This window comes from Haliotis rubra, unplaced genomic scaffold (assembly GCF_003918875.1).
Source record: "Haliotis rubra isolate DU_JTF1 unplaced genomic scaffold, ASM391887v1 Scf682, whole genome shotgun sequence".
Lineage (NCBI taxonomy): Eukaryota > Metazoa > Mollusca > Gastropoda > Lepetellida > Haliotidae > Haliotis > Haliotis rubra.
The window spans coordinates 468,846-591,063 of record NW_025767393.1 but is presented as its reverse complement, the minus strand read 5'-3'; the positions used below and the strand labels follow the sequence as shown (position 1 = coordinate 591,063).

General features: G+C 42.4%; 6 protein-coding genes and 1 long non-coding RNA gene across 8 annotated transcripts; 6 read left to right on the top strand and 1 right to left on the bottom strand.

The window, feature by feature from the left end:
• Positions 1-920: 920 nt before the first annotated feature.
• LOC124258094 (E3 ubiquitin-protein ligase TRIM56-like) lies at positions 921-22,318 on the top strand. Of its 2 annotated transcripts, XM_046692163.1 has the most exons (3): positions 921-1,505; positions 19,089-20,255; positions 21,231-22,318. In XM_046692163.1, exons 1-2 carry the CDS (start codon positions 1,470-1,472, stop codon positions 19,635-19,637), a joined length of 585 nt encoding a protein of 194 aa, XP_046548119.1. In that variant the 5' UTR covers positions 921-1,469; the 3' UTR covers positions 19,638-20,255; positions 21,231-22,318. The 2 variants fall into 2 exon arrangements, with proteins under 2 accessions (XP_046548119.1, XP_046548118.1); XM_046692162.1 differs by lacking the exons at positions 19,089-20,255; positions 21,231-22,318 and adding an exon at positions 3,903-6,933 and having other exon boundaries at positions 931-1,505.
• A 1,767-nt stretch (positions 22,319-24,085) lies between these two features.
• On the top strand, positions 24,086-35,195 carry LOC124258104 (E3 ubiquitin-protein ligase TRIM33-like). The gene is made up of 2 exons (XM_046692171.1): positions 24,086-24,253; positions 34,548-35,195. Exons 1-2 carry the CDS (start codon positions 24,086-24,088, stop codon positions 35,193-35,195), a joined length of 816 nt encoding a protein of 271 aa, XP_046548127.1.
• A 206-nt stretch (positions 35,196-35,401) lies between these two features.
• On the bottom strand, positions 35,402-57,501 carry LOC124258096. The gene is made up of 3 exons (XR_006893496.1): positions 57,436-57,501; positions 42,321-42,326; positions 35,402-35,430 (listed from the first exon to the last, which is right to left on the bottom strand). It is a non-coding gene; the product is annotated as an uncharacterized LOC124258096 (long non-coding RNA).
• On the top strand, positions 52,800-61,591 carry LOC124258093 (E3 ubiquitin-protein ligase TRIM33-like). The gene is made up of 3 exons (XM_046692160.1): positions 52,800-52,975; positions 56,443-57,618; positions 61,514-61,591. Exons 2-3 carry the CDS (start codon positions 56,449-56,451, stop codon positions 61,574-61,576), a joined length of 1,233 nt encoding a protein of 410 aa, XP_046548116.1. The 5' UTR covers positions 52,800-52,975; positions 56,443-56,448; the 3' UTR covers positions 61,577-61,591.
• Positions 61,592-67,875: 6,284 nt separating this feature from the next.
• Positions 67,876-69,629, top strand: LOC124258106 (chitin deacetylase 7-like). Its single transcript, XM_046692172.1, has one exon. It carries the CDS (start codon positions 68,141-68,143, stop codon positions 69,272-69,274), a length of 1,134 nt encoding a protein of 377 aa, XP_046548128.1. The 5' UTR covers positions 67,876-68,140; the 3' UTR covers positions 69,275-69,629.
• An 11,097-nt stretch (positions 69,630-80,726) lies between these two features.
• Positions 80,727-88,016, top strand: LOC124258102 (neutral cholesterol ester hydrolase 1-like). Its single transcript, XM_046692170.1, is given in 7 exon segments — positions 80,727-80,833; positions 83,896-84,063; positions 84,391-84,519; positions 85,274-85,394; positions 86,813-86,876; positions 87,394-87,766; positions 87,768-88,016. Coding segments are annotated over 6 exon segments (1,089 nt in total). The 5' UTR covers positions 80,727-80,833; positions 83,896-83,910.
• Positions 88,017-101,808: 13,792 nt separating this feature from the next.
• Positions 101,809-103,497, top strand: LOC124258101. Its single transcript, XM_046692169.1, has 2 exons — positions 101,809-101,913; positions 102,451-103,497. Exon 2 carries the CDS (start codon positions 102,460-102,462, stop codon positions 103,495-103,497), a length of 1,038 nt encoding a protein of 345 aa, XP_046548125.1. The 5' UTR covers positions 101,809-101,913; positions 102,451-102,459.
• The last annotated feature ends 18,721 nt before the right edge of the window (positions 103,498-122,218 follow it).

Here is a 122,218-nt window from a genome sequence, read left to right as displayed (position 1 = left end):
ATTCACCTCACTGCATCAATGGCCCAGTATCTAATGAGGCTGAATATCCAGGTTAAGATATGATCTTCTCACAATATCTTGCAACTTTGAGATGTTATGTGAGATGCAAGGCATCACCTTATATACCTATAAAAATTATACCAGATCTTTCTCTTATGTTCTCTGCACCAGAGGAGGGTTGTAGTACATTCCAGAACTCTGTCTAAATTTAGCACAAGTCTAAATATAGAGCACACCAAAGCCCCTTACCACATGTCAACAAGTACAATGTATATGACAGGGAACAGCAATGCCTCATAATAATGATCATTATGTCCTTTGCCAGACAAACATGTCGGATCTTGTCTCAGTGGCTGCAATCAAGGATCTTCTGACAGAGTGTCCAATATGCACAGAACACTTTGATGACTCAATGCGAATTCCTCGTCGTATGCCATGCTGTGTCCAGTCCATATGTCAGCCCTGTCTGAAACCTGCAGTGGAGGCAAGACAACCATATCCCGCCCCATGTGTCGACACAAACATAACCCGCCCGGTGGAGTGAAATCCCTGCCCAAAGAGACGGTCATCCTGAAGACTCTGGACTACCTCAAGATCCAGAAAGGTCTTCATCTTCCATGTACAGACTGTCCTGACAAGGAAACAGCTCAAGCCCAGTGTGACAACTGTGGGGTATTTCTCTGTTCACTCTGTCTGAACGCCCACAGGAGGAATGTAGCAACAAAGACACACACAATAGTTACCTTTGATGAGATGAAGGGGCAACCTGTGCAGAGTTTCCGTCGTCGACATCAGTGTAGTCAACACCAGCAGCCTCTACAGTTTTACTGCCACACTTGTGCCAAGGCCGTCTGTGTGTCATGCACTGTAGTAGATCACGATAAAGGAAGGGACATAATGTTGTGTCTGTGGATGAGGCACACCAAGAACTGTCGCAAATCCATAGAAGACGTTTTCGCAAAGATGTATGTGAAGTCAGAGACACTGGACAAAAACAGAAGCAGAACTAATGAAGAAGCTGAAGAACATTGAAATGTCCAAGAGGGTTGCCATAGATGATATCAATAAAACTTTTGACGATCTGACCAATGAGCTGAAGCAACGGAGGGCAGTCCTCTTGTCAGATGTTGAACATAAATCTGCTCAGAATCTTCAGCTGACAAAGGATGCACTGGAATCAACAAGAGTTTTGCAGACTAGAGTAAAATCTTCTTCTGAATACACAAAACTAATGAGAAGTAAAGCTGACACGGTAGAGGAGCTTCATGTGATGGGTTCTTCACTTACCTCTTTGAGCACCATGTTGGAGGAGACGCCACAAGAGGTATCATTTGTCAGGACTGGTGTGAACTTTGTGGAGGCAAACATACATCATCTTCGTGATAGTATCAAAGCAGCTGGAATGGTCAGGTCAGTCACGTTCTCCCCAACAGACAGGCCGACAAAAGTGCCAGATTCTATAGCATACAATGCCATCGTACTGGATCCAGCAGAGTTACCTACAGGTAAGGAGTAAAAAAATAGTCCATAACTTGCTCATGTGATTCACTGAGTCACAGCATACTGTCGACCTGTCTTTCTTTTAGTTTTGAGTCCTTGAGTAAGTGAGTGTGTTGGTTTTGTGTGGTTGGTTGGGTGCGTGAGTGTGTGAGTGGTTAGGGTTGGTCGTCAGACTGGGTGGGTCCAAAGACCTACATCGAACCAATGTCGGCATACGTTATCGGCCCTGTACATTGGCCGAACCTGACCATACTTTATCGGCCCTACATCGGACCAACGTCGGCATACGTTATCGGCCCTACTACATCAGACCAAGGTCGGCATACTTTATTGGCCCTGCATCGGCCCAACGTCGGCATACTTTATCGGCCCTGTATCGGCCCAACGTCGGCATACTTTATCGGCCCTGCATCGGCCCAACGTCCGCATACTTTATCGGCCCTGCATCGGCCCAACGCCGGCATACGTTATCGGCCCTGTATCGGACCAAGGTCGGCATACTTCATTGGCCCCTACATCGGACCAACGTCGCCATACTTTATCGGACTTGCATCGGCCTAACGTCGGCATACGTTATTGGCCCCGCATCGGACCAAGGTCGGCATACTTTATAGGCCCTGCGTCTGCCTAACGTCAGCATACGTTATTGGCCCCGCATTGGACCAACGTCGCCATACTTTATCGGACTTGCAGCCGCCCAGCGTTGTAATACTTTATCGGCCCTGCATTGGGGAACTGATTTCTTAAAAGCTACTGTAATGAGATTCCCGTCTTACTCGCGGAACAGAGTTACGGCTGCAATAACATTGTAACCAGATTCGTTCAGTTTCCGATCACCATTTAATTTTTCTCATTTGCGGAAGAAATTTTGTTTGTAGTCCTACATTTCCTGAACAGAGACTAAGTCAATTTCAATATAGATAGTGTGTCATGGTGATCGAAATCTGAATCAACAGTGCCGACCAGCAGTCATCGTGCCGTTGTAGCGCGAGCAACACGTATATTTCTGCCTCTCGTTTAGAAGGGAAATACATATATCCGAAAATGATAAATTGATTCGATTGGGAAAATTTGACGAATACACAATGTAAACACCTTACTGTAATATAGCCTTTGAAAATAACGTGGGAATGTTAGACAAACAAAACTCCAGCATCCATGCAGATGATCACCATTTAGTTTAGTCAGTGTATGCGTCGGTCATTTCTTACTGAAAATTCATCTGTAATAACATACTTAAACTGTGACAGTAACTAATATCCCACAGTCAGGTTCACCAGAAAGTATGTGAATAACTTTGATTTCCCATTTTCGTGGTATAAAGTTCATTCACCCATTCCCACCGACTCAAGAGAGTGAAAGTTTCATAGGTTGAAAGAAATCGAAAATTGAAAGTTATTTGTTGTGTTAAAAAAATATATATATACCGATCAGAAATAACAGGGAACAAACTCATTACAATAAGTGTCATTGGTTTGTGGTCTGTAGACACGTTTACTAGATGGAAAACCGAACGTAGCAATGGCAAACAACACTGGTTGAATAGATACTGATTGCCATTGATAGCCGAAATATCTTTTGTATCCAACATAAACTTGATGTTGTGAAAACTCCCTTAGGCCTCCTTCCAACAATATACATGATGTTCTCTGTTGTAGTAACACCGAATCTAAGAGATCGTGTCCGACTGCAACGTTTCTCACACCCTCGCGACGTCTGAGTAGCGCGATGCATAAATCAAGTGAATATCAAACACTTCAACTAAGATGGCGTGTGTAAAAGTGAGTGAGTGAGTGAGTGAGTGAGTGACGGACGTACGGACTGACTGACTGACTGACTGACTGACTGACTGACTGACTGACGGACTGACGGACGTACGGACGGATGGACTGACTGACGGACGGACGTACGCACTGACGGAGCGGACTGACGGATGGATTGACTGACTGACGGACGGACGGACTGACTGACTGACTGACTGACGGACGTACGCACTGACTGACTGACTGACTGACTGACGGACGGACGGACGGACGGACGGACGTGGGTGGGTGGGTGAGTGGTTGAGCGGGTGAGTGGGTGAGTGGGTGAGTGGGTGGGTGAGTGGGTGAGTGGAAGAGTGACTGAATGACTGACTGACCAAGTTGACGACAAGTACAATGTTTTAACGTGCTTGTTGTATTACATGACCAGGGTCCAAACCGCTAATCTTCCGCTCTCAGATCGCTCTCAAAGGTACAGTTCGCTGTTTGGATCCTGTACCGGGGTTTATTTAAAGGTTATTGTACAGCTACATACATTTGTTTTATCTCCATATCTTTTTGTTTCTATGATGTCAATAAATTCTCTTTCACTGCAATGGAAATGGTTTGTATCAATTATGAATGTTATTCTTCACACAGACCCTATGCTGGAATGGGACCCAGGAACAGCTCGGCGTGGTATAAGCGTATCTAGGCGGGTAGTCACCAACACTCCACCAACCACCCCTTCTCCTGATACAGGATGTCGGATACAACAAATCAGATCAGTTCTGGCGTCCAGACCTCTGGTGGTTCGAAACAGCCCCGGTCAACAGTGCATCTATCAAGTAAACCTTGGGTTCTCTGTGAAAAAACTATACCAGACAAGTGTATGATACTAGAGACTGCTCTGACCCCACCCCTGTAGATGCTTACAACAGTCAATACACTGGACTGAGTGTAGGTGTTGTTATGTGCCTCAACCACAAGCAGCAGCTGTGTCTCTGGGTTGCCTATAATGGCACCTACCTCAGGGACACCCCACTCACCCAGATCAGAGTTGGCCAGTCTTATGACCTACGACTGTGTTTTTTGTACTGAATGGAGCTAACAACAAACTGTCAGTTATCAATGCTGCTGATAACACAGTGTACACCACTGTCACTGATGTAGATTTTGACAGACCCATGTGGGTCATGATGTGTGTTTGTAATCCCGACTATATGCAGATATGACAGGAGAACTGATATCAGGCCACAACGTTACAGGATCCTTCAACGACTACAATCGGTAGAAAAGTCTTCATCATCAGCATGACACTCTGCATGTACAACACAGACGCTAATGAACCCAGGCAGTACGTTGATTGTCTGAAGGTCTCGGGGATATTGCACAAGAATGTAATATGCAACAGATGCTAGTATTGCAGTAATGATGAATGTTTAACTCTTAGTGGTAATTACAAAGGTTATAGCAAAAGAATAAAGAGAAATATGAACTGCAACACATGTCACGAGTGTTTAACTATGATACTGTATATGTTAAAATAGAGGGTGTGTGTTATTTGGATCAGAATTAATCTGAGTTACTGATAAATTTATTTTAAATGGAATATCACTTTTGCAATTCATTATAGATTTGCGTTTGTAAATAGCGGACCCATTCGCAGTGAATTATTACCTATTTATGAATGGTTAATGTGTTTTGAAGTTTGAAATATTCTTATGGTTACCAGATTTCTATTTCTAAGGAATGTGATATTTTAACTTATCATAAGCAATAGTGTGATGTTTATGATGTATATAAGACCGAAGTAATGTGTGATGTATTTTCGCTTGGTATCGCAGCACTGAACGCTTCCCTAATTATAAGTGTGTTGATGCTTTAACAACACAGTGTTAGTAGTCACAGCCCCTTACATATTTAATATATATATTGTGACAGTGCACAATTTATCATTATATTCTTCATATTTGTATATTTTTCTGAATGTATGTATTTTATATATATTTGCCACAAATTTCACTTTCATTTTGAAGAGTTGTAATATTGAAACGTCACTTCATGTCATGGCTCCTGCTGATGTAACGCACTTCGCAAAGATAATTAACATAAGCCATATACCATTGAAAGTGTCAACTTAAAACTCAATCCATTGTTTATTGCACCAGTAAATGTCTTAATGACCACCGTGCAGATGTCCAGGCCACAACTGTAGAAACAAACTGCAATAAATCTGACCTAATTGACGCCAATTATCCTGTCACGGTCACGTGACTACCCTTCCAAAACTCGTTTCGGCTTGTCCAATCAGTAACTGTTTGATCTATGTCAACCAACCAAAATCGTAATTACCGTATTATATGTTTTGGCCAATCGCAAAGAATTCCAACATTGATCAGTGATGTTTTCGGCTATAAAAAGAGGTCAGTGATTTCCGATCGGCACACTTGACCTCACAATAAATGATGAAACATCTCCTTGACTGATCATTGACTTAAGGAATTCTACATTCTATTTTAAGGATTTAAACTTGTTATCCCATAACGAGCCGGGTAACAATATTTTATAAAGAATTAATTTGAAAATCCAAAGAATGTATTTCACAAAGAGAAACCTTATTTTGTCCCTGTCGTGATTTCTAAAAATGTTGGGGCGGTGGGGTAGTCTGGTGGTTAAGCCTCCGATTCCCCACATGGGTACAAATGTGTGAAGCCATTTCTAGTGTCGCCTGCCGTGATACTGCTGGAATATTGCTAAATGCGGCATAAAACTAAACCCACTCACTCTAGAAATGTTAAATTCTATCCACGCCAGTATGTTACCTGTCTAATTAGACATCAATTACCCGTTGTTGTTATTGTTGTTGTTGTTGTTGTTGTTGTTGTTAACCTCTGCGACTATGTATATATATTTCTCATCACCTGGTCACTTTTAGCTTTACAGCGGTGTAAGAAATTTGCTTTGGTATGAACAATCGTTCACAACCACTATGTCACCGGCTACAGAGATTTCATAACGCTATAACTCTGTACTACTATGGGCTGGAATGCAGTTTACCGGGGAGTTATAGCACGATCGATGTCTCCATGTATCGCAGCATGCCTCCCGTTCCAGTGCTCCAATGTAACACAGGTTATGAAGAGGAACGTCGCATCTATTGCAACACAGAGTGAGTGAGTTTAGTTTTACGCCGCACTCATTGCACCAAAGAAGTCTATACATAAAAGCGTTCCTCGTCATACCAGCTTCTTAATGTCACTTACAGAAGTAACACATGTCATATTTGGGTCTACACGTTCTCAGTAAAGTACAGATTCTAGTCCCATCCGGAGCTCGAACCACACCCTCAGAGTCAGGCACCTACTCGCCAGCACACAATGTCACCCGCCTAACCCGCACAGCCACAGCGGCTTCCACAGAAATGGAAGTCGGACAACTGGTAGTCTAGACTACACGACTCTCACCGCCGAAAACTATGAATACACAATACCATTTAGAAAGTGGTCAAAAGTAACACGTTATATTTAGGATTTGTGTTACTGACTCTGAGAGAGTGTAGGTTATAAATAACTCCCAAACTCCCAAACTGTACTCAACTCCCAAACGTACTAGAATCTGAACTTTACTGAGAAAGTGTAAACCCAAATGTAACACGTTACTCTTTGTAACAATGAAGTATTTAAACATATTTAAAGCGTCTCTGGATATTATATAACTCGAGTTTGTCTCTCACCTGATGGTTTGAGCACGTCTCACTGGTCAGGTTAGATAGCATATGTGCTATTTATGTTAATTTTTCCAAGGTTCATTAAAACATCAGTTGAGTTAGATATCAATAAATCATCACTCAACACACTATCGGCTAATTATTTGAACAAAGTATTTTGCTTTTACACAGGCGCCGAGATGTGGGTGTATTCACGTCTGTTTTAGTAAAACTGCATATATGAAACTGTTTTACACATCTACAGTGTAGGATGACAGGGATTAATCAATCAACGTATTATCCGTTTGACCAACTCACCTGGCCATTTCTCTTTGTTACACTTCCATTGCTACATGTACATATTACATAACAGTTAATACATTCACCACATCAAACCATATTAGAGCCCATCCTTAGATTAAACATTTACGCCAGACGTGAGAAACAAAGTGAATGACGACGGGGACTTATACCATAGGACGTGGCTGACAAGAATGGAGTAGTGCAATTGGCCTGCAATAGTGAGAGTCGTCGCTGTTTTGAGTACATTGAGTGAACTTCATTGTTACACAAGTTCTATGTACACGTATGATAAGCACGCCAAGCAGAGCATCCAGTGCAGCAATATGCAGGAACGTGGATGTCACTTTTATGCCCAGGGTGATATCGTATGGATGCACAAATCATAAATATTAGCAATGTAGTTCACAGTATATGCAGTGTCAGGTTATTGTGACACAAAGGTGATGTCTGTGGGTGTTTACCTCTGTGGTGAAAGTCATAAATGGAAGTCGCAGCTCTAGGTTGAAGGGAGGCAACTCTACTCTGCTAATTCCCAACATGATGGAACTATGTGAAGCCAACTCTCAGCAAACATAGATCAGATATTGAGTGCACATTCTTCATGGCGTATTTACTGTATGACGTCCATTCATTCTTACCACGTAATTTCACGAAAGACTCCTCTCCCTCCCAACCCTCTAATTTCACCCCTTCCCCACCACAGACACACACACCCAGCTTGTCACCCATTCCCACAATATCACGGCGCGGTACACAAGAAATGGGCTTCACACAATGTAACCATGTGGGGAATCAGAACCTGGGTCTTTGGGGCGTCGTGGTAAAACCGTTCGCTCGTCACGTGGAACACCCGGGTTCGATTCCGCACATGGGTACATTGTGTGAAGCCAATTCCGGTATTCCCCCGTGATATTGCTGGAATATTGCTAACAGCGGTTTAAAACCATAATAACTCACTTTCTCACCCGAAAATGTCGGTTTAAGTTTATCATTGATGCTACCCGCTTTCCCCACAGATGTGGAACTTTCGAGAAGGAATGATAGATTAGGCTTTCGCAACGAAATTCAACAAAAGAACCCGATTGTAACAACTAGCATGTAAATATACTATCCCCAAAAAGAAACGCATAGGCGTTTTGTATTTTTAAAATCGATTAATTACCAATCGTGTTCAAACAATCGTCAAAACATGTAACAAAATGTTGATAGCATGATTTTACACTATTGCACAAGTGAAAAATCGACTTTACCTGAAAATGTTGATTTTGATGAGATTTCTTACAAGAATCAAAAGGAATCGCCACAACGCAACAGAAATCACCTTCCAGTTGAAATTGTGCAGCAAAGAGCATGCATGCACTGTCTGGCTATAAAAATCCAGATTACTTTCGGAAATCGGCATTCGTTTTGAAGGAGTTTCAAGGTCAAATCACTACGTCACGTCTAGACGCTGCGACACGGAACATCACCATTGAAAGAATGCACGCTGGAGATTACCAATTTTCTGTTGCCAGGCGTCCGAATGTTAGTCTGAACAAGATATCACTGCTTGCCGCTCGTTACAACCAAACAAGTACATCAAATGAGCGTCCCCGTACAGGCAGACCTCGAGTCACCACTGCAGCCCAAGATCGGTACATCCGGGTACTACATTTGCGTGATCGTACTGCCACGGGTGAGAGCACAGCAGCCAGGGTGCCTGGACTTGGGAGGATATCCGGTCAAACTGAGAGAGAGACAGCCAGGAGACCCGACGTCGGGACCGTGTTACGCAGTCACCATCGCGCTCAACATCTCCGTTATCTAAAATCATTCTCTTGGTTGTACAGACATTACCTTCTTCTAAACTGATGCAAAAAGCATGTCTTAAAGTCTATTTGTGGACGAGTTATACATGTTTGAATATACTACATTCTCACAACAGATTTCTGGGTTATACATTTTGGGGGAATAGTATATATATATCATCATAAAGTGTCAATGTATTGTTAGTTTAATGGGGAATAGTGGTATTCTATGCACCAGTTTAATCTTTGAGGATATCTTAGTACACCACGTGTTTTGTCGGCTGAGGCAGCTGGCATCCACAAACACATCGCCACCGGTGTTGGTGCTGGGTCTGTCGCTGTTGTTGCCCCTGGGTCACAAGAGAGTCCACATCTATGTCAGCCCAAAGGGATCAGACGGCGCCAGTGACACCTACGAACACATCACTGTCGGCGATGACGTAGATACTGGTGCTGAGTCTGGGTCTGTTGTTGCCTCCAGGTCACTCCAAGACAGTCCACATCTATGTCAGCCACCAGGGATCAGACTGACGCCAGCGACACCTACGACTACATTGCTATTGATATTGACGAAGGTGATGGTGCTGTATCTGGGGCTGTCCTTGCCCCTGGCTCACCCAAGGAAGTCAACTGCTGCTATGTCACCCCACACGGGCTCAGACGGGAACTGAGGGTCAGGGCCAGTTCAGTGGCTGGCAAACCTACAACTTTGAGGTGTACGTCAGAGGTACTTTGTCAGATGTCGTTATTCTTGTCACTGCAGTGCTTTATTTCATACAGCAGAATATTAATCTAAAGTTTATGTTCTTCGTGAGCAGGAAGATCTTTTGAGACAGGAGGACTCTCCATGAAACAGCACAGGTATGTTTATATATACATGTACATGGAAGATAACGGGTCACCGAATTATTTATTGTTTTCACTTTGGGTTTTATGCATAGCTCTAGTGGTCTGTATGTACATCTCTCATGGTATACGATAAACAACAAACAACAAGTAAAACACCTCTTGTTTTCGTTTATTGCTGACACAGGTTTTGTTTGTTGTTTAATGCCGCAATCAGCAATATTCCTTCTATATGGCATCGATCTACGTAATTGGGATACGATGGTATGTGTCAACCAAGTCGGCGAACCTGACCACCCGACCCGACCTCCTACGACAAGCATGGGATGCATGGAATTCTAACCCGGATACTGACGGGTGACACAGGGAGGCCATGCACAGTGATAGTTTATACGACGACTCCATATTCCAGTGTTTTTGGACCGCCTCCATGGTGTAATGGTTAGAGCGTCCGCCCGGAGAGCGCAAGGTCGCGGGTTCCATCCCGGGCCGTGTCATGCCAAAAGAAGTTAAAATATGGTACTTGTTGGTCCCTGTCTGGCGCTCGGCATTAATGGGTACAACAAGGACTGGTCGGCTCGGAGTCAGTATAATGTGTCTGAGTGCGGTATTCATGCTTCACTGCGGCATGGTATCTCAGTGGGCTAGCACTAAAAAACCCAGCTAGTACATGCTTGTCGTCATATGAGCGAAACATTATTAAGAGCGACGTTAAACCCCATTTCACCTCACCTCACCTCACCTCCAGTGTTTTGGGAAGTGGTTAATCAATAAGATATTTTGTCACGCGACATTTGTATGACAATTGTATCAAGCGATTATTTCCATGACAACGGTTTATCACGATATTGGTATGTGGACTGCATAGAGCGATATATCGTGACGATTTGATACTGCAATATGCAACGATGATTATCTCGATGTTTTGTATTTCATTCAGGTGAACAAATGATCAATGTGTTGTTTTCTTGGTACATGTATACTGGAGTTGTCGTTGGCGTTAGTATCCTATTCTGAGCCCTAACTACAAAACCCTTCAGTGTTTGTGAACGGAACTTGACATACGAACTGGTCATCAGCTCAACTTGTGCCTTTTATTATTTTAAAAGATTTCTAAGTGGTATTTTCTAACGTTTTCATGGAAACAATGTTGGTTTTATTCTCAAAGAAAAGTGGTCTTCGTTTTCAAGCCATTGTGTTACGTTCATCCAAAAAGTCAATCTCTTATTTGTTTTGTAAAAGATTCATTTTAAATTCATTCAGACATAGTCATCTATATCCGGTTTAACTGGTGTATGTTTTAAGTCATCATGGAGATTCATATGTTCCATGACTTCCGGAATTCCGTCATAAACCCGGGATCAACCAAGAACATGTGCCCTGCAGAGTATGGACTGTTTTCTCACAGCCAAACAACCCAAAGTCAACTACATATCTAATACTAGGTCAGCTAATGCAGTGTCCCGTCAGTCTAACATTACCAAGGTGTCGTTGCCTGTGAATGTGACGTGGTAGTTTTGACCATTGGTTATCTGACATTGTGTGTGACTAACTATGTTAACCTCAAGACTAAAACGTATAATACAAGTTAGCGACACCAAATATCGTCAGCCCTATCAAGTTAGGTAAAATAGATTACAGCGTACTGGCTTCAGAAAGGAAAGACCGTTTACATATTTCCACCACTATTGTAAAGCCAATTACACGGGTAGGGTGCAGACAGAACTAGTCCATACAGACCTCCTGGTTATGTGTAAAATGTTTAAAGTGCATGCCGTGATATCAGCATCTATTCTCTAAACCGATCATATCCTGGGCCCGTATCAGGAACCGCTAGCACTATAGAATATCAGATTCCACCTCAACAGCTGTTGTGCTCATATTACTTTGTGAAACAACCCCTTGTGTTATGTTCACCTAAAAGGACAATCTGTATTTGTTTTGTTAAAGATTTATCTAAACATTAAACAGACACAACGTTTTATCTACAGTCCCAACACGTGCAACAGGATATGTTTTTGTCGAATTACAATACTTTTGAACTGAATGTGGGCCACATTTTTCGTTTCAATTTACACAATAGAGTCCACACAAAAACTTTTTGCATACAGTATGTGGTTTGTGATTAACGCAACGTTCAGCTAATCCAGTTATGCCACGAGTATGTTACTGAACACACAAGGAGTGACATTGTATAACAGACTGATCATATCTTGTGCTGACGTATCCGTTATGTATTGAGTTTGATAAAGAACACACAAAGAGTGACATTGTATAACAGACTGATCATATCTTGTGCTGACGTATCCGTTATTCAATATAGACTGATCATATCTTGTGCTGACGTATCCGTAGAGTATGATCATTTTGATGTGACATTGTATAACAGGCTGATTTGATTGTATCAGACTGATCTTGTGCTGATGACGTATCCGTTATGTATTGAGTTTGATAAAGAACACACAAAGAGTGACATTGTATAACAGACTGATCATATCTTGTGCTGACGTATCCGTTATGTATTGAGCTTGATAAAGAACAGACGGATCATGTTTTCTATTTACAGTTTCAATATAATTGTGTTAGAGTTGGATGTTTTTAGCGTTTGATTCGACGAGACATTGTTCCAGATGAAAATGGCCTTCTACCTTAGACAGTATAATTACTCACAGGCTTTGGGCTATCACATCCATGGTGCATTAGGGTAAAGCGAAGATCCCTCATAAGGAGAATAATGTTATGGAGCTGCTATAATCTCAGGAATTCTATAAAAGCCTTACCACATCGTCAGCCCCCAGTATCAGATAGGCTCTCATCACAATTTCACTACTCGCTGGGGTCTGCTTTAAAGTCACTTGTTGTGTGAGCAAATTCACTTCTAATGGTCAAACCAATACCTAACAACCTACCGACATGTAAAGACATTGTCCTCTATCTCCACATGTTGGTAACTCAGTTTATAAGGGGTAACTCTGCATAGTTAAAGGCAGACACTTTTAGCCTCCAGCAAGACGTGGAGGACGTCAATGTAGACAGACAGCAACAGGGATCAACACACACAAAAAGATTAATCTCTGTCTACCCCTTATCTGTTTGTACATGTGCAGAAAGATTCCAAAGAACGAAAATCATAAACTATTCTCGCTTTACAATACTGAGGCATGGTGGTTTAAGACGATGTAATTTGCTGTGCAGAATGTCTTCCTTAGAGCCTGACAGAAACATTGTATTGTGGGCTCGATTCCCAGATTCGCTTAGATTATGTTGCAGTAGCCTTCAGGACAATTGTTTAGTAATAAATATATGTGAGAACGTTATTGTAAAATTACCAAAGTATCAATCTCCCTGTGATGATTGTTTGTAATAACAGAACTACAGACAAGCCCTTTTTGAACAATGTTCCCTCTCTTGAGTAATATTATTGTTTTTCACTCTTTATGGTATTTGTAATGATGCTATTTTGCAACCTCCTCCAAGTTACATATGGACTAATCAGGCCAGAATGGTGTTCCACAATATTACCCCAGACACGTGGTAGTGTCAACTATTTTCCCTTCTTGCCCCTTCTACCAATATGAATTCCTATTCATTGTGTTCCCAATGCTGAACGCCTATTCGGGTGTAAGAGGCGTTACATACTAGCCACATAAAAAAAACTGTGCATTGTCAACATATTATCCCAGTTCATAAGTACGATAACAATGTCAAAGGTACATAGAAACTTTAATGGAGGGATCATGAGACCATAACAAGTCGGGAGAATTTCACTTGAAAAGTCAATCACAATGACGTCACGAGTCCACAAGCGGGACAGGGGTCAAACGACCATGTCACAAGCTAAATAACGGGTATGTCCACCATCGGCATTGAGAACAGCAGTGCATCGACGACGCATAGAGCCTTTCAAACGCAAGGAAGGCTTGTGGGATGTCACGCTAGATTCTCTCAAGTTCTGTTGCAAGGTCAAGGACGTTATCTGGCGGATGAGGAAGACGGCGTATACGTCGATCCATCTCGTCCCAAACATGCTCTATCGGGGAGAGATCCGGTGAATTTGCAGGCCAAGGCAGTAAGTCAACGTTGTGGTGTTGCAAGAAATCCATAGCAACCCTTGCCGTATGAGGGCGGGCATTGTCCTGTTGGAATGTTAACCCAGGGCCATGACGTTGCAGAAAAGGAATGGCCACAGGTCGAAGAATCTGATCCCTGTAGCCCACACCAGTTAAGTTGCCCTGAACAATCACCAAAGGAGTTCTTTGGCGTGCTGTTATTCCACCCCAAATCATCATGGAACCACCACCAAAGCGATTCCTCTCCAAGACACAGGCCTGTGCATAACGTTCTCCCACGCGTCTATAGGCACGTTGACGTCCATCACTATGGGAACTGTTAAACCTGGACTCATCTGTAAAAACAACATTTCTCCACTAAAACAAGGGTCTGCGGACATGATTTCTGCACTACATTCGGCGAGCTTGTCGATGACGTTGTGTCAGGATAGGCCGTATGGCAGGACGTCGTGGTCTGATCCCGTGATGACGTAAACGTTGTCGAACTGTGTTGGGGTGGATACGGCGAAGTCCTGGGATGGTTCGGGCAGTCATCACTGCAGTCTGAAACCTGTGGCGAAGATGGGTCACCCTTATCCATATGTCCTGTCTTGGCGTTGTTACACGTAGACGTCCAGAATGTGGCCGATCGATGACGTCATTTGTGTTCTGGTAGCGTCTCACTAGTGCAGAAATGGTGTTCCTGTGGCAGTGGACTATCCCAATGGCCTCATGACGTTGTGCAGACGTGAGCCTTGGCATGCTATGCGTTTCAATAGCCGTTTAATGTTTTGAACGATCGCAAGGGCAGGGGTTGAGCTTTCCAAAGTGACAGTATTGTGTGACATTCATTTGCTCTGTTTCTCTTTCCCGGAATGCACGTGCAACAACGTATTGCACGTCTCAAGGACGAACCCACTGACGTCACGGAACGTGGCACGTGCATGCATGTTGGATACATGTCACTAATCTCTGAGTTTAAAACCTTATGTTTCTACACAGGTTTGATCAATTTAGATTTTAAATTTTTGTATGCACAGTTTCTTTATGTGCCTAGTATATATGAGGCGTTATAATGCTGATGTAAGGTTTGCTTACGTCCTTGATACCCCGATGATTGACCAATGACCCACTTATCTACAAATGAGACGACGCATTCCATAGTTCTTAACCACGAAAGTAAAGTCTGGGCGTCTGCAGATAACGCCAAGGTAGGGTTGTGTCCGTGTACATGTATCTTTCTAGACACCGCATTAATAACATCTCGCAACTGTCATTTCTCGTAAGGTAAGAAGGTTAACCAGTTTATTTTTGATCGAATCTCTTTTCGATTATGTTTGAGGTAGCCTTCTACGACAGTACTGTAAGAAATGTATACAAGTGAGTTCAAACAAGGTCCGATTACTAGTACGTTATTGAAAATTGCAAAAGTACCTATTGTCGATCTCTCTCTGATAATTGGTTTCACATAATGTTCGTTTTACAATATTGCCTCTCTGGAGTATGATTATTGTTTCTCAACATCCTTCAGGTTAGATATGGTATATTTAGATGGTTATGGTTTTACACGATATTCCCCAGACACTGGTAGTATGACTTCTGTTATCTTGTTGCCCATTCGCTTAGTTTGATAATGCTCATTACCCGCTGACACTGCAGGTATGATCCCTAATCAGTCACCTTCTACTGGGCCTTTGCAGATATGACCTTGGGCTACTGGTGTTTGTGCACGTGTATCTGGTCGCCTCCTGTACAACACCCCTTAACTGTCATTTCCCGAAAGCACCTTGGCACAGACACAGCGTTGTCGAAGTTTGCTATATATGACCTGCCTTTTTTTCATTTTGTATGAGATTGCGCATTCTGTTGTTCTTGACAACGAAGTTAACTTCTTGGCATGTGCAGATAACCCCCAGGTTATGTACACGCCTACTGTACCACACCTCTCAACTGTCAGTTCTTGGAAGGTAAGAAAGTTAACCAGTCTATTATTTTGGTTGAGGCCAGTGTAAAGATACATCGCCTCCGGTGATGTCGTAGGTGATGGCGCTGTGTCTGTAGCTGTCCTTCCCCGTGGGTCACTCAAGGACTGTCAGCATTTATGTCACCCCCACGAGCTCAGACGGGAACTCAGGGTCAGGGACATTGCTATTTCTGTCAAACTTACAACTCGTTTGGGGTGTACCTAAGAGGTACTTTGTCAGACAACACGGAATGCAGAAATATTGATCTAAAGTCGAGCAGGAGGACTTGTGTATGACAACAAATCTCCCGCCAGACAACAACGATACTCTTTAGAAATGCACATAGAAAACAATGGCTCACTGAATGGAAACATGTCTATTTATTGACATTCCGCATTATGTATAGATGTAGATAACTGTATGTGTGAACTCACTGGATATGTTATTGTGCCGAAATGCCAATGTCCAACTCACTAGCTCACTTGCATACACTTTAGTAGATGAATAAGATTACACAATGGCATTTAAAAAGTGGTCAAATGTAACGTATGTTATACTAGTATTTGGAATTACACTTGGATTCGAACCCACACCCTCAGAGTCAGGCACCTAATCGCCAGAGTACAAAGTCAGCCGCCTAACCCGCTCAGCCACCTTACGGCTCTCACGGCCGAAAGCTATGATTACACAATGCCATTTAGAAAGTGGTCAAATGTAACATATGTTATATTTGGGATTACACTTTCTGTGAGCTATACCAAGGTATACTGATCAGAGGGGGACACAAAGTCCGCAGTCTAGTCTACCAGTTGTCCGACTTCTGTTTTTGTGGAAGTCGCGGTGGCTGAGCGGGTTAGGCGGCTGACTTTGTGTGCTGGCGAGTACGTGCCTGACTCTGCGGGTGTGGGTTCGAATCCCGGATGGGACTTAAGCCAACAAATGTACTAGAATCTGTACTTTACTAAGAAAGTGTAATCCCAAATATAATATATGTTAGATGGATAAGATCTCCCACTAAAATGATGTATACGCATAGTATCTTTTGATGGCTATGCATAACAGTGCAATTGGATTACAAAGTCAACCACTGCTCTCTGGAACTTTGATGTCTCGAAGCATTCTTTGGGGGTCGAAAAACACTTTTTGGAAAAGACAATAATCTCCGTCTAACAATAACGATTCATCCTATCACCACGACATATTTTGTTCACACCCAAAATCAATATATCATCATTCAGCAGTCATAGTTTCATTAGCATCGGCGTCGGCCGTGACAACATCGGCCTCTACAACATCATCTACCTGTGTACCCATGTGCCAAGGTCTGTCCGGGACTAAACATCCCCGCCACCAGCAGATGGTTCCTTATGAGTGCTCGACCACAGAGGGGCGGTGGGACAGCCAAGTGGATATAGCATGTTGTCCTTCATGCTGTGGCCTGAGTCCAATATGTGAAGCCCATTTCCCTTGTCCACGCAATGTTATTGCTGGAATATATCCCAAAGCAGCATGGAACTCAACCCAACTCGCTAAAGGTGGCGTAAAGCCATACTCACTCACTCAGACCTTCATAACACCAATGGAGACACACAAACACAGATATTCTCATTCTACACTTTATCTATTTGAAGTCTAAGTAAACTTAGACTCAGTATTATTCGTTACACTGCTATACTGAGTCTAACAAAACCTTGTGGAAGGTCGCGTTAGGTAACCTTTTCAATTGACCAATCAGAACACAGCTTACCCAATCGCGAAAGCTGACATTAGCACATACCGTTTGAACGTTTACCTCGAAAAAGTTTTGTACCCGAACGATTCCGAATGCTATTTTCCGTACGATCGCTTCCGAGTGATGCACATGGAGCACGCCACAACCGAGAGTAAACAGTCGCTGAAAATAGCGTTTTGTCAGTATTCAAGGATGTCAGCTTGCGGAAATATTAACTAATGATAACCATGTCAACAGAAACCTAAAAGCGTATATATATATGTGTGTTTTATGCTGGTTTTCATTTGTTGTGAGATCAGTGTTGGCGACTGGGGAAGAGTCAATCCATTTAGTAAGTCCCGCCGAACCCTTAATAGTAGCCGTTGTCTGATTGGTTAAATCCGTTCTGTCGTCTCGCGTTTGATTGAACGGTCATAGGTCGCTCAAAGGTTACCTGACGCGACCTTCCACGAGGTTTTGTTAGACTCAGTATAGCAGTGTTTACTTAGACTGTATCTGTTTGCACATTCGCAGAAGGATTCCAAAGGATAACAATCATCTAGGTGGTTTAAGACGACGCTACCGATCATTGTACTGATTATAAGTGAGACAATATCCGATTACGGCCCCTTTTTAACATGTCATGATCAAAGTCCACTCTTTACAGTTGACGTATATTTTCTGTTGTTGTGACACAGCACATTCCATTGGAATTTTCCATATTGTGTAGACCTTAAAACGAACGTATCTACTGCGCATGAGCAGATACGGTGAAGGAAGGGATGTGTAGGTGTATGTGTTGCAGGTGTATGTAAAAGTCTCTCTTAAAACCTTCTTTACCGTCGTTTCTAACAAGGTAAGAAACATGATTATCTATTTTTGATAGATATTGCCTGAACCCTCGTCAAGTTGAAACTAAACAACAAACAAAAATGCAATGTCATATATTTAGTAACGATATTCTAAAATTAAGTAAGTGTATAAATTAATTACTAACTACCCATGCAGTGCAGTGAGAGCACAAGTTCAAAGGCAGTAGAATACAAAAGCAGTGATAATAGCAATAAAGACAATGATGATTTATTTGTGATATTTTTAACAACAAAATACAACAATATCTGGAACAAGTTCAAAGGCAGTATAATACAAAAACGGTGATTATAGCATTAAGACAGTGGTGGTAGTATTTAAGTCACCACAACAATGATCAAGTATAAAACATAACAATTAAGGCTGAATACAATATTGATATTGATATGAGAAGCAAGAGTAAGCTTCCCTTATATACCCACACAAACCTTACCAGATCATTCTGTTATGTTCTCTGCATCAGAGGACGGTTGTAGTACATTCTAGAATTCTGTCTAAATATAGCACAAGTCTAAATACATAACACACCACTACCCCTTACCGCATGTCAGCAGGTACAATGTATATGGCAAGGAACTGCCTAATAACAATGATCATTATTTGCCAGGCAACCATGTCGGATCTTGTCTCAGTGGCTGCGATCAAGGATCTTCTGACAGAGTGTCCAATATGCACAGAACACTTTGATGAATCAATACGAATTCCTCGTCGTATGCCATGCTGTGTCCAGTCCATATGTCAGCCCTGTCTAGAAACCTACAGTGGAGGCAAGACAACCATGTCCTGCCCTATGTGTCGACACCAACATAACCTGCCTGGTGGAGTGAAATCCCTGCCCAAAGAAACGGTCATCCTGAAGACTCTGAACTACCTCAAGATCCAGAAAGGTCTTAATCTTCCATGTACAGACTGTCCTGACAAGGAAACAGCTCAAGCCCAGTGTGACAACTGTGGGGTATTTCTCTGTTCTATCTGTCTAAATGCCCACAGGAGGAATGTAACAACAAAGGCACACACAATAGTTACCTTTGATGAGATGAAGGGCGACCTGTGCAGAGTTTCCGTCGTCGACATCAGTGTAGTCAACACCAGCAGCCTCTACAGTTCTACTGCCACACTTGTACCAAGGTCGTCTGTGTTTCGTGCACTGTTGTAGATCACGATAAAGGGAAGGGACACAATGTTGTGTCTGTGGATAAGGCACACCAAGAACTCTCGAAATCCTTAGAAGACGTTTTTGTGAAGATAAATGCGAAGTCAGAGACACTGGACAAAACAGAAGTAGAATTAAGGAAGAAGCTGAAGAACATTGAAATGTCAAAGAGGGTTGCCACAGATGATATCAACAACCTGACCAATGAGCTGAAGCAAAGGAGGTCAGTCCTCTTATCAGATGTTGAACATAAATCTGCACAAAATCTTCAACTGACAAAGGATGCACTGGAGAAAACAAGAGATTTGCAGTCTAGAGTAAAATCTTCTATTGAATACACAAAACTAATGAGAAGTAAAGCTGACACGATAGAGGATCTTCAAGTTATGGAGTCTTCCCTTGTCCCTTTAAGCACCATGCTGGAAGAGACTTTACAAGATGCCTCCTTTGTCAGGACTGGTGTGAACTTTGTCAAGGCAAATATACATCATCATCGTGATAGTATCAAGGCAGCTGGAATGGTCAGATCAGTCACGTTTTCCCCAACAGACAGGCCGAAAGATGTGACAGATTCTGAAGCATACAATGCCATCATACTGGATCCAGCAGAGTTACCGACAGGTATGTAGTACAAAACTAATTCACAACTTGGTATTTTAAACCAAATGCGATTTGGTCAATCAATCCGATCAGGCAAATTGGTCATGCTGCTCAAATTATCTGAGATGATACAGCCAGCTACACACCTTCAGCATACCAGGGTCTGAGTATATGTATGTATGTATGTATGTATGTATGTATGTATGTATGTATGTATGTATGTATGTATGTATGTATGTATGTATGTATGTATGTATGTATGTATGTATGTATGTATGTATGTATGTATGTATGTATGTATGTATGTATGTATGTATGTATGTAGGTATGTAGGTATGTAGGTATGTAGGTAGGTAGGTAGGTAGGTAGGTAGGTAGGTAGGTATGTATGTAGGTAGGTAGGTAGGTAGGTAGGTAGGTAGGTAGGTAGGTAGGTAGGTAGGTAGGTAGGTAGGTAGGTAGGTACGTATGAATGTATGTGTGCATAATATAAATATGGTATGACCAGAAATTATTGAGGATTTTAGAATTTGTTTAATTGGATTTCTAGTATAAAACAACCTTGACCAGCTATCAAGTGCATGGTTTCATTCAAGAGAGACAACTCCGTTAATCCTTTTTATTAGTTTGTGAAGAGCTAGATATCCCTTTGTCCACTGTTTATCGTGTTTTGAAAAATATTGCAAATGGATATGGTTATCTGAAGGAGAGTACTTCTGGATGAGGACCTGGTGTCCTTGGTGATGCTTCAATACGTTTTCTGTGTCACATTGGTCAATACATCACACTAGTGTGATATTTACAATACTAACATGATACCCAGTTATTTTGCCTAAGAGGTAAAGATCGCTGTTTGGATCCTGTCTAACGGTTCAATTAAAGGTTACTTTACAGCTAGAAAAACTGTGCTATCTCCTAATTTCTGTTTTATAATATTAATAGATTATCATTCACTGCAATGGAGATGGTTTAATTATGGACGTTATTCGTTACACAGGCGCTATGCTGGAATGGGACCCAGGTACAGCTTATGGCGCTGTATGTGTATCTAGGCGGGTCGTCACCAACAATCCACCAATTGATCCTTATCCTGATACAGGATGTCGAATACAAGAAATCAGATCCGTTCTGGCGTCAAGCCCTCTGATGGTCCGAAACAGCCCCGACCAACTGTGCATCTATCAAGTAAACTTTGGGTTCTCTGTGAAAGAAAGAATGCCAGACAAATGTATGATTCTAGAGACTGCTCTGACCCCCACCCCTGTAGACACTCCCGTCAGTCAACTCAGTGGAATCAGAGTAGGTGTTGTTGCATGTTCAAGACACAAGCAGCAGCTGTGTCTCCAGGTTGGCTATAATGACACTATCCTCAAACACATCCCACTCACCCGGAACAAAGTTGGCCAGTCTTATGACCTGCCACTGGGTTTTGTACTGGATGGAGCTAACAACAAACTGTCAGTTATCAATGCTGCTGATGACACAGTGTACACCACTGTTACAGATGTAGACTTTGACAGACCCATGTGGGTCATGATGTATGTTTGTCATCCGAAATATGCAGATATAACAGGAGTACTGATATCAGGCCACAACGTTACAGGATCCTACAAAAACAAGAGACGGTAGACAAGTCTTCATCAGCAGCATGACACTCTACATGTGCAGTACTGACGCCAATGCTCGAAACACTGATCGTGCAGCGCCTTGAGCAAGCACTAGTTGAGTTAATATGTGCGCTATATAAATATCCTATAATGATAAAAATAGATGCTAGTATTTGCAGTGATTATTCATGTTTTACTATTAGAGATTATTACAAAGTCTATCGCAAAAGAACAAAACGAAATATGAACTGTAACACTCGAGAATATCTAACTATGATTCTGTTTACGTTAAAAATCAGGGGATGTGTTATTTGGATCAGAATTATTCTGAGTTACTGACAAATCTGTTTTGAATGGAATATCACCTTTGCCATTCATTGTAGATTTGCGTCTGTAAATAACTGACCCATTCGTAGTGAATAATTACCTATTTATGAATGGTTAATGTGTTTTGAAGTTTGGAATATTCTCATAGTTACCAGATTGCTATTTCTAATTTATAAGATATTTTCACTTGACATATAACCATAGTGTCATTTTTATATGTTTATAAGTAGTCAGGTAGCTTATGTGATTCCATGAAAGTTTTTTGATGAAAGCAAATCATATATTCTTTTGTGTTTATATGTTAAAGGAGTTTAAAAAATGTTTGGTTCCAGTCTGAGTATTAATGTGAAAGCTATTTTTAGCTCAAAATCCGAGATGGCCACCAAAATTTAACCGGGAACTGAACAGTTGCAAAAACCTGGAACAAAACAATGGTTTAATATCAAATACCAAGCATATTTGGTTAGGGAATATATTTCCTATATCCTGTAAGTCACCAGATCTTTTAAGTTTGATTTTAGTCTTAAATTTACATAAAAGAGTTATCTTTAGCTCTAAAAAGTCATAATAATGAATAAAACCCCCATTTCTGCACAAGGCATATATAATTTGTATATATGAAAAAGGAATATACTTCTTACCCTATTTATCAACTAAAAGCAACAAAAACAGATATTAAAATAACCAACATGTCAATAGGGTGCCTACTGTGTGTAGATGTGGTTGTATTATGTGTACGATACGCTGTTAGTTTAGTGGGAAACGGAAACAGTGGAATTCCATGCACAAGTTTAAGCTTTGAGGTTATCTTAGCACACAACGTGTTTTGTCGACTGAGGTCACTGCCACCCACAAATACATCGCCACCGACGATGACGCAGGTGCTGGTGCTGAGTCTGTGACTGCCGTTGCCCTGAGGTCACTCCAGAAGGGACCACTTCTTTATCAGTCCCAAGGAATCAGACTGGAGGTCGGGTTTAGCTACAGTTCAGTAGGCAATAGTGGCATTCCATTGCCAGATTATTCACCGAGGATCTGCTGTCATACCACTAGGTCAAGGGCATGCCAGTTGACGCCAGTGACACCTACGACTACATTGCTACCGGCGCTGACGTAGGTGTTGGGGCTGTGCCCTGAAGAAAGAATGTGAAGTTTCTTTTTGAATCAGTATATACTGTATATACAGCATATACAATTTAACCATCTTACCATCTCTTGTTCTTTTATAGTTCCCTGAAGAAAGAATGTGAAGTTTCTTTCTTGACTCAGTATATAGTTGGGGCGCTAGGAGGTATCAGACGTCGTTAGTCTTATCATTGAAATGCATTGCTTTATTTCATACTGCAGACTAAATCTAAAGTATAACTTTTCATAAACAGGAGGACTTGTGTGAGACAACAAATCTCACGCCAGACGACACAGATATTCCTTAGAAATACACATAGAAAACATGGCTCACTGAATTGATACATGTTTATTTTGTGACTTTCTGCTTGATGTTTTGATCCAGAGAACTGTATCTATGAATTCATGGTATATTTATGTCAAGTGTCAGTGTCCAACTCACTTACAACACTTTAGTAGATGGATATAAGATTTCACACTGAACTTACATATCATTTTATATACACCCTTCAGAAAAACGCATAGGTGATTTTGAGAATATTGGACTCATGTAGCTGCAGCAAAACAATACAAATATACTATTTCTTTCCAAAACGTCTTCTTTGTGTGTTTGTAAACAGCTTCAGCGACAAAACGCGGCAATTTTAACTTTTCCACTTGTTTTAGAAGCGTTTTAAGAAATATTAGCCCAAAAGTCACCAAGAAAACACGTGCATGTGGTGTCGATCAAAATAAAAAGGCATACGTTGTGTTTAATTTGTCATTCGTTTTCGCCTGGAAAGAGGAAATCATCATGCCACGACAGAGTGTCGCCAATGGAAACATCGCCATAGCCGCCTTGAAGGTGGGGCGTCGCAGTCTGCAGTTACCCAACATTTCAACGTTTATCAGATCACCATATCTCGAATTTGGGGTCGTTTTCTGCAGACCAGTTCCGCCCAAGATCGCACTGAGAGGTGAGGTGAGGTGAAATTGGGGTTTAACGTCGTGCTTGAGAATATTTCGCTCATTTGACGACGTGCATGCGTTTGTTTGTGTATGTGTGGCTGCTTGTACTAGCCCAGACTGAAGCTGGTTTTATAGTGCTAGCCCACTGATATACCACGCTGCAGTGAAGCATGAATACCCCACCCAGACACATTATACTGACTCCGAGTCGACCAGTCCTTGTTGTACCCATTAATGCCGAGCGCCAGGCAGGGACCAACAAGTACCATTTTAACGTCTTTTAGACTGACGCGGTCGGGGATCGAACCCGCGATCTTCCGCTCTCCGGGCGGACGCTCTAACCACTACACCACAGAGGCGGTCTCGCACCGAGAACACCCGTGAAGGTCCGGGTTAGAATGAGCTTTCAGTAACCCATCGATTGCCAGATCAAAACCCGATAGAATACATATGGGATGAACTCGATCGACGTATACGTCAACGTCAAAACACGCCTCAGACACTTCCACAACTGGCCATCGAATTGCAGGAAGAGTGGGGACGAATACTGTTGTGTTGGCGAACACTTTGTCTATAGACGTATGAATGTTCACCGTTTTACCTTGTAAATTACATGAAACAATTGCTCTTAAAATAACGCAACAAACTGTTCTAAAATGGCTTATGTACTTCTTTTTTGAAGAGTGCATTATGTTTGGTACATACTCACAGAATAGTACGGGTGATGCAGTTTGGATTCAGCTAGTGTCTATTTGTCTGTTGTCTAAGGCCGCACTCAGCAAAATTCCAGCTATTTGGCGGCGGTCTGTAAATAATCGAAAATCTACCAGACAATCCTGTGATCACAAACATGAGCATCGAACTACGCAATGGGGATACAATGGCATTGTAACTACCGAGCCCTGACAATCCGATCCCGTTAGTCGCTTTAATGACAAGCATGGATTGCTGAAAACAAACTCCATCCCGGCTCCGCCAACGCAAACAAAAATCTTCAATGCGGTCTTAAGCCACTTTCAGGTGTGTGTGTGTGTTTTCAGGTGTGTGTGTGTGTGTGTGTGTGTGTGTGTGTTTTGTTGTGTGTTTTTGTGTTGTGTGTGTATTAGTGTGTGTTGTGTGTGTGTGTGTTGTGTGTGTGTTGTGTGTGTGTGTGTGTGTGTGTGTGTGTGTGTGTGTGTGTGTGTGTGTGTGTGTGTGTGTGTTGTGTGTGTGTGTGTGTGTGTGTGTGTGTGTGTGTGTGACCACTGGATCCGCCAATGCGACTATATCATACAGTCAGAGTCTGGGACAAAAGAAACAGTTCTTTATATCCGCCAGTTAAGCGTATTTGCTGTATATCTCCATTCACACCGATACAGATCTACATTTGAGCAAGATTTGTCAACAGAATCCATATACGTGATCACTTGATGACTAATGAACGCAGGCTGTTCTGAACGAAAAGAAGCTTCGGGAAATCATAATGTCAAGTCTTCGTCTATTTTGGGAATACCCAGGGCACAATCATTTCTACTTCAGGCGTCATAAATAAAGGGTCAAATGATATATAACACATGTTAAGAAAAGTTTCTCAGAAATGATGGAACTAAGAATGTCACCATAATGTTTAATGTGTTGACAAACGTGACACATCGTGACATACAGACAAAAGTTAAAACAGCACTAGCAAACATCAGTTGTAAAAAACGTCTCATTTTAAGCTGTGATTTCAAACAGGTACCTGAACAGTGAACGACAGTGAATATGCATCAATGCATGTGTATTGTCCTCTACTTTCTATGGATATAGCGACTTGCACGTGCAAATCATTGCCATTAAGTGGCAGGTGGATTTCCATATTGACAATTTGCGGAGAGCGGAAGGTCGCGGGTTCGATCCCCGACCGCGTCATACCAAAAGACGTTAAAATATGGTACTTGTTGGTTCCTGCCTGGCGCTCGGCATTAATGGGTACAACAAGGACTGGTCGGCTCGGAGTCAGTATAATGTGTCTGATTTGGGTATTCATGCTTCACTGCAGCATGGTATCTCAGTGGACTAGCACTATAAAACCAGCTTAAGTCTGGGCTAGTACAAGCAGCCGCACATACACATACACACGCATGCAAACCAAAATCGTCATATCACCTCAAAATGAAGATTTTACAACTTTTGTCAAAGAAATTGGTGTTACCAATGGGTGTTAGCTTGACCCTTCATTAATGACGCCGAGAATAGATTTTAGAAGCGCAGTGCCCGAGAAGGACAGCACGTTATGTAAATATACTAATAAATTTAAACATATTTTGTGGTTTTATATTCACGTTATATCCGACTTTGTATGAGTATTTACAGAATGTGACGTAATCTGAAAAACAGATACATGTATATTCATACTGTAAGGATAACACAAAACATGTATTCGTGACGACTACACAGGACAGAGTGACAAGACGAGATACATACACATACAGCACGGACGACCCGCTAACAATACTCAGTCCTGATTGGCTCCACCGTGTCACGTGTGTGATGCACGGATATCGCAATACTTAAAGGGACCATCCGTCCGATGTTTACGCAATATTACTTTTTTCTCTCTTCTTAAATTGTCTGGGGTTAAATATTTGTTGTAATGTAAGAGATGTTTTGTTTGACTAATACTTTAACAATATGTGGTGTGAATATCGAGTGATTTCCTGCTTCCCTGAACAGATGAATGGGAGATCACCCTGTTGATGTGAATTCTCATCAACACCTGATGATATACAGTATAACCTGGTTATAATGCCACCGTTTGTCCAGTAGAAAATATGGCATTATATCCGGGGTGACATTATAACCAGGTAGGACAGTTAGCGGTTCTATGCAATCAACAAGGTGTTTGAGCTGATGTCTCCTGTTATGAGCCTTGAATGACTGGATAATCCCAGCGTCTAGGGGCTGCAGGTGACTTCTTGTTGTAGGTGGCAGGAAGTATATTATCACATCTGGGATTACATGACTACCTAAAGCATTAATGAGTTTAGTCAATTAATTTGAGTCGAATTTCAATTAACCAATTAAGGTAATACTACAGACAGTTGGCATTATAATTAATATTGTATATTATGTAATTAGCATTATAACCAGGGGAAATGTTCCAAAACCATTGTCATATGGCATTATATCCAGTTTGGCATTATAACCAGGGTGTTACATATGCATATGCAGGAAATCCGTTCTGGAAAAACAAGGCATGATATCCAGGGTGGCATTATAACCCACTGCATGTCTCCCTGAATGTGTGAGTGAGTTTAGTTTTATGCCGTTTTTAGCAATATTCCAGCAATATCAAGGCAGGGGACACCAGAAATGAGCTTCACACATTGTACCCATGTGGGGAAACGAACCCGGAGTCTCGGCGTGACGCCTTAACCATGGGCTACTCCACTGCCCCAAAGTTCATTACCATTAATGTTGTGTCACTGCTGTCAGAATCATAGGGAATGTCAGTTGTTACTTTTTCTCTGTTTTATTGACTTGTCTGTCATTTGATATTGCCTCATGAGTGGCAGATTTTTCTGTTTGAGTGGTACTGTTATTATTTTGCTGTGAATATCCTAGTGACTTCCTGGTTCCTATCAGCAGGTACAAGGTACAGGTCACCCTAGTCTCCTGTCGAAGATTGTTTGACACATGAAAGTCCATGTTACTTAGTTATCCGGGAAGCAGTCCATAAAACAACCAACAGCAAACACGTGACAACTGCATGCTAAAATTAACAAAGCTTACAACTCACTACAAAGGTATCACAGTGACGAGTACACATTCGAAGGCAGTGTAACACAAGAGCAGCAATTAAAAGCAATAAAGTCAATTATACAATAGCCACATGAAGAAACTGTGCACACAGAAAATGCCTTCATAATTAGAATACAACACAGCAAAGACGAAATGATGTGGACCTTTATAAGCTGAAGTATCGGACCACAAGAAATGTCAAAGAGACATGAACAATATCCGTAACGATGACGTCAGAAGATCGTCCGCAGGTAAGGGTCCACACGACAAAGTCAATACAAAATCGGTAACGGGTATGACACCCAGCCATGTGCATTGAAGCAGCATTACAGCTGACGACGACATAGAGGCTAGAAATGAGCATTGGAATTGGAAGAATGGTCCTGGGGCGTGGTCACTGAAAACCTGTATCTGAGATGAGGTCCCCGGAATCCACTTGTCCTGTCTTGGCGGTTACGTCAGGGAACGCCCAGAATGTGGGTGGACGGCGACTTCATAACTGTTTCGATAACGCCTGACCTATGCAGATATCGTGTTACGATGGCATTGGAAATTGCTGCCACCTGTTGTTGGCTCATTCACCGCGCTCGAACCGATTTCAATGGCTTCATGACGTTGAGACAGATGTTAATCTTGGCGTGATGTGCATGTGACTTCTCATGTGGATTTGTGAACGTTTAAATGACCAAAGATCAAGCTTTTCAACAGTGACATCAATTTCAGAGTTTCACATGTTGTGTGCAGCTGTGTACGGGCTGCACGTTCAATGGCTTTATTACAAGGCTATACGCCACCATCAATGACGTCACGTCGCCTGGCACGTGCATGAGCGTTTGATTGTCTCCAATACTTGCTATGTTCACAAATGTATTTATGTATAAATGCGCTGTGTGCCTATATTTATATTTTCTGTGTGCACAGTTTCTTTATGTGGCCAGATTATAATGATCACCTCCTGCTACCACTTCGACTTGGGCTTTTAATTGTAGATATAGCTAACCGTTTGCATGATCCCAGAACAACCTGTGCTCTCGGACAATTAACAGGTGGATTGATCTTATGTACAAAATGGGACATTTCATATTTCCCAGCCAAATGAGACATTATTGATGCTACTATGCCAAATAAGGTTTTAATGATATATACCCTCAACCACGGGTTGTAATAGGAGTGCACAGAAATGATTCATTGAGAAGCCACGTATTCAGGAACAGAGACAATCCACAAATGTATAGTCACTATAAACGCATATCACATTAAATGGTTCAATTGGCATTTTTGTAGTCAGATTTATGGTCTGGAGCTATAAGTGACAAATTACTACATTATCTGGTATATTATTAAAGCTTGTGTGAGTTTGGAGATGCAGTAGTACCTGATAAAGGATTTCTAATAACTGACCCTGCAACAACCCCTAAAGGATTACATTTAATCAGGTCACCCTCATTAAAACGTATAAGAGGAATTAATTGACGAATTGCAAATTTGATAATCCATGTAAGAGACACGTGGAAGGGTGAAAAATTACAGAATATTGCATGGTATAATTTTAATAACTATTTCCAATTCCGCGTACAAAATATGGAAAATCTGCAATGCATTGAGCAGCATGTACTGCCACTATTGTACCCCCATGACCAGGATTCTGATACAAGTGATGTACATGTGTTTGATGAAAATGCCTGATTATTTTGCAAGATAGGAGGTATTTATTATGAATAAATGGGATTATCATTGATAAGGTATTGGGACACGTATTACAGGGTTATATACGGAGAATAAAAAAATAAGCCTATTTCAAAACTAAAGATGTGAAGCTGTGAAATGTTAGGCTAAAATAATTGGAAGAGACCAATCCATATTTAGAAGAGGTTCATCTAGTAACTGAATTAGGGATATCATAATCATTTATTATTTACAATTAAAGGAAATATTGTTAAGAATGTGATGGCACTGCTTTTTAAAAGCAAGAATGTGAATTCCTATTCTGCTTATACAACACTATTAAACTTAGGTTTCACTTTGTCCAAAATGGCAATCAATGTGACCATATAACAGTCATTTCTGATTATCTGCTTTTCAAAACAAAATGCATGTGTTTTCCAAAGCGCATACATCCTGACACATCCCTGTTTGAAGTAAAAGATAATTTCCATAATGGGTTTGTTTTAAACTAAAAGTACTAAATAACCAAATTATGATGGTTTTTCTGAAAGATTTCTATGAGGACAACCTATGTTGACAAAATATACTTACTGGCGCTGGCCGCTTTTGACAGTTATAAAAACGTTATTGTTTCTGTGCAGTTTGGTTTCTTCTCGCTTTTCCTCTTTTAATACGCCCCTACTCCCACTAGAGCATTTGCATGTTTGGTCATCCCGGCGGTCAAAGGAATAGACTTTCGATCTCGAGGGATCATCCATTTTCATTTGGTGGAGGTACACAGGGAGTTGTCCTGCTTCCCTTCCCTCTGTGATCTATCCACCAGAAGCATAGAATGAGAACCCAAGGCAGAGACATGGTTGCAGGCTACTCCAGCTCTGTAAAAGAATACAGGTCATTAAGTTTATTGCGTTCCAGTGTTAGGCAGAACCATATTACCCATCCTGGCCATTCAGTTCTTCCAATTATATATATATATAAACCAACAAAAAGTTCTTGTGACACGGATATTTTTAATGAATGCTAACTTTTGTATACAAATCAACAAAAGGGTTAACGGCACTATGACAGAGTATCCAAACGCATCTGTCAAGGTAATGTTTGCAAATCCTTAGCTAAGAAAAATGACTTTGTACTAGAAGATTTTGTAACTAAAGAATGTATTTAAGACTATGGATATTTAAACCTGGGTAAGTGGAGAGAATGTTTCAAAATTTACCTGATAAAGACACGTTGAAGGAGTGGAAACCTGAAAAACATCAAATTTCTCTGCAGAATTATAAACAATTGTTGTATGCCAAGGCTAACAGAAAATGAACGTTGGCGAGTTATTGGAATGCTCCGCAATCCAGTGCTACAACGAGATGTTTCAGTAATCCATCAGAAACACACGGTATGGAACTTGTGGCAGCGACACCAACAGACAAATCCGTCAGAGGGCCAAAGTCCCCGCAGTGAATCGCCCCGACGTCAGGATAACTGGATTCCACAGACACACCTCGGAACCGCTTCCAGCCAGCAGCCATCCCTGGAGAGAGGCGGATATCACAACAAATCGTTCGTCGACGTTTACGGCGTTTTGGGATCATCGCACGACGCCCATCAAGGACGGCCGATTTGACGTTACAACATCGCCGAAGCGACGTCTACAGTGGGCACGACAGCATGTGAGCTGGACTCAACGTCAGTGGAATCATGTCCTCTTCACAGTCTAGTCTAGATTTTCGCTTCACAGGAGCTGATGGCCGTGTGCGAGTTTTCAAATCGACGTGGCGAACGTTATGCTGACAATTGTGTCATGAAAATTGATCGGTTTGGAGGCGATAGCGTGATGGTCTGAGTGGAATTACGGTCATTTACATAGGGCCATTTTGATGAAACTACTCACCGGAACAAGACAACGTTTAGGGAGATAACTTTAAAATTATTTTATGAAGGGAGATAACATTTATTGGAAAGTCGAATGCTGTGATTTGGGCTTCCCAGGTGACAGGAGTAACCCGTGCTCACGTATCCGTTTTTGTTTTGCTTTTTATTATTACTATTCATGATGAACACAAAAAATGTGCCTGGTATAAATTTGTATTTACAGTTTCGATAAAAATTGTTAGATCCGGATGTTTTCAAGCGTTTGATTCGAAGAGACATTGGTTCCAGATGAAAAGGCTCACTATCAAAGGGTAGATGGTAGTATTAGTTTATCAGATCACTGTGCTTGGGTTATCACATCCGAAGGTAAAGGTTAGATACCCTCACCGGAGTAAAGGGATTATGGCGCAGCCCCAGTCTCAGGAATTTTATAAAAGCCTTGCAAAGAACCACAGCCAGGAATTTCAGATCGGTTATCATCATTACTTGAGTGCTCGCATTGCTCTTCTTTAAAATCAGCTTGTATTGCAAATTCACCTCTGGTGAAGCCAATACAATGTAACAACCTACCCACGTGAGGGGAGACATAGTCTTCTGTCTCCAAATGTTGTTAACCCAGTCAAAGATGGGTAACTCTGCACAGTTAAAAAAAGGCAAAACGTTGCAGCCTCGAGGCAACACGTACAGAACATAATGCAACAGGGTTCAGCGGACACGAAAACAAGATTAATCTCAGCCTAACCCTTATCTTTGCACATGTGCAGAAGAGTTCCAAATAATAATGAACTTTTCAGACGAGTACAAGACTCAGGCATGGTGGTTTTAAGACGACCCGAAACTTGCCTTGCAGAAGTTCCTTCCTTAAAGCGTGCTTAGAAACATATTAATCTGTGTTTCGAATGGTTATGTTTGTGATAGCCTTCTACGACCGAACCACACCCTTGAAGAGAAGGGTTTATTGGTACTGATTTAATGTTGAAAGCACGTCCATGAAACAAAAGGACGGCGTGATCGAAGTACACTACTTACATTACTGACCTTCTGAGCGTGTGCAGATAATGCATTGGTAGGGTTTGTGTCTGCGTACATGTATCTAGACGCCTCCTGTACAACACCCTAACTGTCACCTCTCAAAGGTAAGACAGTTAGTCAGTTCGATAGATTTTTGGCTTCTTATACGAAAAGCGTGTCCAACGTGATGTGTACAGATTTCAAGCTGGAGAAGTGATGGGTACAGATTGAACCTTGCGTTACTGCCTCCTGGATTGTTATCACCACCTGACGATATAGGATGCTATAGACCCTTGACAAAGTGTGATACCATGAGATTCTACTGGCAGAAATGTTTACTTTGTTGGTTTTCGCTATTTTAAGCATATGAAATGTGTCAAATGTTCTGTTTAAAGTGGTTCATGAATTATTACATGTGAACATCAAGTGACTTCTTAGTTCCCTATCAACGAATTAAATGAAATATGGTGGTTTAAGACGATACGAGTTACTGCACTGTACGAAATTTTGACATTGAAGCGGAAACGTATTGTCGTGGGTTGTGATGATGTAAGGAGAGGCACCATGTTTTGAAAACCAAATTTGCCGTTCTTGGGTATTATTATAATTTCCCGACCTTCATGAGATTTATATCATTTCGCAACCTCCCCATGAAAGAGATTATATAGCAGATGTAAATGGTGGAGACTTCCTGTCCTTCTCAATCAGTATCGTATTATACATTACTAAGCGCAGTGACTGCCAATATGAGGAACGCGAAGCATTTTTTTTTCCTGCTTTAGGATTTTCATACCAATGAGGAAGAACTGTTGTGCTGATACATAAATTTGCTTGCATCTGTGACAACCTAGAGGTGGAGTGATCAAAATACATTGTTTGCAGCAGATCCTACTTTTTTAGTTGTTAGTCTACACATTCCATTTGAATTATTCATACTGATTCAATTTCATATAGATGGAACGAAAGTCCAGTTAAAGTGAAGAAAAGTGTATGTATAGGGTGTATGGAGACACCTTCAACCTTCGCCAACTTTTAAGACTTTTCTTTCTGTTAAACCCTAACTGTAGCAAATGTTATGTTTGAGTGGTACCTAAATTACTTGTTGTGGACCGCCTCCGTGGTGTAGTGTTAGAGCGTCCGCCCGGAGAGCGGAAGGTCGCGGTTTCGATCCCCGACCGTGTCATACCAAAAAGACGTTAAAATATGGTACTTGTTGGTTCCCTGCCTGGCGCTCGGCATTAATGGGTACAACAAGGACTGGTCGGCTCGAGTCAGTATAATGTGTCTGAGTGGGGTATTTGTGCTTCACTGAGGCATGGTATCTCAGTGGGCTAGCACTATAAAACCAGCTTCAGTCTTGGCTAGTACAAGCAGCCGCACGTACACATACAAACGCATGCACGTCGTCATATGAGGGAAATATTCTCAAGCACGACGTAAAACCCAAAATTTCACCTCACCTCACTTGTGAATGTCGACCGTCAACAGGTTAATGATCTAGGTCAACCTGGTCTACCCCAAAGATAGATTGACACATGGAAAGTTCATTATAGTTAATTAAGCGGAAATGGTGTTACCAATAGCTTGACCCTTCATTAATGACGCCGAGAATAGATTTTAGAAGCGCAGTGCCCGAGAAGGACAGCACGTTATGTAAATATGAAACCAACAAACAGTACAATACATGAACAGTGATTATAGCAATAAGGACGCTGATGGAAATACTCACTTCACTGTAACAATGGTCTAGTATCCAAACAGCATATTCAACGTAGGATTTGATCTCCACACAGATGCTAGTCTTTTTTGTAACTTGGAATGTAATGTTAGATAAGAAGCAAGAGTTAGCTCCCCTTACATAGCTTTGAAAAGGCTACCATATCTTTTATAGTTTTCTCAGCATTAGAGGAGGGTTGTGGTACGTAGCATTGCTCACGTCTAAATATACATTACACCACTGTCTCCAACTGCCACACAACAATGATGATTATGTCTCTTGCCAGACAAACATGTCGGATCTTGTCTCAGTGGCTGAATTCAAGGACCTTCTGACAGAGTGTCCAATATGCACAGAACACTTTGACGAGGAAAGACGAATACCTCGTCGTATGCCATGCTGTGTCCAGTCCATATGTCAGCCCTGTCTGGGCACCTACAGTGGAGGCAAGACAACCATACGCTGCCCCATGTGTCGACACCAACATAACCTGCCTGGTGGAGTGAAATCTCTGCCCAAAGAGACAGTCATCCTGAAGACTCTGGACTACCTCAAAATCCAGAAAGGTCTTCATCTTCCATGTACAGACTGTCCTGACAAGGAAACAGCTCAAGCCCAGTGTGACAACTGTGGGGTATTTCTCTGTTCTATCTGTCTGAATGCCCACAGGAGGAATGTAACAACAAAGACACACACAATAGTTACCTTTGATGAGATGAAGGGCGACCTGTGCAGAGTTTCCGCCGTCGACATCAAAGGGAAGGGACATAAAGTTGTGTCTGTGGATGAGGCACACCAAGAACTCTCGAAATCCACAGAATATGTTTGTGAAGATGAATGTGAATTCAGAGACGTTGAACAAAGCAGAAGCAGAATTAATGAAGAAGTTAGAAAACATCCAAATGTCCAAGAGGGTTGCCATAGACGATATTAACAAAACCTTTGACACTCTGACCAATGAGCTGAAGCAACGGAGGGCTGCCCTCTTGTCAGATGTTGAAGATAAATCTACTCAGAATCTTCAACTGACAAAGGAGACTCTGGAGGCAACAAGATTGTTGCAGACTAGAGTAAAATCTTCTACTGACTACACAAAACTAATGAGAAGTAAAGCTGATAGGATAGAGGATCTTCAGGTGATGCCTCATTGAACTCTTTGTTGGAGGAGACTTGGAGCTGTATCTTTGTCAGGACTGGTGTGCACTTTGTCGAGGCAAATATACATTACTTCGTGAGAGTATCAAGGCAGCTGGAATGGTCAGGTCAGTCACGTTCTCCCCAACAGAGAGGTAGAAAAATGTGCCAGATTCTAAAGCATACAACGCCATCATACTGGAACCAGCAGAGTCACCTTCTGGTAAGTAGTAGAAATCTAGTTCATAACTTGCTGATGGTATGTAAAATGTAATGTGATTTGGTCAATCAATCTGAGACGTGTGTGAGTGAGCGTGTGAGTGTGCGTGCATATATGTAGGTATGCACAGATGAATGAATGGATGCATGTGTGTTCGTCTTTGTGTATCTCTTTGTATGTCACCCTCTGCTGTTTGTGCCCCAGTTGACTCAAATGCTGCAGTTCAGTTCGTAGTTTGGATCCTGTCCCGTGATAAATTCACAGCCATGAAAATGATTTGTATCAATTATGAATGTTAATATTTACACAGGTCCTATGCTGGAATGGGACCCAGGAACAGCTCAGTGTGATATAAGCGTATCTAGGCGGGTAGTCACCAACACTCAACCAACAACCCCTTCTCCTGATACAGGTTGTCGGATAAAAGAAATCAGATCAGTTATGGCGTCCAGACCTCTGATGGTCCGAACCAGCCCCGGTGAACAGTGCCTCTATCAACTAAACCTTGGGTTCTCTGTGAAGGGAAGTATGCCAGACAACAAAATGTTACTAGAGACTGTCCTGACCCCACGCCAGAAGATGCTCCCTTCAGTCAACACACCGGAATGAATGTACGTGTGTCATGTGCCAACCACAAGCAGAAGCTGTGTCTGCAGATTAACTATAATAAAACTTTCCTCAAAGGCATCCCCCTCACTGGGAACAGAGGTGGCCAGTCTTATGACCTACGACTGTGTTTTTGTTCTGGATGGAGCTAACAACAAACTGTCAGTTATCAATGCTGCTGATAACACAGTGTACACCGCTGTCACAGAAGTAGATTTTGACAGACCCATGTGGGTCATGATGTATGTTGTCAATCCCGACTATGCAGATATAACTGGAGAACTGGTGTCAGGCCACAACGTCACAGGATCCTTCAACGACTACAATCGCTAGAAAAGTCTTCATCATCATATTAAGCTCTTCATGTACCCAGGCCATACATTGATTGTCTGAGGGTCTTGGGTATGTTGCACTGTGATTCTGCATACGTTAAATGTCAGGGTGTGTGTTATTTAGATCACAATTAATCTGAATTACTGACAACTTATACTATCATACTATTTTCATTGTAGTTTGCGTTCGTAGATACGGGATCCATTTGTAGTGAATCATTACCTATTTTTGAGTGGTTCTTGTGTTAGTGAAGTTCTATATGTTCTTACAGTACTAGTTTTCTATTCCTGAGTTTTCACTTAACGTATAGCATGTCATTGTCATGTTTATTATTACTTAAGTCTAAAGTAATGTGTCTATGTTTCCCTGGTCTCTTCACTTCATAATGGGTTGATGCATTGCCAACACAGTGTTAGTACTCACGATTCTCCTCACATATTGCATAAATGTATTTTAAGAATTTATTTGGAAATCCAAAGAAATATATGTAGCAAAGAATGATTTCTGGAAATTTTCTTTGTATCCACAACGACACAAAACTATTTGTATCAAACTACTGATATATAAATACTCATGTTATGTATATGTTCATGTTCAACATGTTGACAACGCCTATATGTGGCCTGTCCAATTCGACATCGACTACCTGTTATTGTTGTTAGGGGCGGTGGGGTAGCCAAGTGGATAAAGCGTTGGCTCGTCATGTCGAAGACCCGGTTCCGAATCCCCACATGGGTACAATGTGTGAGTAACACTTCTGGTGTCACCCGCTGTGATGTTGCTGGAATATTGCGAAAAGCGTCGCAAAACCAAACTCACTCACTCACTATTGTTGTTAACCTCTGTCACTACCTACCATGCACTTATACTTCTCATCACCTCGTCACTTTTGGCTTGACAACGGTGTAAAAATATTGTGAGATATATTACATGCTTTGGTATCAACAAATGACTTAAGATATCGTAAAATAATGAATAAATAGTAAAAATTCATCTATATATTTACACTTTTTGGTTGCATCAACAATTTCTCCATTTTTAGAAAATGGCAAGTCAAGATTAACCCTGGTACGTAGTGCGTGTATATCTGTCTTTATCATCGTTAAGTTTGTCTAGTTTTAAATGTATAATGCATTTTATCGTACTTATGAAAAAATGACACGTCATCTTAAAATACATGTATAGTGTATACATGTTGCACACCGATACTTACATTTGTGTTAGCACAGAATATCTTTACCCCATTCATTACCATTTAACTGTATACCGTCAGATGTAAAGTTTACAATCACAATCACAACACAGATTTCATATACACTAACTTTCTGTGGTACTATAGGCTTGAATGCAATTTACCGGAGAGCAACCATCCCACTATAGCCCGGCCGGTGTCTCGCTGCATCTTTAGAGGCAGACAACCATTAAGCATGCTTTGGGTCCTGACACGTCTTTATACACAATCCTTTAAGATCTCTAAGGTTTGGGATTATTACTGTCAGCGTTTAAGGTTCGGGTTCGGCTTTAGGGTATTTTGTTGGGTTGTTTTTGCTTAGGGGTTAAGTGTTTAGGTCAGTGTAATCTTAATATATTCAATTTGAAACACGTTTCATCCTACCAGGAGTCATCAGGGTAGTCTCATGTTAATTGCTGTCATTGGTTGTATTAGTTTCATTGACCAAAACACGTCGGAAGGCAGCTCCAAAGTTGTGGCTTCACCCGTGTTTCTATGCGACACAGTGGTGGATCACTTGAACCAAGTGTAGGTCGATCAACCCACATCACAGCATCCCGATGTCCCGGTATTCCACAAAGTACAAGCTGTACCCAGCCTACTGGGTTCCAGAGTTGGAGAGACCAGAATTCAGGTTGACTCTATTGTGTTGGTATGAGCACCTGTGTTACGGTCTTTAGAGGTCTCAGAATGGTTTGACTGTCAGGTGCGTGTAGCCAAATATACAATATCTAATACTTCTCTTCGATGTCACTTGTTTGTATAACAATAAACTAAATACACGTATCTAAAGCATTTCAGGATTATATTACCCCTATTTATCTATTTGTTTCAGCTGTTTCACAGCAGTGTCATGTCCACTGGTTAACTGAGATAAACAACAATAAACAATCACTACAACAACGTCTATATCTGAAAACCTACGTATAAAACAATTTTGACAAATCTACATTAGCACGATGAAAGTGATTACTCAGTCAAAGTTTTATCAGTTAATCCTTTGATTGATCAAATCTTTGAAGGGCATTTAGAAGTGGAATACATAAGAAAAGTAAGATGTATGTATGTCAACTTCTTTATTGTGGGGAGGTGATCAAATTACCCTCCTTAACTTAAATCGATCATTGGTGCGATCAAAACTTGAATATGGTTCCATCGTATATGCTGGTGCCTGCAAAGCAACCTAAAATTACTTGATTCTGTCCATCACCAAGTTTTAAGACTTTGTCTTGGGTCCTTTAGAACCTCTCCTGTTGACAGTCTCTTCGTTGAGGCAGATGAGCCATCTCTTACACAACGCCGTATAAAACAGTCCTTGCAGTATATAACAAAACTTTATTCTAACGAGTCATACCCCGCATTTAACTGTGTCTTTACTCCGCTTTATGAGGATGTGTACAACAAAAGCCTTCACTTGTTCCGCCTCTTGGTTTAAGAATTAAACCATTCATTTCTGCTGTCGGCATTGAGCTGGAAAATATATATCTCCTTCCCGCCTTCTCTCTTCTCCTCCTTGGCAACTAGTCAGGCCTGAAGTTGACCTAACTCTGACAAAGTTTAAGAAATGTGAAACTAATGAATTGCAATATAAACAAGAATATAATCAATTAAAAATAAGTATAATACATACAAATTCTTATTTACAGATGGGTCCAAGGATGGTGGCGCGGTGGCATGTGCCACTGTCATTGGATCCAGAACAATATCTTGTCGACTACCAAACAACAGCTCTATTTTAACAGCAGAAGCAAACGCCATATTAACAGCTCTTAAATATATATATTAACACCGTAAATATAAACAATACATAATCTTTTCCGATTCTCTTTCGTGTTTTCAGGCTATTAAAAATCTACTTGTAATTACTTTTATTACTAATTATTGAATTGTATAATGAGCTTGCAACTGGCCAATGCGAAATCGTCTTTTGTTGGTCACCCAGCCACTTTGGCATTTCTGGGAATACAATGGCCGATCTTGCTGCCAAGGCAGCACTCATTAAATCTGTGACACCACTTCTTATTCCATACTCTGATTACAAAGCAACCATTAGAACATACATCCGTGATCTAATACAAAGAAGTGGGACACCCAAGTAGCTAGGTATCAATAAATTGCATGAAATAAAACCCTATATTGGTTACACCTACTTGGGTTGTCAGTCCAGATTTGAAGAGGTCATCATACGACGATGTCGTATTGGCCACACAAGATATACTCATGAGTACCTATTGAAAGGTGAGGATCCTCCGTTTTGTATCCCTTGTGATGAGACAACCACGGTCAAGCACATCCTGCTTGACTGTGTTGAATTCTCCATCATAAGGGATAAATATTTCAATGTGAGATCAGTAAAGGACCTTTTTAATAATGTTAATTATCATTTAATCATTGATTTTTAAAAGAGATAGAATTGTTAAATGAATTTTGATATATGTTTTGTAAATAGATAACGTTTTATAATTGGTAGTTTAGATTATCAACTTCGATTGTTAGTGGCTGTGCCCTCAAAGGGGGTTGAAGTATTGTAAAATTATTGTCCTCCTGAGAGGGTACGTAAGTCCCAACACATTTAAGTAAATTTAAACTTGCCACCTTTTTAATCGTAGAATATGTGTGCTTTTAATTTATGGCTAGATTTCTCTTCCATCACCAATGGCTGAAGGGATGATGTAAATCCAGCTAGGGTCCATGCAGGTAGCAAAGGTACTGTAAGTCCCCATGGACCCTAGTATGGTGATCTATCTTCAGTTGTTGGCGATCTATAGCTTATTTTTATATTGTGTTGTTCCCTATAGTTAAAACGTTTTAGATTTACTTACTAGTTTTACATATATATCTGTGATATTCTAGTTGTTTTACTGTCCTTCGTCGGCAGGCTTTTTATAATATACATATATTTCATTTCAATATCAAATGTTCTCGTCACGATATGGCTGAAATATTGCCGATGTGACGTTAAATATTAACTCACTCACTCTTTATTGTGACTAACACTACGTTTTGGAGTGTATGCTTGCTCCTTCAAAACGTCGTCTTATTCACAATAAAGATGTAGACATCCATAAATCATGCTTTCCTGTAATTGATGTTTATTGAAATTCAGTTTACCATTGCTTTCTTGCGGTGCTGTCACGTGCATAATACATTCACAACTTCAACCATTTTGTGACTCGATCCTAGATTGAAACCAGGCATGAGAAATGCTAAATGCGAACCACCGATTGCTATATATCCTTGAAAGGAACAGAAACAGGGGGTGAGCTTTTTGTGCATAGTGTAGGTAACCCGAGTGCCGTCACCACTAATTCATTCTTGTAATAAATGCATTGACTGAGTATCAAATACAGGTTCACACCCATTATGACTACCCACAGTTTGACTACCCGTCCAATACACAACCTGTTCCAGTCAAATGTTTTAATTACTAGCTCTCTCCGCTCCATCAGGTAGACTGTTCCACCATAATAATATACAAAAGGTATACAGATTTCATGTAATATTTATTAGCTCTGTTTCCATCAGTAAGCATTAGGATGGGAGCACTCCCAAAGTCTACTTTACGTCTTTGTGAATTACAATGTCTCACTGCCCCTCCTCCTGTTCAGGGGCGGTGGGTAGGCTAGTGGTTAAAGCGTTGGCTCGTCACGCCGAAGACCCGGGTTCGAATCACCACATGGGTACAATGTGTGAAGCCCATTTCTGGTGTTCCCGCCGTGATGTTGCTGGAATATTGCTAAAAGAAGCGTAAAACAAACCTCAGTCAGTCCTCCTGTTGACTATTTGTATCAGATATCATGTCTTCATTATCATCTTCAATCAGTTCTTCCACCCAAGATTTACATTTGTACAGTTCTGAAAACACTTCATAATACATAGTATTCGTGTCTTGTATTTGCTTCAGTACTACACCACCTCCCCACCCCTGCATATGATACAGATACATAATTAAGTCACACAGACCTTTGAACAACACACCAAGTGCATCATAAAAGACGTCTCTTTTCTTCTCTGCTATTTACCCAGCTTTACAACATATGTCAATTTTCAAAACAAACAACCTGTACAAACAAATGAATGATCACAAGATCCCTGATTCACTTAGCTTCTAATGATTCAAATACGAGTAGTTCCTGGGAGCCTCCCTACTAGGTTTATTTCATAGGGTAGACAAACTGGTAATCAACTATACAGGTACAGTACATTATTAAGCATATGGGTGCTATGTTATGTTCATGAGTAGACAAAATTGGAGAAGTCATACTGGGAGTAGTCATAATTCGAAGATACACAAATAAATGACGGCAAGTATTTATATGACATGCATGACAAGAAGAGAGTAGAAATTGTCGTATGCAATTGGCCTTGGTGTCGGTGTACAAAGCGATCTTAACGCTAAGTTGATCCAAGTCCCACATCTTAACATACCTTGTAAGGATGGGAAAGCCGCAATAACTCGGTGAGCCTTGAGAGTTGAGATTGATAATAAGATGTGCCGTTGAGATTGACATCCAATGATTGAGGGGAAAAAATACCAGCGCCTTGAGCATGCGCTAGTGCGTGGATATAAATGTGCGCTATATAAATATCCAATACTACTAGTAATAATAATAATAATAGACGTAAGGTATCTCAGCGCTAAGGTTGTTTTGTACAAGGGCACCCTGAAGTAGTAAGAGTCGTCGCTGCTTTGAGAACATTGAATGAACGTCATTGCTGCAAAAATACTACGTACACGGTATGCGAAATTTGCAAGGTGAAAGGTTTATGCAAGCATAATCTTATCAAATATGAGAATTTAAGGCGATTCCCTTGGTTTTCAACGAGGAACTCCCTTGGTGGTCCGAAACTCATTCTATTGGGCAGCTGGTACTAACTGGCACGCGGTGATTAGCCGAAGTTGGAGTTTTATTTCACTAATTGCAACATGATCATCAACACTATGTAACGTATCGGGGCAACAATATGTATGATATTTATTACTAAAAAGAGCATCATGAGAGATATGGCATAATTTACGGTTGTTTCTTCTCGTTGCGTTTTACTACAATATCTTTCCAGCGGAGTGGAATTGTTAATGAGACGGTCAACCAGCATTATGTAAGGTGTAATTGCAACAATATGTGTAACAAGTAAAAGTATGAGACGAATTCAGCAACAAAATGCATCCGATAATCAACAGTGCGTGACGTTTGTAGTGCAACAATGTGCATGTTGATCAGATCATGTTAGGTATCCAGTACAACAATGTGCATGTTGATCAGATCATGTTAGGTATCCAGTACAACAATGTGCATGTTGATCAGATCATGTCAGGTATCCAGTACAACAATGTGCATGTTGATCAGATCATGTCAGGTATCCAGTACAACAATGTGCATGTTGATCAGATCATGTTAGGTATCCAGTACAACAATGTGCATGTTGATCAGATCATGTTAGGTATCCAGTACAACAATGTGCATGTTGATCAGATCATGTTAGGTATCCAGTACAACAATGTGCATGTTGATCAGATCATGTCAGGTATCCAGTACAACAATGTGCATGTTGATCAGATTATATGATGTATCAGGTACAACAACATGCATGATTATGAGATTATGTGCAGTAAAACTTATGATAATCACAGTGCATCCAGTGCAACAATATGCATGTACATGGAGGCCACTTTTATGTTCCAGATGATTTCGTGGGGATTCACGAATTGTATATATTCGCAATGTAGTTAAGAATATATACAACGTGTCATGTTATTGTGACACAAAAGTGATGTTTGTGGGTGTTTACCTCTGTGGTGAATGTCATAAATGGAGAAATGGGTCAATCCAACCAATGATCACAATCAAGACGAAGTCGAAGCTCCAGGTTGAAGGGAGACAAGTCTACACTGCTAAATCTCAACATGGTGGAATTGAATGTAGCCAAGTCTCTCTTGGCCAACATATAGCAGATATTGTGTAAACATTCTTTCATCGCGTATTTACTGTTTGAAGTCAACGAGACACACACACACACACACACACACACACACACACACACACACACACACACACACACACACACACACACACACACACACACACACACACACACACACACACACACACACACACACACACACACACACACACACACACACACACACACACACACACACACACACACACACACACACACACACACACACACACACACGAGGTGACCACTTACTATCTGAGGATATGGGTGAGGACCCAACGCTACCCCTTCACCCCTAGCCGTTAATGCAATCTGTGGGCGTCAGCGAGCACAACTACGCACAACCACGAATAGTTGACACCGCTTTAAGGATTTAAACTTGGGGGAACGGTATTGAGAAATCCTACACGAAACTGATGTCATATATACACCCTTTACGCATACCACAAACTAAACTAAATATCATCTTAAGATTGTCGACATTCAGTGTGCAGTTTTGTGTGTCTTCATGGTTTGTGGGTTCGAATCCCGGTTGACCAAATTACGTTGAAAGGTTTGTCTGCACCATACCCTGCACGTGGGTTTCACTAAAGTGATTAACGTCTGAAACCTTTTAAAATAAATAAATGTAGACGGAGAAAGAAACATGCCTCATCCCTACCACATTCTCACAGTAATAAAAGCACCAAATCCCATTTCATGTTCATAAGAAATCTCTCCCCAAAGCAGAGTCGATATGAATACTTCATTAGATGCCGGAACATATGAACCAAATGCACGCCTCTAAAAGTTGGGGCGGCGGTCAGCCTAGTGTTTAAAGCATTCGCTCGTCACGTGGAAGACCCGGGTTCGATTCCGTACAATGGGTACAATGTGTGAAGCCCATATGTGGTGTTCCCCGCTGTGATATTGCTGGAATATTGGTAAAAGCTTCGTAAAACCATAATAGTTCATTTTCTCACTCTAAAAAGACGGTTAAAGTATCTAGGTGCTGGGTCTGTGGCTGCTGTTGCCCCTGGGTCACTCCAGAAGGGACCACATCCATGTCAGCCCCACTGGATCAGACGGGAGGTCGGGATCAACAACAGTTCAGTAGGTAATAGTGGCATCCCATAAACCACATCCATGTCGGCCCCACTGAATCAGACGGGAGGTCGGGATCAGCAACAGTTCAGTAGGTAATAGTGGCATCCCATAAACCACATCCATGTCGGCCCCAAGGGATCAGACGAGAGGTCGGGATCAGCAACAGTTCAGTAGGTAATAGTGGCATTCCATAAACCACATCCATGTCAGCCCCAAGGGATCAGACGGGAGGTCGGGATCAGCAACAGTTCAGTAGGTAATAGTGGCATCCCATAAACCACATCCATGTCGGCCCCAAGGGATCAGACGAGAGGTCGGGATCAGCAACAGTTCAGTAGGTATTAGTGGCATTCCATAAACCACATCCATGTCAGCCCCAAGGGATCAGACGGGAGGTCGGGATCAGCAACAGTTCAGTAGGTAATAGTGGCATCCCATAAACCACATCCATGTCGGCCCCAAGGGATCAGACGAGAGGTCGGGATCAGCAACAGTTCAGTAGGTATTAGTGGCATTCCATAAACCACATCCATGTCAGCCCTAAGGGATCAGACGGGAGGTCGGGATCAGCAACAGTTCAGTAGGTAATAGTGGCATCCCATAAACCACATCCATGTCAGCCCCAAGGGATCAGACGGGAGGTCGGGATCAGCAACAGTTCAGTAGGTAATAGTGGCATCCCATAAACCACATCCATGTCGGCCCCAAGGGATCAGACGAGGTCGGGATCAGCAACAGTTCAGTAGGTAATAGTGGCATTCCATAAACCACATCTATGTCGGCCCCAAGGGATCAGACGGGAGGTCGGGATCAGCAACAGTTCAGTAGGTAATAGTGGCATCCCATAAACCACATCCATGTCAGCCCCAAGGGATCAGACGGGAGGTCGGGATCAGCAACAGTTCAGTAGGTAATAGTGGCATCCCATAAACCACATCCATGTCGGCCCCAAGGATCAGACGAGAGGTGGGGATCAGCAACAGTTCAGTAGGTAATAGTGGCATTCCATAAACCACATCTATGTCGGCCCCAAGGGATCAGACGGGAGGTCGGGATCAACAACAGTTCAGTAGGTAATAGTGGCATCCCATAAACCACATCCATGTCAGCCCCAAGGGATCAGACGGAAGGTGGGGATCAGCAACAGTTCAGTAGGTAATAGTGGCATCCCATAAACCACATCCATGTCAGCCCCAAGGGATCAGACGGGAGGTCGGGATCAGCAACAGTTCAGTAGGTAATAGTGGCATCCCATAAACCACATCCATGTCGGCCCCAAGGGGATCAGACGAGAGGTCGGGATCAGCAACAGTTCAGTAGGTAATAGTGGCATTCCATAAACCACATCTATGTCGGCCCCAAAGGATCAGACGGGAGGTCGGGATCAACAACAGTTCAGTAGGTAATAGTGGCATCCCATAAACCACATCCATGTCAGCCCCAAGGATCAGACGGGAGGTCGGGATCAGCAACAGTTCAGTAGGTAATAGTGGCATCCCATAAACCACATCCATGTCAGCCCCAAAGGGATCAGACGGGAGGTCGGGATCAGCAACAGTTCAGTAGGTAATAGTGGCATCCCATAAACCACATCCATGTCGGCCCCAAGGGATCAGACGAGAGGTGGGGATCAGCAACAGTTCAGTAGGTAATAGTGGCATTCCATAAACCACATCTATGTCGGCCCCAAGGATCAGACGGGAGGTCGGGATCAACAACAGTTCAGTAGGTAATAGTGGCATCCCATAAACCACATCCATGTCAGCCCCAAGGGATCAGACGGAAGGTGGGGATCAGCAACAGTTCAGTAGGTAATAGTGGCATCCCATAAACCACATCCATGTCAGCCCCAAGGGATCAGACGGGAGGTCGGGATCAGCAACAGTTCAGTAGGTAATAGTGGCATCCCATAAACCACATCCATGTCGGCCCCAAGGGATCAGACGAGAGGTCGGGATCAGCAACAGTTCAGTAGGTAATAGTGGCATTCCATAAACCACATCTATGTCGGCCCCAAAGGGATCAGACGGGAGGTCGGGATCAACAACAGTTCAGTAGGTAATAGTGGCATCCATAAACCACATCCATGTCAGCCCCAAGGATCAGACGGGAGGTCGGGATCAGCAACAGTTCAGTAGGTAATAGTGGCATCCCATAAACCACATCCATGTCGGCCCCAAGGGATCAGACGAGAGGTCGGGATCAGCAACAGTTCAGTAGGTAATAGTGGCATTCCATAAACCCACATCTATGTCGGCCCCAAGGGGATCAGACGGGAGGTCGGGATCAGCAACAGTTCAGTAGGTAATAGTGGCATCCCATAAACCACATCCATGTCAGCCCCAAGGGATCAGACGGAAGGTCGGGATCAGCAACAGTTCAGTAGGTAATAGTGGCATCCCATAAACCACATCCATGTCAGCCCCAAGGGATCAGACGAGAGGTGGGGATCAGCAACAGTTCAGTAGGTAATAGTTGCATTCCATAAACCACATCCATGTCAGCCCCAAGGGATCAGACGGAAGGTGTGGATCAGCAACAGTTCAGTAGGTAATAGTGGCATCCCATAAACCACATCCATGTCAGCCCCAAGGGATCAGACGGGAGGTCGGGATCAGCAACAGTTCAGTAGGAAATAGTGGCATCCCATAAACCACATCCATGTCGGCCCCAGCGGCATAGTGGTATTCTATGCACCAGTTTAAGCTTCGAGAATATCTTAGCACACCACTTGTTTTGTCGGCTGAGGCCACTGACACCCACAAACACATCGCTACCGACAGTGACGTACATGTAAGTGTTGGTGCTGGGTCTGTGGCTGCCGTTGCCCCTGGGTCACTCCAGAAGGGTCCACATCTATGTCAGCCCCACGGGATAAGACGGGAGTTCAGTAGGTAATAGTGGCATTTCATCGACCAGATCATACACTGAGTATCTGCTGTCACACCACTGAGTCAAGGACATGTCAGTTGACTTCAAACACGATGGTGTTTTTAACAGGGCCATTTATAGCAGTAGCATCTGCATACACGATAAAATATGATGTGTCGCACTTCGATGTATCGAACTTACGATTGTCTCGAAGTAAAAATTCTTTCCTGCGTATTCCTAATTTCGTCGCATTTGTCTCGAAGTAAAATATTCTTTCCTGCGTATTCCTAATTTCGTCACATTTGTCTCGAAGTAAAATATTCTTTCCTGCGTATTCCTAATTTTGTCACAGTTGTCTCGAACTTTAGATAACTATTTTCGAAAATCCCGTTCAGTTCGACACAAGGGCGTCAGACTGTACAGAGATTCAAGAGTAGTGTTCACAGTGAGCCTCTGAACACATCTAGGAAAAGACCAAAATCTCCATCAAACAATGACGATTTATCATATTACCACGACATAGTTTATTCACACCCTAAATAATTATATATCATTATTAAACAATTATGCTCACATCGACATCTCACTAACAACATCAAAGAACATTCACTCACACCCTCATTGACTACATTAAACAACTTGCACTCACATCCTCACTAACAACATCAAGGAACATTCACTCACACCCTCACTGACGACATCAAACGACATTCACTCAAACCTTCACTAACGACATCAAACAACATTCACTCGACATCACATCCTCACTAACGACATCAAACAACATTCACTCACCATTCTCACTAACGACATCAAACAACATTCACTCCTCACACCATCAAACAACATCACTGACTACATCAAACAACATTCACTCAGACCCTCACTAACGACAGCAAGCAACATTAACTCACACCCTCACTAACGACATTCATTTACACCCTAACTGACGACATCAAGGAACATTCACTCACACCCTCACTGACTACATCAAACAACATTCACTCACACCCTCACTAACGACATCAAACAACATTCACTCACACCCTCACTAACGACATTCACTTACACCCTCACTGACGACATCAAACAACATTCACTCAGACGCTCACTGACGACATCAAACAGCATTCACTCACACCCTCACTAACAACATCTGAATGTATGCCGCAGCAGTTTGAAATTTTCGTGATGATAAAAGTGGCGAAACCCTTACCATATTCATAAGAAATATCTGCTGGAATACATCACTACCGTGAAGACCCGGAGTAGAACTGGTTCTTCAGCAACCCATGCTTGTTGTCAGAGGCGACTAACGGAACTGGGTGGTCAGGATCGCTGACTTGGTTGACACATGTCACATCTCAGTTGCGTAGACCGATGCTCATGATGTTGATCACTTGATTGTCTGGTCCAGACTCGATTATTGACAGACCGCCGTCTGAAACACATCCTGCTTCGTTTTTCGCTGACATACGCAGGTCATGCATTATAATAGTTTGTATTTTTAAGGGTTCTTTAATACTGTATTTTGTAATGCGACATTTGCATGACAACTTGCATAAAGCGAGTATACGAACTGATCATTAGCTTAACTGGTGCACTTGTGGTACATGTAATTTGATTTTCTATTTGAAATTTCTTCATGCGTTTTCATGGAAACAATTTAGGAGTTTTGTCTCCAACAAGTCTTCGATTTCGAACCATAACTCTTAACTTTCTAAAAACAACAACATTTAATGTCAAGTTTTTTTCCATGGGAACAGCTTTGAAATTTTTTAAGAGTCTTTCTTCTAAACAAAAGCTGATTGTTTATTGTACGAATATCTACTGGCAGAATATGGACGAACGCCCAATCACTTTTCTGCCATTAACAGACAAAGTAGCATCACCTCTAACGCTGTGTATGGAAAGTCTGTCCGACGTTTAGCAAAACATGTTCACAATGTAAACATATGCATAATCCTTCTTTATTAAAAACGCTCAAATCTCTTACAAATGACAACGAATATCCGTTTTTCTAGTTTTACTCTTAAGCTACAACCGCACCTTCCAGGAACAGGGGTTGGAACGTGACAACCCAACTATCGTGTAGTAAGCAAAACGACAATCAATCCCTCTTTCAAGACACAAGGTCATAGACCAACAAAACACATGTCACATTATCAACCAAACCAAGTGACAGAAATGTAGCTTTTGCCTTTTCGATTATTGTCTGTTTTGAAAGTTTAGGTAACCAAATGATATGTCCTTGTGCTTCGTTGGATGTTAGTGCCTTCACTACTTGTGTAAACTGAATTGCTGACTCAGCTTGCACACATGTACACGTTCTGTCAACACAATGTCCTGTAAATGCCACTCAGTGAACCGTGCCTCGTGTGTCTGTCCCATGAATTATCATTCCACACGTCCATCAAGAAAATGTGTAACATTATTAATTCAGATTTGAATCCTCTATACGGGTATATGTGTGTTCCTAAAATGATAATGGTGTTGGCGAGTCATCAGACAGGCTGCAATCGTGCTGGGTGTATTGTCCTGATTAGCCCGCCATCAGACCGTCCACTGTCCAACTCTGCAATTATTCTTGTTGAGAGACTCGCTGGACGTTCCATGGCCATGTCGTTTGTATGAAACACTGACGATCCAGCCACTAGACTGTCTACTGTCTAACTCTGCATTAATTCCTGGTTAGAGACTAACTGGTCGTTTCATGGACATATGGCTTGTAACAAACACTGACGAGCCAGCCACTAGACTGTCTACTGTCTTACTCTGCATTATTTCCTTGTTAGAGACTCACTGGACGGTACATGGTCATATGGCTTGTAACAAACACTAACGAGCCAGCCACTAGACTGTGTACTGTCTAACTCTGCATTAATTCTTGGTTAGAGACTCACTCGACGGTCCATGGTCATGTGGCTTGTAACAAACACTAACGAGCCAGCCACTAGACTGTCTACTGTCTTACTCTGCATTATTTCCTGGTTAGAGACTCACTCGACGGTCCATGGTCATATGGCTTGAAACAAACAGTGACGAGCTAGTCACTAGACTTTCTACTGTCTAACTCTGCATTAATTCCTGGTTAGAGACTCACTGGAGGTTCCATGGTCATGTGGCTTGTAACAAACACTGACGAGCCAGCCACTAGACTGTTTACTGTCTAACTCTGCATTAATTCCTGGTTAGAAACTCACTGGAGGTTCCATGGTCATATGGCTTGTATCAAACACTGACGAGCCAGCCACTAGACTGTGTACTGTCTAACTCTGCATTAATTCCTGGTTAGAGACTCACTGGAGGTTCCATGGTCATATGGCTTGTAACAAACACTGACGAGCCAGCCACTAGACTGTCTACTGTCTAACTCTGCATTAATTCCTGGTTAGAGACTCACTGGAGGTTCCATGGTCATATGGCTTGTAACAAACACTAACGAACCAGCCACTAGACTGTCTATTCTCTAACTCTGCATTAATTCCTGGTTAGAGACTCACTGGACGGTCCATGGTCATGTGGCTTGTAACAAACACTGACGAGCCAGCCACTAGACTGTCTACTGTCTAACTCTGCATTAATTCTTAGTTAGAGACTCACTTGAGGTTCCATGGTCACGTGGCTTGTAACAAACACTGACGAGCCAGCCACTAGACTGTCTACTCTCTAACTCTGCATTAATTCCTGGTTAGAGACTCACTGGAGGTTCCATGGTCACGTGGCTTGTAACAAACACTGACGAGCCAGCCACTAGACTGTCTACTCTCTAACTCTGCATTAATTCCTGGTTAGAGACTCACTGGACGTTCCATGGTCATATGGCTTGTAACAAACACTGACGAGCCAGCCACTAGACTGTATACTGTCTAACTCTGCATTAATTCCTGGTTAGAGATTCACTGGACGTTCCATGGTCATATGGCTTGTAACAAGCACTAACGAGCCAGCCACTAGACTGTCTACTGTCTAACTCTGCATTAATTCTTGGTTAGAGACTCACTCGACGGTCCATGGTCATATGGCTTGTAACTAACAGTGGCGAGCTAGTCACTAGACTGTCTACTGTTCAACTCTGCATTAATTCCTGGTTAGAGACTCACTGGACGTTCCATGGTCATGTGGCTTGTAACAAACACTGACGAGCCAGCCACTAGACTGTCTACTGTCTTACTCTGCATTAATTCCTGGGTAGAGACTCACTGGACGTTCCATGGTCATATGGCTTGTAACAAACACTAACGAGCCAGCCACTAGACTGTCTACTGTCTAACTCTGCATTAATTCCTGGTTAGAGATTCACTGGACGTTCCATGGTCATATGGCTTGTAACAAGCACTAACGAGCCAGCCACTAGACTGTCTACTGTCTAACTCTGCATTAATTCTTGGTTAGAGACTCACTGGAGGTTCCATGGTCATATGGCTTGTAACAAACAGTGACGAGCTAGTCACTAGACTTTCTACTGTCTAACTCTGCATTAATTCCTGGTTAGAGACTCACTGGACGTCCCATGGTCATGTGGCTTGTAACAAACACTGACGAGCCAGCCACTAGACTGTCTACTGTCTAACTCTGCATTAATTCCTGGTTAGAGACTCACTGGAGGTTCCATGGTCATATGGCTTGTAACAAACACTAACGAGCCAGCCACTAGACTGTGTACTGTCTAACTCTGCATTAATTCTTGGTTAGAGACTCACTCGACGGCCCATGGTCACGTGGCTTGTAACAAACACTGACGAGCCAGCCACTAGACTGTCTACTCTCTAACTCTGCATTAATTCCTGGTTAGAGATTCACTGGACGTTCCATGGTCATATGGCTTGTAACAAACACTGACGAGCCAGCCACTAGACTGTCTACTGTCTAACTCTGCATTAATTCCTAGCTAGAGATTCACTGGACGTTCAATGGTCATATGGCTTGTAACAAACACTGACGAGCGAGTCACTAGACTGTCTACTGTCTAACTCTGCATTAATTCCTGGTTAGAGACTAACTGGAGGTCCCGTGGTCATATGACTTGCAGCAAACACGGATGAGCAAGTCAATAGACCGTATCCAATGTTTTGTGTTGATCATATCCGGGTTCGCCAGCCACTAGTCTTCAGTATCATTGTCAACGGTTACTATTGTGTGTATTATTTATATCAGGGTTAACGAGGGATCAAACTGCTTACATTCGCTTTGTGTACTGCACGGTTAGCGAGCTTGTATTGTTCGTGCTGCGGAGTCACTAAACTGTCTACTGTCATGCTGTGTGTATAAGGTAAGAGGCATAATATTTTTTAGAAGAAATTATTTTACGATTAAGAATGTTTTTGACTGACGATTTTCAGTTGGATATGTGGTTATAGCTTGATGTATGTATCATGTTACTTCCTGATTGTTATGATATAGGTCACCCTGAACCCTCGTCATTTATATTACATTTTGTTAGAACTGTCTGAAACATAGGCAGGATGCAAACCGACTCTTTCTTTGTCTGGAGTTAAAACCAGGTCAAATAGCAGATGTTTAAGTGGTACTATAAGTGGTTCATGTAGGTATCGAGTGTCTTCCTGATTAACATCAAAATACGAAGCGTGTATGCCACCTTCGTATCCATCAATCATTTTTTTACACATAGAAAGTTCATTTTAGGTTACCTGTTGGATCCCAAGTTGAAACTAAAAGATATCCTGGAATCAAACCGTAAAAGAAATCAATAATTATATATATAATAAAGTAACTAAGTAACTAAATTAACTAATTTTTACCAAATTTTACCAAACAAGGACTGGTCGGTTGGGAGTCAGTATAATGTGTCTGAGTGGGGTATTCATGCTTCACTGAGGGCATGGTATCTCAGTGGGCTAGCACTATAAAACCAGCTTAAGTCTTGGCTAGTACAAGCAGCCGCACATACACACACATGCATGCACGTCGTCATATGAGCGAAATATTCTCAAGCACGACGTTAACCCCAATTTCACCTCACCTCACCAAATTGATACACAAACTACAAAGGGCGAAGACAATACAATACTGCAGTATCACTAGTTCAAGAGAAGTATAATAGATAAGCAGTGGTTATAGTAATAAAGACAATGGTGGTATATTCGTGATGTATTTTACAGGAAATTAATACAATAACTAATACAAGTTCAAGAGAAGTATAATACAAAAGCAGTGGTTATAGCAATAAAGACAATGGTGGTATATTCGTGAAGTATTTTACAGGAAATTAATACAATAACTAATACAAGTTCAAAGGCAGTATATTTCAAAAGCAGTGATTATAGCAATACAGACAATGGTGGTATATTCGTGATGTATTTTACAGGAAATTAATACAATAACTAAGACAAGTTCAAGAGAAGCATAATACAAAAGCAGTGATTATAGCAATACAGACAATGGTGGTATATTCGTGATGTATTTTACAGGAAATTAATACAATGACTAATACAAGTTCAAGGAAATATAATACAAAAGCAGTGATTATAGCAATTACGACAATGGTGGTATATTCGTGATGTATTTTACAGGAAATTAATACAATAACTAATACAAGTTCAAGGGAAGTATAATACAAAAGCAGTGGTTATAGCAATTACGACAATGGTGGTATATTCGTGATGTATTTTACAGGAAATTAATACAATAACTAATACAAGTTCAAGGAAAGAATATTTCAAAAGCAGTGATTATAGCAATACAGACAATGGTGGTATATTCGTGATGTATTTTACAGGAAATTAATACAATAACTAATACAAGTTCAAGGGAAGTATAATACAAAAGCAGTGGTTATAGCAATACAGACAATGGTGGTATATTCGTGACGTATTCTACAGGGAATTAATACAATAACTAATACAAGTTCAAAGGCAGTATAATATAAAAACAGTGATTATAGTAATAAAGACAATGGTGGTATATGTGTGATGTATTTTACAGGAAATTAATACAATAACTAATACAAGTCCAAGGGAAGTATAATACAAAAGCAGTGATTATAGCAATACAGACAATGGTGGTATATTCGTGATGTATTTTACAGGAAATTAATACAATAACTAATACAAGTTCAAGGGAAGTATAATACAAAAGCAGTGATTATAGCAATAAAGGCAATGGTGGTATATTCGTGATGTGTTTTACAGGAAATTAATACAATAACTAATACAAGTTCAAAGGCAGTATAATACAAAAACAGTGGTTATAGCAATTACGACAATGGTGGCATATGTGTGATATATACTAAGCAGCAAAAGAAACGTCTGTTTGGAATATTCCTTCGCAGAACTCATACCTATGTATAAATTATACTGTATATGAAGAACATAATATATGCATTTATGGCCTATATTTTAAACAAATTGGGGCATTTTGACTACTCCACTGGGGCAATTTGACCATATTTGCTGGGGCATTTTGTAGCTGGGGCAATTCAACTGGCAACAGGACTTGATATAATTTATGTTAAAAATACCACTGACAGTAAGTTGTAACAGGGAGTGATAGAGTATAGATGAATCTCGTGGGTACTTCTTCCTTCTTTAACCTAGCTTTGGGATTTTCATATCCCATGTGTGCATGTCCCTTTCATATGCGACCGACTCGGAATGATCGGATCATTTCTCCTGCCTAAATCTGTCTCTTTACTTGGAAAACGGTAGAAATTGTGGCTCTTTGCATTGTTCGATGATACCGTCATCCCCAGGCAACGGAATACACCATCGTACCATTTACGAAAACGACGGAAGCGATTTGTGTTACTGTAGCGCTTGTTCTTTGGCAATATGGCGGACTCTGGTCACATTTGACGTCACGAGCGAAAAAGTCAAGTGAGTTCCAGCAGAATATGCATAATGGCCGAAGCTCAGATAACAGAAACTGTTTCGCGATTAAAACATAATACAGCATATTTTTGAAATAACACCCAGGGTACATGTTTCTGATGAATTTATCTTTCACCCAGCAATTTATTGCAATTGTCTAGTATTCTCCTTTAATACAATAACTAGTACAAGTTCAAAGGCCGTAGGCCCGTAGAATAGGTCTTCAGCAACCCATGCTTGCCACAAAAGGCGACTACGCTTCTCGTAAGAGGCGACTAACGAGATCGGGTGGTCAGGTTCGCTGACTTGGTTGACACATGACATCGGTTCCCAATTGCGCAGATCGATGCTCATGCTGCTGATCACTGGATTGTGTGGTCCAGACTCGATCCAGACCGCTGCCATATAGCTGGAATATTGCTGAGTCCGGCGTAAAACTAAACCACTCACTCAAAGGCAGTATAATACAAAAGCAGTGATTATAGCAACAAAGACAATGATGTTCTATTTGTGATATATTTAACAACAAATTAATACAATAACCAGTGCAAGTTCAAAGGCAGTATAACACAAAAGCAGTGATTGCTTGAAGTATTCAACTCACTGCAACAATCGTCAAGTATACAAAAACAACAAACAAGGCTGAATACAATAGCTGGTCTTCTTGTAACTTGAGATGAAATGTGAGATGAGAAGAGTAAGCTCCTCTTATATACCCACACAAATGTTGCCAGATCATTCTATGTTGTTCCCTGCAGCAGAAGAGGGTTGTAGTACATTCTAGAACTCTGTCTTGATATAGCACAAGTCTAAATACAGAGTACACCACTTTCCCTTACCGCATGTCAACAGGTACAATGTATATGACGTGGAACTGCCTAATAACAATGATCATTATATCTTTTGCCAGACAAAAATGTCGGATCTTGTCTCAGTGGCTGCTATCAAGGATCTTCTGACAGAGTGTCCAATATGCACAGAACACTTTGATGACTCAATACGAATTCCTCGTCGTATGACATGCTGTGTCCAGTCCATATGTCAGCCCTGTCTGGAAACCTGCAGTGGAGGCAATACAACCATATCCTGCCCTATGTGTCGGCACCAACATAACCTGCCCGGTGGAGTGAAATCCCTGCCCAAAGAGACGGTCATCCTGAAGACTCTGGACTACCTCAAGATCCAGAAAGGTCTTCATCTTCCATGTACAGACTGTCCGGACAAGGAAACCGCTCAAGCCCAGTGTGACAACTGTGGGGTATTTCTCTGTTCTATCTGTCTGAATGCCCACAGGAGGAATGTAACAACAAAGACACACACAATAGTTACCTTTGATGAGATGAAGGGGCGACCTGTGCAGAGTTTCCGTCGTCGACATCAGTGTAGTCAACACCAGCAGCCTCTGCAGTTCTACTGCCACACTTGTACCAAGGTCGTCTGTGTTTCATGCACTGTAGTAGATCACGATAAAGGGAAGGGACATAATGTTGTGTCTGTGGATGAGGCACACCAAGAACTGTCGAAATCCATAGAAGACGTTTTCGCAAAGATGAATGAGAAGTCAGAGACACTGGACAAAGCAGAAGTAGAATTAATGAAGAAGCTGAAGAACATCCAAATGTCCAAGAGGGTTGCCACAGATGATATCAACAAAACTTTTGACGATCTGGCCAATGAGCTGAAGCAACGGAGGTCAGTCCTGTTGTCAGATGTTGAACATAAATCTGCTCAGAATCTTCAGCTGACAAAGGATGCACTTGGGAAAACAAGAGATTTGCAGACTAGAGTAAAATCTTCCATTGAATACACAAAACTAATGAGAAGTAAAGCTGACAGGATAGAGGATCTTCAGGTGATGATGTCTTCAGTCGGCCCCTTGAGCACTATGTTGGGGAGGATTTACAAAAGGTATTCTTTGTCAGGACTGGTGTGTACTTTGTCGAGTCAAACATACATCATCTTTGTGATAGTATGGCAGCTGGAATGGTCAGGTCAGTCACGTTCTCCCCAACAGAGAGGCCGAAATATGTGCCAGATACTGCAGCATACAATGCCATCGTACAGGATCCAGCAGTGTTACCTACAGGTAAGTAGGAGAAAATTAGTTCATAACTTGGTATGTAAAACGTAATGCGATTTGGTCAATCAGTCTGATCAGGCAAACTGATGAAGGTGCCGTAGTTATCTGAGATAATACGGCTGGTTACACCTACTGCATACTAGGGTCTATATATATATATATGTATGTGTGTGTGTATGTAAGTGAGTGGAGTGGAGGGGAGAGTGAGTGAGTGAGCGAGTGGAGCGGAGTAGAGCGAAGTAGAGTGAGGGAACGGAGAGGACTGGAGTGAGTAGACGCATGTGTTTTGGAGTATGTGGTCGATTCCAACGAAAAGTTTACACAGCATGTTTGGGCCCATAACAATTTAGCATTACTATCTTCACTTATTCCGGGGTGCCCATCACATCGGCAAAGGTGAGGCGATTTGGGCCATATATAACATGACTATTTTTAATTAAAAATTAAGCTTATGGGAGACAAAAACAGGTCATTTTTATTCATTTTGTCTTATGTTTTACAAATGCTTTGTTGAAAACATGTTGTGTGTTAAATACTAGTCAAACTGGATGAACAGAAGTTTATTAATCTGATTGCCAAATATTTCGGGAATAAATCCCCTGAAATGATTTTGTCTAGGGCTTAATTCGGAATTTGGGCAATTTGTTTTCAAGTGGTATTTTTTGCGTTACTTACGAATACAGTTTTCAATGACTCTGTCAATCTATGTAAATGCAACACAAGGATATGTTTTGTATTTCTTTTTACAGCATTAATATGTAAAGTACTCAAATGCAATGGCGTTACATAATATTTCTTACAAGTAATAATCGAAAGAAATGTTAGAAAATCAAAGTCTGATTTGGTGAAAAAAATCACGTTACCTACAAATACCACTAAATATGTTGCTGTTTCCACAGATGAACACATTAGTGATAAATATTCTAAGTTATACGTGTGCCACATCTGAACATTTTCTGTACTGTTTTTACGAAGATATCACACAAAATAACCTGTATTCGTAGGTGAATTTTAACTCCCAAATGTTACCTACAAGTTACATGTTACCAACAACTGATCACATTCAAATAGATTGGTGGAATGACAACACGTGACATATGTTCCATTTGGAAGTCATCATAGGTGAGACCAGACAATATCTTGGTGATTAATAAGTGTATTTTACATTTTCTGTAAGAATGTTATATACATAAACCAATGTCACAATAACATAGGATGCATATGACACTTGTTATAACTAACCCACTTTAATTTTAGTGAGGTTTTAAGTCTTATTATTGTAAAAAAAAGACTCAGACTGCAAGTGGAATTGACATGTGGGCTCAAATTGGTAAGACATGGTGTCCCGCTGGGATTTCCCCGGTTGTGGCTCACGGTATTTGTACGTAACATGTATTCGTTGTTAACAAAATGAAATGGAGAACACAATACGCTACTATAACATAATTTTTACTGAAGACAATTATTGCAGATCATAAATAGATTGAAATGGTTCCTTGGAATTTCAAATGGCTACATAACTGAGCGTTCAATAAAAATGTTCTATCCAGGGATGCACTGCAGTTCGTGGTTTAGACTTTATGATAGTGATATAATGAATTCTTTTTGATTGAAATGTCAGAAATGATCTTGGTAAAAGTTTGCATGATATCACGCGATAAACGGTAGATTCGTTGGTAACATGTGTATTCGTTGGTAACATTCCGTGTTTGTAGGTAACATCAGTCAGTGTGTTTGAAGTTGTAAGTCTTGTTCAGGACTGTCACCGATGCACTTGCGAACATAGGAGAATTGAGACTGTAGTAGAATTAGTTGCATGGGTTTAGTAATTAGATTTGTCAAAGGTATGTCGTATTCGTAGGTAGCTCGTTTTTGTAGTTGCAACTTTCTGTAAATGTCTATCTAATAGCAATTGTTTCATTGCAAATTATGGGTAATTAAAGCAGAGTTATAGTTCAGTAAGACGCATAATGTACTGATTGTTTTAGTGACATGTTTATCTGTACATAATGGTATATGGTATACGGTAATAGTTCAAGCGTTTTAAACATTTGTAATATGCTTTCTTTGAATACAAATGTCAGTTGAAACATTTGGTAAATAAAATTTCAGGTGTATTGATTTTAGTTCAGTTTCTATACTTATCAGCAAAAGTTTAGACTCACTAGTGTAAATATAGCCACTTACTTCAGGCGACTGTTTTAAACTAAATTTTGCAAAATATTCCATACTGTTTAAAGGAACTGTTTACACATGATCTGATGTATTGTAAAACAAATTCGTAACGTTGGAAACATTTTTGTCATGAGTTCAATAAATGATAAAAATCAGTGAAAATTGTACGATATTTGCACATGCTTTTCATCAATTTGATGCATGATCCTCGTGCAATTGATCTGCATAAGGTTTGCAGTTGGTTTTCCAACTATATATATATTCATACTCACATATAGTGAGTGTTTCTAGTGAGTCCAAACTTTTGATGAGAAGTATATTTCCATCAGTTAAAATGACATTGCTACTTTCCGACATACACTGAGACAAAACAAAGAGAGAAAGCCTTAAACCGGTTGTAAACATCTTCATTCACATGTCCTATGCATTTAGATAAACAATTTCCAAACTGTTCGATGTTTTAATAAACTAGCTATGATTTAGTTTGACATATATATAAACATTTATGAAATACCAGGAATTATGTGACATTTGTTACCTACAAGTACATTGTTTTTATTTTCCACCGAAAGTTTAGTTTTTGATGCATTTTCAAATTTGTTGTACTTACCGAAAGTTCCACCCATTGTCTCTCAGATGAATAAGATAGATATGTAATAATGATTTGTTTGTGAAAAGAACACTATGAGGTGCTATCTCACTTACATCAAACAAAGGTACCACAGTGGTTCTATTTTCGTAAAGCTTGAGGTTATAAAACATGAAAGAAACCATGATATGACTTCAGAGTTCCTATAGTCATTAACATATTGTGCATGCAGAACAACAGTGAATTTGGATGTTAGGCAACATACAATCCATCTAATCACAGGATATACAAGGTATGATGTTGGTATTTGTAGGTAATTCAGAAAGTGGGCCTTCAACTTCACTGATCAACCAACTTATCACTTTTAGAGATTAGTGATGGCAACTGACTTTCATAAAAGGCAAATATGTTGACTTTACATTGGTAAAAAGAATTACAAGGTGCAAGCAATTCTATTTGGACCTAGCTGTGTACACTTTTCGTTGGAATCGACCATGTGTATCTCTCTGTATGTCACCTTCTGCTGTTATGACCCTTGTTGACTCTGACCTAAAGCTGCAGGTCCGTATGAGAGTACATGAGTCACAGCATACTGACGACCAGTCCTTGTTAAATCACCTTAATGCTGAGCGCCAGACAAGGAGAAGACAAGTACAATGTTTTAACGACCTTGTGGTGTGACACGATCAGGGATCAAACTACCCACCATCCACTCTCAGGTCATTCTATCCACTCTCAGGTCATTCTCTCCTTCCGCTCCACTGGCCCGCAGAGGTGGTTATAATTTGTTGTTCAACGCCGTCTGTTTCGAAAGAGATCTGTGGGACTGTATTACAAGCCCCAGAACATATATAAGACATTGTGGAGATATTACATGACCTCTGCCTTTTTTCATTGATGGAGATGGACCGGAAGTTGTCTGAAGGGGTGATAACATGTGAGTAGTTCCGGATGAGGACATCGTGTCCTTGGTGATGCTTCAATACGTTTTCTGTGTCACATGAGACCCAGTTCATTTTCTAGGAGGCACAGTTCGCTGTTTTGATCCTGTCTCTCTGTACAGCTACATAAATTTGTTTTATCTCCATATTCCCGTTCACTGCAATGATTTAATTACGGACGTTATTCTTTACACAGGCGCGATGCTGGAATGGGACGCAGGAACAGCTTATGGCGCTGTATGTGTATCTGGGCGGGTAGTCACCAACAATCCACCAACTGACCCTTATCCTGATACAGGATGTCGGATACAAGAAATGCAAGTTCTGGCGTCCAGACCTCTGATGGTCCGAAACAGCCCCGGTCAACCGTACATATATCAAGTAAACCTAGGGTTCTCTGTGAAAGAAAATATACCAGACAAGTTTGCGATACAAGAGACTGCTCTGACCCCCACCCCTGTTGAAACTCCCATCATTCAACTGACTGGACTGAGTGTACGTGTTGGTACATGCCACAACCACAAGCAGAAGCTGTGTCTCAAGATTAACAATAGAAACACCATCCTCAGAGACATCCCCCTCGCCCAGAACAGAGTTGGCCAGTCTTATGACCTACGGCTGTGTTTTGTACTGAATGGAGCTAAGAAAAAAATGTCAGTTATCAATGCTGCTAATAACACAGTGTACACCACTGTTACAGATGTAGATTTTGACAGACCCATGTGGGTCATGATGTGTGTTTGTAGTCTGAGATATGCAGATGTAACAGGAGTACTGATATCTGGCCACGACGTCACAGGATCCTTCAAAGACCGCAAACGGTAGAAAAGTCTTCATCATCAGCATGACTCTCTACATGTACAACACAGACACCAATGTCTGAACCCAGGCCATGCGTTGATTGTCTGAAGGTCTCGATCGGGTATTGCACAAGATTGCAGTATGCAACAGATACTGGTATATGCAGTAATGATTAATGTTTGACAGTTAGTGTTAATTACAAAGTCTATCGCAAAAGAAGAAAACGAAATATGAACTGCAGCACGTCACAAATGTCTAACTATGATTCTGTATACGTGAGACATCAGGAAGTTAGTTATTTGGATCAGAATTATCCTGAGTTACTGACAAATCTGTTTTCAATGGATTATAACTTTTGACATTCATTGTAGGTTTGTGTTTGTAAATAACGGACCCATTTGTAGTGAATTATTACCTATTTATGAATAGTTAATGTGTTTTTGAGGCTTGAAATATTCTTATAGTTGCCAGATTTCTATTTCTAATTTATATGATATTTTCACTTGACATATAACCATAGTGTCATGTTTATTTTGTATAAGGCTGAACTAATGTGTGATTTTGCCCCGCATATTGTCGTACCACTGGTCTCTTCACCTTACAATGCATGCATGTATGCTCTACCAACACCGTGTTAGTAAATAAATGAGTTCGTGTAAAGCGATGATTTCGTTTGTCCTTTAAATCGAAGCTATATTATTTGAGATAGTAAAACATTCATATCAGGAAATGTGTAAAAAATTCAGGCCCTCAAATCAGGAAATTTGAATAAGGAAATTTCCTAAACATTCCAGGAAATTTACACATTTCCTGATTTGACACATTCACTGTAACATATATGCATGTGGGTCGTAGTGGAATTAGCTGTAGTAGAAACAGAAGTAGCAGCAGCAGCAGTAGTATTAGTAGGTGTAGGTGTGATAGTAGAAGCAGTAGCAATGGCAGTAGTAGTAATGGCAGTAGTAGTAGTAGTAGTAGCAATAGTAGTGGTAGTAGTAGAAGCAGCAGCAGCAGTATTATTAGTAGTAGAAATTGTAATTGTAGGTGTGGTAGTAGAAGCAGTAGTCATGGCAGTAGTAGTAATGGCAGTAGTAGTAGCAGTAGTAGTAGTAGTAGAAGAAGCAGCAGTATTAGTAGTAGTAGAAGTTGTAGTAGTAGGTGTGGTAGTAGAAGCAGTAGTAATGGCAGTAGTAGTAATGGCAGTAGTAGTAGCAGTAGTAGTAGTAGTAGTAGTAGAAGAAGAAGCAGCAGTATTTGTAGCAGTAGTAGTAGAAGTTGTAGTTGTAGGTGTGGTAGTAGAAGCAGTAGTAATGGTAGTAGTAGTTGTTGTTGTAGTAGTAGTAGTAGTGAGCAGTAGTAGTAGTAGTAGTAGTAAGTAGTAGTAGTAGTAGTAGAGTAGTAGTAGTAATAGTAGCAGTAGTAGTAGTAGTAGTAGTAGGCTAATGGTAGTAGTAGTAGTAGTAGTAGTAGTAGTGGTGGCAGTGGTGGTAGTGTAATGTAGTAGTAGTGGTAGTAGTAGTAGTAGTGAGTAGTAGGTAGCAGTAGTAGTAGTAGTGAGTAGTAGTAATGGTAGTAGTAGTAGTAGTGGTAGTGTGTGAGTAGTAGTAGTAGTAGTAGTAGTGGTAGTAGTAGTAGTAGTGAGTAGTAGTAGTGAGTAGTAGTAGTAGTAATGTGTGGTAGTAGTAGTAGTAGTAATGGTGGCAGTAGTAGTAGTAGTAGTAGTAGTGGTAGTAGTAGTGAGTAGTAGTAGTAATGGTGGTGTGGTGAAAGTGAGTAGTAGTGAGTAGTAATGGTGGCAGTGGTAGTAAGTAATAGTGAGTAGTAGTGGTGGTAGTGAGTAGAAGTAGTGGTAATAGTAGCAGTGGTGGTAGTGGTATTGAGTAGTGGTAGTAGTAGTAATGGTGGCAGTAGTAGTGGTAGTGAAGTAGTAAGTAGTAGTGGTAGTGAAGTAGTAGTAGTAGTGAGTTGTAGTAGTAGTGGTAGTAGTAGTAATGGTTGAGAGTAGTAGTAGCAGTAGTAGTAATAGTAGGCAGGTAGTAGTAGTGGTAGTAGTGGTAGTAAGTGGTAGTAGTAGTAGTGTGGTAATGGTGGCAGTGGTAGTAGTAATAGGTAGTGAGTAGTAGTGGTAGTAGTAGTGAGTAGTAGTGAGTAATGGTGATAGTAGTAGTAGTGAAGTAGTAGTGGTAGTAGTAGTGAGTAGTAGTAGTAGTAGTAGTAATTGAGTAGTAGTAGTAGTGAGTGACAGTAATGGAGTAGTAGTAGAAGTAGTAATGAGTAGCAGTAGTAGTGGTAGTAGTAGTAGTAGTAGTAGTAGTAGTAGTAGTAGTAGTAATGGTAGGTAGTAAGTAGTAGTAGTAGTAGTAGTGGTGGTAGCAGTAGTAGTAGAAGTAGTAGTAATGGTAGCAGTAGTAGTAGAAGTAGTAGTAATGGTAGCAGTAGTAGTAGTAGTAATAGTGGCAGTAGTAGTAGTAGTAGTAATGGTAGCAGTAGTAGTAGAAGTAGTAGTAGTAATGGTAGCAGTAGTAGTAGTAGTAGTAATGGTAGCAGTGGTAGTAGTAGTAGTAGTAGTAATGGTAGCAGTAGTAGTAGAAGTAGTAGTAATGGTGTAGTAGTAGTAGTAGTAAGTAGTAATGGTAGGCAGTAGTAGTGAAGTAGTGTAGTAGTAATGGTAGTAGTAGTGAGTAGTAGTGGTAATAGTAAAGTAGTAGTAGTAGTAGTAGTAGTGGTAGTAATGGTAGCAGTAGTAGTAGTGGTAGTAGTAGTAATGGTAGTGGTAGTAGTAGTAGTAGTAGTAGTAGTAGTAATGGTGGCAGTAGTAGTAGTGGTAGTAGGTAGTAATGGTGTAGAGTAGTAGTAGTAGTGGTAATGTGGCAGTAGTAGTGAGTAGTAGTAGTAATGGTGGTAGTAGTGGTAGTGAAGTGGTAGTGGTAGCAGTAGTAGTGAGTAGTGAAGTAGTAATGGTGGCAGTGGTAGTGAGTAGAAGTAGTAGTAATGGTAGCAGTAGTAGTAGAGTAGTAGTAATGGTAGCAGTAGTAGTAGAAGTAGTAGTAATGGTAGCAGTAGTAGTAGTAGTAGTAGTAGTAGCAGTAGTAGTGGTAGTAGTAGTAGAGTAGTAGTAATGTAGTAGTAGCAGTAGTAGTAGAGTGTAGTAGTAATGGTAGCAGTGAGTAGAAGTAGTAGTAATGGTAGCAGTAGTAGTAGAGTAGTAGTAATGGTAGCAGTAGTAGTAGTAGTAAGTAGTGTAGTAGCAGTGGTAGTAGTAGTAGTAGTAAGTAGTAGTAGTAGTGTTAGTAGTAGTAGTAGTAGTAATGGTAGCAGTAGTAGTGGAAGTAGTAGTAATGGTAGCAGTGGTAGTAGTAGTAGTAGTAATGGTAGCAGTAGTAGTGGAAGTAGTAGTAGTGTAAGTAATGGTGGTAGTAGTGAGTAGTGAGTAGTAGTAATGGTAGCAGTAGTAGTGTAGAAGTAGTAATAATGGTAGCAGTGGTAGTAAAGTAGTAGTAATGGTAGTAGTAGAAGTGGTGAGTAATGGTAGTAGTAGTAATGGTAGCAGTAGTAGTAGAGTAGTAGTAGTAGTGGTGTAGTAGTGAGGTAGTAGTAGTAGGAAGTAGTGGTAATGGTAGCAGTAGTAGAAGTAGTAGTAGTAGTAGTGGTAGTAGTAGTAGTAGTGGAGTAGTAGTAGTGGTAGCAGTAGTGAGGTAGCAGTAGTAGTAGTAGTAATGTAGCAGTGGCAGTAGTAGTAGAAGTAGTAGTAATGGTAGCAGTAGTAGTAGAAGTAGTAGTAATGGTAGCAGTAGTAGTAGAAGTAGTAGTAATGGTAGCAGTAGTAGTAGAAGTAGTAGTAATGGTAGCAGTAGTAGTAGAAGTAGTAGTAATGGTAGCAGTAGTAGTAGAAGTAGTAGTAATGTGGTAGTAGGTAGTAGTAGTAGTAGAAGTAGTAGTAATGGTAGCAGTAGTAGTAGTAGTAGTAGTAGTAATAGTAGCAGTAGTAGTAGAAGTAGCAGTAGTAGTATAGTGGTAGCAGTAGTAGTAGTAAGTAGTAGTAATGGTGGCAGTAGTAGTAGTAGTAGTTATGGTAGTAGTAGTAGTAGCAGTAGTAGTAGTAGTAATGGTAGCAGTAGTAGTAGAAGTAGTAGTAATGGGAGCAGTAGTAGTAGAAGTAGTAGTAATGGGAGCAGTAGTAGTAATGGTAGTAGTAGTAGTAATGCTGATGAAGCAATGAATACACAAGTTGTTTTTTTATATCATGTTATTTTTACACAAACAACAGCAGTGAAACTCTTTACTGATGATAACAACCATTATAATTCTTATGTGATCGCAATGCATTATATTATGTGTATTATAAACTGAAGCCTATTTCTCTCAGAGACTTTAGGCTAAATTTAGGAGAGCATATGATTAAAACGGACATAGGAGGGAGCAAATTATGTTTTACGTCGCTTTTAGAAATATTTAAGCAATATCACGCCGGGATCACCACAATAAAACGCACAAACCGTGATGTATGTAACGTGTAGAGTACACGGGCGTTCCTCTCTATATATGAGGAAATAGCTGCCCTCGGGGCCTGTCTCTCTATTGCAATACAGAAATATCTGGTTGTTCGCCTCAGGTCGGTAAGTGTATAACTGGGGTCTATTATATATACATCTATTCTGCCCTGTTTCACCTAACCAGGCACAGTTAGGAGTGGCCCCGTTGTCTGTCTGTCTGTCTGTCTGTCTGTCTGTCTGTCTGTCTGTCTGTCTGTCTCTCTCTCTCTCTCTCTCTCTCTCTCTCTCTCTCTCTCTCTCTCTCTCTCTCTCTCTCTCTCTCTCTCTCTCTGTGTGTGTAAGGGGAAATGCCCTTGTTAACCTCTGTGACAGACTGCCGTGACATTGTGCATGTCATAGTTTAAGTGATAGTAACGATAAGACAGGCTCCGTGTAACTGCTACACCGGATTGGCCGTGGGGTAAGATTAATGAGTATTGTGGTGGAGGAAGGGTTCATGTCGTGGGATGTCAGGGAAGGTTGGATGGGGTGATGAGTGGCGTATTGCATGTGCGACATCTCTACATGATCATCTTAAGTGGACAATCGGCTTCCTCATATACACGGGGAAAATATAGGAGTGACGTAAACACGATGAATGATGATGGTAATGATGGTGGTGGCAGTCGTGATGATGATGCGATACGACGATGGGTGATGGTGATGGTGGCGATGAGGATAATGATGAGGATGTTGAGGATGATATTGCTGATGAATATACCGATGATGACGATATGTTGTGGTTGTGTTTTTGATGATGATGATGATGATGATTATCAATGTGATGTGATACCGAGAAACAGAATGCTTTAAATTTCATTATCTATACCTTACATCACTATACTTTATGAATAACAAAACAATGGTGCAACGTGTGCTGTTTTCACGAACATAAATCAAGGAAAGATACAATTAGTGGAAATACTTATAGCCAAGATCATGCCACACTGACAACTCTGACATGCTCAACATATCCACCACAAATCCACTCCACAATATCTGTACATGTCCCTCTCACACTGACAACGCTCCGGGGCTCTGTCAATCTACCCCACCTAACAACAATCTGACTCTGATCTAGCGATCTGCATAGCAGATTAAAACATAACATCATGTCAAAAATCAAATAAGGGCTGGATCTGTTAGAAACTAAATACGCCTACGACTTCTGATGACCGGTCGGTCTCCTGTACAATTTCCCTATTATGATGATGTACGTTAAGCAGCAAGCAGATTTATTACATTGGAAGACTGTGTAGCTCCATACAGGATGATCCGACGAACACGAACCAAGCCTAGGGCATTACTTCATGACATCAATAACGCCCCTTTGTTCATGTCACCTGAACATATCTCCGAATTCACCGGTAGCAATATATACAAACCGCCCAGACGGTCTAATGTCTTACGCATGGGTTTGACAGTGTGGGCACACTGTGAATAACCCACGGGAGTGTTTGAAAGAAACAACTTCACTTGTTCCTGTGAAAATGTTTTCCAAGTTACAGTATATCTTCTACAAGACGGGTCTGTTGTGGATGTTTGTAGTATTGTGCCACAGTTCAGAGTCTAGTACCGAACGATGTGTTCAAGGTTCCAACTGTCGTCTGCCTCAGTGTTTCTGTCTGAATTCGTCTGCTCCACCAAACGGCTTCGCGGCTGAGGACATTCCACAAATTGTTGTGTTTGCCTTTGACGGATCTGTAAACAAGGCAAGCTACGTTCATTACAAACATTTCTTTTCGAAAATTTACAGAAATCCCAATTCGTGTCCCATCCGGGCGACCCTGTTCACGAAGGACAGGTACACCAACCACAGCATGGTACGTGAGCTCTACCGACACGGTCTGGAGATAGCTGGGAACAGCGTGACGGGTAAGTTACCCATCTCCTTCTGGCGGGAAGCAAATAGAGAGGAACTGCTGGATGAAATTCTCAAAAACAGACGACAATTATCAGAAAAGACGGGAATCCCTCTCAAAGAGATTCGAGGATGGAGAAGTCCTCATATTCAACCCACGGGCGACATACAGTTCAAGATACTGCAACAAAATGGATTTGAGTACGACTCGAGTCTGTACGTTCAGAGACGGTCTCTTGAGGACGATATCACTTGGCCTGGAACTCTACAACATGGATGGCCGTTGTCATGTGAGACAAAGCCCTGCCCTAGCAGCAACTACACGTTATGGGAGATCCCCGTTATAGCGCTACTGGACCACAAGCTGAAATACCCATGCATGACAGTGGGTGGGTGTATCGTTAAGCCAGAAACGGAATCGGATGCTTTTCAGCTTCTGTGGAGGAACTTTTACAACTTCTATAGGAGTAAAAAGATTCCCTTTATTGTGAACATGAAGCCAGGGTGGCTGAACACGGACTATCATTACTCGGCTTTGGATAGGTTTATTTTGTCCCTGCTGGATCTGAACGACGTGTACATTGTCACGATGCATCAGTTGGTTCAGTGGATGAAGAACCCGACGAATCTGACAGCTATTCATGAGTTCAAACCCTGGAAGTGTCCCGGTGCTTTGGGAGCTGGGGTTTCTGTGAATCTCAGTGTGCTTGTTGTTCTTGGAGTTTCCGTGCTGGGATATATATGTGTTGCCGCTTGGGCTTGAAATGGGGGTGTGCATGACAGTGTTCATCATGATGTTCATAATGGTGTTCACAGTGATGTTATGACAGTGTTCATCACGATGTTCATAGCCGTGTTCACAGTGATATTTATGGCATTGTTCATCATAATGTTCATATTGGTGTTCACAGTGATATTGACGGCATTGTTCATCATGATGTTCATAATGGTGTTCACAGTGATGTTATGACAGTGTTCATCATGATGTTCATAGCGGTGTTCACAGTGATGTTCACGGCATTGTTCATCATGATGTTCATATTGGTGTTCACAGTGATGTTATGACAGTGTTCATCACGATGTTCATAGCCGTGTTCACAGTGGTGTTCATAGCATTGTTCATCATGATGTTCATATTGGTGTTCACAGTGATGTTCACGGCATTGTTCATCATGATGTTCATGGCTGTGTTCACAGTGATGTTCACGGCATTGTTCATCATGATGTTCATATTGGTGTTCACAGTGATGTTCATAGCATTGTTCATCACGATGTTCATAATGGTGTTCACAGTGATGTTCATGGCATTGTTCACCACGATGCTCATATTAGTGTTCACAGTGGTGTTCATAGCATTGTTCATCACGATGTTCATAATGGTGTTCACAGTGGTGTTCATGGCATTGTTCATCACGATGTTCATAATGGTGTTCACAGTGATGTTCATGGCATTGTTCATCACGATGTTCATAATGGTGTTCATAGTGATGTTCACGGGGATGTTCACGGCTTTGTTCACCATGATGATATTGGTGTTCACGGTAGTATTTTGTTCATAGTGATGTTCAGGTGTTCATTGCTATGTTTACAGTAGTGCTACATTTATGCTCACATTTGCGTTGACAGTGATGCTCACGCCAATGTTTGCATTAATGTTCACGTCATTGTTTACATTGATGTTTATTGCAATGTTCACAAAGATGTTCACAGCATCGTTTCCATTGATGTTAATTGTGATGTTTACATTGATGGTCACGTCAGTGTTTACATTGATGATCACGTCAGTGTTCACATTGATGTTCATCGTGATGTTCATAGTGATGTTCACGGCAGTGTTGACACTGGTGTTCATTGTAATGTTCACAAAGAGGTTCGAGTCAGTGTTTACTTAATGTTTAGGGCAGTGTTTACATTGATGTTCAGCGCAATGTTTACAATGATGTTCACGGTAGTGTATACATTCGTGTTCATTGTAATGTTCACTGAGATGTTCACGCCGGTGTTTACTTAATGTTTACGGCAGTGCTCACATTGATGTTCATCGCGATGTTCATAGTGATGTTTACGGCAGTGCTTACATTGATGTTCATAGTGATGTTTACGGCAGTGCTTACATTGATGTTCATCGCGATGTTCATAGTGATGTTTACGGCAGTGCTTACGTTGATGTTCATCGCGATGTACATAGTGATGTTTACGGCAGTGCTTACATTGGTGTTCATTTTCCATGTTTATTGTGTATTATTATTTATAAACGTGTTCACGGCGCATCCTTTTGCAAAGGTTTTGTGTTCATCCAAACATTCTTATGATGGATTATGTGTATTAAACTTGACATGTTAACAGTGGCGTGTTTAGTTTAATTCTTTCACTGATGATTCTATATGTCAATGACCTGTATCAGAATGGTCTTAGCGCTTAGACGAACGTAAGTCTATGTTAAGATATGTGGGTACGATCAGCCTAGTGCTACGACTGCCGTAATTCTGTGTTACGGTATGTAAGTTACGATCATCTTACCTGTATTGCCGTAACCCTGTAAATGATCGAGTCAAACTGGTGGTTGATATCGTGACAAATGGCCCAAGCAACTGAGATCCTACGACACAGCAAGACAGACATGTGAGACTTGAGTATGTTGCATCAAATTCAATACGATAGTGCCCGTGAAGATCCGGGGCAGAATAGGTCTTCAGCAACCCACGCTTGCCGTATAAGGCGACTATGCTTGTCGTAAGAGGGGACTAACGGGATCGGGTGGTCAGGCTCGCTGACTTGGTTGACACATGTCATCGGTTCCCAATTGCGCAGATCGATGTTCATGCTGTTGATCACTGGATCTTCTGGTCCTGACTCGATTATTTACAGACCGCCGCCATGTAGCTGGAATTTTGCTGAGTGCGGCGTAAAACTAAACTCACTCACTCACTCAATACGATAGTATGGCGGGGTAACCCTTGGTCTGCCTTTTCTTGGCCTTCTCTTGTCCGATTGTTTTCCTGAATCGTTTCCTACAGTATTACGGAAGCAATTCAATGTCCTTGCAACATGAGTCTTTGGTGCCGCCATTTGCAGCTTTCCACAGCGCTCTCACATTGTTGATCTTCAGCCACCCAACCTTGTCGGGAGGCGACTAACGGGATCAGGTGGTCAGACTCGCTGACTTGGTTAACACATGCCATCGTATCCCAATTACGTAGATCAATGCTCATGCTGTTGATCACTGGATTGTCTGGTCCAGGCTCGATTATACAGCTTGATGCCATCTTGCTGGAATATTGCGGACTGTGACGTTAAACAACAACCAGCAAACCAATCATTGTCAACAATTGTAAAAGGCAGTATACTAGGCGGCAGCAGAAACGTATATTACATCTTTGATTCACGGTCAAAGGTACACTTGAAATAAAGCAAGTACTTGTCGACTACATGTGTATGATGTTCCCAATACAGAGTGTCCATATGAAAACTCGGAGACTCAATGTGAGAGAAACGCATTAACCACAAGATTACCCCATAGCCCCGTAGTAATGACAGACACGTGACCATATGTCATAAATACGCTTATCAGGTATGATATATAACTATGATGAACCCACTCAAATGCATCACTGACACAGAAAGTCAGGCCCTGGGGGTGTCCTCCCGCGCGTAGCACTAGACTCATAGGCGGATCAAGAGGAGGTCCCTGCACCACCCTTTCGTCCTGAAAGTTGAAACTCTCTTGTACATGGAAAACAGGTGTACATGAAGTGTACGCGCGCGCGCACGTACGCACGCACACACACACACACACACACACACACACACACACACACCTCAAAAAGCTGTAATCGCCCCTGAGACTAGACACCAAGTACATTACTAGAAAGATATTTTTGGTTTGTTGTTTAACGCCAAAATCTGCATTGTTCCAGCTAGATTTCGTTGGTCTGTAAAATAGCGTCTTACTGGAGCAGCAGAAGCCCCATAATTGGCTAAGTTTTTAGATACCCAAACCAGCATAACTACTATTTCTAATGTGGTCAGAAATGATGATATAACACTACTGTTAATGAAAATCCATGATGACATTTATGAAACGATGGCGTTTTGAGAGAATGCTGGTTGTAGACAAATTATTACGTTGGAAGCGACGTATCGGTGTAGATACACTTGCTTGATAACCGTGTTAGCATCTATACCGAAACTTCCCACCCATTGCAATAAAGAGGTTGTCTTTCATGAAACGAAATCGTTCCTTTATTGGTCCGTTTGAGCGATCTGCATCTACATAGTCTTCTACTCACATGGTGAATTTTTCAACCTTAGCAGTTGCACCACCACCAAATGGCGTCACAATTTCAACTTTCCTTGCCGATTGCTTCATATCTCCTAAATGAGGGATGGTGGTGTAGCCTAGTAGTTAAAGCGTTCGCTGGTCACCCAAAGACCCGTGTTCGATTCCCCACATGGTCACAATGAGTGAAGTCTTGTGTCTTGTCATATTGCTGAAAGAGGAGTAAAACTAAACACATTCACTCCTAACGGAGTCAATGTCAGCAAAATGAACCCATATGATCCAATCCCAATTCCAGCAATGCGTCAAAATGTCATGGCTTATCAGAAGGATTTAACCATGGAGAGACCATGTAACTTAGTGAGTGAGTGAGTAAAAATTAATAGTCAGATCGGCAAAAAATATTTCAGCCATAATGTGACTTATTAATTAACAACAAACGCAATTAAATTATAAACAAACCTGTTGATAAAGGACAGAAAAAAAACCAGATTATCACAGAGAATTAAAACCAGCAAGTAAATTTTTAAATTAGACAAATAGTACAGACAACACAATATAAAAACGGGCTGGAGATCACCAGCAACTGAAGGTAGATCACCATACTAGGGACCATGGGGACTTACAGTACTCCATGTAACTTAGAGTGCTTGCTGTGAATGCAAAAGAATGAAAGTACAAAGTGTGAAGCCCATTTCTGGTGTCCCCCGCCGTGATATTGCTGGAATATTGCTAAACGCTGCATTAAACTAAAGCTCATTGACTCACTCTTCCAAATACATGGCAGAGCGCTAGTTTGGACGTGCAGTGTACAGCTGGAACACACTCCTAGTTAATGATGTCCATCAGATGCACATTAGCAGTGATAAGTATATGGATGACAACATCAAAGGTTATCCCCGTGCCAAGAGGGATGAAGACCAAGGCCATCTATGGATGACAACATTAAAGGTTAGCCCTGTACACGGTGGATGAAGACTAAGGCCATCTATGGATGACAACATTAAAGGTTAGCCCTGTACACGGAGGGATGAAGACTAAGGCCATCTATGGATGACAACATTAAAGGTTAGCCCTGTACACGGAGGGATGAAGACTAAGGCCATCTATGGATGACAACATCAAAGGTTAGCCCTGTACACGGAGGGATGAAGACTAAGGCCATCTATGGATGACAACATTAAAGGTTAGCCCTGTACACGGAGGGATGAAGACTAAGGCCATCTATGGATGACAACATTAAAGGTTAGCCCTGTACACGGAGGGATGAAGACTAAGGCCATCTATGGATGACAACATTAAAGGTTAGCCCTGTACACGGAGGGATGAAGACTAAGGCCATCTATGGATGACAACATTAAAGGTTAGCCCTGTACACGGAGGGATGATGACTAAGGCCATCTATGGATGACAACATTAAAGGTTAGCCCTGTACACGGAGGGATGAAGACTAAGGCCATCTATGGATGACAACATTAAAGGTTAGCCCTGTACACAAGGAGGGATGAAGACTAAGGCCATCTATGGATGACAACATTAAAGGTTAGCCCTGTACACGGAGGGGATGAAGACTAAGGCCATCTATGGATGACAACATCAAAGGTTAGCCCTGTACACGGAGGGATGAAGACTAAGGCCATCTATGGATGACAACATTAAAGGTTAGCCCCGTGCAAGGAGGGTTGAAGACTAAGGCCATCTATGGATGACAACATTAAAGGTTAGCCCTGTACACGGAGGGATGATGACTAAGGCCATCTATGGATGACAACATTAAAGGTTAGCCCTGTACACGGAGGGATGATGACTAAGGCCATCTATGGATGACAACATTAAAGGTTAGCCCTGTACACGGAGGGATGAAGACTAAGGCCATCTATGGATGACAACATTAAAGGTTAGCCCTGTACACGGAGGGATGAAGACTAAGGCCATCTATGGATGACAACATTAAAGGTTAGCCCTGTACACGGAGGGATGAAGACTAAGGCCATCTATGGATGACAACATCAAAGGTTAGCCCTGTACACGGAGGGATGAAGACTAAGGCCATCTATGGATGACAACATTAAAGGTTAGCCCTGTACACGGAGGGATGATGACTAAGGCCATCTATGGATGACAACATTAAAGGTTAGCCCTGTACACGGAGGGATGAAGACTAAGGCCATCTATGGATGACAACATTAAAGGTTAGCCCTGTACACGGAGGGATGAAGACTAAGGCCATCTATGGATGACAACATTAAAGGTTAGCCCTGTACACGGAGGGATGATGACTAAGGCCATCTATGGATGACAACATTAAAGGTTAGCCCCGTGCAAGGAGGGTTGAAGACTAAGGCCATCTATGGATGACAACATTAAAGGTTAGCCCTGTACACGGAGGGATGATGACTAAGGCCATCTATGGATGACAACATTAAAGGTTAGCCCTGTACACGGAGGGATGATGACTAAGGCCATCTATGGATGACAACATTAAAGGTTAGCCCTGTACACGGAGGGATGAAGACTAAGGCCATCTATGGATGACAACATTAAAGGTTAGCCCTGTACACGGAGGGATGATGACTAAGGCCATCTATGGATGACAACAACATAAAAGGTTAGCCCTGTACACGGAGGGATGAAGACTAAGGCCATCTATGGATGACAACATCAAAGGTTAGCCCTGTACACGGAGGGATGATGACTAAGGCCATCTATGGATGACAACATCAAAGGTTAGCCCTGTACACGGAGGGATGATGACTAAGGCCATCTATGGATGACAACATCAAAGGTTAGCCCCGTGCAAGGAGGGTGGAAGACTAGGGCCATCGCTACCATCTGAAAGCAGATGGAGCTATTCAGAACTTCAAACTATTTTTTTTGTAAGAGTCACGCCAAGCACATTTGTCACAGTACTACAGTGGGTGTATGGTAAAACGTGCTCTAGAGTGAGTGAGTGAGTTTAGTTTTACGCCCCACTCAGCAATATTCCAGCCATACGGCAGCGGTCTGTAAACGATCGAGTCTGAATCAGACAATCCAGTGATGAAGAGCATGAGCATCGATCTACACAACTGGGATACGATGACATGTGTCAACCAAGTCAGCGAGTCTGACTACCCGATCCCGTTAGTGCTCTAGAGCTTCTAAAGGGAGGGCAGTTGTTGTGTGACGGTGGCGGCCAGCTACTAAAGGGATATATATATATATTTGTGTTCACCAGCCAGGAAGAAACAGATACAAGAACAATGCACCATGCAGCAGCTGCGACGGAAGATGGTGCTGCGCCGTGATGTCTGTGTCCTGTTGCTACACAATGGACAAGCAAAGAAATAAAGGAAGTCGTCTTCCTGACAGGATGTCACTCAGGGGAAACACACCAAACTGACCTGCTACATCCCTGTACACATTAACCCGTGAAGGTCCGGGTTAGGAGTGGTCTTCAGCTTGTCGTAACACGATCGGATCTATTGTAATACTATTGTATTTGTGAGCTGTGTGATAGCCATGCAATTCTTTCAGGAAGTAGATGTGTTGGTTTATAGAAGAAAGAGACGGCTTACCAACATACTATCCCTGGGGTATCGAAGAATTAACGATCTGAAATATGTGACAAACTGAGTTACGGTTTTATTTCCTAACCAATTTTCAAACTGTATGAGCAATTCTTTTGATTTAACAATAAAATGGGTTGTGGTCTAGCGAAGGAAGGGTAGTTTCACAGGAACCTGCACACGGGAATCTGTGTTAATTTATAGATAAACGCTCATCCTTGGCATCTAACTGTGATGGAATGACCCATTCCAGTTGATAAAAACAACTGCGAAAACGTGTAACTGAAGAGGACGACACACACAGAGATATAACACATACAATAAGATAATGATGTCCACAGTTAAATTATCAGCAGTTGAAGCTAAAGCCAGCAAGTCGCAAATAATAACTTACGTTCATGAATGTTTATCAGCTTGTATGTATGTGCCCGTGTAACATGATATTACAGGTAATATGTCTATCTCGTACGTTTGACATTAAACCTACGTATCACATACATATATCCTACGAGGTGCTCTAGAAATGACAAAATGTATGATGGACCCCTTGTTTGGATATAGGGCGGTGGGGTAGTCTAGTGGTTAAAGCGTTTGTTCTTCACACCAAAGACCCGGGATCGATTCCCCACATGAGTACACTGTGTGAAGCCCATTTGAGGTGTTCCCCCCGACGTGATATTGCTGGAATATTGCTTAACACTGCGTAAAACTAAACTTATTCGTGTCCCCTGTCGTGATATTGATGGAATATTTTACTAAAAGCGGCGTAAACCTAAACTTACTCACTCACTCATGATGGTGATAATTGCAATTTTGGAGATTTTATGAATGCTTCCAGCGAAATGTATTTGTGGCGTGTCGCTCGGTTATAAGGCAGGTAACAAGTTGAAACGGAATAAACTCACTGGGGTATACAGGCAATTTGTTTCTTAAATCTTTCATTGAGATCAAAATCATCTGAATTCTGCTGCTGCTTTACATGACACAAACTGACAATTTCGAAGGAAATGTACTTTTACCCAAAATATGTCACATCTGCATGTTAACAAGATAAGGACAAAAGTGCACACGGTGTTGTGACTAAGACCTACATTGTTTATCGCTGTATACTTACATATAACCATTTTCTTTAATTCTTTTTTAATTTAAAGTCCGAACCTTTTATCCACTTCACACAATCATTACCAAGTGTTCATGAAAAGAAAGTGCTTATCGTGTTTTCACGTGCTCCTCCCCTAAAAACCGTGTGTTTTTGGTTTCCTGATGCCATACTCCTGTCATATGGCAACTTGAGTGAATATATTATTATTATTATATTATTATTATTATTATTATTGTATCACACATATATTCTTGTAAACACACTCGTGAAGGTCCGGGTTAGAATTGATCTTCAGTAACCCATGCTTGTCTAACGGGACTCGGGTGGTTAGGCTCGCTGACTTTGTTGACACATGTCATCGTATCTCAGTTGCGTAGATCGATGATCGACCGCCATATAGCTGGAATATTGCTGAGTGTGGCGTAAAACTCAACTCACTAACTCACTCTTGTAAACGATCAACACTTGACAGTAAATTCAGTGATGGACCTGAAACACGATGGTGCATTTACTGTTTTCGTGTCAATATAAACGATATATGAGATAGTATGTAGAAACGTTAACTAAAATACCCAGCATATACCATATTCTTCCAATAACATTTAATCATGTGACCATATTCATTCCCCCGCTCCTTCTAAAATCACGCTCAGCGGGTCAGATAACCGACTTTGTGTGCTGGCGATTAGGTGCCTTACTCTGAGAGTGTGGGTTCGAATCCGGGATGGGACTCAACCTAACAAAAGTACAAGAATTTATACTTTAACGATAAAGTGTAATCCTCAAAATGACATATTTAACATCTGACAACTTTCAAAATGACACTGTGTGTTCAAGACTATCCCCGAGCAAGCCTCGCAGTCCGCTGCACATAATGTGTTGTGTAACTGGACACGCTCCTACAACGGGGACATTTTGTTCAGTTTAAACATCTTTAATTCGCAAACTAAAAATAGGTGACACGTTCTTACAACAGTTACTTATAAAACATCTCTCCAGGAATATTTTAAAATAACGCATCATAAGTAACTATTTAAACAGTGAGTGAATGAGTTAAAACTTACAGTTACATCGGCAATATTTCCACCATATTGTGACTTAAAATAGTTGTAAATTCATGATAAATGCACAAAGTTTAAAAACCTGTCGACGAAGGACAGTAAAACCAACTAGTATATCACAGTAACAAGAAATAAAACTAGCATATATCACTAAAAGAGGATTTCAAATTAGGACAATACAATATAAAAGGCGGAGGATCACCAACAACTGAAGGTAGATCACCACTCTAGCGACCATAGGGACTTACAGTACTTTGGCTACCTGCATAGACCCTAGCTGGATTTATACCATCCCTTCAGCCATTGGCGATTGTACTGATATGTCTATTTATAACAGACACACAGGAAGATGGACAATTAAGGGGGAAATGCTATAATAAACAAGGTACAGAAAAGGATACTTGACATTTAGCGCGTGGTACTTATTATATACTAGACAAAATATATGGATATATGTACATTTTGAAATTATGAATAATGATGTATTTATTCATTGACACATTGATAAAATATCAATCATAAAAATAATAATATCCCTCACTTATTTTGTCCAGTATAATTTTACATCCTAGTGACCGCGTCAATGGTCCTGGGTAATCAAGCTGTGGAAAGAAATTGAAAATAACACAGTCTTTATCACCAGCATATTGCTATGTCAACGCTATGGGCTGTTAGTGAATGTCAACAAACATACCAGTGGTTATTCCAGTGATACAGGCCTGGCGTGTCTCACCGTGTCTGTAGACCGTCGTGTCACGTAATCAGGGAACAATTCCACCAGAACAACACAACCCACGAAGAATGGTCGGGGTGCTTCAATGTGTGTACTTAAATCCACCTGACACGTGTATTCAATATTCAATGTATTAACTACAATATGTTATGTGTGGTTGCAGTACTGTCAGTGCTTGGATCCAAGAAAATACATGTCTGGTTATGTGAGAGATGGAGTGAATTACGAAGCGAAGACAGAAATTCATAGGGTTACGAAGACACCAACGCCAGTTCCCCGACCGACTGTCAGTGTTTGCGAGCGTACGGTACAGGAATCCAGGTGCAGAATGTCACGCTAACATTAAAGTGCATTTGTTGTTCAAAAGGTTAATTGAAGGTTTCTGAAGTCCACACAAGTTTGTTGTTAGCTAAATACAAAGCTTATTCCTAATGCAGGATATTAACCATCCCCAAATCAAGTCGAGATGAAGTATAGTGAGTTTGACAGTTTGTTATATCGAAACAGACTATAAGGCAATCCCCTATTGATATAGGGATTATTGCGCATCAGTGATATTTTATTCCGAACAAAAGCGTCTGGCAAAACGGGAACCCTCCACTTTGCCGGACAGCTGATGTGATGATAACGGATTAAAAGTAACGGTCCGGTAGGTTGCCGGCTATAGTCGGTTTTCAATGAGTAGTTGTCACCCGTAGTTTCATTTCGGGGACATGAGCGTTTGGCAGCTGAGTTCGAACTCATTATTACATTAATTTCTAATTGTATATTCTATCTTTGTATATTTTATTTGTTATATATATTATGTTTTTGTTTCCAGAACTCCGGAGAGATGTTCCCGAAGCAGTTCCTTTCTACCGATCTCGAGCCAAGGAAATGCCAAACGTGCCACGCCGGCGCGCGCGACGACATCTCCCCGACAACTTCACCAAGACGGCTACCCATGCAGACTTCCTGCTCCATGCTACTGACTACAACAAGATCATGATATTTGCTACGGATGAAAACCTTCGTCACCTTGCAATTTCTAAGCTGCAGAACGGCGTTTCCAGACGTCACAGGAAGAAGCTGCATTGGGCCCTGGATGATCGTCTTGCAGTGCTGAAGGTGCGTCTCGTGAGTGGGGCTTACACCCCAGAGGCATATACCAGAATATATAGAATTCCTGAAATGAAACAAATCGAGATGAAGTATAGTGAGTTTGACCGTTTGTTATATCGAAACAGACTATAAGTTAATCCCCTATTGATATAGGGATTATCGCGCATCAGTGATTTTTTATTCCGAACAAAAGCGTCCGGCAAAACGGGACCCCCAAAAAAACATACTCGCGGGATAACCTATATATCTGACTATGAATACAATGTAACAGCGACGACTTGAATTGTTGCATCACTGTCGACATCTTATGTTTGTGTAACGACTATTGACGGTTTAGTTTACCTGCCAAGGCTTATCGACCTAACCATACTCGCTGATAGCTGTATCGCAGATAGGTGAGTAATCATTACCTTCAGAAGATATACGGGTTGCTCTTGTGGGAACTCACCACACGCTTGAAGACAGTGTTGGGAAGGTCTCCAGCTAGTGACCTAAAAGGTAAGAAATATACAGCTATATGGGTTCGTACTGGCATACTGTATACTTAACTTACTGGGATATATTTGTATAAGATGCCTCGACACTAGTGTTGGGAATTGGTTAAAATCTCATAATTGTTCATTGGTTCATTACTACCGATCAATCATCGAAAATAATTGGTTAGCATCATTTATGAAATTTGTTAATGCACACAAAAATAAGGTAAAATGCAGTTAGTTCTTTGGGGATTTTTTGGCAAAATTTCACATCTTTAAAGGATGACTAGTATGTTAGGAACATAAATTTCTTGGAATCTTTAAGATAAATTCTATCGTGACTTGAAACGAGCTTGCAGTGCTTACGAAATGTAACAGACAAAACCAACCATGTGAAAAATATTGTTAATGAAAACAAGTGTTCCAGAATTGGTTGTGTTCGATTATGAGAAATTGTGATCGATTGCTTGGTCGTTTAGTCACTACGACCAATCTTCGATTATTTCAATTAATCGGACCACCACTACTCGACACTACTGGAATAGCGTACGTACTATTTAACGTACAGTGCATGACCACAATTAATAAACGTGTTAATTCAGTCTAAGAAATTAGATTATTTTCAAAAGATAATTACAATAAAGAAGGGTGTTCATATCTAAACGGTCGCTCGAGCTTAAAATACGTATATGTTGGTCACTGAAGAGGATGTCGAACATCCAAGTCTTGAGGGGGCTGTGGGTTAGCCTAGTGGTTAAAGCCTTCGCTCTTCATGCCGACGGCCCTGCTCTATTCCCCACATGGATACAATATGTGAAGCCCATTTCTGGTGTCCCCCGCCCTGATATTGCTTGAATATTGCTAAAGGTGGCGTTATACTATATTCACTCACTTACTTACTAACCCAAAGTCTTTACGTTATATTGAATAATTATATTTATTCGTGTTCCAAACACCTTTAATGTTACTATTATTATTGGTACACTAACGTCTTTAAAATGAAGAGTTTGATTGTGTATGAGTTAGGTTTTCGTCCACATTATTCAATTCTTTAACAGCAGGCGATAAAATGACTTCTTATATATTTCATACGGCACAGAGCGTCAGTAATAGTCCATTTAAAAACCTACTGTTATATACGAATTTGTAGATAAAGATAGTCGTAGTGAATTATTTCCTGAACGGAATGGGACTCACGGATACACAGCCAAGGCCTATGCACCTCTCCCTACAAAGCATTCAAGAATTGAGAGAGTACACGTCACTAAATATACTGGAACTGTTGACAAATATTTAACATGCCAAATCGTATGCAATTAAGGTTTGCTTCAGTAGTTTTGTTAGCATTTCCATATAATACTGAATCCAATTCACATTTGTAGTGGTTCATATTAGTACGAAGACGGGAATAGTTGCGACATAAAAACATAATGTCAGAGATGTCTTTCAGTGGCATATCTTGGACATAATGTCAGAGATGTCTTTCAGTGGCATATCTTGGACATAATGTCAGAGGTTCTCAGGTTTGTATCCACATGAGCAGGCACAGTTCGTTGGTGTGTTTAACACCACACTCCGCAACATTCCCGCTATATGGCGGAAGTCTGTAAATAACCCATCCCATGAGTGAATAAATATTTATAACGTCACATCGGCAATATCTCAGCCATACCGTGACTACTGAGAAAGAGTGAGTTAATATTTAACATGGCATCGGCAATATCTCAGCCATATCGTGACTACTGAGAAAGAGTGAGTGAGTGAGTTAATATTTAACGTCACATCGGCAATATCTCACCCATACCGTGACTACTGAGAAAGAGTGAGTGAGTAAGTTAATATTTAACATGGCATCGGCAATATCTCAGCCATATCGTGACTACTGAGAAAGAGTGAGTTAATATTTAATGTCGCATCGGCAATATCTCAGCCATATCGTGACTACTGAGAAAGAGTGAGTGAGTGAGTTAATATTTAACATGGCATCGACAATATCTCAGTCACATCGTGATTACTGAGAACGAGTGAGTTAATATTTAATGTCGCATCGGCAATATATCAGCCATATCGTGACTACTGAGAAAGAGTGAGTGAGTGAGTTAATATTTAACATGGCATCGGCAATATCTCAGCCATATCGTGACTACTGAGAAAGAGTGAGTTAATATTTAATGTCGCATCGGCAATATCTCAGCCATATCGTGACTACTGAGAAAGAGTAATCCCAAATATAGCATGTTCTGACCACTTTCTAATTGGGTTAGTGAGTGAGTGAGTTAAATATCGGCCATATAATGACGAGAAACATTTGGTTTAACTATAAGAAATATCTGTCGCAAAGGAAACTAAAACGATAGCACGTTATCATAATTTGAATCTAAAAACTAACCATATCAAATAATAAAATACTATCAATATTACATGTAATACCATAAAAATACGAGTTATATACCACTAGTCAACAAAGCCAGACCACCTTACTGGGGATCATGGGGACTTACAGTGCCTTGGCTTCCCTCATGAACCCTAGCAGGATTTGTAGCCATACTTTCTAAATGGAATTGTGCATTCAAACATAGTAACAAGTATCCGAAATTTATCAAGCACATAAATATACACTCAACAGGAACTTGTCTGTTATGTTATTCCATCATACCTCTCAGTGGAAACAGTACACTACACGACATCTGAAAAACAATGATCAACGAAAATGTCCCAGTTTTTGCATTTTACAAATTCCCGTTCCCGAGTAGCTGTAATGCATGAATACCCTTGATGCATGTCTTATTTGTTTACCACTCTAGTGGATGAATACACAATGCCATTTAGAAAGCGGTCAAATGTAACGCATGTTATATTTGGGATATTCTCAGTTATGTACAGATTCTAGCAGCTTTTGGGGTTGAATCCAATCCAGGATTCAAACCCACATCCTTGAAGTCAAGCACTTAGCTAGTCGCCAGCACTCAACGCCAGCCGCCTGACCCACTCAGCCTTCGCATATGTCACATTTTAGTGGAATCCACAAGCCATCGTGCTGCCAAACCTAGAGATGATATCATGGCATGTTGTTTTATGACGCAGGTTATCATTATCAAGATGGGCGTACTGAAGCACCTGCTGACGGCCACAGTGGCCGCTTACCTGGCGTTTGGCTTGTTTCGCTACCTGGACACGGCTGTTCCCGAGGGCGTGCCGGAAGTGTGGAACGCCAGGATCCTGGACGCTGCACTCAGGACTAATGGGAAACTGGTAGGTTTGGTTTTGTTATGTTTGTTGTACATATGTGTAACCCATGGGTCAATCCAAACCTTCACTCCTGGAGCGCAACTCAGCAATACTTCGGCTTTATTGGCGGCGTATAATATTGTAAATAATGGAGTCTGAACCAGACAATCCAGAGTATAGTATTGAGCATGAGCGACCGACCTATGCAATTGGGATACGATGACACGTGTCAACCAAGACAGTGATCTTGACGAGTACAAACTAGTATGTATTGATAATTGATAATGCAGGTAGACAGATACACTCAGAGACAGACAGTATATTAATATTTGAGTATATCTCACGTGACAGATACTATCCCTCCATGATTTCGGCGTTACCGGCGGTGTCACGTGGTTCACCAGGAAGATGGTTGACGTCGTCTTGACAACACTCATCACCGGAAGTCCTTTCGGGAAAGGCGACGATCCAGAACTAAAGGTACTCAACGTTGTTTGTTTTGTTTGACGCCGCACTCAGCAATATTCCAGCTTTACGACGCAAAATAATCCAGTCTTGGCGTAACATTCCATGCTAGATGGAATCGATAAACAGAAGAAAACGTGGAGTTTTGAAAGAATTATTTTTTATAATATTTCGTGCATGCCACCATAGGCGACCATGCTATTAAGGCGGGTTAGTTTACTTAGTGGCGAAAATGAATATCTGGAAAAAACCCAAACAGACAAGAGATCATAGACTGGTTTAGTTGGATTTCTGCAAGGTCTAACGGTACACGAATAGTTAAAATACACATGTGACTGAGTGAGTATGATTTTACGCCGTGTTTAGCAATATTCGAGCAACATCACGACGGGGGACACACAGGCTTCACACATTGTACCAACAGCAACAAGCACATGTGATACCAATATGATCGAGTATTTTCAAAGTATATACTCGTTTCATCGATTAATTTCTCGTCGCTTCGAGTATTTCCTCGTTGTTTCAATTTTCTTTCGAAATCTTAGTTACTTCAATTATTTTTTCGTTGCTTCGATGATTCTCTCTTATATACTCCAAATTTCAAGCTTTTGACAGAAACTTGACGTAAGGCGAAAATACTCGAAGTAACAAGAAAATTATTGAAATACCGAGAAAATACCCGAGGCATCGAAGCAAACGAAGGCACTGAAGGCATTCGTATGCTTTAATTATTAGTCCACTAAATTTTATCCTTATTATTTACCTCCAGATAACGGACACCCAGTATGACGGCGTGGACGTGAGGGTCTACGAGCCCAAGTCCTGTTCTGGAACCGACAGACCGGTGTTGGTGTATTATCATGGAGGTGGCTGGTCCTGGCTGTCTATAGGTAGGTTCCAGCAACTTACCTGTCACATGACACATGACGCGATGGTGGCTGGTGGTGGCTGGTCCTGTTGGTATTGGTAGGAGGTTACAACAACTTACCTTGACCTGACACATGACACATGACGTGATGGTGGCTGGTCCTGGCTGTCTATTGGTAGGTTACAACAACTTACCTGTCACCATGACACAAGACATGATGCTGGTCCTGGCTGTCTATAGGTAGGTTCACAACTTACCTGTCACCATGACACAATGACGTGATGGTGGAATGGTCCTGGCTGTCTATAGGTAGGTTCCTGGCTGTTCATGACACATGACACGTGATGGTGGCTGGTCCTGGCTGTCTCTATAGGTAGGTTAACTTACCTGTCACCATGACACATGACGTGGTGGTGGCTGGTCCTGGCTGTCTATGGTTACCTGTCATAGGTAGGTTCCAACATGACACATGACATGATGGTGGCTGGTCCTGGCTGTCTATTGGTAGGTTACAACAACTTACCTGTCACCATGACACATGACACAAGACATGATGGTGGCTGGTCCTGGCTGTCTATAGGTAGGTTACAACAACTTACCTGTCACCATGACACATGACATGATACGTGATGGTGGAATAGTCCTGGCTGTCTATAGGTAGGTTCCAACAACTTACCTGTCACCATGACACATGACGTGATGGTGGCTGGTCCTGGCTGTCTATAGGTAGGTTCCAACAACTTACCTGTCACCATGACACATGACGTGATGGTGGCTGGTCCTGGCTGTCTATAGGTAGGTTCCAACAACTTACCTGTCACCATGACACATGACACAAGACATGATGGTGGCTGGTCCTGGCTGTCTATAGGTAGGTTCCAACAACTTACCTGTCACCATGACACATGACACAAGACATGATGGTGGCTGGTCCTGGCTGTCTATTGGTAGGTTTCAACAACTTACCTGTCACCATGACACGTGACACATGACGTGATGGTGGCTAGTCCTGGCTGTCTATAGGTAGGTTCCAACAACTTACCTGTCACCATGACACATGACACAAAACGTGATGGTGGCTGGTCCTGGCTGTCTATAGGTAGGTTCATACTTACCTGTCATCATGACACATGACACATGACAAGTCTTGGTGGTGACTATTACATGTTGTGAAATTTCGCAAATGAGTTTTATATGACTATAGTTGCTTAGATTCCAGAAGCACAAGATGTCTCTGTTACCGAATCAGTTGCTGGTTGTCTTCAAGAAACAGATGCTTAATCTTGGGGATCCTTATTGGTAGTACACGGTTTTTGGAAAGACAACTCATCGTGACATAATGAGGTCACGTGTTACGTGAAGAATTCGCATAACAGGAATGTTGCTGAGTGTAAATAGCAAACAAAACAAAAAGCCATTATGAGTTGATGATGTTTCCAGATGTGTACGACCCGACAATGAGGGAGCTGGCCAAGAGAGTGTCCATGGTCGTGGTGTCAGTAGGGTAAGTACGGTAAACGTCCCTTACCCGCAGTCATTGTCTTGAGTGCCGCCATCTTGAAAGGGGCAAACCATACCGTATATACATTTTTTACTGAGCAAGATCAAATGGATATCTTTTCAAAACTTTTTGGAAGCTTTTATGCGTTAGTGTCCTAAAACTCACATAAAAAACTAATGTGTGTCAGAGTGGACCATGTAGCCCTGTATTTCGTATTGTATCATCTTACAGGGCATTTAAGGGCACAGGGCTGAGAGACAGAGCTGGCATTTAACATGATAGCATTCCAGTTATTTCAGCGCGACAGCTTAACGTGACAGCCCCACGTATGTTACTTGCTACGAACACAGGCCCTGTACTACAAACCGAGGTTCAATCATAGGTTCCTGGTCTGTATAGCAAATTGTGGCGTTTTAGATAACTGGACAATCAAAGGATATTTGAACCTTATTTACTCTAAACCAAAGTCAGCCGACACTGTATCAATGTCACACAAAATAAATATATTTGCCTTTCACAGATACCGTCAGTCTCCCGAGCATGCTCATCCAATCCCTTTTGAAGACTGCCTCACCGCCACGGAGTATGTTTTAAACAACGCCGTCAAACTAAAGATAGATCCGACCCGCGTAGCGATATCTGGTGACAGCGCCGGAGGACATCTGACTGCCGCTGTGGCCCTCCGCCTGAAGAAGAAGATCAAGATCCAAGTTCCGATATATCCCTGTTTACAGCTGCTGGATCTCCAGACTCCATCCTACATCGAGAACAGGATGTACATCCCGGGAATGCTGAACGACGTCTCCATGTTGTCCTACTGGCTGAACTATGGCAACATCAGCTACGACCATATGGACGACATCCTCGCCAACAGGCACACCTCATCTGCTGTCAAAAAAGTCGAAATACGCGGAAAGGATTAGCCCGAAATACTACATGAAGGAGCATATCAGGACTGAGAGTTTGAAGTCACCCTCTAAACCCACCGATTTCGGAAACGAAAAACTTTTTTCGACAATTGAAGACACTGTCCTTGACCCCTACTTCGCGCCATTGATGGCCGATAACGCGGAGTACAAAGGTTTACCTTTGACCTATGTGTTAACCGCCGGATATGACGTGCTGCGCGACGATGGAAGGTAGATGTGTCCGGTCATCTTCCTTAGAGGTGGGCAGTGTGGTCATCTTCCTTAGAGGTGGGCAGTGTGGTCATCTTCCTTAGGGGTTGTTGGGCTGGTCATCTTCGTTAGAGGTGGGTGGGCTGGTCATCTTGCTTACAGGTGAGTGGGCTGGTCATCTTCCTTTTTCATCTTCCTTAGAGGTGGATGGGCTGGTCATCTTCCTTAGAGTTGGGTGAGCTGGTCATTTTCCTTAGAGGTGGTGGTGTGGTCATCTTTCTTTGAGGTCGGCAGTCTGGTCATCTTCCTTACAGGTGGGTGGTCTGGTCATTTTCCTTAGAGTTGGACAGTCTGGTCATCTTCCTTAGAGGTGGGTGGGTGGGTCACCTTCCTTAGAGGTTGGTGGGCTGGTCATCTTCCTTAGAGGTGGGTGAGCTGGTCATCTTCCTTAGAGGTGGGTGGGCTGGTCATCTTCCTTAGAGGTGGGTGGGTCGGTCATCTTCCTTAGAGGTGGGCAGTCTGGTCATCTTCCTTAGAGGTGGGTGAGCTGGTCATTTTCCTTACAGATGGGTGGTCTGGTCATCTTCCTTTGAGGTGGGCAGTCTGGTCATCTTCCTTAGAGGTGGGTGGGTCGGTCATCTTCCTTAGAGGTGGGCAGTCTGGTCATCTACCTTAGAGGTGGGTGGTCTGGTCATCTTCCTTTGAGGTGGGCAGTCTGGCCATCTTTCTTACAGGTGGGTGGGTCGGTCATCTTCCTTAGAGGTGGGCAGTGTGGTCATCTTCCTTAGAGGTGGGCAGTGTGGTCATCTTCCTTAGGGGTTGTTGGGCTGGTCATCTTCGTTAGAGGTGGGTGGGCTGGTCATCTTTCTTACAGGTGGGTGGGTCGGTCATCTTCCTTAGAGGTGGGCAGTGTGGTCTTCTTTCCTAGAGGTGGGCAGTGTGGTCATCTTCCTTAGGGGTTGTTGGACTGGTCATCTTCGTTAGAGGTGGGTGGTCTGGTCATCTTCCTTTGAGGAGGGCAGTCTGGTCATCTTCCTTACAGGTGGGTGGGTCGGTCATCTTCCTTAGAGTTGGGTGAGCTGGTCATCTTCCTTAGAGGTGGGTGGTCTGGTCATCTTCCTTTGAGGAGGGCAGTCTGGTCATCTTCCTTAGAGGTGGGTGGGCTGTCATCTTCCTTAGAGGTGGGTGGTCTGGTCATCTTCCTTTGAGGAGGGCAGTCTGGTCATCTTCCTTAGAGGTGGGTGGGCTGGTCATCTTGCTTACAGGTGGGTGGGCTGGTCATCTTCCTTAGAGGTGGGTGGGTGGGTCATCTTCCTTAGAGGTGGGTGGGCTGGTCATCTTCCTTAGAGGTGGGTGGTCTGGTCATTTTCCTTACAGGTGGGCAGTCTGGTCATTTTCCTTAGAGTTGGTCAGTCTGGTCATCTTCCTTTAGAGGTGAGTGTGTGTGTCACCTTCCTTAGCGGTTGGGGGGCTGGTCATCTTCCTTAGAGGTGGGTGAGCTGGTCATCTTACTTTGAGGTGGGCAGTCTGGTCATCTTCCTTACAGCTGAGTGGTCTGGTCATCTTCCATAGAGGTGGGTGGGCTGGTCATCTTCCTTTGAAGTGGGTGAGCTGGTCATTTTCCTTCCAGGTGGGTGGTCTGGTCATCTTCCTTTGAGGAGGGCACTCTGGTCATCTTCCTTACAGGTGGGTGGGTCGGTCATCTTCCTTAGAGGTGGGTGAGCTGGTCATCTTCCTTAGAGGTTGGTGGGCTGGTCATCTTCCTTAGAGGTGGGTGGTCTGGTCATCTTCCTTTGAGGAGGGCAGTCTGGTCATCTTCCTTAGAGATGGGTGGGCTGGTGATCTTGCTTACAGGTGAGTGGGCTGGTCATCTTCCTTTTTCATCTTCCTTAGAGGTGGATGGGCTGGTCATCTTCCTTAGAGGTGGTGGTCTGGTCATCTTTCTTTGAGGTCGGCAGTCTGGTCATCTTCCTTAGAGGTGGGTGGGCTGGTCATCTTCCTTAGAGGTTGGGCAGTCTGGTCATCTTCCTTAGAGGTGGGTGGGTGGGTCATCTTCCTTAGAGGTGGGTGGGCTGGTCATCTTCCTTAGAGGTGGGTGGGCTGGTCATTTTCCTTAGAGGTGGGTGGGCTGGTCATCTTCCTTAGAGGTGGTGGTCTGGTCATCTTCCTTAGAGGTGGGTGGGCTGGTCATCTTCCTTAGAGGTGGGTGGTCTGGTCATCTTCCTTAGAGGTGGGTGGTCTGGTCATCTTCCTTAGAGGTGGGTGGGTGGGTCATCTTCCTTAGGAGGTGGGTGGGCTGGTCATCTTCCTTAGGAGGGTTGAGTCTGGTCATCTTCCTTAGAGGTGGGTGGGCTGGTCATCTTCCTTAGAGGTGGGTGGGCTGGTCATCTTCCTTAGAGGTGGGTGGGCTGGTCATCTTCCTTACAGGTGGGTGGGCTGGTCATCTTCCTTTGAGGTGGGCAGTCTGGTCATCTTCCTTAGAGGTGGGTGGGTCGGTCATCTTCCTTAGAGGTGGGTGGTCTGGTCATCTTCCTTAGAGGTGGGTGGGCTGGTCATCTTCCTTAGAGGTGGGTGGGCTGGTCATCTTCCTTAGAGGTGGGTGGGCTGGTCATCTTCCTTAGAGGTGGGTGGGCTGGTCATCTTCCTTAGAGGTGGGCAGTCTGGCCATCTTCCTTACAGGTGGGTGGGTCGGTCATCTTCCTTAGAGGTGGGCAGTGTGGTCATCTTCCTTAGAGGTGGGCAGGTGGTCATCTTCCTTAGAGGTGGGTGGGCTGGTCATCTTCCTTAGAGGTGGGTGGGCTGGTCATCTTCCTTAGAGGTGGGTGGGTCGGTCATCTTCCTTAGAGGTGGGCAGGCTGGTCATCTTCCCTAGAGGTGGGGTGGGCAGTGTGGTCATCTTCCTTAGGGGTTGGTGGGCTGGTCATCTTCCTTAGAGGTGGGTGGTCTGGTCATCTTCCTTTGAGGAGGGCAGTCTGGTCATCTTCCTTAGAGGTGGGTGGGCTGGTCATCTTCCTTAGAGGTGGGTGAGCTGGTCATCTTCCTTAGAGGTGGGTGGTCTGGTCATCTTCCTTTGAGGTGGGTGAGCTGGTCATCTTCCTTAGAGGTGGGTGGGTGGTCATCTTCCTTAGAGGTGGGTGGTCTGGTCATCTTCCTTAGAGGTGGGTGGCAGTCTGGTCATCTTCCTTAGAGGTGGGTGGGCTGGTCATCTTCCTTAGAGGTGGGTGGTCTGGTCATCTTCCTTAGAGGTGGGTGGGCTGGTCATCTTCCTTAGAGGTGGGTGGGCTGGTCATCTTCCTTAGAGGTGGGTGGGCTGGTCATTTTCCTTACAGGTGGGTGGTCTGGTCATCTTCCTTTGAGGTGGGCAGTCTGGTCATCTTCCTTAGAGGTGGGTGGGATGGTCATCTTCCTTAGAGGTGGGTGGATCGGTCATCTTCCTTAGAGGTGGGTGGTCTGGTCATCTTCCTTTGAGGAGGGCAGTCTGGTCATCTTCCTTACAGGTGGGTGGGCTGGTCATCTTCCTTACAGGTGGGTGGTCTGGTCATCTTCCTTAGAGGTGGGCAGTCTGGTCATCTTCCTTAGAGGTGGGTGGGCTGGTCATCTTCCTTAGAGGTGGGTGGGCTGGTCATCTTCCTTTGAGGTGGGTGAGCTGGTCATGTTCCTTACAGGTGGGTGGGCTGGTCATCTTCCTTTGAGGTGGGCAGTCTGGTCATCTTCCTTAGAGGTGGGTGGGCTGGTCATCTTCCTTACAGGTGGGTGGGCTGGTCATCTTCCTTAGAGGTGGGCAGTCTGGTCATCTTCCTTAGAGGTGGGTGGGCTGGTCATCTTCCTTAGAGGTGGGTGGGCTGGTCATCTTCCTTAGAGGTGGGCAGAGCTGGTCATCTTCCCTTGAGGTGGGCAGTCTGGTCATCTTCCTTAGGCAGTGTGGTCATCTTCCTTAGAGGTGGGTGGGCTGGTCATCTTCCTTAGAGGTGGGTGAGCTGGTCATCTTCCTCTTTGAGGTGGGTGGGTGGGCAGTCTGGTCATCTTCCTTAGAGAGTTGGGTGGGGCCGGTCAGGTGAGATGGGCTGGTCATCTTCCATAGGGTGGTGGGTGGGGTGGTCATCTTCCTTTGAGAGGTGGGTGAGCTGGTCATCTTCCTTAGAGGTGGGTGGTCTGGTCATCTTCCTTTGAGGTGGGCAGTCTGGTCATCTTCCCTTACAGGTGGGTGGGGTCTGGTCATCTTCCTTAGAGGTGGGTGAGCTGGTCATCTTCCTTAGAGGTGGGTGGTCTGGTCATCTTCCTTTGAGGTGGGAGTCTGGTCATCTTCCTTAAAAGGTGGGTGGGTCAGTCATCTTCCTTAGAGGTGGGTGGTCTGGTCATCTTCCTTTGAGGAGGGCAGTCTGGTCATCTTCCTTAGAGATGGGTGGGCTGGTCATCTTGCTTACAGGTGAGTGGGCTGGTCATCTTCCTTTTCCTCTTCCTTAGAGGTGGGTGGGCTGGTCATCTTCCTTAGAGGTGGGTGGGCTGGTCATCTTCCTTAGAGGTGGTGGTCTGGTCATCTTTCTTTGAGGTGGGCAGTCTGGTCATCTTCCTTACAGGTGGGTGGTCTGGTCATCTTCCTTAGAGGTGGGCAGTCTGGTCATCTTCCTTAGAGGTGGGTGGGCTGGTCATCTTCCTTAGAGGTGGGTGGGTCTGGTCATCTTCCTTAGAGGTGGGCAGTCTGGTCATCTTCCTTAGAGGTGGGTGGGCTGGTCATCTTCCTCCTTAGAGGTGGGTGGTCTGGTCATCTTCCTTAGAGGTGGGCAGGGCTGGTCATCTTCCTTAGAGGTGGGTGGTCTGGTCATCTTCCTTAGAGGTGGGTAGTCTGGTCATCTTCCTTAGAGGTGGGCAGTGTGGTCATCTTCCTTAGAGGTGGGTGGGCTGGTCATCTTCCTTAGAGGTGGGTGGGCTGGTCATCTTCCTTAGAGGTGGGTGGGCTGGTCATCTTCCTTTAGAGGGTGGGGCTGGGTCATCTTCCTTAGAGGTGGATGGGCTGGTCATCTTCCTTAGAGTTGGGTGAGCTGGTCATTTTCCTTAGAGGTGGGTGGTCTGGTCATCTTTCCTTTGAGGTGGGCAGTCTGGTCATCTTCCTTACAGGTGGGTGGGTGGGCTGGTCATCTTCCTTAGAGGTGGGTGTCTGGTCATCTTCCTTAGAGGTGGGTGGGTCTGGTCATCTTCCTTAGAGGTGGGTGGGCTGGTCATCTTCCTTAGAGGTGGGTGAGCTGGTCATTTTCCTTAGAGGTGGGTGGGCTGGTCATCTTCCTGGGTGGGATGGTCATCTTCCTTAGAGGTGGGTGGGCTGGTCATCTTCCTTAGAGGTGGGTGGGTCTGGTCATCTTCCTTAGAGGTGGGTGGTCTGGTCATCTTCCTTACAGGTGGGTGGTCTGGTCATCTTCCTTAGAGGTGGGTGGTCTGGTCATCTTCCTTAGAGGTGGGTGGGTCGGTCATTAGAGGTGGGCAGTCTGGTCATCTTCCTTAGAGGTGGGTGGGTGGTCTGGTCATCTTCCTTTGAGGTGGGCAGTCTGGTCATCTTCCTTACAGGTGGGTGGGTCGGTCATCTTCCTTAGAGGGTGGGCAGTGTGGTCATCTTCCTTAGAGGTGGGCAGTGTGGTCATCTTCCTTAGAGGTGGGTGGGCTGGTCATCTTCCTTAGAGGTGGGTGGGCTGGTCATCTTTCTTAGAGGTGGGTGGGTGGTCATCTTCCTTAGAGGTGGGCAGTGTGGTCATCTTCCTTAGAGGTGGGTGGTGTGGTCATCTTCCTTAGAGGTGGGTGGACTGGTCATCTTCCTTAGAGGTGGGTGGTCTGGTCATCTTCCTTTGAGGGTGGGCAGTCTGGTCATCTTCCCTTAGAGGTGGGTGGGTCGGTCATCTTCCTTAGAGGTGGGTGGGCTGGTCATCTTCCTTAGAGGTGGGTGGTCTGGTCATCTTCCTTTGAGGTGGGCAGTCTGGTCATCTTCCTTAGAGGTGGGTGGGTCGGTCATCTTCCTTAGAGGTGGGTGGGCTGGTCATCTTCCTTAGAGGTGGGTGAGCTGGTCATTTTCCTTAGAGGTGGGTGGTCTGGTCATCTTCCTTTGAGGTGGGCACTCTGGTCATCTTCCTTAGAGGTGGGTGGGTCGGTCATCTTCCTTAGAGGTGGGTGGGCTGGTCATCTTCCTTAGAGGTTGGTGGGCTGGTCATCTTCCTTAGAGGTGGGTGGGCTGGTCATCTTCCTTAGAGGTGGGCAGTCTGGTCATCTTCCTTAGAGGTGGGTGGGCTGGTCATCTTCCTTACAGGTGGGTGGGCTGGTCATCTTCCTTTTTCATCTTCCTTAGAGGTGGATGGGCTGGTCATCTTCCTTAGAGGTGGTGGGCTGGTCATCTTTCTTAGAGGTGGGTGGTCTGGTCATCTTCCTTACAGGTGGGTGGTCTGGTCATCTTCCTTAGAGGTGGGTGGTCTGGTCATCTTCCTTAGAGGTGGGTGGGTCTGGTCATCTTCCTTAGAGGTGGGTGGGCTGGTCATCTTCCTTAGAGGTGGGTGCCAGTCTGGTCAGCTGGTCATCTTCCTTAGAGGTGGGTGGGCTGGTCATCTTCCTTAGAGGTGGGTGGTCTGGTCATCTTCCTTTGAGGTGGGTCAGTCTGGTCATCTTCCTTAGAGGTGGGTGGGCTGGTCATCTTCCTTAGAGGTGGGCGGTCTGGTCATCTTCCTTAGAGGTGGGTGGGCTGGTCATCTTCCTTAGAGGTGGGTGGGCTGGTCATCTTCCTTAGAGGTGGGTGAGCTGGTCATCTTCCTTAGAGGTGGGTGGGCTGGTCATCTTCCTTTAGAGGTGGGTGGGTCTGGTCATCTTCCTTAGAGGTGGGTGGTCTGCTGGTCATCTTCCTTACAGGTGGGTGGTCTGGTCATCTTCCTTAGAGGTGGGCAGTCTGGTCATCTTCCTTAGAGGTGGGTGGGTCGGTCATCTTCCTTAGAGGTGGGCAGGCTGGTCATCTTCCTTAGAGGTGGGTGGGCTGGTCATCTTCCTTAGAGGTGGGTGGGCTGGTCATCTTCCTTAGAGGTGGGTGGGCTGGTCATCTTCCTTAGAGGTGGGTGGGCTGGTCATCTTCCTTAGAGGTGGGCAGTCTGGTCATCTTCCTTAGAGGTGGGTGGGTCGGTCATCTTCCTTAGAGGTGGGCAGTGTGGTCATCTTCCTTAGAGGTGGGCAGTGTGGTCATCTTCCTTAGGGGTTGTTGGGCTGGTCATCTTCGTTAGAGGTGGGTGGGCTGGTCATCTTTCTTACAGGTGGGTGGGTCGGTCATCTTCCTTAGAGGTGGGCAGTGTGGTCTTCTTTCCTAGAGGTGGGCAGTGTGGTCATCTTCCTTAGGGGTTGTTGGGATGGTCATCTTCGTTAGAGGTGGGTGGTCTGGTCATCTTCCTTTGAGGAGGGCAGTCTGGTCATCTTCCTTACAGGTGGGTGGGTCGGTCATCTTCCTTAGAGTTGGGTGAGCTGGTCATCTTCCTTAGAGGTGGGTGGTCTGGTCATCTTCCTTTGAGGAGGGCAGTCTGGTCATCTTCCTTAGAGGTGGGTGGGTCAGTCATCTTCCTTAGAGGTGGGTGGTCTGGTCAATCTTCCTTTGAGGAGGGCAGTCTGGTCATCTTCCTTAGAGGTGGGTGGGCTGGTCATCTTGCTTACAGGTGGGTGGGCTGGTCATCTTCCTTAGAGGTGGGTGGGTGGGTCATCTTCCTTAGAGGTGGGTGGGCTGGTCATCTTCCTTAGAGGTGGGCAGTCTGGTCATTCTCCTTACAGGTGGGCAGTCTGGTCATTTTCCTTAGAGTTGGTCAGTCTGGTCATCTTCCTTAGAGGTGAGTGTGTGTGTCACCTTCCTTAGAGGTTGGTGGGCTGGTCATCTTCCTTAGAGGTGGGTGAGCTGGTCATCTTACTTTGAGGTGGGCAGTCTGGTCATCTTCCTTACAGCTGAGTGGTCTGGTCATCTTCCATAGAGGTGGGTGGGCTGGTCATCTTCCTTTGAAGTGGGTGAGCTGGTCATTTTCCTTCCAGGTGGGTGGTCTGGTCATCTTCCTTTGAGGAGGGCACTCTGGTCATCTTCCTTACAGGTGGGTGGTCTGGTCATCTTCCTTAGAGGTGGGTGAGCTGGTCATCTTCCTTAGAGGTTGGTGGTCTGGTCATCTTCCTTTGAGGTGGGAGCCTGGTCATCTTCCTTAAAAGGTGGGTGGGTCAGGTCATCTTCCTTAGAGGTGGGTGAGCTGGTCATCTTCCTTAGAGGTTGGTGGTCTGGTCATCTTCCTTTGAGGTGGGAGTCTGGTCATCTTCCTTAAAAGGTGGGTGGGTCAGTCATCTTCCTTAGAGGTGGGTGGTCAGCTGGTCATCTTCCTTAGAGGTGGGTGGTCTGGTCATCTTCCTTTGAGGAGGGCAGTCTGGTCATCTTCCTTAGAGATGGGTGGGCTGGTCATCTTGCTTACAGGTGAGTGGGCTGGTCATCTTCCTTTTTCATCTTCCTTAGAGGTGGATGGGCTGGTCATCTTCCTTAGAGTTGGGTGAGCTGGTCATTTTCCTTAGAGGTGGTGGTCTGGTCATCTTTCTTTGAGGTCGGCAGTCTGGTCATCTTCCTTACAGGTGGGTGGTCTGGTCATTTTCCTTAGAGTTGGGCAGTCTGGTCATCTTCCTTAGAGGTGGGTGGGTGGGTCACCTTCCTTAGAGGTTGGTGGGCTGGTCATCTTCCTTAGAGGTGGGTGAGCTGGTCATTTTCCTTAGAGGTGGGTGGGCTGGTCATCTTCCTTAGAGGTGGGTGGGTCGGTCATCTTCCTTAGAGGTGGGCAGTCTGGTCATCTTCCTTAGAGGTGGGTGAGCTGGTCATTTTCCTTACAGGTGGGTGGTCTGGTCATCTTCCTTTGAGGTGGGCAGTCTGGTCATCTTCCTTAGAGGTGGGTGGGTCGGTCATCTTCCTTAGAGGTGGGCAGTCTGGTCATCTTCCTTAGAGGTGGGTGGTCTGGTCATCTTCCTTTGAGGTGGGCAGTCTGACCATCTTCCTTACAGGTGGGTGGGTCGGTCATCTTCCTTAGGGGTGGGCAGTGTGGTCATCTTCCTTAGAGCTGGGCAGTGTGGTCATCTTCCTTAGGGGTTGTTGGGCTGGTCATCTTCGTTAGAAGTCGGTGAGCTGGTCATCTTTCTTAGAGGTGGGTGGGTCGGTCATCTTCCTTAGAGGTGGGCAGTGTGGTCATCTTCCTTAGAGGTGGGCAGTGTGGTCATCTTCCTGAGGGGTTGTTGGGCTGGTCATCTTCCTTAGAGGTGGGTGAGCTGGTCATTTTCCTTACAGATGGGTGGTCTGGTCATCTTCCTTTGAGGTGGGCAGTCTGGTCATCTTCCTTAGAGGTGGGTGGGTCGGTCATCTTCCTTAGAGGTGGGCAGTCTGGTCATCTACCTTACAGGTGGGTGGTCTGGTCATCTTCCTTTGAGGTGGGCAGTCTGGCCATCTTCCTTAGAGGTGGGCAGTGTGGTCATCTTCCTTAGAGGTGGGCAGTGTGGTCATCTTCCTTAGAGGTGGGCAGTGTGGTCATCTTCCTTTGAGGTGAGTGGGTCGGTCATCTTCCTTTGAGGTGGGTGGGTCGGTCATCTTCCTTAGGGGTTGTTGGGCTGGTCATCTTCGTTAGAGGTGGGTGGTCTGGTCATCTTCCTTTGAGGTGGGCAGTCTGGTCATCTTCCTTACAGTTTGGTGGTCTGGTCATCTTCCTTAGAGGTGGGTGGCCCGGTCATCTTCCTTTGAGGTGGGCAGTCTGGTCATCTTCCTTTGAGGTGGGCAGTCTGGTCATCTTCCTTAGAGGTGGTTGGGTCGGTCATCTTCCTTAGAGGTGGGTGGCCCGGTCATCTTCCTTACAGGTGGGAGGGTCAGTCATTTTCCTTAGAGGTGTGGGCTGGCTACTACTTATCCCACAGCAAGGTGTGCTAATCATTTGTCAAAGAAGGAGACTCATGTATTATAGAGTTGGGAGAGTAAAATATACAGCAAATACAACTGCACTCTTGCGTACGGTCGATCCCCAGCAATTCCAATGATAAGACATCTAGTATGTTATTTTCCGATAACCACTGATTAAATATCAGGATATCCTTTCCAAGATACGAATGTCTCGGCCAGTACTGTTTCGGGGTTAAATCTTCTGGACAAAATTTGATCTATCTCGTAAATGTCCGGTTGTTGTACTGGTTGTAACTCTCGACGATAAAACGTACCATCTAATGTGTTTCCCGCATAGTCCTTCAATTTATATACAACTGGTTGCCTACCCAAAACGATTCTACTGATATAAAACACCTCTCGTGTCCAGTTGGATGTATAGCCCTTTTCAAACGCGTTTTTACTTTTACTTATTCTGACGGCACATCCCACCTGCAAAGGTATTATTTTCTTATCTGACTTTGTGGATGTTCTCCTTGAGCCGTTCATGAAATCTAAAACGCGTATTTAAGTTTCGTAATCATCCGGCTGTACATCGTTAGGGCTTCTCCCGATAGTTCTCTGATAGCTTGAATTGTAACCTCGCAGCAAATGTTGAAGTACATCTATGTATCTATTGGAGCCGTTTCTAGTAAAGTAACGCCACATACGTTTTTTCAAAGTTCGCTGAAATCGTTCGACATCAGCACACTTTGTGTCTGGGTTTTGACTGGTGTAATAATTAGAATGCAATTCATTAATCACGAAACATTTAAACAATTTGTTATTAAATTCACTACCTTTGTCACTTTGAAGACTCTCGGGAGTTCGCGGACTAGATCGTTCTAAAATACGTTTAAACGCATGTAGTACATGTGAAGGCTGCTTAAGTTTCAACGGTTCTACCCATACCATTTTACTGAACACATCTATAAAGCACAGAGTATATTTATAACCATCATTTACAGACGCATCGGATGTCATTACCGCCAAGTCCATCTGCTATAATTGATCTACTTTGCATATAGTAGATCTGTACGTATCCCTCGGAAATGATTTGCGGACGTCCTTATGTAAAGTGTAGGTTTGTTGAGCCTCCAACCACTCTTGTACCATACTCGAGTTGGGTTTGTTACCCTTTTTCGCACGCTTTATAGCTGCCATGAGTTGTCTTACAGAACCATAGCTAGCAGTATTATTCTTGTCATAATAAACGCGCTTTAACCAGGCTTCCCAGCTTTTACTTAGAGTACGCTGCTTCCCACGATAGACGTTTTTTCAAGCGTTTAATCCTTTTCGATTTGGGTGTGAATGTGTCTTCATCGTCGTCGCTGGGTTTCTTTTTATGCTGTCTTCAAGTTCTCGCCACTTATTTCTATTACCTATCATATCCCTACTAAGTCCTTCGTCCTTTAGTAAGCTTAGAACTGTGTTCCATCCTGTAGGCGGGGTAGCTGCTGTCTTTGTTCTGGATAAGTCACGAACTATATCGACAATACTGTGGCCTTCTAGCGGTTGGCTATCTAGTTTTAATCTACCTAGTCGGTCCCACCCTAAGCGAGGATGTTTTGTAACTCGGTTCAGTATAGCTAAGGCAGTGTTTTTAAAGGATTTAGGTAAACCCTGTAATGTGTCGGTTACCACATTAAAGTCCAAATGACCGTTTTGTGTAGACGCTTCATGCACAGGCGGAGGTATCCCTGGATCATTCTCTTGCTCTCTGGCTGCGTGTTGCATGTTCAATGCCCTTTCTAACAATTCATTATACTTTTGCATACGGTCATGACTGTTGTCGGATTCTTCCAAAACATCCGAATATTTCTTGTTCAGTACATTGTTGTGTGTTGTTTGAGTCAAGCGTTCGTACACCGTGGAAGGAATTAATATCATACGTTTAGAAAAGTCCTTGGACATCACGACACAATACCCGTAAGAACTTTAATTGCGAGAGACGCTAACACGGAAGCTAAGGCTCCAATAAACCCACCTTTTTGCTGAAGTATTCGTGTTTTTTCTTTAACCGTTACGGACGTACGACTCAGTCGATGTAATTTTGGTCTGTACTTGAGCAACTTTTCTCTCTGACTGACAGTCATCGGGAGGTTACCCTTGAATATATTAACGGCAACTTCACTCAGGGCATCTATAACCTCTTTGGGCAACTGTCTAACTATGCTATTCCTCACGCGTGGATTTCTTCTGCACACATAATGCAAAATATCTGCATTCTTCTGAACCTTACTTTTATTCATGATGATTCCCAGGGTTTGACCGGTGGAATGCCTAACACAAGTCTGCGGGGTGCACTGGCGCGACCTGTATAATATACTTTAACGGTATTCTTGTTTATCACGTGGTCACGTGCTTTTGAATCAAAGAAAGCATTGGATTCATTGCTATCATTACAACTTGATGCCTCCCCACTAAGATCAGTTTCGCTACTACTCAGTTCACTTTCTGAACTGAAAGGTGTATAATCGGTTGTACTGCTATCACTGCTATAGCTGCTGCTGTCGTCCGTGTCGGAACTGTTGTCATTACAGCAACTTATCTTTTTACGCGCAGCAATCCACGTCATGTTCACTTGTTCACAGTCAGACATGTGTGACATGTACAGGTAGTTTCTAAATATATTTATAAGGGAAGGTATATATCACATGATCCGTCAAATATGTTACTTCTCACCCTCAAATCATCGGGTATAGTAGGAGTCAAATCTAAAAGAATATAAGTATATAGTTTTCTTGTTGCTTTATAATAGGCCTCTCGGATAAATGGTATCTTTGTCGGAAATACTTGACGTGCTAGTGTTTCTATCTGAGAACTGTCTCAAGGGTTTTTGTAAATAACCATATGTGTACAATTCAAGCTGATTGATCTGTGATACCGAGTTTTTTATAAAATAAATTCTGTTGTAACCATATGAGTGCCACGTTCCTGTGACTCGATTTCTTTACAAACCACCTGAGTAGTTCTAATTCCTCCTCAGACGTAATATCACCAAAGAAATCATCCACGACTAGCCAGCCGTTTTTCTGAATATATCCCTCTGCTTCTACCACGCTATGTACGAAATATGTAGCAACATCGTTCCATGCGCAAACATTCGATATTTCATCATACAGAGGCTGATGTTCGCTGAATACCCACACTATGACCGGTTGATAACATAAAGGGAAATCCCCATCCAAGCGTTGCAGTAAGTTAAACACAAAAGTGGTTTTACCCGCTCCACTACAACTACTAACGAGTAGCCGAAATGGATGCGTAAACGTAATAGTATCCCAGGGCACAATCGTATGACCAGCCATGTCCAATCCTTAACGGCTCAATGTTAAATATTCGTTATATATACACCATTTATAGAACAAGAAACAAAACACAAGGAGTAAAATAAAGGCATATTTAATACAAGAGCGGGATACAAGAGTCGAGTCCCGAACGGACAGACCGTTTGTGTTACATTCTGGGCACATAAAATAACCAAACTGGTTCATGTGGTCCTGCTGTATATAGCAGGGTACAGCGTCCAAAAGTTCAGGTACAAAATCCGGGACTGCGATAAAGCAGTTTAAAAGCTGCTTCAGCTGATCAACATTCAACTTGATTCCTGGGTGTTTATGTGGCTTGATGACGTTCTCCTTTCCACACCAGTACCAATTGCGTATGTCCAATCCGGGTATGTACTGTCCATTTCTGCGTAAATATTTCCTCAAAGATGCAATTTCAGTGATCCATACCGGCTTTCCATTGCTTCTTCTATCCTACTTTTGTTTGAAACAAGCTCCAACCAGCGTTGTAACGTCAATGTGATTCCTCTTTTCGTAGGAAGCTCCAACCATCTTCCTCTTCCTTGTTCATATTCTCTGATGTGTATTTTCATCTCACCATTCCAGAGTTTTGCCACGAAAAAGACGTTACCTCCAAGAGCCAGCTGGAATCGTTGATCATCCCTTGTGAACACTTCTGCGCTGTCTGCCATTGTGAAGTTGATAATTAGGTAGAGTAGACAGCTTCACTTATATCCCCATTTGTGAGCAGGATTCATGCCCAGACACGAAGTTTGAAACATGTAAACGGTCTCCCATATAGATAAGATAAAGGTAGATAATATTGCTCCAGAACGTTGAGATAAGTGGAGTATTCCTCCGTATCATCAACCCAGATTATCGGCTAAGGAAGGGGCATCTGGGATACATAGACCGTGCCTTCAGGATAAGCGGATTAACAACGACACACAAACAAACACGAAGGTTATTCGTCTCCAAGTACAAACAATATAGTCAAGTTATAAGGTGTTTGTGTTTTAGAATTTTGTTTGATAACTGATTCAATGTTATTTCCATTTAAAGAAAAGATGTTATATATTATGACTTTACGCACCTACTTATATGTAAACACATTCAAAGTAAGATGTTATCTGTCTTTACAAGTTGTAACATGTTTAAAGGGCCACGTGACAATGTAGACATATATAAATACACCCATCTTGCCTTGACAGAGCATATCAAACTGAATGATGCCGTATCTTTTTCAGCTTGAAGACATGGCATCACTCCATCAAGATGAAGAATCCCAGCTCCTTGTTGACCATCTTCAGGAAGTTGAACAACTGCTAGAACAAGAAGAAGATGAACTTTTATTCAGTCATACAGTGGACGTTGAAGACGAGCTATCCATGATGCAACATTTGGATAATGTAGAGCAGGAACTTGAAGATGATATGTCTCTACTTGAACATTTGGAAGAGACAGAGGAGGACCTTGCTTTAGTCAGCCACATGGACGACATAGACCAGCAAGCAGAACAGCAAGGAGGAGCCGTTGTTCCAGCCTATTACTTAAAACGGGTGGTCAGGCAAAGAGCGCGGCGATTCAGAGCCAATGCAGTAAAGTTTAACGCACAGTTTAACCCTGTATGGTTGCAACAACAGAGACTCGAGGAATTACTCCAGGGGCTTAGAGAACAGTTTGATGCTATCATACGAGAACTGAGACTTGATGTGAATGGCCAAACCAATGACAGGATAGGTCTTGCCTTGCATCATCCAGGGTTAAATGTACCCATTCGAATACCATTTCGTCGTCTGCATGAATTGCATGGAGAGGATATCATGGCAATGGTGGAAACAGTACACCACAACAACGACAATGCAAGGATAGATGCTGCCATGGACATTGAGTTCCTCCATGTAGAGGATCCAGATCGCCTCGGTGAAGGGCGAGGGCACCGCTCTAAACACAGTCCCAAGAATCTGGCTACGTTTTTGGAAAAGAAGCAGTGCATAGTTAGAAGAAAGAACCAAGACGATTTGTGTTTCGCCCGAGCAGTGGTTGTTGGGCTTCATTACGCAAAGAAGCCTGTGCCATTTCAACGACTCGAGCCCAACTGTAAAGCATGGGATCCTAGAAGAACTGCCTTGACCAGAACAAACAGGGCTGATGTTAAAAAAGAAGAGGCTATTAAAATATTCAGAGAAATAGGTATTGAGCCTGGACCATGCTCGGGTCGAGAAACTTGGACTGTGTTTAGCGAATATCTGGCACCGGAATATCAGCTTAAGGTATACTCCCAAGATGTGTAAAACAAGCTTTTGTACAAGAGCGAAGTGCAAAACCCCTCCAAAGTCATACATCTTTACCACCACAATATCGCTATGACGTGATTACATCAATGACAGCTTTCACAGGGTCCAGCGACTATTGTGAAGAATGTGACGTTGGGTTTAACAACAAAGAAGATCATCGCTGTACCAGGGAATTTAGATGTCACCAGTGTAGGCGTCCTGGCTATTGTGGTAAAGTTGAAGGTGAAGGCATCCCTTGCCTGGACTGCAAGAGGTGGTTTCCCACTTCTTATTGTTACCAACGACACAAGGATATGTATACCAACAAAGCTGGTATCCCTACTAGCACATGTCACTCTTTGCACCGTTGTTCAATCTGTCATCAGAAAGAGAATGCCCACAAACATACCTGTTCGGAACAACGTCTGTGCAAGAACTGTAAGCAACCCCTCACCCCGAAACACCTTTGCTACGTAAAGCCGATAATGGAGGACCAAGGCACTAACCCGAGCACTGTAGATGACGTCTCATCATATGACAAACAAAAGTTCATATTTTATGACTTTGATTGCCAACAGGAGACGGGTATACATATACCTAACTTGTGTGTAGTGCACCTTAGATGTATCCGGGACACATCAACCGATCTGTGTGAGGGGTGCCCTTGGAGAATGGAAGGTGTAGGACCTTCAAGATCACTAGTCTTCAGAGGAGACAAGACTTTGGAGGAAATGGGAGGTAGACTTTTATCTCTTGTTGACAAGAAAACAACAAGACGAAGAGAAAGAGGGATCCTCCTAATTCGACAATGCAGGAATACCAAAACTGTGGTGAAGATGGTGAGGAAGACATGGATGATGTGTTGGTCATAGCCCACAATTATCGTGGATATGATGGTCATCTGCTGCTACAATACTTCAACAAGCACTTAGTGGTTTTGCTCCACAAATTGTACTCGGGGACAACAGATTCTGATGATGAAAGTGGGACGAGTGACCTTCAAAGATTCTTTGAACTTTCTCGACACGCCGCTGAAATCCTTCCCAAAGACATTTGGTCTGTCTGAACTGTCAAAAGGATACTTCCCTCATTTCTTCAGTACATAAGTCAACAATAATTATGTAGGAGCCTATCCTCCCATGGACACCTATGGTCCTGACAGTATGTCCTCAGGTGAACGGGAAACTGTCATCAAATGGTACAATGACAAAAAGTTTCTGCAAATACCGTATTCACTATGTCTGAGGATATACTGTCTTACTGTCAAAGTGATGTCGATATTCTGAGGAGAGGATGTGCTGCTTTCCGTGACGTATTCATCAGGCAAAACAACGTAGATCCATTCCTAGAAGCAACAACCCTTCCTATGGCGTGTATGCTCGTGTTCAGGAAAAACTACCTGGAACCAGAAACCATTGCCATCATACCGCCACATGGATACAAACCGGAGAGGCGCTACTCAATACAGTGTCTCCAGTGGTTAAGATGGTTAATGCATCAAGACCAAAAGCTCAAAATAGAGCATTCACGCAATGGAGGGGAAGCTACGTTCCAGTGTTTGGATGGATCCCGGTACAGCGTTGATAGATACGACAGGGAAAGCAAGACTGTTTGAATTCATGGGCTGTTTCTGGCACGGCTGTACAAAGTGCTACAAGGCTGCAAGATGTGAAGCACATCCTACCCTGGGTATAACCATGAGAGAGGTTTACCAAAATAACCTGTACCGCCTTGCAATACTCAGCCAGCATAAAGACGTGGAGAACATTGTCCAGATATGGGAATGTGAATTCAAAGACAGTCAGAAAGCAAATCCAGAATTGAAAGAATTCCTCGCTGGCTTTGAATTTATGTCAAATCCTTTAGACCCTCGTGACGCCTTCTTTGGGGGAAGAACAAATGCCACAAAATTGTATTATTCTGCCAAAGAAGATGAAAAAATCAAATATGTAGATGTGTGTTCCCTGTATCCATACATTTGCAAATATGGAAAATTCCCGTTAGGTCACCCATCGGTTGTGGATAATCCCCCTGTGTCACAATTGAATCAGCTAGAAGGACTCATCCAGTGTCGCATTCTTCCTCCCTCACAACTGTACCATCCCTTATTGCCGTACAGAGCTGGAGGGAAACTCAAGTTCCCTCTATGCAGAACATGTGCAGATGGCCAGCTGGATGGGGATTGTTGTCATACGGATGAGGAACGTGCATGGGTGGGAACATACACAACCATTGAGGTGCAGACATCAGTACGTGAGTGTGGATACAGGGTTCTACACATATTTGAAGCCTGGCATTTTGATAGGTTTTCCCATTACTGTAGAAATACCCATCAAGGAGGTCTCTTTGCAAAATATGTGGATAACTTCTTCAAAATAAAACAAAAAGCTAGCGGCCTCCCTGATGGGTGTACTGATCCTCAAAATTATGTAGAGAAGATTTACCAGAAAGAAGGGGTCAGACTCGACCAAACCCAAATCAGGAAAAATCCTGGGCTGCGGACATTGGCGAAAGGATGTCTGAACAATCACTGGGGCAAGTTTGGGCAGAGATTAGGGTTTGAAAAAGCCAGCTATATCACAGAACCTTCCGCTTTCTTTGCCATGTTGAGAGACGAGCGGCATGAAGTCAAAGATGTCCTCATCGTGAACGAAAACATGCTGTTCGTCTCCACAGAACCAAGGAAGGATTTCCTCTCATTGCATCCTGCCTTCAATGTCGTCATCGCCGCCTGGGTTACAGCACAAGCACGGCTCAAATTATACAGGTAAGGTATTACATTAAATAGCAAAGTTAGAAACTAACTGTAATTCAACTTCAATATGGAATATTTGAGACATTATATGAATAGCCTATAAATGGTATTTACAATATATATATATTTTTTTTTTCACAGCTACTTGACGCAGCTTGAACGGAGGGTGCTATATTTTGACACGGACATCATCATTTACGTCCACAAGCCTGATGCTTGGAATCCGACGTTAAGAGACACTTTGGGAGACCTGACAGATGAACTGGATGGCAACAGCATATCAACTTTCGTGTCAGGTGGCCCAAAGAACTATGCCTACAAATTGAAACGGTCTAAACAAGACGGCACAAGGACAGTGTGTAAGGTTAGGGGGTTTACACTCAACTATCATGCAAGACAGCATATCAACTTTGACAGTGTGAAAGCACTCATATGCGGCAGACAGACCGACTCAATAAGTGTGGACTACCCTAACCATATCGTACGCCAACCAACTCATATCTGTCAACACTGCCAAAAGATACAGGATGGTCTACACAAAGAGACGCGTCCTGTACGACGAAGATTGATCGCCATTGGAAACCCTTCCATATGGATGGAGATGTTAGTCACCACACGTCCGTGATAGACTGTGATAAAGTGTTTCGAGGACAAAAAAAAACAAAAATATTTTCCCACACTGAAGTCGGTCGTGCCACACCTCAACGTTGGTGTGTGGGTGGCAACATGTTTCATTATTTGAACTAGCTAAGATGGAACGACCTACTACAATTTAAAGTGAAATAAAATGAATGAATAGAACACACATGTTTTATGTTTTCAGCACGTCACTTCCATTATAACGTCACTTCCGGTTATGGCTTATACTACTTGCAGATAGGTGCTTGAATCATCATTATATATACACAGGTCATTATTTGAAATGAAATCTTCCAGTATTTTACCTTTAGTATTAGTTTTAGTACTGCCCCAGAGCGGGTTGTGACCGTTTAGGTCACCCATAATAACACAGGGCTTCGAGAGTTGATCATAGAGTGATTGAAGATTGATCTGCTGAAGTGCCGATGAAGGCAGCACATATAGAAAGCACAATATAAATGCTACACCCAGAGTAAGTCGCACTGGATTAGTGTTGAGTGTAACAGGGCTGTGAATAACATCCTGTCGTATAAGGATAGTAGATACTCCAGTGGCCATATCACCCGGAGGAGAAAAACAATGATAGGCTTTAAACTGACGTAAGTCAAAACTGTCCGTCTGTTTCAGATACGTCTCCTGCAGATACAACGCTGATGGTCTTAAATCTTGGACCAATAGCTGTATTTCATTAAAATTAGTTTTTAGTCCTCTACAGTTCCACTGTACGATATTAGTAGAATTACCTATCTTTTAGGTGGATTGATAGGGGATCTACCCCTCACTGTCTTCGAGGGCGACAAGCTATGTGCCTGTGGATAGATGTTTTCTGACACATCCATATCCTCAAGTAAACCATATCGATTAAACAACTGAATTCGATTTTCTGAACCTTTGGAAAGTCTTCCACTTTTTTTCACAATGTCTTTTCTCTGTTTGACATTTTGTTTCACAACCCTGTCGGAATTTGTTGCAGATCTATTTTCAGTATTGGATTAAGATGACGAAGAATGCTGACTGTTTGGTTGTGTCAGTGCTTCAGGGAGTATCTGGCTGTTTAAGCATGATTCTGGAGTCTTAGTAGAAGGTTCGGGTTGGACAATTTGAGGCTTTGTAGTTTTTACCCAAGTTAAGTCAGTTTGGCAGTTTACTGACAATGTGAGGTGAGGTGAAATTTGGTTTAACGTCGTGCTTGAGAATATTTCGCTCATATGACGACGTGCATGCGTGTGTATGTGTATGTGCGGCTGCTTGTACTAGCCCAGAATTAAGCTGGTTTTAGAGTGCTAGCCCACTGAGATACCATGCCGCAGTGAAGCATGAGTACCCCACTCAGACACTTTATACTGACTCCGAGCCGACTAGTCCTTGTTATACCTATCAATGCCGAGCGCCAGGCAGGGACCAACAAGTACCATATTTTAACGTCTTTTGGTATGACGTGGTCGGGGATCGAACCCGCGACCTTCCGCTCTCCGGGCGGACGATCTAACCACTACACCACGGAGTACTGACAATGTGGATACTGGGCAAGTATGTACCTTTGACATGATGTCAGAGGATGTCCTGACGACAGATGCATATGTGTCATTGGGCACTGCAAATTCAACCAGGTTTTTTTGTATCAGCAAAGCTAATGTTTTGTGTGAATTTAATTCTGTTAATTTCCATTTCTTTTTTCCACTATTTACAGTCCTTTGAAAAGGCAGAATGGTTACCCGAACAGTTTGTACACTTTTTAATGCCACTGTCACAGTCCTCCGTGACATGATATGTCTCACTACAATGACCACATGTGATTGGTTTTGTGTTTACACCATGACGATATTTCTGACATCTATAACACCTTAACGGATTCGGAATATAGATGTCAACTGCAATATTACAATATCCTGCCTTGACTGACCGTGACTGATTCGGAGAGGAGAATGAAATAAGATAAGTGTTTTTTTGAATGATCTCATGGTTTTTCAGGGTGGTGAACCTTTTGACATATGTAACGCCTTGATCTTTTAATTCAGATACAATGTCTGCTTCTGTCATATCAGTCAAAAGGCGTTCCCTGTCTCTGACGATGCTTTTGCTAGAATAAAGGGTTCTGTGAGCAGTAACTGAAACAGGGATGCTCACAAATGAGTCAATTGACATGAGGTTTGACGCTTGTTGCGTTCTGTTACGTTCAGGTGCACTACTAATAGAATGTAAGCGTTTAATATTTTTGACATCTCCTGCAATGCCATATATGCCCTTTTATATTGCAATTTCAAAAGCGTTTTATCAGGAGTCTCCAACACCAAGAAACGTGGTCAGTAATCGATAGAGTTTGAAGGTTGTTCATCATCACTGTCTAGTGGACGTTTTTTCCTTTTTAGGTGGTTTGGTAAACCATGGTTGTTTTTATAATGGTTCATCATCCGAGCTCCCCAACCACCACGGAGTATCATAAAGACAGTGCTAATAACAAGTGGATCTCCGACTTGCAGCACAAGGGATACCCGGATGATATACTCCAGCAGAAAAATTAAAACAGTATTAATCAGTCTACCAGATTGGCCCATGAGCCACCGCCTTCTGGGTAAAGGACTCTAGGCAAATTACAAAATTACGAAATATATACTTGAAATTGGAAAGAAATATCAATTTGCCAAGACTTTTGATACATCATTATAAAAGTTGAAGCATTGTGTGCAACACAATAAAACACAGGGCTTGGCATGACCAGCTGATTGGTTGAACCGGGCCCATTCAAACCCCCGTCTAGGTGAAGTAAGGGGCGAAGTGGTGTGTTGGGCAAAGGAACACTGTTCCTGGAACCAGTGCCCTCAACCACCAGACTCCCTTCCTCCAACGACACAGGGGCGCAACCCGCGGCAAACGGGTAGGTGGACCAAATATACCCCCGGGTCCACAACGGGGGGTTGAAGAGCGCTTATCGTTACCCAGCACCCACCACGAGTAGGTGGATCTTCCAGGGTGCCCCTATCTAAATGAAAAAGGTTCATGCATAATTATAATATATCTGGCCTAATGTAAAATAAAAAATCTTTGTAATGGAATTTGCATATACCAATTTGTATGCAAGGGAATTGGCGACCATAAGTGGTGCAGAAGTTGATCAAAACTCAATCAAAGGCCCATTATTACTGGTCGTCGAAGGACGTATGAGAATTAAAAAAGTATGAAATATTAGGAATTATGATCCCCTGAAATACGTCAAACGAGTTATAATAATCTCTCAGCCTAAGTCGATTACGACTTTAATTTGAGAATGACAAGCGATACCGGTGTGGTAGGACATATTCATATCTTTCATTGACACCTGCTACCACTACTGGTTAACTGATTTAAATTCTAGATAAACAGTTTCAACATGACGTTTTCTTATACAATAACACTGTAATACCACGATTTCACGGTTGCATCGTTTTTAATACAGAAGAATGACGAACCAGAAGCACGTGACCGGAACCTGTGGCACCGGGACCATCCACATCTATGCCCTTGCCGTCTCGGGGTCTGCGAGAAAGACGTCAACGTTATATCAACATTGTCAACCTGACGATTCGATTTTTAAAGTCGGCGATGCTAACTACTGCAAAATATGCAGTGGTCAGTATAACATGCCAGAGGATGAAGTGCCGGGAAACTGGATTCACCCACTGGGTGAATGTTAAATGCATCGGTTTTCGACTGAGCACCTACAGCTTACGGCTCTTAAGAAAAACCCATTTTTTGCCAAAGTCACTTTAAAGATTAAACGATGAAAAACATATTACTTTGTCTTTCTTTATTGTTTTTTTCATAAAGTTCCCGTTAAACCAATGTAGGGAAATGGGAAATGTTTCTTTTTATTCAAAGTATAATTAGAGAATAATTAACTTCAATTGGGAAATAATAAATTTATTGAAGAATAGTCTGGTATGAAGGATTAATTCAAAGTAATTACCATTTTCTGCACAAGAAGGTGAGGTGAGGTGAAATTGGGTTTAACGTCGTGCTTGAGAATATTTCGCTCATATGAAACCGTCTCCGTGGTGTAGTGGTTAGAGCGTCCGCCCGGAGAGCAGAAGTTTGCGGGTTCGATCCCCGACCGCGTCATACCAAAAGACGTTAAAATATGGTACTTGTTGGTCCCTGCTTGGCGCTCGGCATTAATGGTTACAACAAGGACTGGTCGGCTCGGAGTCAGTATAATATGTCTGGGTGGGGTATTCATGCTTCACTGCGGCATGGTATCTCAGTGGGCTAGCACTCTAAAACCAGCTTAATTCTGGGCTAGTACAAGCAGCCGCACATACACATACACACGCATGCACGTCGACATATGAGCGAATTATTCTCAAGCACTACGTTAAACCCAATTTCACCTCACCTCACCCCAACCACCACCAATTTCTTCTTCAAACCATACATATTTTTATCCACTTGCATTGGTAACCTCTCCAGTGCAATGTACACTGACTTGTTGACTAACATGTCTGGATTCATTACACATTTTCATTTATTCTCCTTGTTTGTTTTGTTTTTTTCGATATGTATTATGAGTTCAGCTGATATGCGACATCGGTTTTGTCTGAACTGCGACTCCGTAGTTTTTGGTGCGCCTGTCCTGTTTGGATTATCGCCCTTCCCAGGCAACCAGAGGTCGCTTGGTGGTTACTTCCGGACAAGATATGTAGCGTGGTGAGTGATGAGTGCATCTTTCATAACATTCTGTCATGTTGACGTTTATTTAACTCATTTTGCTACTATAATGTGTATTAGTTCTGACAGGGGGCAATGGTTAGTGGGGGTAGCGCCCCAAATGCGGAATCATTTGGTCACACGTGTGTCACCGTAGCCTCGTTGGGGGTTTCGTTGACAAATAGAACCACTCACCAGATTGTGGCGATGTGAACTGACGCTGGGACAGGGTTAAATGCGTTTTGTGGGCGAGTTTATTCTCCCGATGGGGGTGTTAGTTCCCGAACGGGTTCAAGTACCCGTTCGAGGGTTGTACCGAACCTTTTCAGGAGATGGCAGGACGAGAGCCGAAACAGGAGCATTACTTGTAATTCGGACGTTCCAAGTGAGTGCCTAAAAAGTGAACTGAACGCAATGAGTCACTGTTTCTTTCTTTGCACCCCTCCCTCGTAACAAATAGTCAACTGTGTCAAAATTTTAATGATAGTTTTTTAAACAACAGTGATTCGCAAAGTTGTTATTGATACGTTGTCAGACAATGGATTTTTGAAACCAAAATCTACATTCTTATGTACTTCCTGTGCAGAATATACGGAACGCGAGTTAATTGGCAAAATTCCTACCAACCAGCATCATTTGGTCGTATTAGAAACTGTGTTGCAAGGTGTTGCAGACAAGATATACAGTGGCAATGACATAACAAAAACCTGCACTAGTGTCATCACTCAGCCAGGATTTGATTGAACATACAGAGACCATTTCTGGACTATATAGAAAGAATGAGACTTATGAGGATGATCTTGCCACCAACATATTGTCAAAATTGTCAGACAAACTTATTTCACTGTTTTCGGCACTGCTTAGTCATGACGTACACCATCTATCCCCGAAAAACAAAATACTGTTTGTGCGCAGTATAGACAAAATCTACGCAGCATCAGTACATCAAGTATGATAACACCTGTGGCCTTCCTGATGAACATTCTGTGCTATTTCTCCAGTAGGAGTAAGACAATAACAAACCTCGTTCATGCAAGGACACCTGGTGGGTCATATGGCACCATCAGAAATTGGCTTGAAGTTGGAACCCTCATCCCTAATGAGAGCCCTCACAATACAGATGTAGTGGTTGTATTTGACAATAACCAAGTAATACAGAGGAACTGGCGAATCACTATCAATTATAAAACAAAGCAGAGTGTCATAACCAATGTTATGTACATTTCAAATCATGTTACCAACATACAAACCAATCCCAAACTGTCACCAATGGCTGTCATACTTTTCAATGCCGTCATACGAATCACTGTTGAAAAATTACATGGAAGCAGACAACATGATCAATCATTTGTTCGATGAATTTGTTGAATCCTGACTACACACCTTAGTTGCAGCACAGATACAGACCCAATGTGTGCTCCCGCAATCAAGTAAAACATCATCTGATCCATACAGTTTTCTACCTCATGATCACCCTCAACCACCACCTAACATGTCCCTTGGAGATCCTATCATGTGCAATCCAAACAGCTATGATAGTTTACGGACAATCCTCACCGCCATTCAGGAAACGACAGCACTGGGTACAGTACGTCAATGGATAGGGTTGGTGTGTGATGGATCCCCGTACATTCTGTTGTCCAAGATGTTAAGTAACTGGTTCATCTGTCCACGATGCCAGTCCGAACTTCACACTGGGCCAGCTACTTTTGCTAAACACTTGCAACAGGCGCACAACAGTAATCTACCAGATGCCGAACTCAAACAACATCTCATGTTCAAACATTTCCTCCTCATACCTGGCCCAGGACATATTGAACTAAATTTAACTAAAGCTATCTTCAAACTACTTTGGACACCATACATCAAGCACATTGCCCTTCTGTGCGGGTTCAGAACACCACATGCCCTTTCCTACGCCCAGTCAGCAGCAAATCACCATAAATCATGGATGTTCATCATCATCTTCATGTATGGAACACTGGATGAGCTCTGCCATATGTACGTGCCTGCTTGAGCAGCCATAGCTCACCAAGTGCTCAACCTCTGAGGAGATGGATGTCTGAAGTGAAGAACCCAAAACACCTGTTTATATGGGATGTTCTAAGGACCTTCGTATTCCTGCTCTTTACATACCGCTTCTCTGTCAGAGACAACACTACTAGATACATGTTGGCATCGCTGTCAGTGGCATCAACTATATTTTATGGCTTAAACTGCACAACATACCAGGAAATTATTTTGAAGGATGACATCCTCCGACAATCTGCTGATCAGGATATTCATGATTTCATACATGCAACAAAGGTCATCAGTGCGTCAGGACATGTCAGTAGAGGCGAGGGTGCGGATTTCATCCTCGAAGCCAGGAACCGGCGAGTCAAAATGTGAATGCCACCGGGTGTTCCAACAGAACATTCGTGGAGGAGGAGTTGCAGGAACCAGCTTGAACAGGTATAATAAGATTACTATCTGCACGTATACACAATAACACAAAACATTAAACCATCTTAACTTTTTATTTATAAAAATCACATTTGTACAATACACACGCTCTTCACATTCTCTCACAGTTACAAGCTTGGTTATATCCTTTATGATTCATGATAATGGAAATGAACGATGGAATGATGATTTAACATTTACACTTAATGGGAATGTTATGATTATGTGACGGACAATAGAATGATAGAGGAAGTAAATGACGTTTGGATGATATGTGTACCCCCATACATAAACAATGAGCCCAATATGAACACGCATTCTCACCACTGCCATACTCGCACCCCACCCATTTCATCAATCTCACATCATTCGCACACTCATACTGCACACCACATAGTGGGCAAAACGTTTCCTCTGTTTTTGATTTCTTGGAAGCACTGTCCTGGGTGACTGTTACAGATTTTCTTTTCATATCGTTATCAAAATCAGTTTGTGTTGCTTTTGTCTCTGACTTCACCATGTGGATAGGTGGAGGAATGATAACCTCCTCAATGTTGGGGCATCCGTGTGTGATATCTGAAGGTATAACAAAACCAAATGTAAAATCACTTTATCATAATTAATGCATATATGTCAATAATGATAACGATCAGTCACCCAAGGCTGCTGCCATACCATTGCTATCAAATGTGATAGGTATGTATATTCAATGAGTCTCTCAGAAACTTAAACTTTCTTCATACAAGCTAGCATTAATACTGATGTAGAGTGTCATAGCAGACAATTATTAGTTAAGGCGAATCCCATAGAGTTCTGTCCCTTCCAGCGCTCTTTACGGATATCCTATCATAATTTGTTATTGAAAACCAGTTCGGCAAACATCGACAACACCGTGCGACAGTTGTCGATGTAGGAAAATGAGTGAGTGAGTGAGTTATTATTTAAGGTCACATCGGCAATATTTCAGCCATATCGTGACGAGAACACTTAACACGGAAATAGAATATAATGTAGGAAGTAATGATTATAGTACAATTTGTTTATATGTGCCAATATTCCTTCCTATGGAGCATAAGTACTTGTGCATTATTGTTCATTGGTGATGGAAAATCATAATTTTAATGTTTCAGTGTGGTGGTGAATTTAGTGCGTATTTGACGATAGTTATCATAATGGGACAATTATTTTATGACATGTTAAAATTTGCCTGGGGAAAATAATGACGGATTTACTTCTCCCGATTTAATGTAGCATTAAAAGCATAAGAGGATATATGTGTCATAATTTTGGGTTACTTACCTCACCTTGAATCAGGATGTTGTCAAACATTCAGGTGATAGGAATATGGATAGGTGTACTTTCATTTGAATTATGTTGCAATTCAATCAATGATTATGGTATTTATGGGCAAACATTAACTCATATTTCTTTATATACTTAATTCCAGTAATGAATGAACTTAATAGCAGGTAGCCACATAACAATGAATTGATATACGTCAATTTGTTGGTATGAATTTCATACCTCATTGGGAACATTTGTACAATCACAATTTCATTCCATTTATGTGTCATGCATATGTTACACATATAAATATACATGTCAACCCCACCTGATTGTCTGGATGTGATATGAATGATTGGCCGTCCCCACCCATCTCAGGCTCAATGGTGAGGGTGATCCGGACCCCGGTGGTGATGTGTATCTCTTTTTGCCTGCAAAACATTCATCATGTGCATGGAACTGATGTTATTGGTGGGCCAGGACTTATGAGTAATCATGTTCCATGTACTGCAGATGCTCAAGTCCGCACTGGGCACCGACCACGACGCCTGCAAGTTTTCCACTGTTAATGAAGAATCATTACAGTGCGAAATTCTGGGATGGCGTCGTTGGATTAGACGTGTTGGCCACTTCCAACAACCAATGGAGATCCAACCTCACAGAGGGCTCCATCTTGGGGACTTGCTGGTTGCACCGTTTTGGCACTGCCAAACGTCATCATCACCGCAGCTGTGAGGGTGGAAGCCAACAAGCCGATTAACAAGAGCAGAGCGCAGTTTGCCCCGGAGATTGATAAAATTGTCACATAAATGGAGGTGAATAAACACCTATTTTTAAATTGTTTGTACTAAATGCTTATTATGTACGCAGCAAGGTGTAGTTTCATTCACCCATCCTTCATAGCCATATTGATTTACACATGTTTAAATTGTTCTGAGACTGCGTTATTCTTATTACGTACATGTCATCCATCGTTGTGTCATTTCTCACAGCCTATTGGGCAGGTGATAAAATTGTTTGGTCCGTTTTCTCATTTGCATCATATGAGGGTGATATTGATGTAAATTGCTACATGGCATTGCTACATACGACTGGAATCGTCTAACCCATATTTGAAGCTACTTGCACCACAAACCCGAGCGTTTGTGATATATGAGCTGCTAAACTACCTAGCCCTATGGACATTTACACTTGGGAGACAAAATAACACACCGAAAAACAGAAAATATACCCCGAAACTTGGAGGCCCACCTCGCGAACGGCTGAACTTGACGATTGCATGCGCATGACTTCCGGTTTTGAAATAGTACTCGTTGGGAGTTTATTTTTGGTTTTGCACTACCGTTACACGAATAAACAAAAAACTATGCAAGCCTAGTGTGTAGTTTGCAATAAAAATGGTCACACTGTGTGTTTGAGCGAATGTGTTGTTATTTGCTGTCTGTGCTGTGTGTGTTATAGAAAATGTTTGTGGATTTTGTTGTTGTTTGGTGTTTGTTCATTGCAACTGTGCATCAATGGTTGTCATTGGTCACAATCCCTCAGCCCGATGCAACCATACCCAGGATTGGTTGTCCGTGGTGTGAGGGCGTTATAAAGACATTGCATTGTCCAAACACGTGGTCACTTCGTATTGTCAATGCCGTGTATGAACGGTGAGGTAAATACACTCTGTTATGACCAGAATGTAATTCATGTAATTGATTGAATTTGCATTTATTCCTTGCTGTTGATACTGTTTGAAATATTAGGAATTATGATCCCCTGAAATACGTCAAACGAGTTATAATAATCTCTCAGCCTAAGTCGATTACGACTTTAATTTGAGAATGACAAGCGATACCGGTGTGGTAGGACATATTCATATCTTTCATTGACACCTGCTACCACTACTGGTTAACTGATTTAAATTCTAGATAAACAGTTTCAACATGACGTTTTCTTATACAATAACACTGTAATACCACGATTTCACGGTTGCATCGTTTTTAATACAGAAGAATGACGAACCAGAAGCACGTGACCGGAACCTGTGGCACCGGGACCATCCACATCTATGCCCTTGCCGTCTCGGGGTCTGCGAGAAGACGTCAACGTTATATCAACATTGTCAACCTGACGATTCGATTTTTAAAGTCGGCGATGCTAACTACTGCAAAATATGCAGTGGTCAGTATAACATGCCAGAGGATGAAGTGCCGGGAAACTGGATTCACCCACTGGGTGAATGTTAAATGCATCGGTTTTCGACTGAGCACCTACAGCTTACGGCTCTTAAGAAAAACCCATTTTTTGCCAAAGTCACTTTAAAGATTAAACGATGAAAAACATATTACTTTGTCTTTCTTTATTGTTTTTTTCATAAAGTTCCCGTTAAACCAATGTAGGGAAATGGGAAATGTTTCTTTTTATTCAAAGTATAATTAGAGAATAATTAACTTCAATTGGGAAATAATAAATTTATTGAAGAATAGTCTGGTATGAAGGATTAATTCAAAGTAATTACCATTTCTATTTACATGCAAAACAGGCTTATTACAGACAGGTGTAATTACCATTTTCTGCACAAGAAGGTGAAGTGAGGTGAAATTGGGTTTAACGTCGTGCTTGAGAATATTTCGCTCATATGAAACCGTCTCCGTGGTGTAGTGGTTAGAGCGTCCGCCCGAGAGCAGAAGTTTGCGGGTTCGATCCCCGACCGCGTCATACCAAAAGACGTTAAAATATGGTACTTGTTGGTCCCTGCTTGGCGCTCGGCATTAATGGTTACAACAAGGACTGGTCGGCTCGGAGTCAGTATAATATGTCTGGGTGGGGTATTCATGCTTCACTGCGGCATGGTATCTCAGTGGGCTAGCACTCTAAAACCAGCTTAATTCTGGGCTAGTACAAGCAGCCGCACATACACATACACACGCATGCACGTCGACATATGAGCGAATTATTCTCAAGCACTACGTTAAACCCAATTTCACCTCACCTCACCCCAACCACCACCAATTTCTTCTTCAAACCATACATATTTTTATCCACTTGCATTGGTAACCTCTCCAGTGCAATGTACACTGACTTGTTGACTAACATGTCTGGATTCATTACACATTTTTCATTTATTCTCCTTGTTTTGTTTTTTCGATATGTATTATGAGTTCAGCTGATATGCGACATCGGTTTTGTCTGAACTGCGACTCCGTAGTTTTTGGTGCGCCTGTCCTGTTTGGATTATCGCCCTTCCCAGGCAACCAGAGGTCGCTTGGTGGTTACTTCCGGACAAGATATGTAGCGTGGTGAGTGATGAGTGCATCTTTCATAACATTCTGTCATGTTGACGTTTATTTAACTCATTTTGCTACTATAATGTGTATTAGTTCTGACAGGGGGCAATGGTTAGTGGGGGTAGCGCCCCGAATGCGGAATCATTTGGTCACACGTGTGTCACCGTAGCCTCGTTGGGGGTTTCGTTGACAAATAGAACCACTCACCAGATTGTGGCGATGTGAACTGACGCTGGGACAGGGTTAAATGCGTTTTGTGGGCGAGTTTATTCTCCCGATGGGGGTGTTAGTTCCCGAACGGGTTCAAGTACCCGTTCGAGGGTTGTACCGAACCTTTTCAAGAGATGGCAGGACGAGAGCCGAAACAGGAGCATTACTTGTAATTCGGACGTTCCAAGTGAGTGCCTAAAAAGTGAACTGAACGCAATGAGTCACTGTTTCTTTCTTTGCACCCCTTCCTCGTAACAAATAGTCAACTGTGTCAAAATTTTAATGATAGTTTTTAAACAACAGTGATTCGCAAAGTTGTTATTGATACGTTGTCAGACAATGGATTTTGAAACCAAAATCTACATTCTTATGTACTTCCTGTGCAGAATATACGGAACGCGAGTTAATTGGCAAAATTCCTACCAACCAGCATCATTTGGTCGTATCAGAAACTGTGTTGCAAGGTGTTGCAGACAAGATATACAGTGGCAATGACATAACAAAACCTGCACTAGTGTCATCAATACTCAGCCAGGATTTGATTGAACATACAGAGACCATTTCTGGACTATATAGAAAGAATGAGACTTATGAGGATGATCTTGCCACCAACATATTGTCAAAATTGTCAGACAAACTTATTTCACTGTTTTCGGCACTGCTTAGTCATGACGTACACCATCTATCCCGAAAACAAAATACTGTTTGTGCGCAGTATAGACAAAATCTACGCAGCATCAGTACATCAAGAAGTATGATAACACCTGTGGCCTTCCTGATGAACATTCTGTGCTATTTCTCCAGTAGGAGTAAGACAATAACAAACCCTCGTTCATGCAAGGACACCTGGTGGGTCATATGGCACCATCAGAAATTGGCTTGAAGTTGGAACCCTCATCCCTAATGAGAGCCCTCACAATACAGATGTAGTGGTTGTATTTGACAATAACCAAGTAATACAGAGGAACTGGCGAATCACTATCAATTATAAAACAAAGCAGAGTGTCATAACCAATGTTATGTACATTTCAAATCATGTTACCAACATACAAACCAATCCCAAACTGTCACCAATGGCTGTCATACTTTTCAGTGCCGTCATACGAATCACTGTTGAAAAATTACATGGAAGCAGACAACATGATCAATCATTTGTTCGATGAATTTGTTGAATCCTGACTACACACCTTAGTTGCAGCACAGATACAGACCCAATGTGTGCTCCCGCAATCAAGTAAAACATCATCTGATCCATACAGTTTTCTACCTCATGATCACCCTCAACCACCACCTAACATGTCCCTTGGAGATCCTATCATGTGCAATCCAAACAGCTATGATAGTTTACGGACAATCCTCACCGCCATTCAGGAAACGACAGCACTGGGTACAGTACGTCAATGGATAGGGTTGGTGTGTGATGGATCCCCGTACATTCTGTTGTCCAAGATGTTAAGTAACTGGTTCATCTGTCCACGATGCCAGTCCGAACTTCACACTGGGCCAGCTACTTTTGCTAAACACTTGCAACAGGCGCACAACAGTAATCTACCAGATGCCGAACTCAAACAACATCTCATGTTCAAACATTTCCTCCTCATACCTGGCCCAGGACATATTGAACTAAACTTAACTAAAGCTATTTTCAAACTACTTTGGATACCTTACATCAAGCATATCGCCCTTCTGTGCGGGTTCAGGACACCCCATGCCCTTTCCTACACCCAGTCAGCAGCAAATCACCATAAATCATGGATGTTCATCATCATCTTCATGTTTGGAACACAGGATGAGCTCCTTCTGCCATATGTACGTGCCTGCTTGAGCAGCCATAGCTCACCAAGTGCTCAACCTCTGAGGAGATGGATGTCTGAAGTGAAGAACCCAAAACACCTGTTTATATGGGATGTTCTAAGGACCTTCGTATTCCCGCTCTTTACATACCGCTTCTCTGTCAGAGACAACGCTACTAGATACATGTTGGCATCGCTGTCAGTGGCATCAACTATATTTTATGGCTTAAACTGCACAACATACCAGGAAATTATTTTGAAGGATGACATCCTCCGACAATCTGCTGATCAGGATATTCATGATTTCATACATGCAACCAAGGTCATCAGTGCGTCAGGACATGTCAGTAGAGGCGAGGGTGCGGATTTCATCCTCGAAGCCAGGAACCGGCGAGTCAAAATGTGAATGCCACCGGGTGTTCCAACAGAACATTCGTGGAGGAGGAGTTGCAGGAACCAGCTTGAACAGGTATAATAAGATTACTATCTGCACGTATACACAATAACACAAAACATCAAACCATCTTAACTTTTTATTTATAAAAATCACATTTGTACACTACACACGCTCTTCACATTCTCTCACAGTTACAAGCTTGGTGATATCCTTTATGATTCATGATAATGGAAATGAACGATGGAATGATGATTTAACATTTACACTTAATGGGAATGTTATGATTATGTGACGGACAATAGAATGATAGAGGAAGTAAATGACGTTTGGATGATATGTGTACCCCCATACATAAACAATGAGCCCAATATGAACACGCATTCTCACCACTGCCATACTCGCACCCCACCCATTTCATCAATCTCACATCATTCGCACACTCATACTGCACACCACATAGTGGGCAAAACGTTTCCTCTGTTTTTTATTTCTTGGAAGCACTGTCCTGGGTGACTGTTACAGATTTTCTTTTCATATCGTTATCAAAATCAGTTTGTGTTGCTTTTGTCTCTGACTTCACCATGTGGATAGGTGGAGGAATGATAACCTCCTCAATGTTGGGGCATCCGTGTGTGATATCTGAAGGTATAACAAAACCAAATGTAAAATCACTTTATCATAATTAATGCATATATGTCAATAATGATAACGATCAGTCACCCAAGGCTGCTGCCATACCATTGCTATCAAATGTGATAGGTATGTATATTCAATGAGTCTCTCAGAAACTTAAACTTTCTTCATACAAGCTAGCATTAATACTGATGTAGAGTGTCATAGCAGACAATTATTAGTTAAAGGCGAATCCCATAGAGTTCTGTCCCTTCCAGCGCTCTTTACGGATATCCTATCATAATTTGTTATTGAAAACCAGTTCGGCAAACATCGACAACACCGCGTGCGACAGTTGTCGATGTAGGAAAGTGAGTGAGTGAGTGAGTTATTATTTAAGGTCACATCGGCAATATTTCAGCCATATCGTGACGAGAACACTTAACACGGAAATAGAATATAATGTAGGAAGTAATGATTATAGTACAATTTGTTTATATGTGCCAATATTCCTTCCTATGGAGCATAAGTACTTGTGCATTATTGTTCATTGGTGATGGAAAATCATAATTTTAATGTTTCAGTGTGGTGGTGAATTTAGTGCGTATTTGACGATAGTTATCATAATGGGACAATTATTTTATGACAT

What these genes read in the sequence shown, in the direction of transcription:
- LOC124258094 (XM_046692162.1), top strand. Translation starts at nt 1,010, where the DNA reads ATGAAGAAGCTGAAGAACATTGAAATGTCCAAGAGGGTTGCCATAGAT. An exon ending in TCCAGCAGAGTTACCTACAG is followed by an intron (nt 1,506 to 3,902) that starts GTAAGGAGTAAA and finishes TTCTTCACACAG; the next exon opens with ACCCTATGCTGGAATGGGAC.
- LOC124258104 (XM_046692171.1), top strand. Translation starts at nt 24,086, where the DNA reads ATGCCACGACAGAGTGTCGCCAATGGAAACATCGCCATAGCCGCCTTG. An exon ending in AGATCGCACTGAGAGGTGAG is followed by an intron (nt 24,254 to 34,547) that starts GTGAGGTGAAAT and finishes GTCTCTTGCCAG; the next exon opens with ACAAACATGTCGGATCTTGT.
- LOC124258093 (XM_046692160.1), top strand. Translation starts at nt 56,449, where the DNA reads ATGTCGGATCTTGTCTCAGTGGCTGCTATCAAGGATCTTCTGACAGAG. An exon ending in TCCAGCAGTGTTACCTACAG is followed by an intron (nt 57,619 to 61,513) that starts GTAAGTAGGAGA and finishes TTCTTTACACAG; the next exon opens with GCGCGATGCTGGAATGGGAC.
- LOC124258106 (XM_046692172.1), top strand. Translation starts at nt 68,141, where the DNA reads ATGTTTTCCAAGTTACAGTATATCTTCTACAAGACGGGTCTGTTGTGG.
- LOC124258101 (XM_046692169.1), top strand. Translation starts at nt 102,460, where the DNA reads ATGGCATCACTCCATCAAGATGAAGAATCCCAGCTCCTTGTTGACCAT.